The sequence below is a fragment of the Lycium barbarum genome, chromosome 12 (genome assembly GCF_019175385.1).
Source record: "Lycium barbarum isolate Lr01 chromosome 12, ASM1917538v2, whole genome shotgun sequence".
Classification (NCBI taxonomy): domain Eukaryota; kingdom Viridiplantae; phylum Streptophyta; class Magnoliopsida; order Solanales; family Solanaceae; genus Lycium; species Lycium barbarum.
Genome location: NC_083348.1, coordinates 73,467,689 through 73,611,867, shown reverse-complemented (window position 1 = coordinate 73,611,867; position 144,179 = coordinate 73,467,689). Strand labels below are relative to the sequence as shown.

The 144,179-nt window shown below is 35.3% G+C and overlaps 6 protein-coding genes and 2 long non-coding RNA genes across 13 annotated transcripts in view; 5 read left to right on the top strand and 3 right to left on the bottom strand.

The window, feature by feature from the left end:
* The first annotated feature begins 51,179 nt into the window (after nucleotides 1-51,179).
* Nucleotides 51,180-53,731, top strand: LOC132622059 (uncharacterized). 2 transcript variants are annotated; one of them, XM_060336579.1, is made up of 4 exons: nucleotides 51,180-51,525; nucleotides 52,847-53,020; nucleotides 53,166-53,258; nucleotides 53,479-53,731. In XM_060336579.1, the coding sequence occupies exons 1-4, from the start codon at nucleotides 51,451-51,453 to the stop codon at nucleotides 53,608-53,610; spliced, it is 474 nt and encodes a 157-aa protein (XP_060192562.1). In that variant the 5' UTR covers nucleotides 51,180-51,450; the 3' UTR covers nucleotides 53,611-53,731. The 2 variants fall into 2 exon arrangements, with proteins under 2 accessions (XP_060192562.1, XP_060192561.1); XM_060336578.1 differs by having other exon boundaries at nucleotides 51,185-51,525; nucleotides 52,841-53,020.
* Nucleotides 53,732-58,340: 4,609 nt separating this feature from the next.
* LOC132622858 (diacylglycerol O-acyltransferase 2D) lies at nucleotides 58,341-63,940 on the top strand. Its single transcript, XM_060337529.1, has 9 exons — nucleotides 58,341-58,711; nucleotides 58,815-58,889; nucleotides 59,174-59,259; nucleotides 60,157-60,263; nucleotides 60,351-60,506; nucleotides 61,906-61,992; nucleotides 62,594-62,691; nucleotides 63,351-63,438; nucleotides 63,621-63,940. Exons 1-9 carry the CDS (start codon nucleotides 58,521-58,523, stop codon nucleotides 63,720-63,722), a joined length of 990 nt encoding a protein of 329 aa, XP_060193512.1. The 5' UTR covers nucleotides 58,341-58,520; the 3' UTR covers nucleotides 63,723-63,940.
* A 2,200-nt stretch (nucleotides 63,941-66,140) lies between these two features.
* Nucleotides 66,141-71,427, top strand: LOC132622859 (protein PIN-LIKES 3-like). Of its 2 annotated transcripts, none has more exons than XM_060337532.1 (6): nucleotides 66,141-66,248; nucleotides 69,821-70,108; nucleotides 70,250-70,350; nucleotides 70,643-70,695; nucleotides 70,831-71,016; nucleotides 71,255-71,427. In XM_060337532.1, exons 2-6 carry the CDS (start codon nucleotides 70,034-70,036, stop codon nucleotides 71,377-71,379), a joined length of 540 nt encoding a protein of 179 aa, XP_060193515.1. In that variant the 5' UTR covers nucleotides 66,141-66,248; nucleotides 69,821-70,033; the 3' UTR covers nucleotides 71,380-71,427. The 2 variants fall into 2 exon arrangements, with proteins under 2 accessions (XP_060193515.1, XP_060193513.1); XM_060337530.1 differs by lacking the exon at nucleotides 66,141-66,248 and adding an exon at nucleotides 66,679-66,815.
* Nucleotides 71,428-73,791: 2,364 nt separating this feature from the next.
* LOC132624866 (protein transport protein SEC24 A) lies at nucleotides 73,792-85,167 on the top strand. Of its 3 annotated transcripts, none has more exons than XM_060339607.1 (14): nucleotides 73,792-74,007; nucleotides 75,152-76,268; nucleotides 76,373-76,511; nucleotides 77,278-77,468; nucleotides 77,897-78,004; nucleotides 78,094-78,297; nucleotides 78,445-78,676; nucleotides 79,722-79,871; nucleotides 79,994-80,150; nucleotides 80,395-80,522; nucleotides 80,624-80,946; nucleotides 81,026-81,214; nucleotides 83,317-83,548; nucleotides 84,506-85,167. In XM_060339607.1, exons 2-13 carry the CDS (start codon nucleotides 75,171-75,173, stop codon nucleotides 83,545-83,547), a joined length of 3,150 nt encoding a protein of 1,049 aa, XP_060195590.1. In that variant the 5' UTR covers nucleotides 73,792-74,007; nucleotides 75,152-75,170; the 3' UTR covers nucleotide 83,548; nucleotides 84,506-85,167. The 3 variants fall into 3 exon arrangements, with proteins under 3 accessions (XP_060195590.1, XP_060195591.1, XP_060195589.1); XM_060339608.1 differs by having other exon boundaries at nucleotides 84,389-85,167; XM_060339606.1 differs by having other exon boundaries at nucleotides 73,793-74,007; nucleotides 84,509-85,167.
* Nucleotides 85,168-86,850: 1,683 nt separating this feature from the next.
* On the bottom strand, nucleotides 86,851-94,101 carry LOC132624867 (serine/threonine-protein phosphatase 7). Of its 2 annotated transcripts, XM_060339609.1 has the most exons (5): nucleotides 93,404-94,097; nucleotides 91,326-91,820; nucleotides 89,108-89,254; nucleotides 87,382-87,489; nucleotides 86,851-87,229 (listed from the first exon to the last, which is right to left on the bottom strand). In XM_060339609.1, exons 1-5 carry the CDS (start codon nucleotides 93,932-93,934, stop codon nucleotides 87,152-87,154), a joined length of 1,359 nt encoding a protein of 452 aa, XP_060195592.1. In that variant the 5' UTR covers nucleotides 93,935-94,097; the 3' UTR covers nucleotides 86,851-87,151. The 2 variants fall into 2 exon arrangements, with proteins under 2 accessions (XP_060195592.1, XP_060195594.1); XM_060339611.1 differs by lacking the exon at nucleotides 87,382-87,489 and having other exon boundaries at nucleotides 93,404-94,101.
* A 9,596-nt stretch (nucleotides 94,102-103,697) lies between these two features.
* On the top strand, nucleotides 103,698-107,442 carry LOC132623886 (uncharacterized). Its single transcript, XR_009576461.1, has 3 exons — nucleotides 103,698-103,786; nucleotides 105,113-105,187; nucleotides 106,009-107,442. It is a non-coding gene; the product is annotated as an uncharacterized LOC132623886 (long non-coding RNA).
* A 14,031-nt stretch (nucleotides 107,443-121,473) lies between these two features.
* On the bottom strand, nucleotides 121,474-122,763 carry LOC132624425 (uncharacterized). Its single transcript, XM_060339206.1, has 4 exons — nucleotides 122,675-122,763; nucleotides 122,388-122,436; nucleotides 122,150-122,269; nucleotides 121,474-121,773 (listed from the first exon to the last, which is right to left on the bottom strand). Exons 1-4 carry the CDS (start codon nucleotides 122,761-122,763, stop codon nucleotides 121,648-121,650), a joined length of 384 nt encoding a protein of 127 aa, XP_060195189.1. The 3' UTR covers nucleotides 121,474-121,647.
* A 17,373-nt stretch (nucleotides 122,764-140,136) lies between these two features.
* LOC132623864 (uncharacterized) overlaps nucleotides 140,137-144,179 on the bottom strand; it is a 10,431-nt gene continuing 6,388 nt past the window's right edge. Inside the window, exons 2-3 of the long non-coding RNA XR_009576451.1 lie at nucleotides 141,944-144,179; nucleotides 140,137-141,272 (exon numbers count right to left, since the gene is read on the bottom strand). The exon at nucleotides 141,944-144,179 is cut by the window's right edge and continues 4,866 nt beyond it. This is a non-coding gene — a long non-coding RNA (uncharacterized LOC132623864). The remainder of the gene's footprint in view (nucleotides 141,273-141,943) is intronic.

Here is a 144,179-nt window from a genome sequence, read left to right as displayed (position 1 = left end):
TTTAAAGTTTGTTCAATCCTTTTAATCTTGATTTCATCTTTTAAGTAAGAAATCTGATTAGTTAATAACCGTATTTTGAAAACAGTTTTTGATTTGACAAAATCACTTTCTTCTTGAGAAATGGCAGATAAGTTTTAATTTCCTTTCCTAGTACTTTGGTATAGATAGCATCTAATCCAGCAAAATATGGTTTTATCTGGGTTATAAAAGGGGTTCCCAAAATAATTTGTTCATTTATATCTCGAGTAACCACAAAATTATTAATGAAACAAACTCCATCATTACAAATGTGAGCTTTGGATAACTTGTAATCTATTTTAAGTTTTTCTCCAGTGGCGGAGTATAACTTAGAAGTACTTTTTTCTAAATATTTTGTAGGTATTAACCCTTCAATGATGCAGTTTTTATCTGCTCCTGAATCAACTAAAGCTATTTTATTAAGGGTCATGTTTCCTACTTTTAAAGTAATAGGAACATGCCAACTTTGTGATTTAACAATTGCAACAGTGTTTCCCGTTGTGTTATTATCAGAGGCTTCTATTATTTTATCATCTTCTTGATGATTTACAGAATCATTTTGATCTGACTGATTATCCTTACTATCTTCTTAGGACAGATTCAATGGAAGAATCCCTTATGAAGGTTTAACCTATGGTGATATAATTAGTTATATTAATGTTACAAGATTAGATCTATGCACGGATTTAAAACTGAAGCATTTCTTGAAAAAAGACCAACTACAATCTCGAAAAGAATTGGGAAGCCTTTGTCAAGACTTTGGTTTTGAGAAAATTGCTGCTCCTTCCAAGAAATCGAGGAAAATAATAACAAGATCTACTAGTTCTAAACCTCATTATAGGAAGTTGATCTAGTAATATGCACCAATGATGGCGTTATTCAGATTCGAACCATTAGGTATTGAAGTATTCCAAATCATTTATTTGTTTAGTAAATGAGTCTTGAACGAGGAATAGATATGTCATGACCGAATTAACAAGTCATGAGGGCACCCACACTATTCCCCAGTGGGCGAACCCTTCCCTTAGGCACATTATTAAAGAGATAATTACCGAATGAAAGAGAAATTATACCAAGTCAACAATATATATATATATATATGTGTGTGTGTGTGTGTGTGTGTGTGTGTCAAAAGTGCAGAAATAATAATAATAACAACCATCCCAAAACATGTTATGAACTTGTGAAAGAGCACCAAGTAAATATAACATCCGGAGTACAAAAAATACAAGTCTAGAAAGTATAAAGAAGTCTGTCTGTAAAATCAAAAGACAAATATCAAGAGAGGTAAATACGGGCTGCAGATCTGGCAGGTAGCTCCCATAGAATCTTCGGAATGTCGCCTCGGGATCACTCTCGAGGTCGAAAACTGAAACCCTGAACGAACTCTGCACTCAACAAAAGTGCAACAAGAGTAGTATGTTACAACATAAGTACTTGTACGTGTCATAGGCCGACAACGATCGGATCATGCATATAAAATAGAAGAAATTAATCAGTAGAGTAGATAAGCATTCTAGTACAGTACTAAACATGTCAAGTATGTATAGAATCAGATGGAGTGTATGAAATGCCAAGTAAACAGTCAAAAGTAGATGAATTAATGTAGATGCAATGCAATGTACTGACCAACTTTCTATAACTGTACACACAGGCTAAGCCCAATGTCTCAAAGCAATGACCAATGGGGGACTCGCAAAGTCCATGTACCCTCGTTCCGGCAAATGACCTCGGACACGAGCACTCTCTCGCTCTGGTAAATAACCTCAGATCACGAGTACTCATCTCTCTTTTACACTCTCTGGCAAAGACCTCGGAGGCTACACTCTCTTACTTATAGTCATTACCAATCACAATCATATCAAATCAACCATATGAAATAAGGAATGCATGCCATGCATGATGTCAACCTCAATAACAAATCATATCGTAATCTCAATAGTTACTTGCCATGAAATGTATATCAAACTTCAATTCATAAAAAATATTCTTCCTTTCCATAAGATAAGTGAGATATCAAGATACAATGATCGACGCATCAAATTCACGAGTATAACAAACATGGCGACAAGCCCACATAACAACATCCATACCAAACCAGTGGATTTATCACCACAACCATACTAATACTCGTATCCAATTCCAATGCTTACTATTATCACTCAACCCTTCACAATTCCTAAAGTGCTTTTCAATACTTATCTTTCCTCTATAAGCTTCAACTTCATTGTCCTTTTCAATACTTATCTTTCCTCTATATGCTTCAACTTTCCTTAACCACATTGATGCTTTCATTTATATTGATTTCTATAAGGGACACATTACTCTCTTTCCTAAAACACATGTAATCATGTTTCTTTCTCTTCCTTGTTTCATTCTTTACTCTTTTAAGCTTACTTTTTTTATACTAACTCACCTCTCGAATGACTCCTTGCTTATCATTGCTTCCCCTCTTAAGTCTCTTCTCATAATCTTATCACATTATCCGAATCACACTAATCTTAGTGCATAAACCTTACTTCTAATCCCCGAGAGAACTTATCTTAACCCTCCTTTCAGTGGATTTACAACTATTATTAACCTTTCATTTATACACAAATCTCCGAACCTCAATATTACTTTTAAAAATTTAGATAAGTGAACTCTAGCCATAAAACAGTACAACACTTAAGGTTTAAAAGGCATTCAAAGGTTTAAACAGATTTGGTTCAAGCACAGAGAACTTCAACCATACATGACTTGGACTTAGAAACAACTTGTTAGGCAATATTTGACTGCAACAACTAGATAGCAACTTGAGAACTTAAATTATATCATTTGGACAAAAGACCATGAATTCACTGACTATAACCAGGGCTTAAGCATACAAAGTAATAGCGTGGATTTAGATTCTCAACTCACAGGGAGCCGGCATATGAAGACCTAAGTAAATTATCAATGGGTTATCTAAAGCAAGATGGATCTTGATAGCACATTTGACCCTCTTCAGATTTCATGTTACATATTGCTAAACAGGATTTAAGTGATTTAAACTCCAGCAGGCAAATCATAAGGAAGTTAGGCATACAAACATGATTAGAAAGCATTCAATCTATACCAAACACATGACTAATCTCGCAGCAGTAGACAATGTCTGTATTAACTAACCTCTGGGCATTTTAGACTTAATTAAGAGTATACTTAAGCTAGCACACGATATATGATGGGGTTTAACACTCTTCCAACATGATTTACAGACAAGTAAAGAGACATGATTTAACCGTACCAATAATTCATCATGCATCTACTATCAACACTATGGCTGCATTAACATCCTGCTTAATTAAACTAAACAAAGAAATTAATTAACAACATTATACTTAATGACTATTTTTCAAACTACAGCTGGGCAATGATCCACGGATAAGCATAGCCAGCTAAAACTAACATATAATCAACAAATGACTAAAATAAGCACATAACTAACAAATAAAAAAATGTGCTAATAAACTGCACTAAACTATCATATAATCAATTATACAAGACCAGAAAAATGCAAACAATAGTGGAGTAATTACGGACCTTCTTCGGGTGCAGCGAAGTGAGGCTTTGAGTCTCCGATCTACTTCGAAACACTACCAATCCCGAGTTTGCATATACTCAGATCCGAACAAATACCAAAAGCAGAAAAATAGAAGAGGATGTAGTATTTTGGGACGATATCAAGATAATTTTAGAACTAATATTTTAAGGGAACTGGAACAGTTAAACGTTTATATTTTTCAAGAGAAAAGTGGTGATTCGAGAACTGTTTCCAGAGGGGTTTTTCGGGCGACTTTAAGGGCTTATATTTTAGAGATTTTTCGAGATTTAAAAAAAAAACAACAAAAAAGAGCTTGTTTCAGAACTTAATTTCAGGGGGATTTTGAGATTCAAAAGCCTTGATTCTTAGGGGGGGTTTTCACCCATCAAAAAATCCTCCCCTCAAATGACATGGAAACGTTTATTTATAGGGCGAAATCTAGGGTTTCTTGTGAAGAAGAGAGAGAGGAGCGTGAAGAGGAAAGGAGCGGGGGACAAAGGGAATGAAGGTGGAAGTGAGCGTGGGGAACAGGGGAAGGTGGAAGTGGCAGAGGAACGTGGGGGAGTCAGAGGCATGGGAGAGAGGAAGATGATGAAGGAGAAAGAGAGAGAAGGGAGCGGGGAGGCAGCGTGGCTGAGGAAAAATGAAGAAACCCTAATGGTTTCCTTTGTTAAATGAAAGGGGCGGGTCGGGTCGGTGATGTGGGCTGGGTATTGGGTTAAAATAATGGGATGGTGGTTTGAAGATGTGGGCTGAGAATAAAATGTGGACTGGTCTGAAAATTGGGTTGTGGTGAATTAAAATGGGTAGTGGACTATGAAAATTGTTTTGGGTTAATCCAAAAATATTGGGGGTGAATTGGGCTCGTATTTGAACTAATAATAATAATAATAATAATAATAATAATAATAATAATAATAATAATAATAATAATAATAATAATAATAGCTAGTAACTGTAATAGAATAATGAAACACCGATATTGATAATAGGCTAATAATTGTAGAAAAAATATAAATATCTTTTTTTTTTTTAATTTGCCAAAATATTAGAAGCTTAAATAGGTATTTCGGAGGAGAGGCGGGACAAAATTGGGTGTCAACAAGTCTCACATGGTTTGCAAATCTCTCCCACTTCGTTTCTTTCATATGACAATGAAAATGGTATTGATTCACATCTATAGAGTCTAGATAAATTCAATCTGAAATGTCCTGTCGAGGGTGTCCCTCGTCGACTCATTAAAGGCTTCATAATTTTCGAGAATTTCATAATCCTCTGGTAAACTGTTGGAAATTTGGTATAACCACAATGATACAAAAATGAAGGTTCCAAGGCGTAATATTCTTCTGGTAAAACTCCCTTTATTTGATGATCCTATCGAATTCGTAAGTAATCTAACACACCTCAGGGCTCTCGTAGGAACCATATAACATATACTTATATCATATTCAAGGTAATTGTCCTATTTGTCCTTAATGATAATTCCAACTCAACATTTTGACTCAATTTACCATATATTTTCCCTCAACTAACCCGGAGTATCACAAACACACTATTCTTGCTTACCTCTTACTCCTCTTTTTAAGTACCCAATTGGTTTCATTCTCGACATTTTACTTGCAGGTTACATAACCATTCTTGTGTGATTCGTGTGTGAACATCTAATCTTATTCGTAAACTTTCCTTCCTTTGGTTTAACCACTAACCCGAGACATTCCATAAAAAAGACTTATTATAAAAGGCCCTCTTTTCCAGATGTTCAGTTTGAAGAAGACCAAGATCGTATTCAAACTTCACATAGTGGAACAGGGATAACAGAATGGAACATAGATGGATTAGCAGAAAGCCAAATCTATAAAGTTCTTCATGAAATGGGTATGGCTATCACTGCTTATAAAATTAAAAATGCAGGAGATAGATATGCTGCCTCTTTAATTAATTCTGGTTTCACAGGAATGTTAAAAAATTGGTGGGATAATTATCTTTCTGATGATAATAAAGGCCAAATTTTAAATGTTGTAACCATAAGAACTGTTTTAAAAATAGATGGAAACACCCAAGTAGCTGTTGAGGAAGCAGTAGAAGATGCTTCAGCAACACTAATTTACAGTATTGCTAAACACTTTATTGGAGAACCAAAACTTTTCCAAGACAGAAGTTTAGAATTACTAAACAATCTGAAATGTCCCAGCTTAGAAGATTTTAGGTGGTATAAGGATATGTTCTTAAAAAAAGTTATGATAAGAGAAGACTGTGGTTGTCACGACCCAATTCGCGAGTTGTGGTGGCACCTACACTATCCCTCCGAGTAGGCGAACCACATTACTAATGACAAGTTAAATAAGCAAAAAAATTAAATAAGAATAAGTGATCAAGTCTTAAATACTTATCATAACTAGACATGTCACGAAAACCCCAAAATCTGGTCAAAGGGTACAAGAGCGCTAACATAGTACGGAATATAAGTCTGAAAATACCCGAAGGCTACATATTGTCTGTCGAATACAAAAACAGAAATAAATAGAGGAGGTCCTTTAGGGGCCACAGATGACCAAGTAGCTCACCCTGAATGACTGAAATATGTCACTCTCGCGTATCAGTCACGGGGGGTAGAACTGGAACCTGGATCGTACTCTGCACTCAACAAAAAAGTGCAGCAAGCGTAGTATCAGTACAACACTAGTACTGGTAAGCATCATAGGCCGACAATGATTAGATAACGCATGAAGAAGTGGAAACTAACACGTAGCATATAGTGCAAACAGGTATGGTCACATATAAAATACAAGTAAAGTGTAAAGGAATCATGAAATCAACCAAGACAGATATAGTTCACCAATGATCAGTCAAATATATGAGTGGATGAATGCAATGCAATGCAACCTTCACACATGCTAAGGGCAGTGCCTCAAAGCCATGACCCATGGGGGCCCCGCGAAGTCCATGTACCACTCGTGCTCTCCGGCAGAAACCTCAGAGGCTATCAATCACTCTCAATCTCCGATAAAGACCTCGGAGTCTCTCTGTCACTCTCAATCTCCGGCAAAGACCTCGGAGTCTCTCAATCACTCACCTCACCACACCAATCATCACAACAATAATATGGAAAACATGTCATGCATGATATCAGTCTCAACAATATCACCAATATAAAATCAACAAGTACAAGTCATATTACCATCCACTGATCAATTATCAATATTACCATTCCTTTTCATGTGATGAGTGAGCTAGTATGTGACGGAGATACAAACAGGTGATAATTACTGAAAATAACACATACGGAGACAAGCCCACATAGCAGCTGACAGAACCAACTTAACTGGAATTCGCCTCCACTTCATGCCCGAAGGCCTATCATGCTATTCCCGTCACTTTCTACAACTACATACGATTCTCTAATCAGAGTCTAACTAAAGTAGACCGTAACCTACCTCAATGCCGAGCGGGTGCCACGAACGATCAAACCAATGCCTTCTCTTTGCGAAGAGCCACTGAATGATCAAAGTCTATCAAATATGTGATTTACGTTAGAATATGAATCTAAAGACACCTATATTGCTATACTTATATTCGAAACCCAAAACGACCTTAAAAAGTGATCACGGGCCCATAAGGGAAAAACCGAAATTTTATTGGAAAATCATATCACCCGTAATCTAAGGGTCATATATCTAAAAAATTAGTCAATTTCATCCATAAATGAACTCTCAAATCATTAATCCTCATTTCTTAAAACTAGGGACCAAAATCTTCAATTACCATACCATGAATTTGAAGGTGTTCATATTATCTAATACACCTGTAATGAATTTCATAGACCCAATATATAAAGATTGAAATTGGACCATGATAGACACAAAAAAAAATTCAAAGCTAGAAGCCATATTCGGACACAGTCTTCAAATTCTTCTTATGATTAAAGGAAGAAGGCTTGATTCATGCACTCATTTAAAAATAATCATTTAGTTTTCATTAATTTAGCAATGAAAACTCTTGCAATTCTTCAGTTGTTGTATTTGACAGAGGCGAAAAGGTTGTGAAAATTAATTCTAAGGCACACGTTCTAGCTATAGATAATTCATCACTTAATATGATCTCATCAATTCTCTATAGCTAATTAGATTTTGATTTTAAAGCATTAAAATATTACTATTTTATTAGTTCATAAGTATTCCCCAATCATAAGTCATCATTATGTCGCCCACTTCAAATAATTTTAATGCCATAAGAACTGCACCCGTAAACACAATCTTATTGAGATTTAATCTTATTACACCTCCACATTCATTATATATAATAAATATTTCATCGCTTCCTTATTCTTAGAGAATTATGAAACATATACGGAAATCATTAGACTACACCAAGAATCAATTTGAAATGAGAAGTACCCGGTGCCTTTACAACTGGTAGTGCACGAAGAAGAGTCCGTAGGTGGTTTTCTTTCACTGTTATCAATTTTTCTCTTTATTTTTCATACCCAAAGTAATTGAATTGTTTTTAAACCCTAGGCTTCTAATATATATAGGTCATAAGAAGTGGGTTAAGCCCCATAACTTAGCCCAATAATTCCTACAATTTATTTACTCACTCAACCATTGTAACAGATATAATCATTCTGTCAAATACTTTATTTACCAACTTAGACCTTACTTGTGTGAAACTCATATTCCTATAAATAAACTATTCACACATATTAAATAAAAATATTTCAAAAAGTACCCGCCAATTAAATCACCGTGCCACCAATTTCCGCAAGTCAAGAATACTATTTAAAGCTACGAAAAGGGTATTTTGGCAGAAACGATTTCAAAAGTGCCAAACAACCAAACGGGTCGTTACAGTGGTAATGATTTCTGGAAAGAAAGATTTATTAGCGGTCTACCTTCATTAAACCAGATCTTAAAGCCTTAGAATAGAAATGAAAAGTCCAAGGAATAAAAAGAAATTAGAATGGTATAAAGAAACCTATAGCTTTGAAGCTAGAATTTATCATAAATCCGACTGGATTGATGATATAATAAGATGTAAGTGTAATATAAAGTTCTTCAAGTGGTTTGAAATAACAGGACAAATTCCAAACCAGAAGGAATATTGTCTATGTTAGTCAACAAATGGCACACAAAAGCCAAAGGAATAGTTGAAACAACTGTTCCACCATTAGAAGAAATTTACATTCCAGTAGGAAAAGAAGTAATTACTGCAACTCCTTTCAAAAAAGAAAGTACCACTATTGACAGTGATCCTAAAACTAAGGATATTAATAAATTGATTCAACAGAATAATTACACAAACCAGTTATTACATGTAGTATCGAACCAATTGGTAAAAGATACTAGTAAACAAATAGCTCCAACCAACGCTTCAACTAGCACCAGTTCTAGCATGGAGAAACATTTGATATTTAAACTCCCAGAATTTTCTAAAGAAAAATTCCCTCAATTATCTGAGAAATTCAATCTCGAAGAAGATGATTTTCTTGAAAGAATTAACAGACAGTTAAAAATATCTGATGCTAAGATAAATGCTGCTTTGAAAAAACTTGAAGCAACAGCTTCAAAACCTTCAAGTACTAAAGGAGTTAGCAACTTGGACAAGTCCTATGTGACGAAAATTATAATTTTTCTTATACCTATTTATATCATGGATGGATAATAATTTAATAGTTTCTGCGGAACTATTGATGGCAATTGTGGATTCACAAGTTTTGATATTATAATTTGTTATAAAATCAAACTTGCCAGTTTTATAAATTTGTCGGAATGGTTCTCTAGGAATATTCCAATTTTGTAAATCATTTTCAACTTTGGCTATCTTGGTAGCCTCTGTTGACATATTAACATTATTTAAAACACGCGTATTATCAAGACTCATGATTAATACTGAGTAGGAACTGTATCAAGTTGGTTTTCACACCACTCAATACTATATTCAACAATTTCTAAAACTTCTTCACAAGTTTTTAACAAGCGTTCAACTACTTGTATATCGTTTAAGATATCTTCTAAAGTAAGATTCCTACTGGGATCTCCTCTATTATAAAAATAAAGAACTTTAGGGTTCCTTAAAGAATTTTTAAAATTTATTTCTCTTTAAAAAAATCTTATGTAATATAAAATATCCAATTTTTGAAAATGAAATTGCCATTTAAAAGTATTATATCTTCTTATTCTTTCAAAACCGTGTTGACGGGTTTTCATGAATCCTTTTTCTTTCAGAAAAGAGTAATGTTAGGGATACTATCCTATGTGGGTATGTCTACTTTCTCTGTTATGTTTATCCTTACTTGTTCTAGTATTGTAATTAGAAAGAGCTTACTGAAGAACCTTATTGGTGCATATTCCTGAAGAACCTTAGAGTTCTTGAAGCTTATAATAGAGGAGACCCTAGGAGGAATCATACTCTAGAGGGTATTTTAGATGATATCCAAACAGCCGAACACTTGTTAAAAACTTGTGAAGAAAATTTAGAAGCTATTAAAATTAGTATTGAGGGTTGCCAAAACCGGTTCTGTCGAAATCCTGTTATAATCCAGTCATGTTCTTATATTGTTAAAAGGGCAGGTTTACTGTTCATCTTCCTTAGAGCTTAGTAACTTTATTCTCTTGGTCTAGATACTGTTAAAACCTTTTGGATCGATCTGCTCAGATACCAAAACTGATAGTAACCTGAAGTAGAGAACCAAAGAAATAGAACAGAGAAAGTAGTTTTATTGGAAATAGCTTGTGCAAGAATCTTAAACACAACTACACCAGTAAAGTTGTCCATGTGGAGAGGACAATACTATAGAATAAAGTAGTTTTTGTTATGAAAATTACATACCCAAATAACTAATCCTAGTTACATATTTGTAGAGAACATATTAGGATAAGACTTGCACCATAACTACAAATTAGGAATAATATCTGCTTGACCAACTGTTGGAGAAAATCAACAGAACAGTTGCTAGACAATCGCTATCGAAGTTATGTCTGTCCAAAACTCTTCAACTCTTTATCCTTTCGTTGATATTTTCTTCTGAAGTATGTCTTGAGAGGTGGGTCGGTATCATAGACATAGTTGCTAATGTACGTCATGGTCTTTTCATTGTTGTCACATTTTTCGTGAGTGTATTATTATTTTGAACAAATATTGTATTACAAGATTACGAAAGAGAGAATGCATTACGTGAGAAATGTTTCTTGAAACGGAACATAATTGTTATGGGAAGATTATATTTTTAGGCTCATGCATGTATGACATTTCATTGTCATCTAAGGTTGGTTCGCTTGGTCAAGGTTAAAGGTATTGAGTGTTGTTCCTCCCACAAAGGTTTGGGGCGTGACAACTTTACCGGGGGCGGCTAATACGTACTAGGTACATGTGATTTACTGTACTCATGCTATACTTGCTACACGTTTTATATAGGTGTTGATCCCTATACTAGTGGAGGATGGGGTCAGCCTTAGGAGCGAGTCGAAGACTTTAGAGGTAGCTACTTGGCTAGTTAACAATAATGTGGACTCTCTCCTTATTTTATCCTTACTGTTCTATCTTTCAGATAATGTATGCTAGTGAGATTATTGTACAGATGTTGTTCTAGTACCTCATTACTTATATCGCCATTATTGGAGTTTGTTTATCTCATTTCTAAAAACTTTATATTATGACTTTGTTTTTGGTTAATTTCTACTTTCAAAACATATTACTTTGTTTTCATAAAATGGACTTTGCATGATTTTGGATTCTCCTAACGTGTTGGGATTAGGTGTCATCGCTGCTTAGACAATTGGGGTTGTGATAATTTTTTATAAAAAACTCTCGCCATTACGTGGGGGAAGCCTATTATACTTATTGACTACTTCCCGTACTCACCCCCTTTTCTTTCTTGCACTTTATTTGCAAATTTGGATTCAAGCACCAATCCTGCTACAAAGTGGAGTTTGGAGTTTGCTTGATATTTCATTGATGAGTTCTCACTTCAATTTATTTTCATTTAGACAATCTATGTATTTCATTTTAGAAAACAGTATGTTATTCTAATCGTAGATTCTCATGACTAGTATTACTAGCTCTTGAGAATTAATTTGATACGATTCCGCGTTGTATCAGATAACTGGGTATGATTATCTTATTTTCCTTATTTTAGATATTATTATCTAATTTTTAGAATATGTTGTTATATATTAAGTTCTGGTTCACCTAACGATGATGTTGGGTTCCATCACGTATGGGTAAATTGGGTCGCGAAAAAGGTGGTCGTGGAAGGCGGGGGGAGAAGTAGTTTAGTTAACTCGACTGGCAAACTCTTTGAAATATTATCAAGGGATAGTTTTTTATTCTGTGATCATATCATCTACTCCACCAAAAATTGTATGTTAGACCTTGAAGTTAGCAAAACCACTCCAACAAATATATAGTTATTTCCTATATAAACCAAGAAATTTGTATGTTTCATCACAAAAAATAATAAACATTCTTAAATTTTACTGCTAAGAATCAGGAAGATGGCCATGTCCAGAGCAGTTGTTCTGCTTTTTCTGATTTCATTTATTGCATTTACACTTTTTGTAGAAGTTTCTGAAGGAGGTAAGGAAATTAGCAATGGCGCTTTGGGGCAAGATCACATTCCATGTGATCGCAAAAGTGGGAACAATGCCGAATGCCATCGAGAAGAACCAGTAACAACCTACAATCGTGGTTGTAGTCCGCTCACTCGTTGTCGAGGAACCATCACATCCTTGAAGGCTGCTTTAAATTGAACATGGCAGTTAGAATAATGTTTTAACATGCATGGAAATAAAACTTTATTTTTATTACAAGATGTTAATGTTGAAATCAAAATTATTGTTGTTTTAACTATACTCTTATAGCAAATAGTTTCTCCCGAGTAAACTGGAAAATTATCACATCACACACAAGGGATGATAATTGTGACATCACACACGGGGGAGGATATATATATATATAGACACACACACAGAGACACAAGAAATGGCGTTTCGTAACAATGTATGCTTCATAGCCCAATGGTTAAGCACCTAATTTGATTGAAGAAGTCAAAATTTTGGACCTTAACTCGTACATTCTTCTTTAAAAATAATTGATGATCCTCTATTTTTAAAACGTGCTATTAAGTAAAATTGATCCTTAGACTTGGCCTCTTCTAGTTTACAAATTCAAACAAAATTAATGGGCAAAGACTCATCTTGTGTATTAAAGTGATAATAAATTTTTATTACATCTTTTTTATAAATGTGACACTGTTTACAAAGAATTCCGTCTATACCACTAAATTCATACATTATTTTTCGCATCAACAAAACTGAATGAAGTAACATTTAAAGAAGGTTCCCTTCTTTTGTTGAATCTAGAATTACATAACTAATCAAAGTCTCATAAATAATTTCAAAGAAGAATTATTTTCAAGAACTTCACCCTTCTTTATGAAGTATTAAGTGCACTTATCAACTACTATTTCTTAAAACATGAAGTGTCATCAATCTTAGTACATAAATGTATTAAAGATACTTCTCACAATCAAAACGTATGCCAACTTTTATTTCAATGTTTAATGTAATTAATAAGCGAAATAAAGCTCAATATGTATTTTACAAGTTTATAGTTCAAAATATTGAAACATTATAGTTCAAAATATTGAAACGTGAAAAATAAATGAACTAACACTTGAGCATCAAAGATAACAATCATATCAAGTATCCCTTAAATGTCACTATGGATTATATCAAATAGAACTTCAAGAATCATAGACACGTATCAAGATAATGTGAAATAGGTTCTGGATATCAAGAACATTAGCCATCCTAGTGTCTCTAAGAATAGGAGTTTCTTTGGAGTCATATGCTCGTCGTCTATTTGTTTCATAAAGATCATGCCAAAAAGAAAGAAGGGTTAGCTTCACGTACCTGTTATAGATCAACCGTAACCAAGCTTGCTTCGTCGTCCCTTTAGCCTATTAATATGAGAGTAACACTATTGTTAATAAACTACGACTTCCCAAACTTATAAATCTACAACCAATCACTTATGGGAATCACTTCTTAGTTTATACTCCTTGATTAGCATTTTGATTAGTTAAGAACTTAATGGAAATCGGGCAGCATTTCCTCTATATAACTCGCCTAACCCGAACTTCCAATTAATCTCCGGTTATCACAACAATACCAACAACAACGATAATAGAAATAATCATATCAAATCCTTAAAATCCAGCCCAAAAGGTCCAAGCGAAAATGAATTGAGTTTTGAACAGTGGACAACATGTTCATGTACTTTATGTAACAATTCTATGACCGATTGATAAGACTAATTGTTGGGCATTGAAAATCAGTCGGCCCAGAATTATGCATCATTTGTACGACCATGCAAAAAAATGACTATGTCAGAGTAAATAAACCTAACTAAATTAACTAACCAGGGTACATATATGATTGTACACAATAATATATTCCATTGATGGTGCATCTCACCAATCACTTAGCTGTATTTTTACTAATTCGACGATCTTGGGTCCTTATAAATTCAAATACTTTGTTTATAATTTTTCAGAATCAGAGCGCTTTCTAAAATTAAAAAAATCAATTTCTCAACCCCAATATTGTGAAGTGTAATTAGTTGAGAAGCTACGAAATGATTGCATTAGTTCTAAGTCATAATTTTTTATATTTCCTTATAATTCCTCAATTATTTTGCAGGTTTTCATAGTATTATTGTATAGCAGAAAAAAAATCTTCTTAAAATTTGAGTCTTATGTCACTAGAATGTTTTAAAATTAAAAAAACGAGTGGCATTAGTTATAGGTGCATATAGAGAGTAGGAAGGGGTGTATCATATATAGTTGTGTGGACTTTAGTATTGGAAAAATCTGGTTCATTGAGTTAATTTGTGACACGTGTCAACAATCAAGTGATATTGGACAAAACCGGAGGAAGAGTTACTGGAGGGGATCCTTTCCCAAACTTTTTAATTCACAAGAGAAACATGCAAGTCCACCATTCAGAGCGAAAAGAGAGTCCTGGGTGAACTTGCTACCCAAATTTCAGCTCGATCCAACTGGTAACAAAAAAATTGCTAGTTGGAAGAAAAGTGTACAATAAAGAAGAACCCTCTTCTTTCTCATCCTCTTTTTCATATGTTGAAAATTCAAGATCTAAAGTTAGGTCTTTAAAGTGATCCTAAAACATAAGCGGTAACGACGAGAGAACAATGATGTACCTATAGTAACAGATTCAAAAGAACTTTTTCATCCAAAATAAAAAAGGAATTTCCAGCAACTCAACAATTAATTGCCGTGTGCTACGCTCCTTGGGTAATGATAGGCTTGTGCGATGCACAACTATTTTAGCCAACGAAGAATCTTATTATTGAATATTGACGAATATCTCCTGCAAATACTTTAAAGACAAGCTAGCTAGTTTATTTGATAAGATTTTCTTCCAGAAGATGTAACTGATAGAGATATGCTACCTCCGCGTCCATTTAAATTGAATTAAAAATTGTTTTTGATAACATAAAAAAAGGATTTTCAGCATAGTTGATTAAAATGATCAGTTTTAGAAGTAAAAGCTATAAGATTTGGCGTTCTGGTATAATCCATGAAAACACGTGAAATATCCCAAAACCAAAGCGGTCTTAGGATTTTGATTGTTGACCATTCTTTAGAATAGGCATCAAGCGATGCGTAAAATTATTATGCTAGTTCTTATTTTTTTGGCCGAGTAACTTCTTACTAGTACAAAAGAGACGTGAGCGTTAAAGAAAATAGCGCACCAACGTAATAAGCGTATGTTATATGTCTTTGACATACTCTTAATTAATAGTATATTTTTTTCGCTTCATTGTAATATATTGATATAATTTATTTCGTGAACTGGTTTGACTTCTTCTTCTTTTTGTTTTAAATCAAAGGTTCCTACACCATAATGGTTACGATGGAGTTAGGTTGTGACTCCAGCCTGTAGATGATCAAAAATGATAAATACAAGGAAGATGGCATACACCTTAACTTCCGGAATATAAAGAAGAATTATATAAAACTTATTCTTATGAACATCTGATGAGAAGATGCTTTGCCTAAGTTGAGTGGTTCTTACATGATAAGCAGGGGCGAATCTATATATAAAAAAAGGGTCACGTGAATCCATGTCACCCGCCTAAACTCGTATATTATGTATATAATCTTTAAAATCTATCTAATATTAACTTAAGGAACACATGGTCAAACTAGATTGAATGGAGCATTGGTTAAGTGCTAGGTTTGATCCCTTAAAGTTGTGGGATCAAACCCTACTAAATGCACTTTTGCATAAGTTCTAACATGTGTCTACTATCTTTCCAATTAAGTTACCAACTTCAATTTGGTCTAAATATATTCAAATTGCGTGATTGCGTAAATATGAACAACTCTTTAAAAACTCTTAATTGTTATGAAATATATTATGGATGTCCAATACACAAATATAATGCTTCTCCTCCACCATCTTAATGGTTCCTCCATTTTCCTCCACCATCTTAATGGTTCCTCCACCATCTTAATGGTTCCTCCATTTTCTCATATATTGAATGCATATGTAGCACTATAAATAGAGGCAATAAGTTTTCATATGAAATACACTTGTAACACATTTTGGAAGAATAGTAAAATTCTCTCCTCTTTTGTCATTCTATTTCTATGGTTTTCATCCTTTAATATTGTGACTCTTTTAGCTTCATTTTATAACACGTTATCAGCACGAGACTCTCTCTTGAGCAAATATTTTGAAACGATCAAAGCGCATTGGTTTAAAGATTCGTAGAACGGTGAGAGTACCATTCTCAAACCAATTTCCAGGTAAGTAATTATGGTCGAATTTGAATCCGTGTCTTTAAGCTGAATGATGAATGATATATCAAAACAGGTGGGATATATATCATCACCCATTAGTTGATGGTGATAATCTCTGTGTTACTTATTTTGTTGATTCTAGTGGTGTTAACAATAAGTAGATCTCAGTGGTATTGAAAGAAAAGGTATTGATACCTTGGAAATATTAATAAGCTACAGACATAGAATTCTTGGATATTACTCCTCGTTTGATGTTCATTGAAAATTTTGTTGCCATAATCTCCATAGTTGTTGGACATTAATTTTATGGTTCTTTGGTTGCCTTCGAGTATCAGCAGAATTCGTCACTTTCAAGGGTAATTTTTGTTATCCATTTAGTATTACCTTGTTAAGTTTATGATCACCAGAAGGGACAATATTTTCTATGCATTACTATGGCTACAGTTGAAGATGTGTTAGAGAAAAGTTTCTACATCATATATATGCCTCGATTTACTCCTGAAGTAGCAATATTTTGAAAGAAGCTCTAACCTATTACGGTTTGATATACTTAAGACACGTTCAAATGATTGTGTTCTATTCCTGAAGAATGAGAACTTTTGATAAAAGCTAAAAATACAGATCTATTCCCTGAAGTGAATGTGATAATATTTAGTAAAGCTTATCAATATAGACGTGCTCTTGGTTGTGAAGAAATCACGACTCAACTCCAGAAGAGGTAGAATAATTGAGAAGAAATATTTCGAATATTCTATGCTTTACTCCCGAAGTAGTAAACTCATAAATCTGCTCCCGAAGTAGCAAAACTTTGAACTCTACTCCGAATGTTGTAACCTCCGAGCTCTACTCCCCAAGTAGTAGAATTCTGAAATTTACTCTTGAAGTAGTAAATAACTCCGAGATCTACTCCTGAAGTAGTAAGACCTTAAAATTTACTCTCGAAGTAGTAAACATTTAATCTTTACTCCCGAAGTGGTAAAACTTTAAACTTTACTCATGAAGCAGAAAGAATCGGTAAAATATTTGAGAAATATTCTGAAGCAATATCTTCTTGTGCTTGAGGAAAATAACGAGTTATTGATAAATGTCGTATAGCAAGCACATTTGAATAATCAGGATTCATCTCCCGAAGTGAATGAAGAAATACCACAACCTATCTCTTAGAGAGATAAAATACAAGGAATATACATTTTATTTGTGTGGTATGAAATTAAGGCATTGCAACACGTACCTGTCGTATATAGAAACATCTTGAATAATTTTATTAAAGTATCATTTTAAAGAAAAAGGAAGCAGAGTAAAGTGCTTTCTACTATAACCACATTGATAAATTATGGTTAGTTGTTATTGATTTCGTTGAAGGAAATAAACATTGGTGTATCCCTTTCCTGAAGGGTGTAATTACTATGTGGTTGCTGCTTTGATACAAAATATTCAAATGTTAATGGCTAGTCTCCTTGAAGGAGATATATGAAATACTGAAGTTAGAACTAAATGTTTACTTTTCGTAATTTACAATTTATAATGTCCATTTAATTACTGTTTCTTTCATGAAACCAGTAGTGTCTAACAGATTTTTTTCCCATGATACTAGCAGTATCTACGCAATATTTGGTGATACAAAAATCAAGGACTCCAGAAGAGATAATTGTTTGTTTACGAGTATCATGACACCAACAATGTTCAAATAATATCTGATTATGAAAAATAAATTAAAGTCTCTTGAAGAGGTTATACATGATTGCACCATTTATCCCAGATCGTAATTGTTATAAATCGTAGTAAACCTGAAGTTTACTAGCAATAAAATTGGTTATCACATTGGGACTACAAATGATTGGAAAATTGAATATTTTTAAGTTACTACGGGTAAGAAATATGTATATGAAATGTTACCCGAGTATGATGGATCACATGTCACAATAAACCAGAAGTTTATGACATAAAATCTCATGCAATATTAAACCAGAAGTTTACTAAAATAAATAGCACTCGTCATGGTAAACTTAAGTTTTACGGATATAGATAATTTTATTAGTTGAAAATACCATTTTGGTTGTCCTGATTTAAATCTGATGTGCTAATTGAGTATTAAAAACATATTGAAGAACTAGAAGATTCTTCAAAAATTTGTTTGTGTTGCTTGTTCTCATGATAAGTTGATTACACCAGCTAATGTTGGGACTGAATCCCCAAAATTCTAAAAAATATAAAAGGTGAATGTGGGCCCCTTCACCTGCAATGTGATGTCTTAAATAGATGCATCTATGAGACGGTCACATGTATGTTTATTGTCAACTGGCAGTTTGACATTTACGAAGTTACTTGCTCAAAATGATTGAGTTGGAAGCACAATTTTCAGAATACGTAATCAAGACAATCATCTTGATAACGCTGGTTTATATCTAAGTTGGTTTGGCATTAGATGCTTCCATAATACAGCTAAACCATTGCTTATGAGAACAGAGTTTCAGATGTTGGTCCGAGATATGATATATTGCATACAACAACATTTGTATGCTTCAGATCAATAAATTTTGATAAATTCTCCCCTCATATTTGGTTCAGGGTCAGGAACTAGATATTTTCATCTTTTAGCATTTGATGTGCGGTACATGATTAATGGATATACCATGATGCACACAGATGGATTTTTCCAAAGAAAATGGGGACATATGTCACTAAAATAAGGGGGAGAGAATAAGCAGCTAAGAAATATGTTGTGAATTATCATCAGTATGATCCTCAGATAATTCAAGTCAAATGCTGGAAGCATTTGCTGACCCAACTATTTCATATTTCATCTGCAAAATGATCCTAATGTCCCTGAAGGACAGAGTCTACAACATGCATGGAGCATGGTAGACCAATCGGTTCTAAATATAATAATCCTTGAAAAAGGGAGGAGCAAATGATCATAATAAGGAGGCAAAATGCTCTTGAAGAGCCGACGACATAACACTTCATGAAACCTTATGCGAGGTTCAGGTACCTGAAAATGATGAAGTGATGAGATCTCAGTAAGTTATGTCGAATTGCGAACCGATACAAAATGATATCTTGTCGACGATATCTTTGATACAATATGGCGCGCAATATTGTATAAGATTGTGAGGATCTGAGTACTACGTCTCTTAAAGCATGTTGATGTAGAAATAATTACCAAGTAAAATGATGCATCTTGGTAAACGTAATGTTTATTGGACCAGCAGTCCAAACATCAGAAAATGTCACATTATTTATACTGATGGATGCTGTCACAGCCTATGTGGTTTCCTTGATGAAATTTATACGAAAATTCCCGAAGGATATAAAATGCCTGAAGCATTTGGTTTAAAGTCTCGGGAAATGTATTCAATCAGATTACAAAGATCATTATATGGTTTAAAACAATCAGGGCGCATGTGGTATAATCGCCTAAGTGAGTACTTGATAAATGAAGGATATATAAATGATGCCATTTGTCCATGTGTTTTTATTAAGAAAACAAAATCAGGATTCATTAGACTTGTTGTTTATGTTGATGACATAAATCTCATTGGAACTCCAGAAGAGCTCCAAGAGGTGATTGAATATTTGAAGGAAGAATTTGAGATGAAAGATCTCGGAAAGACAAAACTCTGTCTTGGTCTGAAAATTGAACATTTCGCAAAAGGGATCTTTATCCATCAATCTGCCTATACTGAGAAAGTTTTAAAACGATTTTACATGGACAATGCGCATCCTTTAAGTACTCCAATGGTTGTTCGCTCACTTGAAGTGAGTAAAGATCCGTTCCGACCTCAAGAAGAAAATGAAGAGCTTCTTGGTCCTGAAGTACCATATCTTAGTGCAATTGGTGCACTCATGTATCTTGCTAATGCTACAAGACCTGACATAGCGTTCTCTGTTAATTTACTAGCAAGATATAGCTTTTCTCCAACACGAAGACATTGGAACGGAGTTAGGCATATATTGCGATATCTTAAGGGAACTAGCGATATGGGTCTGTTTTATACTAACAAAGGCTATCTGTTTACATGCGGAGGTACTGCTATATCATGGCGATCCACAAAGCAGTCCATTGTTGCTACTTCCCGTACTCACCCCCTTTTCTTTCTTGCACTTTATTTGCAAATTTGGATTCAAGCACCAATCCTGCTACAAAGTGGAGTTTGGAGTTTGCTTGATATTTCATTGATGAGTTCTCACTTCAATTTATTTTCATTTAGACAATCTATGTATTTCATTTTAGAAAACAGTATGTTATTCTAATCGTAGATTCTCATGACTAGTATTACTAGCTCTTGAGAGTTAATTTGATACGATTCCGCGTTGTATCAGATAACTGGGTATGATTATCTTATTTTCCTTATTTTAGATATTATTATCTAATTTTTAGAATATGTTGTTATATATTAAGTTCTGGTTCACCTAACGATGATGTTGGGTTCCATCACGTATGGGTAAATTGGGTCGCGAAAAAGGTGGTCGTGGAAGGCGGGGGGAGAAGTAGTTTAGTTAACTCGACTGGCAAACTCTTTGAAATATTATCAAGGGATAGTTTTTTATTCTGTGATCATATCATCTACTCCACCAAAAATTGTATGTTAGACCTTGAAGTTAGCAAAACCACTCCAACAAATATATAGTTATTTCCTATATAAACCAAGAAATTTGTATGTTTCATCACAAAAAATAATAAACATTCTTAAATTTTACTGCTAAGAATCAGGAAGATGGCCATGTCCAGAGCAGTTGTTCTGCTTTTTCTGATTTCATTTATTGCATTTACACTTTTTGTAGAAGTTTCTGAAGGAGGTAAGGAAATTAGCAATGGCGCTTTGGGGCAAGATCACATTCCATGTGATCGCAAAAGTGGGAACAATGCCGAATGCCATCGAGAAGAACCAGTAACAACCTACAATCGTGGTTGTAGTCCGCTCACTCGTTGTCGAGGAACCATCACATCCTTGAAGGCTGCTTTAAATTGAACATGGCAGTTAGAATAATGTTTTAACATGCATGGAAATAAAACTTTATTTTTATTACAAGATGTTAATGTTGAAATCAAAATTATTGTTGTTTTAACTATACTCTTATAGCAAATAGTTTCTCCCGAGTAAACTGGAAAATTATCACATCACACACAAGGGATGATAATTGTGACATCACACACGGGGGAGGATATATATATATATAGACACACACACAGAGACACAAGAAATGGCGTTTCGTAACAATGTATGCTTCATAGCCCAATGGTTAAGCACCTAATTTGATTGAAGAAGTCAAAATTTTGGACCTTAACTCGTACATTCTTCTTTAAAAATAATTGATGATCCTCTATTTTTAAAACGTGCTATTAAGTAAAATTGATCCTTAGACTTGGCCTCTTCTAGTTTACAAATTCAAACAAAATTAATGGGCAAAGACTCATCTTGTGTATTAAAGTGATAATAAATTTTTATTACATCTTTTTTATAAATGTGACACTGTTTACAAAGAATTCCGTCTATACCACTAAATTCATACATTATTTTTCGCATCAACAAAACTGAATGAAGTAACATTTAAAGAAGGTTCCCTTCTTTTGTTGAATCTAGAATTACATAACTAATCAAAGTCTCATAAATAATTTCAAAGAAGAATTATTTTCAAGAACTTCACCCTTCTTTATGAAGTATTAAGTGCACTTATCAACTACTATTTCTTAAAACATGAAGTGTCATCAATCTTAGTACATAAATGTATTAAAGATACTTCTCACAATCAAAACGTATGCCAACTTTTATTTCAATGTTTAATGTAATTAATAAGCGAAATAAAGCTCAATATGTATTTTACAAGTTTATAGTTCAAAATATTGAAACATTATAGTTCAAAATATTGAAACGTGAAAAATAAATGAACTAACACTTGAGCATCAAAGATAACAATCATATCAAGTATCCCTTAAATGTCACTATGGATTATATCAAATAGAACTTCAAGAATCATAGACACGTATCAAGATAATGTGAAATAGGTTCTGGATATCAAGAACATTAGCCATCCTAGTGTCTCTAAGAATAGGAGTTTCTTTGGAGTCATATGCTCGTCGTCTATTTGTTTCATAAAGATCATGCCAAAAAGAAAGAAGGGTTAGCTTCACGTACCTGTTATAGATCAACTGTAACCAAGCTTGCTTCGTCGTCCCTTTAGCCTATTAATATGAGAGTAACACTATTGTTAATAAACTACGACTTCCCAAACTTATAAATCTACAACCAATCACTTATGGGAATCACTTCTTAGTTTATACTCCTTGATTAGCATTTTGATTAGTTAAGAACTTAATGGAAATCGGGCAGCATTTCCTCTATATAACTCGCCTAACCCGAACTTCCAATTAATCTCCGGTTATCACAACAATACCAACAACAACGATAATAGAAATAATCATATCAAATCCTTAAAATCCAGCCCAAAAGGTCCAAGCGAAAATGAATTGAGTTTTGAACAGTGGACAACATGTTCATGTACTTTATGTAACAATTCTATGACCGATTGATAAGACTAATTGTTGGGCATTGAAAATCAGTCGGCCCAGAATTATGCATCATTTGTACGACCATGCAAAAAAATGACTATGTCAAAGTAAATAAACCTAACTAAATTAACTAACCAGGGTACATATATGATTGTACACAATAATATATTCCATTGATGGTGCATCTCACCAATCACTTAGCTGTATTTTTACTAATTCGACGATCTTGGGTCCTTATAAATTCAAATACTTTGTTTATAATTTTTCAGAATCAGAGCGCTTTCTAAAATTAAAAAAATCAATTTCTCAACCCCAATATTGTGAAGTGTAATTAGTTGAGAAGCTACGAAATGATTGCATTAGTTCTAAGTCATAATTTTTTATATTTCCTTATAATTCCTCAATTATTTTGCAGGTTTTCATAGTATTATTGTATAGCAGAAAAAAAATCTTCTTAAAATTTGAGTCTTATGTCACTAGAATGTTTTAAAATTAAAAAAACGAGTGGCATTAGTTATAGGTGCATATAGAGAGTAGGAAGGGGTGTATCATATATAGTTGTGTGGACTTTAGTATTGGAAAAATCTGGTTCATTGAGTTAATTTGTGACACGTGTCAACAATCAAGTGATATTGGACAAAACCGGAGGAAGAGTTACTGGAGGGGATCCTTTCCCAAACTTTTTAATTCACAAGAGAAACATGCAAGTCCACCATTCAGAGCGAAAAGAGAGTCCTGGGTGAACTTGCTACCCAAATTTCAGCTCGATCCAACTGGTAACAAATTGCAAAATACAACATTTGAATATTGCTAGTTGGACGAAAAGTGTACAACAAAGAAGAACTCTCTTCTTTCTCGTCCTCTTTTTCATATGTTGAAAATTCAAGATCTAAAGTTAGGTCTTTAAAGTGATCCTAAAACATAAGTGGTAACAACAATGAGAGAACAATGATGTACTTTTTCATTCAAAATAAGTGGTAACAACAAAAGAACTTTTTCATTCAAAATATAAAAGGAATTTCCAGCAACTCAACAATTAATTGCCGTGTGCCACGCTCCTTGGGTAATGATAGGCTTGTGCGATGCACAACTATTTTAGCCAGCGGAGAATCTTATTGTTGAATATTGACTAATATCTCCTGCAAATACTTTAAAGACAAGCTAGCTTGTTTATTTGATAAGATTTTCTTCCAGAAGATGTAACTGATATGTGCTACCTCCGCGTCCATTTAAATTGAATAATAAAAAATTGTTTTTGATAACATAAAAAAAGGATTTTCAGCATACTTGAATAAATTATCAGTTTTAGAAGTAAAAGCTATAAGATTTGGCATTCCGATGTAATCAATGAAAACACGTGAAATATCCCAAAACCAAAGCGGTCTTAGGATTTTGAAGACCATTCTTTAGAATCGGCGTCAAGCGATGCGTAAAATTGTTATTTACTACTCCCTCCGTTTCAATTTATGTGTGTCAAGAACAGAGAAAGCACAAGAGAAATTGAAGAAGACTATCTCAATTACTTGATTCCAATACATCAGAATATATTGATATTTATATAAAAGAGAAATAACAGATGAAAAGAAGTAAAATATCCTACACTAAATGTAAATCTACAAAATATTCTTCATAATATTCTACAACTAATACTACACAATATTCTACACTAAATGTATAATATCCTTAATAATATTTCATATATTCACAGTATCTTTTCATATTCTCCATATCGAGAATATCTTAGTGTAGATATTCTACAATCTGTCCATTATGCTAACACCCCCCCCCCCCCCTCCCCACTTCAAATTGATGCCGGTGGATCAAAAAGCAACAATTTGCCTACTAGAAACTTATGACGTTGTCGTGCCATGGATTTTGTAAAGACATCAGCTATTTGAAGATCAGTAGATACATGTGGAAGAGTAATAACTCTTCTATCAATAGCTTCTCTGATAAAATGACAGCCCACTTCAATATGCTTGGTCCTTCCGTGATAAACTGGATTGGTTGCAATCTGAATGGCACTTGTGTTGTCAGTGTGGAGAGGAGTAGGATTAGATTGAGGAAATCCTATTTCTACAAGTAAACCACGAAGCCAAATAATCTCAGAGCAAGTAGTAGACATTTCTCGATATTCAGACTTCGTTTTAGATTTTGAAACACGATCTTGCTTCCTACTCTTCCAAGATATCAAAGAATCTCCGAGAAACATGCACCATCCTGTGACTGAGCGGCGAGTGTCAGAACATCTAGCCCAATCAGAATCACTAAACACATTAAGCTAAATAGGAGAACCACTAGGAAAAAATAATCTACGAGTAGATGTTCCTGAGAGATATCGAATAATGCGACGAACAACCACTAAATGTAGATGACGGGGGGGTTTGCACAAATTGACTTACTTGTTAAACTGCAAAAGAGATATCAGGTAGAGTAATAGTAAGATAATTTAGGCTCCCAACTAATTGTCGAAACAAAGTTGGATCAGGAAGAAGATCTCCTTCATCACGACGATACTTTATCTTCAATTTCAATGGAGTATTAGAGGGAGATTCTTGAAGACCAGCCAAAGCAATCAAATCCTGAGTATATTTGTGCTGGTTTAAGAACACACCTAAAGAATTATAATGAACTTCCAACCCCAAGAAATATGTTAGAGTACCAAGATCTTTCATATGAAAAGAATCCTTAAGTTGCTGCTGGAGGCTAGTAATTAACGAAGAATCAGTTCCTGTGATAATGATGTTATCTACATATACCAAAAGAAGAACACAACATGTAGATGTTTTCCGAAGAAACAAAGATGAGTCATAGTTACTTTGTTCAAAAGAGAATTGAAGCAAAGTAGATCGGAACTTGTCAAACCAAGCTCTGGGAGCTTGTTTTAATCCATACAAAGATCGCTTCAACTTGCAAACATCTGATGTAGGTGATGAAAACAAACCAGGTGGAGGTTTCACATAAATATCTTCTTTCAGATCATCATGAAGAAAAGCATTTTTGACATCCATTTAATGAAAAGACCAGTTTTGTGATGCAGCAATGACAATAATAGTTCGCACCGTAGTCATTTTGGCTACTGGTGCAAACGTCTCCTCATAATCCACACCATACTCTTGTTTGTTACTAAGGACAACCAAGCGAGCTTTGTACCGCTCAAGAGTTCCCTCAAAATAAAGCTTAATTGAATAAACCCATTTATATCAAATTGGTTGGACATGAAACAATGTCCCATGTGTTATTTTCTTTAAGATCCAAAAGTTCTTCCTCCATTGCTTTCTGCCAACATTCATGCTTGGAAGCTTGTGAGTAACAAGTTGGAACAGAAATGGTGGATAAAGTAAAGGAAAAACCATACCAATTAGGAGTACTTCGCACTATGGTAGATCAACCGAGTAGGCTCAAGATAAGCAGCAGGCCTTGAAGAAATCTCAGATCCTGGTTGTGGAGCAGTGTCAGGTGGCGGATCAATTTCGAGATAGGGTAAAGTTGTCTAACGTCGTTGATACAAAAATCCAGGTTTGAACCGCTTAGAAGAAGATGACAAATCCTCAAAAGTAGGAAGAAGAGGAGAAATAGAAGATGACTCAACATGAGTAGGGAAGAAATACTGATTCTCAAAGAAAACAACATTTCTAGAAACATGGAATTTATTAGAACTTGGATCATAGAAAATAAACCCTTTCTGTATGAAAAGTATGATAGTTAGGATTATGGTGATAAAGATGATAATATGGAGACTCAAGATTTAACACTTTAGATGGAAGTCTATTAATTAAATAAACAACAGTAGACAAAGCTTTCACCCCAATATTAGATGGGACAGAGGACTCAATCAATAAAGTACGAGTGACATCTAAAAGGTGACGATTTTTACGCTCAGCAACCCTATTTTGTTGTGGCGTATATGGGAAAGAGCGTTGTGAGACGATTTCTTTCTCAAGCAAGAAATTATTGAATTCATGAGACATATATTCTCCACCAGAATCAGATCTTAATATTTTGATGCAGGTTGAAAATTGATTCTCAATGTAAGCCCAAAATGTCTTGAATATAAAAAATACCTTAGATTTGGAGCGGAGAAAATACACCCATGTAAACCGACTATAATCATCTATAAATGTCACAAAGTATTTGAAATGAGCATGAGAAGTAAGAGTCTCTTCTATGCCATATTTTAGTACTACCAAGCATTTCTCTTTACCGTATCAACGTCGCTCTTATAACTATTGTTACTATCAATTCAATAGTATTTAACTCATCTCGTATAGTTGTTAATGATACTCCTAACTTAATCTCGTCTCGCCATTACTTTTTGCACCACATCGTTTCCCCGTTGAAGTCAGTGAACCAAGTTAAAATTTCAACATACTACCAAGGGGTCGAATCGCGAAGCAATGATTACTAGTCTGAATCTAGTGGATGAGAAGAGGGAAGCTTCCTACGTCTGGTTAGAAGCTCAAAAGCAAAGGATGCAAAGATACTATAACCGAAGGGCTAACCTTAGGCACTTTCAGATTGGGGACTTGGTCCTGAGGAAAGTCACACTCCACACCAAGAACCCTAATGAAGGGAAATTGGGCTCGAACTGGGAAGGGCCATACAGAGTCACCGGTATTATCGGGAAAGGTTCCTATCTGCTCGAGAGTGAAAATGGAAAAAGACTTCCAAACAACTGGAATGTGGAGCACCTAAAATGGTACTATTGTTAAAGGTACGAGTAACCTTTTATTTTTTTCTGTTCCTTTTGGTCTAACCATGCAGGCATACATCGAAGTGGACATCGGAAGCATCACAATGGAAGTCGAGAAGTCATAGACTTAGGACTGAAAGCACGTGCTGCACTTTTTTCCCTTCGATCGGTTTTGTCCCGAAGTGGGTTTTTCGACAAGGTTTTTAATGAGGCAGCGCCGTACAACATGCTACTAAAATAAAGAAGACCTGTCAAGAATCGGGGACTGGGGACTGCCCACATCGGATCAATAGTACCTGAGCCCTCACACTTCGGGCTTAAGTACTAGGGGACTATCATACAAGTATCCCTTAAATGTCACTATGGATTATATCAAATGATAAGTAAAATAATTTCGGAATTAAAAGGAAAATACTTACAAAAGCTTGAAGACTTTTATTCAAACATTGAAAGAGTACATGGAAAATTTACACAGAGGAGATGAGAAGGCTATTTCAGAATCGGGGGGTGATTTCTGATGCCTTAACATTTACATCTTGAGAGTCTTATATAGACCTCTGAAATATTTAACATCTCTAGGATGATTACAAGTGGAAGGCTGATCTTGAAGATGCCTTCTGCTTTTGCTTTCGAAAAGTTGGACGGCTACTTTTTGTAAATTTTGTCGGCCACCTGTTTTTACCTCCTGCTTTTCTGAAGGGGTAAATATCTTTTGAAAAGTTTGGACGGCTGCTTTTGTAAAAGCTGTCGGCCACCTGTTTTACCTTTTGCCTTCTACTTTTCTGAAGAGGCAACCTTATCTTAAATCATAGTCAAGATATGCTTGGGCCATTCCTTGTGGGTCCAACATATCACCATTGTCGCTTGTTGATGATGAAGTTGTATCCAATAATTCTTGGATTTCTAAAGGATCTGCTTCGTCTAATCTGTTCAAAGCTTGGAGTAGCTTCTTTTTTAGATCTGCCTTGGATTCTGTCGATCCTGTTCTGCTGCTGGTTGATGATTGTCTCATTTTTTGCTTTTTATCTTTAGGAATCCATCCTTTTATTTTTATAGTTTTGCTTGGATGTTTAATCATATGCAGTTCAGTGATATCAAAGGACCAACTGATTATATAGGATATTCTCTTAGCAACGTAATATTTGCATAGTTTAATATGCTCTGGTAGAGTAGAGATTCCTTGCTCTACCTGGAAGGCTTCGTAGTGTTTCTGGAAGTTTTTGGGCATGGTTAGCTTATTGCCTCCAAATCTTTTCCACCAATCATAAAACCATCTAGGAATAATGGATTTGGAAAACTGTTCGTTGTATTTTACGAACCAAGTGTGGGTAATGTGTCGTACATACATAAAGTTGTACCATGCTTGTTCATAGTTATAATAATTATAGGTCTGAGGCCTATGTTGTTCTGATAAAATCATGGGGGTGTGGAGGTGATCCACGTTCCATTGAAAAGGACTAATAACCTTATTAATGGTGAATTTTGAGTATTCAATACTGTCTGGGTCATTGTCACCTTTTTAAAATGGTGTTCAATAGTCAAGGATCCTGTGTCTGTCAGGATGAATTCAAAATATCTCCTGGTCTTGATGGGATCATCTGTATCAACATAATTATAATTAGTGTAGCATGGTTTTAGTAAATCTGCTACTTTCCAATTTCATATTGTTTATCAAGTGCCAAGACTGGTATCTCGGTTTTTCTAATGACGGCAAATTCCTCTTGAGGTACCTGCTGTTTTTCTTCCTTTGCTAAAGGGACGTTGGGGTTAACTGCTTGTGCGAAGGACTCTGGGGTCTTCATTTTGTAACAATCACTTGTTTGGATTTTTCCTTTTGAAGTGCTGGGTGACTGGTTTTGTTCCTTTTTATAAGGAGATGAAGGTTCTGTTTTGGGCATAGAACCGAGTATAGTTAAATTAGGTCTAATAGCTGGTAATGTAGGCCTCATGAGCTTTAGTAGTGGGTTAGGAAATTCAGCTAGGGCTGAATACCTATTTGGCTGATTGGGCCTTGGTTGATTGGGTTTTTTCTGGAAAGGGGATATGGGGGCCCCTGGCCTCATGGTTTCCCTGTAAAAATTCCCTTGTAAGAAAATCTGGCAAAGAATTTAAATCACCTTTTATAAATTCGATTTCAAAATCAAAGCTTGATAATAAAGCTTGTCATCTGGCAAAAATCTGTTTAGAAACAAGATTTTTAACATCCTTTTGTAAAATGTCTTTTGCTGATTTACAATCAACTCTTAACAGGAATTTTTTATTTATCAAATCATCTTGAAATTTTGTAATACATAGTACTATAGATAAAATTTCCTTTTTAACAGTACTATAATTCTTTTGAGCAAAATTCCAGATCCCTGATGTGAAACGAACTAATTGTTCTAGAGAATCTGAGGAGAGTCTTTGTTTAAGAATTCCACCGTATCCTTCATTAGAAGCATCGATTTCAACTATCATAAAAGCATCTGGATTTGAAATACCTAGACATGGGAGTTTTTTGACAACAGACTTGATTTTTTTAACCGTTTCTGTTTGTTCTAGACTCCATGGGACTGGATTCTTCCTAAGACGCTTGTAAAGGGGTTCACAGATTTTCCTGATATTAGGAATGAAATCTGCAACATAATTAAGACTTCCTAAAAACCTTTGCAATTGGGTCTTGTCAGGAATTTCATCTGGAAACTTGGAAAAGAACTCTATGGCTCTACAAATGGGTTTATAAGTACCTTGGTATAGGTCATGTCCTAAAAATCTAATTGTTGTTTGAAACAATTTAATCTTTTTAGCACTAACCACTAAACCATTATGTTTAACAATTTTAAAGAAAATATTCAAATGTTTAAAATGAGAATATATGTCCTCAGAAAATATTAGTACATCATCAATATAGACAATAGACATATTGCTATAAGGATTAAAAATATTGTTCATAATATTCTGGAATTCAGACGGGGCATTTTTTAACCCAAAAGGCATAACATTCCATTCATATTGTCCAAAAGGGACATTGAATGCAGTTTTGTATTTATCCTTTTAAGCAACTTGAATTTGCCAAAATCCAGATTTCATATCAAACTCATTATAGATATTAGCTTTGTAAGTTCTTTTTAATAAATCTCTTTTATTAAGTATCGGGTACCTAATCCATTGTAATACCTTATTAAGAGGTTTATAATTAATAACTAACCTGGGAGATCCTCTTTCTTTTTTGGCATTTTTATTTACATAAAACGCTGAACAACTCCAAGGGGATCTAGAAGGTCTTATTATCTTCTTTTGTAGATGATCATTGATTTCATTTTTGTAAGTTTCCATTAATTCATGGTTCATTTGAATGGGCCTTTCCTTTGTAGGGATAGCCTGTTCATTGAATCCATCAATATATGGTAACTCAACAATGTATCGCTTTCTTTCCCAAAAAGCACTTGGTAATTCTGAACAAACTTCATGTTCAAGTTTTTCTTGAAAACTTGCTATTTTCCGTTCTATCACCGGGTTTTTTAAAGTTTGTTCAATCCTTTTAATCTTGATTTCATCTTTTAAGTAAGAAATCTGATTAGTTAATAACCGTATTTTGAAAACAGTTTTTGATTTGACAAAATCACTTTCTTCTTGAGAAATGGCAGATAAGTAAGGAAATTTAATTTCCTTTCCTAGTACTTTGGAATAGATAGCATCTAATCCAGCAAAATATGGTTTTATCTGGGTTATAAAAGGGGTTCCCAAAATAATTTGTTCATTTATATCTCGAGTAACCACAAAATTATTAATGAAACAAACTCCATCATTACAAATGTGAGCTTTGGATAACTTGTAATCTATTTTAAGTTTTTCTCCAGTGGCGGAGTATAACTTAGAAGTACTTTCTTCTAAATATTTTGTAGGTATTAACCCTTCAATGATGCAGTTTTTATCTGCTCCTGAATCAACTAAAGCTATTTTATTAAGGGTCATGTTTCCTACTTTTAAAGTAATAGGAACATGCCAACTTTGTGATTTAACAATTGCAACAGTGTTTCCCGTTGTGTTATTATCAGAGGCTTCTATTATTTTATCATCTTCTTGATGATTTACAGAATCATTATGATCTGAATGATTATCCTCACTATCTTCTTAGGACAGATTCAATGGAAGAATCCCTTATGAAGGTTTAACCTATGGTGATATAATTTGTTATATTAATGTTACAGGATTAGATCTATGCACGGATTTAAAACTGAAACATTTCTTGAAAAAAGACCAACAACAATCTCGAAAAGAATTGGGAAGCCTTTGTCAAGACTTTGGTTTTGAGAAAATTGCTGCTCCTTCCAAGAAATCGAGGAAAATAATAACAAGATCTACTAGTTCTAAACCTCATTATAGGAAGTTGATCTAGTAATATGCACCAATAATGGCGTTATTCATATTCGAACCATTAGGTATTGAAGGATTCCAAATCATTTATTTGTTTAGTAAATGAGTCTTGAACGAGGAATAGATATGTCATGACCGAATTAACAAGTCATGAGGGCACCCACACTATCCCCCAGTGGACGAACCCTTCCCTTAGGCACATTATTAAAGAGATAATTACCGAATGAAAGAGAAATTATACCAAGTCAACAATATATATATATATATATGTGTGTGTGTGTGTGTGTGTGTGTGTGTGTGTGTCAAAAGTGCAGAAATAATAATAATAACAACCATCCCAAAACATGTTATGAATTTGTGAAAGAGCACCAAGTAAATATAACATCCGGAGTACAAAAAATACAAGTCTAGAAAGTATAAAGAAGTTTGTCTGTAAAATCAAAAGACAAATATCAAGAGAGGTAAATACGGGCTGTAGATCTGGCAGGTAGCTCCCCTAGAATATTCGGAATGACGCCTCGGGATCACTCTCGAGGACGAGAACTGGAACCCTGAACGAACTCTGCACTCAACAAGAGTGCAACAAGAGTAGTATGTTACAACATAAGTACTTGTACGTATCATAGGCCGACAACGATCGGATCATGCATATAAAATAGAAGAAATTAATCAGTAGAGTAGATAAGCATTCTAGTACAGTACTAAACATGTCAAGTATGTATAGAATTAGATGGAGTGTATGAAATGCCAAGTAAACAGTCAAAAGTAGATGAATTAATGTAGATGCAATGCAATGTACTGACCAACTTTCCATAACTGTACACACAGGCTAAGCCCAATGTCTCAAAGCCATGACCAATGGGGGACCCGCAAAGTCCATGTACCCTCGTTCCGGCAAATAACCTCGGACACGAGCACTCTCTCGCTCTGGTAAATGACCTCAGATCACGAGCACTCATCTCTCTTTTACACTCTCTGGCAAAGACCTCGAAGGCTACACTCTCTTACTTATAGTCATTACCAATCACAATCATATCAAATCAACCATATGAAATAAGGAATGCATGCCATGCATGATATCAACCTCAATAACAAATCATATCGTAATCTCAACAGTTACTTGCCATGAACTGTATATCAAACTTCAATTCATAAAAAATATTCTTCCTTTCCATAAGATAAGTGAGATATCAAGATACAATGATCAACGCATCAAATTCACGAGTACAACAAACATGACGACAAGCCCACATAACAACATCCATACCAAACCAGTGGATTTATCACCACAACCATACTAATACTCGTATCCAATTCCAATGCTTACTATTATCACTCAACCCTTCACAATTCCTAAAGTGCTTTTCAATACTTATCTTTCCTCTATAAGCTTCAACTTCATTGTCCTTTTCAATACTTATCTATCCTCTATATGCTTCAACTTCCCTTAACCACATTGATGCTTTCATTTATATTGATTTCTATAAGGGACACATTACTCTCTTTCCTGAAACACATGTAATCATGTTTCTTTCTCTTCCTTGTTTCATTCTTTACTCGTTTAAGCTTACTTTTTTTATACTAACTCACCTCTCGAATGACTCCTTGCTTATCATTGCTTCCCCTCTTAAGTCTCTTCTCATAATCTTATCACATTATCCGAATCACACTAATCTTAGTGCATAAACCTTACTTCTAATCCCCGAGAGAACTTATCTTAACCCTCCTTTAAGTGGATTTACAACTATTATTAACCTTTCATTCTCTAGTTTACTCTTGTGTATCTTACTGATCATAGCACACATATATATATACTGATCACAATCAACTTTAACAAAATTTTGGCAGAACCTCCTCTGTAATTTGTACTACCCACCTATATACAGCTAACCAACAAGCCTCACAGGGCAACAATCAAAATATATCAACATGCAAGGAGTCATCAGCAAGGGAGTATTGCAACCGAGAGTCATCATTTTAATCCTCTGACATGCACTATCTATAACATTCCCTTCGAATAGTTGAAAAAAGAGTTTCCTTCTTAGTAATGACTCTCGGTTGCAATACTCCCTTGCCACCTCAGGTATATGCTTTCAAGATATATAAGTGAGTTACTCTCCTGATATGATCCTCCTTGATGCTCGGACTCGTCGATCATTTTTCTTGCTCAATAATGGTATTAAGTCTCACATGGTTTGCAAATCTCTCCCACTTCGTTTCTTCCATATGACAATGAAAATTGTATTGATTCACATCTGTAGAGTCTAGATAAATTCAATCTGAAATGTCCTGTCGAGGGTGTCCCTCATCGACTCATTAAAGGCTTCATAATTTTCGAGAATTTCATAATCCTCTGGTAAACTGTTGGAAATTTGCTATAACCACAATGATACAAAAATGAAGGTTCCAAGGCGTAATATTCTTCTGGTAAAACTCCCTTTATTTGATGATCCTATCGAATTCGTAAGTAATCTAACACACCTCAGGGCTCTCGTAGGAACCATATAACATATACTTATATCATATTCAAGGTAATTGTCCTATTTGTCCTTAATGATAATTCCAACTCAACATTTTGACTCAATTTACCATATATTTTCCCTCAACTAACCCGGAGTATCACAAACACACTATTCTTGCTTACCTCTTACTCCTCTTTTTAAGTACCCAATTGGTTTCATTCTCGACATTTTACTTGCAGGTTACATAACCATTCTTGTGTGATTCGTGTGTGAACATCTAATCTTATTCGTAAACTTTCCTTCCTTTGGTTTAACCACTAACCCGAGACATTCCATAAAAAAGAATTATTATAAAAGGCCCTCTTTTCCAGATGTTCAGTTTGAAGAAGACCAAGATCGTATTCAAACTTCACATAGTGGAACAGGGATAACAGAATGGAACATAGATGGATTAGCAGAAAGCCAAATCTATAAAGTTCTTCATGAAATGGGTATGGCTATCACTGCTTATAAAATTAAAAATGCAGGAGATAGATATGCTGCCTCTTTAATTATTTATGGTTTCACAGGAATGTTAAAAAATTGGTGGGATAATTATCTTTCTGATGATAATAAAGGCCAAATTTTAAATGTTGTAACCATAAGAACTGTTTTAAAAATGGATGGAAACACCCAAGTAGCTGTTGAGGAAGCAGTAGAAGATGCTTCAACAACACTAATTTACAGTATTGCTAAACACTTTATTGGAGAACCAAAACTTTTCCAAGACAGAAGTTTAGAATTACTAAACAATCTGAAATGTCCCAGCTTAGAAGATTTTAGGTGGTATAAGGATATATTTTTAAAAAAAGTTATGATAAGAGAAGACTGTGGTTGTCACGACCCAATTCGCGAGTCGTGGTGGCACCTACACTATCCCTCCGAGTAGGCGAACCACATTACTAATAACAAGTTAAATAAGCAAAAAAATTAAATAAGAATAAGTTATCAAGTCTTAAATACTTATCATAACTAGACATGTCACGAAAACCCCAAAATCTGGTCAAAGGGTACAAGAGCGCTAACATAGTACGGAATATAAGTCTGAAAATACCCGACGGCTACATATTGTCTGTCGAATACAAAAACAGAAATAAATAGAGGAGGTCCTTCAGGGGCCACGGATGACCAAGTAGCTCACCCTGAATGACTGAAAGATGTCACTCTCGCGTATCAGTCACGGGGGGTAGAACTAGAACCTGGATCGTACTCTGCACTCAATAAAAAAGTGCAGCAAGCGTAGTATCAGTACAACACTAGTACTGGTAAGCATCATAGGCCGACAATGATTAGATAACGCATGAAGAAGTGGAAACTAACACGTAGCATATAAAGCAAACAGGTATGGTCACATATAAAATACAAGTAAAGTGTAAAGGAATCATGAAATCAACCAAGACAGATATAGTTCACCAATGATCAGTCAAATATATGAGTGGATGAATGCAATGCAATGCAACCTCCACCTCTCTCACTCCACTCCTCGTACACACATGCTAAGGGCAGTGCCTCAAAGCCATGACCCATGGGGGACCCGCGAAGTCCATGTACCACTCGTGCTCTCCGGCAGAAACCTCAGAGGCTATCAATCACTCTCAATCTCCGATAAAGACCTCGGAGTCTCTCTGTCACTCTCAATCTCCGGCAAAGACCTCGGAGTCTCTCAATCACTCACCTCACCACACCAATCATCACAACAATAATATGGAAAACATGTCATGCATGATATCAGTCTCAACAATATCACCAATACAAAATCAACAAGTACAAGTCATATTACCGTTCACTGATCAATTATCAATATTATCATTCCTTTTCATGTGATGAGTGAGCTAGTATGTGACGGAGATACAAACAGGTGATAATTACTGAAAATAACACATACGGAGACAAGCCCACATAGCAGCTGACAGAACCAACTTAACTGGAATTCGCCTTCACTTCATGCCCGAAGGCCTATCATGCTATTCCCGTCACTTTCTACAACTACATACGATTCTCTAATCAGAGTCTAACTAAAGTAGACCGTAACCTACCTCAATGCCGAGCGGGTGCCACGAACGATCAAACCAATGCCTTCTCTTTGCGAAGAGCCATTGAATGATCAAAGTCTATCAAATATGTGATTTACGTTAGAATACGAATCTAAAGACACCTATATTGCTATACTTATATTCGAAACCCAAAACGACCTTAAAAAGTGATCACGGGCCCATAAGGGCAAAACTGGAATTTTATTGGAAAATCATATCACCCGTAATCTAAGGGTCATATATCCAAAAAATTAGTCAATTTCATCCATAAATGAACTCTCAAATCATTAATCCTCATTTCTTAAAACTAGGGACCAAAATCTTCAATTACCATACCATGAATTTGAAGGTGTTCATATTATCTAATACACCTGTAATGAATTTCATAGACCCAATATATAAAGATTGAAATTGGACCATGATAGACACAAAAAAAAATTCAAAGCTAGAAGCCATATTCGGACACAGTCTTCAAATTCTTCTTAAGATTAAAGGGAGAAGGCTTGATTCATGCACTCATTTAAAAATAATCATTTAGTTTTCATTACTTTAGCAATGAAAACTGTTGTAATTATTCAGTTATTGTATTTGACAGAGGCGAAAAGGTTGTGAAAATTAATTCTAAGGCACACGTTCTAGCTATAGATAATTCATCACTTAATATGATCTCATCAATTCTCTATAGCTAATTAGATTTTGATTTTAAAGCATTAAAATATTACTATTTTATTAGTTCATAAGTATTCCCCAATCATAAGTCATCATTATGTCGCCCACTTCAAATAATTTTAATGCCATAAGAACTGCACCCGTAAACACAATCTTATTGAGATTTAATCTTATTACACCTCCACATTCATTATATATAATAAATATTTCATCGCTTCCTTATTCTTAGACAATTATGAAACATATACGGAAATCATTAGACTACACCAAGAACCAATTTGAAACGAGAAGTACCCGGTGCCTTTACAACTGGTAGTGCACGAAGAAGAGTCCGTAGGTGGTTTTCTTTCACTGTTATCTATTTTTCTCTTTATTTTTCATACCCAAAGTAATTGAATTGTTTTTAAACCCTAGGCTTCTAATATATATGGGTCATAAGAAGTGGGTTAAGCCCCGTAACTTAGCCCAATAATTCCTACAATTTATTTACTCACTCAACCATTGTAACAGATATAATCATTCTGTCAAATACTTTATTTACCAACTTAGACCTTACTTGTGTGAAACTCATATTCCTATAAATAAACTATTCACACATATTAAATAAAAATATTTCAAAAAGTACCCGCCAATTAAATCACCGTGCCGCCAATTAAATCACCGTGCCACCAATTCCCGCAAGTCAAGAATACTATTTAAAGCTACGAAAAGGGTATTTTGGCAGAAACGATTTCAAAAGTGTCAAACGACCAAACGGGTCGTTACAGTGGTAATGATTTCTGGAAAGAAAGATTTATTAGCGGTCTACCTTCATTAAACCAGATCTTAAAGCCTTAGAATAGAAATGAAAAGTCCAAGGAATAAAAAGAAATTAGAATGGTATAAAGAAACCTATAGCTTTGAAGCTAGAATTGATCATAAATCCGACTGGATTGATGATATAATAAGATGTAAGTGTAATATAAAATTCTTCAAGTGGTTTGAAATAGCAGGACAAATTCCAAACCAGAAGGAATATTGTCTATGTTAGTCAACAAATGGCACACAAAAGCCAAAGGAATAGTTGAAACAACTGTTCCACCATTAGAAGAAATTTACATTCCAGTAGGAAAAGAAGTAATTACTGCAACTCCTTTCAAAAAAGAAAGTACCACTATTGACAGTGATCCTAAAACTAAGGATATTAATAAATTGATTCAACAGAATAATTACACAAACCAGTTATTACATGTAGTATCGAACCAATTGGTAAAAGATACTAGTAAACAAATAGCTCCAACCAACGCTTCAACTAGCACCAGTTCTAGCATGGAGAAACATTTGATATTTAAACTCCCAGAATTTTCTAAAGAAAAATTCCCTCAATTATCTGAGAAATTCAATCTCGAAGAAGATGATTTTCTTGAAAGAATTAACAGACACTTAAAAATATCTGATGCTAAGATAAATGTTGCTTTGAAAAAACCTGAAGCAACAGCTTCAAAACCTTCAAGTACTAAAGGAGTTAGCAACTTGGACAAGTCCTATGTGAAGAAAATTATAATTTTTCTTATACCTATTTATATCATGGATGGATAATAACTTAATAGTTTCTGCGGAACTATTGATGGCAATTGTGGATTCACAAGTTTTGATATTATAATTTGTTATAAAATCAAACTTGCTAGTTTTATAAATTTGTCGGAATGGTTCTCTAGGAATATTCCAATTTTGTAAATCATTTTCAACTTTGGCTATCTTGGTAGCCTCTGTTGACATATTAACATTATTTAAAACACGCGTATTATCAAGACTCATGATTAATACTGAGTAGGAACTGTATCAAGTTGGTTTTCACACCACTCAATACTATATTCAACAATTTCTAAAACTTCTTCACAAGTTTTTAACAAGCGTTCAGCTACTTGTATATCGTTTAAGATATCTTCTAAAGTAAGATTCCTACTGGGATCTCCTCTATTATAAAAATAAAGAACTTTAGGGTTCCTTAAAGAATTTTTAAAATTTATTTCTCTTTAAAAAAATCTTATGTAATATAAAATATCCAATTTTTGAAAATGAAATTGCCATTTAAAAGTATTATATCTTCTTATTCTTTCAAAACCGTGTTGACGGGTTTTCATGAATCCTTTTTCTTTCAGAAAAGAGTAATGTTAGGGATACTATCCTATGTGGGTATGTCTACTTTCTCTGTTATGTTTATCCTTACTTGTTCTAGTATTGTAATTAGAAAGAGCTTACTGAAGAACCTTATTGGTGCATATTCCTGAAGAACCTTAGAGTTCTTGAAGCTTATAATAGAGGAGACCCTAGGAGGAATCATACTCTAGAGGGTATTTTAGATGATATCCAAACAGCCGAACACTTGTTAAAAACTTGTGAAGAAAATTTAGAAGCTATTAAAATTAGTATTGAGGGTTGCCAAAACCGGTTCTATCGAAATCCTGTTATAATCCAGTCATGTTCTTATATTGTTAAAAGGGCAGGTTTACTGTTCATCTTCCTTAGAGCTTAGTAACTTTATTCTCTTGGTCTAGATACTGTTAAAACCTTTTGGATCGATCTGCTCAGATACCAAAACTGATAGTAACCTGAAGTAGAGAACCAAAGAAATAGAACAGAGAAAGTAGTTTTATTGGAAATAGCTTGTGCAAGAATCTTAAACACAACTACACCAGTAAAGTTGTCCATGTGGAGAGGACAATACTATAGAATAAAGTAGTTTTTGTTATGAAAATTACATACCCAAATAACTAATCCTAGTTACATATTTGTAGAGAACATATTAGGATAAGACTTGCACCATAACTACAAATTAGGAATAATATCTGCTTGACCAACTGTTGGAGAAAATCAACAGAACAGTTGCTAGACAATCGCTATCGAAGTTATGTCTGTCCAAAACTCTTCAACTCTTTATCCTTTCGTTGATATTTTCTTCTGAAGTATGTCTTGAGAGGTGGGTCGGTATCATAGACATAGTTGGTAATGTACGTCATGGTCTTTTCATTGTTGTCACATTTTTCGTGAGTGTATTATTATTTTGAACAAATATTGTATTACAAGATTACGAAAGAGAGAATGCATTACGTGAGAAATGTTTCTTGAAACGGAACATAATTGTTATGGGAAGATTATATTTTTAGGCTCATGCATGTATGACATTTCATTGTCATCTAAGGTTGGTTCGCTTGGTCAAGGTTAAAGGTATTGAGTGTTGTTCCTCCCACAAAGTTTTGGGGCGTGACAACTTTACCGGGGGCGGCTAATACGTACTAGGTACATGTGATTTACTGTACTCATGCTATACTTGCTACACGTTTTGTATAGGTGTTGATCCCTATACTAGTGGAGGATGGGGTCAGCCTTAGGAGCGAGTCGAAGACTTTAGAGGTAGCTACTTGGCTAGTTAACAGTAATGTGGACTCTCTCCTTATTTTATCCTTACTGTTCTATCTTTCAGATAATGTATGCTAGTGAGATTATTGTACAGATGTTGTTCTAGTACCTCATTACTCATATCGCCATTATTGGAGTTTGTTTATCTCATTTCTAAAAACTTTATATTATGACATTGTTTTTGGTTAATTTCTACTTTCAAAACATATTACTTTGTTTTCATAAAATGGACTTTGCATGATTTTGGATTCTCCTAACGTGTTGGGATTAGGTGTCATCGCTGCTTAGACAATTGGGGTTGTGATAATTTTTTATAAAAAACTCTCGCCATTACGTGGGGGAAGCCTATTATACTTATTGACTACTTCCCGTACTCACCCCCTTTTCTTTCTTGCACTTTATTTGCAAATTTGGATTCAAGCACCAATCCTGCTACAAAGTGGAGTTTGGAGTTTGCTTGATATTTCATTGATGAGTTCTCACTTCAATTTATTTTCATTTAGACAATCTATGTATTTCATTTTAGAAAACAGTATGTTATTCTAATCGTAGATTCTCATGACTAGTATTACTAGCTCTTGAGAATTAATTTGATACGATTCCGCGTTGTATCAGATAACTGGGTATGATTATCTTATTTTCCTTATTTTAGATATTATTATCTAATTTTTAGAATATGTTGTTATATATTAAGTTCTGGTTCACCTAACGATGATGTTGGGTTCCATCACGTATGGGTAAATTGGGTCGCGAAAAAGGTGGTCGTGGAAGGCGGGGGGAGAAGTAGTTTAGTTAACTCGACTGGCAAACTCTTTGAAATATTATCAAGGGATAGTTTTTTATTCTGTGATCATATCATCTACTCCACCAAAAATTGTATGTTAGACCTTGAAGTTAGCAAAACCACTCCAACAAATATATAGTTATTTCCTATATAAACCAAGAAATTTGTATGTTTCATCACAAAAAATAATAAACATTCTTAAATTTTACTGCTAAGAATCAGGAAGATGGCCATGTCCAGAGCAGTTGTTCTGCTTTTTCTGATTTCATTTATTGCATTTACACTTTTTGTAGAAGTTTCTGAAGGAGGTAAGGAAATTAGCAATGGCGCTTTGGGGCAAGATCACATTCCATGTGATCGCAAAAGTGGGAACAATGCCGAATGCCATCGAGAAGAACCAGTAACAACCTACAATCGTGGTTGTAGTCCGCTCACTCGTTGTCGAGGAACCATCACATCCTTGAAGGCTGCTTTAAATTAAACATGGCAGTTAGAATAATGTTTTAACATGCATGGAAATAAAACTTTATTTTGATTACAAGATGTTAATGTTGAAATCAAAATTATTGTTGTTTTAACTATACTCTTATAGCAAATAGTTTCTCCCGAGTAAACTGGAAAATTATCACATCACACACAAGGGATGATAATTGTGACATCACACACGGGGGAGGATATATATATATATATATATATATATATATATATATATATATAGACACACACACAGAGACACAAGAAATGGCGTTTCGTAACAATGTATGCTTCATAGCCCAATGGTTAAGCACCTAATTTGATTGAAGAAGTCAAAATTTTGGACCTTAACTCGTACATTCTTCTTTAAAAATAATTGATGATCCTCTATTTTTAAAACGTGCTATTAAGTAAAATTGATCCTTAGACTTGGCCTCTTCTAGTTTACAAATTCAAACAAAATTAATGGGCAAAGACTCATCTTGTGTATTAAAGTGATAATAAATTTTTATTACATCTTTTTTATAAATGTGACACTGTTTACAAAGAATTCCGTCTATACCACTAAATTCATACATTATTTTTCGCATCAACAAAACTGAATGAAGTAACATTTAAAGAAGGTTCCCTTCTTTTGTTGAATCTAGAATTACATAACTAATCAAAGTCTCATAAATAATTTCAAAGAAGAATTATTTTCAAGAACTTCACCCTTCTTTATGAAGTATTAAGTGCACTTATCAACTACTATTTCTTAAAACATGAAGTGTCATCAATCTTAGTACATAAATGTATTAAAGATACTTCTCACAATCAAAACGTATGCCAACTTTTATTTCAATGTTTAATGTAATTAATAAGCGAAATAAAGCTCAATATGTATTTTACAAGTTTATAGTTCAAAATATTGAAACATTATAGTTCAAAATATTGAAACGTGAAAAATAAATGAACTAACACTTGAGCATCAAAGATAACAATCATATCAAGTATCCCTTAAATGTCACTATGGATTATATCAAATAGAACTTCAAGAATCATAGACACGTATCAAGATAATGTGAAATAGGTTCTGGATATCAAGAACATTAGCCATCCTAGTGTCTCTAAGAATAGGAGTTTCTTTGGAGTCATATGCTCGTCGTCTATTTGTTTCATAAAGATCATGCCAAAAAGAAAGAAGGGTTAGCTTCACGTACCTGTTATAGATCAACCGTAACCAAGCTTGCTTCGTCGTCCCTTTAGCCTATTAATATGAGAGTAACACTATTGTTAATAAACTACGACTTCCCAAACTTATAAATCTACAACCAATCACTTATGGGAATCACTTCTTAGTTTATACTCCTTGATTAGCATTTTGATTAGTTAAGAACTTAATGGAAATCGGGCAGCATTTCCTCTATATAACTCGCCTAACCCGAACTTCCAATTAATCTCCGGTTATCACAACAATACCAACAACAACGATAATAGAAATAATCATATCAAATCCTTAAAATCCAGCCCAAAAGGTCCAAGCGAAAATGAATTGAGTTTTGAACAGTGGACAACATGTTCATGTACTTTATGTAACAATTCTATGACCGATTGATAAGACTAATTGTTGGGCATTGAAAATCAGTCGGCCCAGAATTATGCATCATTTGTACGACCATCCAAAAAAATGACTATGTCAGAGTAAATAAACCTAACTAAATTAACTAACCAGGGTACATATATGATTGTACACAATAATATATTCCATTGATGGTGCATCTCACCAATCACTTAGCTGTATTTTTACTAATTCGACGATTTTGGGTCCTTATAAATTCAAATACTTTGTTTATAATTTTTCAGAATCAGAGCGCTTTCTAAAATTAAAAAATTCAATTTCTCAACCCCAATATTGTGAAGTGTAATTAGTTGAGAAGCTACGAAATGATTGCATTAGTTCTAAGTCATAATTTTTTTATATTTCCTTATAATTCCTCAATTATTTTACAGGTTTTCATAGTATTATTATATAGCAGAAAAAAACCTCCTTAAAATTTGAGTCTTATGTCACTAGAATGTTTTAAAATTAAAAAAACGAGTGGCATTAGTTATAGGTGCATATAGAGAGTAGGAAGGGGTGTATCATATATAGTTGTGTGGACTTTAGTATTGGAAAAATCTGGTTCATTGAGTTAATTTGTGGCACGTGTCAACAATCAAGTGATATTGGACAAAACCGGAGGAAGAGTTACTGGAGGGGATCCTTTCCCAAACTTTTTAATTCACTTGAAGAGAAACATGCAAGTCCACCATTCAGAGCGAAAAGAGAATCCTGGGTGAACTTGCTACCCAAATTTCAGCTCGATCCAACTGGTAACAAAAAAATTGCTAGTTGGAAGAAAAGTGTACAATAAAGAAGAACCCTCTTCTTTCTCATCCTCTTTTTCATATGTTGAAAATTCAAGATCTAAAGTTAGGTCTTTAAAGTGATCCTAAAACATAAGCGGTAACGACGAGAGAACAATGATGTACCTATAGTAACAGATTCAAAAGAACTTTTTCATCCAAAATAAAAAAGGAATTTCCAGCAACTCAACAATTAATTGCCGTGTGCTACGCTCCTTGGGTAATGATAGGCTTGTGCGATGCACAACTATTTTAGCCAACGAAGAATCTTATTATTGAATATTGACGAATATCTCCTGCAAATACTTTAAAGACAAGCTAGCTAGTTTATTTGATAAGATTTTCTTCCAGAAGATGTAACTGATAGAGATATGCTACCTCCGCGTCCATTTAAATTGAATTAAAAATTGTTTTTGATAACATAAAAAAAGGATTTTCAGCATAGTTGATTAAAATGATCAGTTTTAGAAGTAAAAGCTATAAGATTTGGCGTTCTGGTATAATCCATGAAAACACGTGAAATATCCCAAAACCAAAGCGGTCTTAGGATTTTGATTGTTGACCATTCTTTAGAATAGGCATCAAGCGATGCGTAAAATTATTATGCTAGTTCTTATTTTTTTGGCCGAGTAACTTCTTACTAGTACAAAAGAGACGTGAGCGTTAAAGAAAATAGCGCACCAACGTAATAAGCGTATGTTATATGTCTTTGACATACTCTTAATTAATAGTATATTTTTTTCGCTTCATTGTAATATATTGATATAATTTATTTCGTGAACTGGTTTGACTTCTTCTTCTTTTTGTTTTAAATCAAAGGTTCCTACACCATAATGGTTACGATGGAGTTAGGTTGTGACTCCAGCCTGTAGATGATCAAAAATGATAAATACAAGGAAGATGGCATACACCTTAACTTCCGGAATATAAAGAAGAATTATATAAAACTTATTCTTATGAACATCTGATGAGAAGATGCTTTGCCTAAGTTGAGTGGTTCTTACATGATAAGCAGGGGCGAATCTATATATAAAAAAAGGGTCACGTGAATCCATGTCACCCGCCTAAACTCGTATATTATGTATATAATCTTTAAAATCTATCTAATATTAACTTAAGGAACACATGGTCAAACTAGATTGAATGGAGCATTGGTTAAGTGCTAGGTTTGATCCCTTAAAGTTGTGGGATCAAACCCTACTAAATGCACTTTTGCATAAGTTCTAACATGTGTCTACTATCTTTCCAATTAAGTTACCAACTTCAATTTGGTCTAAATATATTCAAATTGCGTGATTGCGTAAATATGAACAACTCTTTAAAAACTCTTAATTGTTATGAAATATATTATGGATGTCCAATACACAAATATAATGCTTCTCCTCCACCATCTTAATGGTTCCTCCATTTTCCTCCACCATCTTAATGGTTCCTCCACCATCTTAATGGTTCCTCCATTTTCTCATATATTGAATGCATATGTAGCACTATAAATAGAGGCAATAAGTTTTCATATGAAATACACTTGTAACACATTTTGGAAGAATAGTAAAAATCTCTCCTCTTTTGTCATTCTATTTCTATGGTTTTCATCCTTTAATATTGTGACTCTTTTAGCTTCATTTTATAACACGTTATCAGCACGAGACTCTCTCTTGAGCAAATATTTTGAAACGATCAAAGCGCATTGGTTTAAAGATTCGTAGAGCGGTGAGAGTACCATTCTCAAACCAATTTCCAGGTAAGTAATTATGGTCGAATTTGAATCCGTGTCTTTAAGCTGAATGATGAATGATATATCAAAACAGGTGGGATATATATCATCACCCATTAGTTGATGGTGATAATCTCTGTGTTACTTATTTTGTTGATTCTAGTGGTGTTAACAATAAGTAGATCTCAGTGGTATTGAAAGAAAAGGTATTGATACCTTGGAAATATTAATAAGCTACAGACATAGAATTCTTGGATATTACTCCTCGTTTGATGTTCATTGAAAATTTTGTTGCCATAATCTCCATAGTTGTTGGACATTAATTTTATGGTTCTTTGGTTGCCTTCGAGTATCAGCAGAATTCGTCACTTTCAAGGGTAATTTTTGTTATCCATTTAGTATTACCTTGTTAAGTTTATGATCACCAGAAGGGACAATATTTTCTATGCATTACTATGGCTACAGTTGAAGATGTGTTAGAGAAAAGTTTCTACATCATATATATGCCTCGATTTACTCCTGAAGTAGCAATATTTTGAAAGAAGCTCTAACCTATTACGGTTTGATATACTTAAGACACGTTCAAATGATTGTGTTCTATTCCTGAAGAATGAGAACTTTTGATAAAAGCTAAAAATACAGATCTATTCCCTGAAGTGAATGTGATAATATTTAGTAAAGCTTATCAATATAGACGTGCTCTTGGTTGTGAAGAAATCACGACTCAACTCCAGAAGAGGTAGAATAATTGAGAAGAAATATTTCGAATATTCTATGCTTTACTCCCGAAGTAGTAAACTCATAAATCTGCTCCCGAAGTAGCAAAACTTTGAACTCTACTCCGAATGTTGTAACCTCCGAGCTCTACTCCCCAAGTAGTAGAATTCTGAAATTTACTCTTGAAGTAGTAAATAACTCCGAGATCTACTCCTGAAGTAGTAAGACCTTAAAATTTACTCTCGAAGTAGTAAACATTTAATCTTTACTCCCGAAGTGGTAAAACTTTAAACTTTACTCATGAAGCAGAAAGAATCGGTAAAATATTTGAGAAATATTCTGAAGCAATATCTTCTTGTGCTTGAGGAAAATAACGAGTTATTGATAAATGTCGTATAGCAAGCACATTTGAATAATCAGGATTCATCTCCCGAAGTGAATGAAGAAATACCACAACCTATCTCTTAGAGAGATAAAATACAAGGAATATACATTTTATTTGTGTGGTATGAAATTAAGGCATTGCAACACGTACCTGTCGTATATAGAAACATCTTGAATAATTTTATTAAAGTATCATTTTAAAGAAAAAGGAAGCAGAGTAAAGTGCTTTCTACTATAACCACATTGATAAATTATGGTTAGTTGTTATTGATTTCGTTGAAGGAAATAAACATTGGTGTATCCCTTTCCTGAAGGGTGTAATTACTATGTGGTTGCTGCTTTGATACAAAATATTCAAATGTTAATGGCTAGTCTCCTTGAAGGAGATATATGAAATACTGAAGTTAGAACTAAATGTTTACTTTTCGTAATTTACAATTTATAATGTCCATTTAATTACTGTTTCTTTCATGAAACCAGTAGTGTCTAACAGATTTTTTTCCCATGATACTAGCAGTATCTACGCAATATTTGGTGATACAAAAATCAAGGACTCCAGAAGAGATAATTGTTTGTTTACGAGTATCATGACACCAACAATGTTCAAATAATATCTGATTATGAAAAATAAATTAAAGTCTCTTGAAGAGGTTATACATGATTGCACCATTTATCCCAGATCGTAATTGTTATAAATCGTAGTAAACCTGAAGTTTACTAGCAATAAAATTGGTTATCACATTGGGACTACAAATGATTGGAAAATTGAATATTTTTAAGTTACTACGGGTAAGAAATATGTATATGAAATGTTACCCGAGTATGATGGATCACATGTCACAATAAACCAGAAGTTTATGACATAAAATCTCATGCAATATTAAACCAGAAGTTTACTAAAATAAATAGCACTCGTCATGGTAAACTTAAGTTTTACGGATATAGATAATTTTATTAGTTGAAAATACCATTTTGGTTGTCCTGATTTAAATCTGATGTGCTAATTGAGTATTAAAAACATATTGAAGAACTAGAAGATTCTTCAAAAATTTGTTTGTGTTGCTTGTTCTCATGATAAGTTGATTACACCAGCTAATGTTGGGACTGAATCCCCAAAATTCTAAAAAATATAAAAGGTGAATGTGGGCCCCTTCACCTGCAATGTGATGTCTTAAATAGATGCATCTATGAGACGGTCACATGTATGTTTATTGTCAACTGGCAGTTTGACATTTACGAAGTTACTTGCTCAAAATGATTGAGTTGGAAGCACAATTTTCAGAATACGTAATCAAGACAATCATCTTGATAACGCTGGTTTATATCTAAGTTGGTTTGGCATTAGATGCTTCCATAATACAGCTAAACCATTGCTTATGAGAACAGAGTTTCAGATGTTGGTCCGAGATATGATATATTGCATACAACAACATTTGTATGCTTCAGATCAATAAATTTTGATAAATTCTCCCCTCATATTTGGTTCAGGGTCAGGAACTAGATATTTTCATCTTTTAGCATTTGATGTGCGGTACATGATTAATGGATATACCATGATGCACACAGATGGATTTTTCCAAAGAAAATGGGGACATATGTCACTAAAATAAGGGGGAGAGAATAAGCAGCTAAGAAATATGTTGTGAATTATCATCAGTATGATCCTCAGATAATTCAAGTCAAATGCTGGAAGCATTTGCTGACCCAACTATTTCATATTTCATCTGCAAAATGATCCTAATGTCCCTGAAGGACAGAGTCTACAACATGCATGGAGCATGGTAGACCAATCGGTTCTAAATATAATAATCCTTGAAAAAGGGAGGAGCAAATGATCATAATAAGGAGGCAAAATGCTCTTGAAGAGCCGACGACATAACACTTCATGAAACCTTATGCGAGGTTCAGGTACCTGAAAATGATGAAGTGATGAGATCTCAGTAAGTTATGTCGAATTGCGAACCGATACAAAATGATATCTTGTCGACGATATCTTTGATACAATATGGCGCGCAATATTGTATAAGATTGTGAGGATCTGAGTACTACGTCTCTTAAAGCATGTTGATGTAGAAATAATTACCAAGTAAAATGATGCATCTTGGTAAACGTAATGTTTATTGGACCAGCAGTCCAAACATCAGAAAATGTCACATTATTTATACTGATGGATGCTGTCACAGCCTATGTGGTTTCCTTGATGAAATTTATACGAAAATTCCCGAAGGATATAAAATGCCTGAAGCATTTGGTTTAAAGTCTCGGGAAATGTATTCAATCAGATTACAAAGATCATTATATGGTTTAAAACAATCAGGGCGCATGTGGTATAATCGCTTAAGTGAGTACTTGATAAATGAAGGATATATAAATGATGCCATTTGTCCATGTGTTTTTATTAAGAAAACAAAATCAGGATTCATTAGACTTGTTGTTTATGTTGATGACATAAATCTCATTGGAACTCCAGAAGAGCTCCAAGAGGTGATTGAATATTTGAAGGAAGAATTTGAGATGAAAGATCTCGGAAAGACAAAACTCTGTCTTGGTCTGAAAATTGAACATTTCGCAAAAGGGATCTTTATCCATCAATCTGCCTATACTGAGAAAGTTTTAAAACGATTTTACATGGACAATGCGCATCCTTTAAGTACTCCAATGGTTGTTCGCTCACTTGAAGTGAGTAAAGATCCGTTCCGACCTCAAGAAGAAAATGAAGAGCTTCTTGGTCCTGAAGTACCATATCTTAGTGCAATTGGTGCACTCATGTATCTTGCTAATGCTACAAGACCTGACATAGCGTTCTCTGTTAATTTACTAGCAAGATATAGCTTTTCTCCTACACGAAGACATTGGAACGGAGTTAGGCATATATTGCGATATCTTAAGGGAACTAGCGATATGGGTCTGTTTTATACTAACAAAGGCTATCTGTTTACATGCGGAGGTACTGCTATATCATGGCGATCCACAAAGCAGTCCATTGTTGCTACTTCTTCGAATCATGCTGAGATAATAGCTATTCATGAAGCAAGTAGAGAATGTGTGTGGTTGAGATCAGTAATACATTTCATCAGAGAAAGATGTGACTTGAAATGTGATACAAAATTACGCACAGTATTATATGAAGATAATGCTGCATGCACAGCTCAATTAAAAGGAGGATTTATAAAAGGAGATAGAACGAAGCACATTTCACCAAAGTTATTTTTCACACATGATCTCCAGAAGAAAGGTGATATTGATGTGCAACAAATTCGTTCAAGTGACATTCCTGCAGATTTGTTCACCAAATCTTTGCCAACTTCAACTCTTGAGAAGATGATATTCAAGATTGGAATGCGAAGACTCCGACATCTGAATATTGGTCTTCGTCAGGGGGAGTGAAATACGCGTTGTACTCTTTTTTCCTTAACCAAGTTTTGTCCCATTGGGTTTTCTTGGTAAGGTTTTTAATGAGGCAACTCTCAAAGCGTATTACTAGATATGTGTACTCTTTTTCCTTCATTGAGGCTTTTTCCCACAGGGTTTTTTCCAATAAGGTTTTTAACGATGCACATCATCTATGGACATCCAAGGGGGAGTGTTATGAAATATATTATGGATGTCCAATACACAAATATAATGCTTCTCCTCCACCATCTTAATGGTTCCTCCATTTTCCTCCACCATCTTAATGGTTCCTCCACCATCTTAATGGTTCCTCCATTTTCTCATATATTGAATGCATATGTAGCACTATAAATAGAGGCATAAGTTTTCATATGAAATACACTTGTAACACATTTTGGAAGAATAGTAAAAATCTCTCCTCTTTTGTCATTCTATTTCTATGATTTTCATCCTTTAATATTGTGACTCTTTTAGCTTCATTTTATAACATTAATAACAATATGGTCAGAACAAATAATGACACAATTAAGCTGCTTCCTTGTCAAGACTCGAGAAACAGGTGCACGTATACGTAACGTGCTGTAGGGAGAGAAACAGGCACGTCGTTCAGATGCATTTTTTACTTATTTTTTCAACGTCATTGAGATAGATACTACTCCACATACTAGTGTATATTTTATAGGCCACGACGAGATAAGAATCTAAAGGAGAAAAGAAAACATTAAAAAGAAAAAATCTACAAGTCAACGAGCAATGATGAATCATAAATGGTGACAAAAGAGGATGGCATGGGATATGCCTATTAATTAATAACCCAACTCCCATGGCTTTCACAAGTCACTTTTAGTTGAGCTTCTATTAATCATCTTTGCCAACTGCTTCTTCACCATCTTTAAAAACTGAGCTAGATTTGCCATCCAAATATTCAAGAACGGCACTGTCCACATCTATAGAAAATAATTATATACACACATACAACACGTATAATAAATACGGAGTAGACCACCGTTTTCTAGTTATAGAAAAAAAAAATGAAGCAGCAAGAGAATAAAGACTTAGTTTCTTCCTTGCCTGTTATTCCAAGATTGGATCGCCTGGATTTCCTGGTAAGTTACTTTTTCTTTTTCACCAAACTATGTCAATTTCATTTGAATCTCCTCTGATAATGGAACTTATAACTCTGTAATACCAAATTCGTATATTTATGGAAGTCGTGAACAATCTCTATAAGTCCTTGAATCACTACAAAGAAACTGAAATTAACTATGTGCTTTGTCGCTAATCTGACGTTATATTGCTGATCATAGTCATAACTATCAAATTTTGATAGTCCATGTTAAATAGGATTAACAATGAATTTTGTTATTTTGCTATACAGAATTTGTCTGCTAATTCATGTTTTTTTAGGCCATCTCCAACCCACCTCCATTTTTGACTCCAAAATGAGTTTTGAAGTAAAAAATGGAGGAATTTTACTCCAACCCAGCTGCAAATTTGCCTCCATTTTGGAGGGTGAACAGTGTGACTCCAAACTTGGAGTGACACTATTCATCCACTCCATCACTATTCCCTATTATTTTATTATTTAAACCTTTTAATTTATCATATTATATATACCTAATTATGTTTATGTAATATCTTTATAATATTAATTTTACATTTTAATTTTAGCGTATAATTTTGAATAATTAATTTTCGTGCATATATTAATTTTTATGTAAAATTGAAAGTTAATTTTATTATCAGTTATAATTGTATAAAAAAAATATATAACCATCTCAAAAATGAAAGGTGCAACTATAAAATATAAGATATTGCTAAAATTGAAAAGTGAAAATTGAAAATACATTAAATTAAAAATACATAAAAATTGTAGTATATGAAAATCACCGATTTGAACAATTTTTAAGGTCAACACAAAAAAAATTAAGGACAAAGATGCTCGTTTTGCACTTCTTAATGCATTAATAGATCATTTATGGGAGCATACTAGAGGTGGAAGTTGAATATTTAAGTAGTATTTAAACTAAATTTTACCATAATGTAATATGTATTGAATTATCTTGTATCTCAATGATTTCACTTTTATTTGAATTATCCATTAATATGTATAATCTATAATATTTGCTTACAAATTATATTATTTAAAAATTTATGGTATAAAATAATTTTATTTTAAATGGTTATATAAGAAAGAAATGTAATATGTAAAAAAGAAAAAAAGATAGGATTTGTTTAATGGAAATAAGAAAATAAAATTTAAATAAAAAATAATAATATAATATAGAAGAGAGAGGAGAATATAAAAAGGAATATTTTTTTTTGGAGTAATAGTTGGAGTTAGTTTACTCCAAGATTTAGAGTGAAGGGTTGGAGACGCCCTTAGTATTGAATAAAATGGTGATATATATTTGTATGTAGCTACAGATTCTGGAAGAGAAACAAGGAAGAAATTTCTCAGATAGTGTCATTATAAAGAAAACAGAAGAAGAGGATAATGAGTACTGCAAAACTCTGAGTCTATCATCTGCACTGGAAGAGGTTCATCACAAAGGCACACTTATAGAGCGCCTCACTGCACTCGAGAACCGAGTTTTAAAGGTTAATTTACTAGAAAATTATTACACCTGGAAATATAATCATGGTTACTGCTTTGATTAATTTATATAACCATAATATATACTAGTACTGATACTGTATTAATTCGGAATTATATATGATGTTCGTGTGTGTTCTTTCCTTGCAGCTAAGCTTGGTAATGGATGAAGCGAAGTCTAGCTCATCAAAGTCAAGGGATGACAAAGACGAAAAGGCCAATCTCCAACAGAAACAACTCGAGGTAAATAACAATATGGTCCCAAATATTAGTCGTTTTTATAAGTGAGATTTATTACTAATATATTTGACTTTTTAGAGAAATAAGAAGCATTTGTCACTTCTTTTTTTTTTTTTTTGTCCCTTCAGATTAATAAGCATATATTCTGCTTTAGATGAAGCATAAAAGCATTTAGCGATAAGAATATATAGAGGAAATGACTAATTGATATTTTTATTTACAGGAAAAAGCCTCGACTACTGAAGCTGCATCTTTAAGTACTGGAAAAACGGATAAAGTTGTTGGCAATGCTAAAATTAGAAGGAAATCCTACAGAAAATGGCGCCTTGGCTGGCTCCATTTGGGATGTAATTAAAAGTCTGAATGTGAATGTAATTTCCAGTACTTGCGTTTTGTTGTTTAAGCTTGCATTTGATACATGAAGAGAATTGAGATATCTTTTGCATTTGATACACGAAGATAAATTTGGACTTGTAGCTTCAAGTGGATGGCTTGTGATTCTGGCCCATCATACGTATATTCGATGACAAATCCAAAAGGGGAATTTTCATAAATAGCACTGTTAATGCCCCTTATAATAGATTATAGCAAGATTATTACTAGCAAAAAAAAAAAATTGGCCTTTTTTCAAAAGATATTATAGATACATATATGTTACATACATATATACTCTAACCATCATACATACTTGAAATAAGCATGACTCTCTATGTATAATGATACATGTGATATAAAATGACCTATACACGAGATACAAGATATATACACACAATATACATGGATATTTCACTTGTATGTCACCTGTATTTCGCGTATATGTTCATGTATGTACTGTGATATACATGACATACAATGATTTACATTTTTTGTACACCTGACATAGCCACCAAACCTTCAACCAAGAACTCCACCAATGTAACCCAATTGATTTTTCCACCATCATCGGCTGCCACTGTAGCTCCACCTGATAACTTTGGTTAAAAAAACTTACAAAATGAAGCAGCTTGATATGGTTGTAATATGAATTTAAAAGCAGCTCGATATGGTGGCAATATGTAATTTACTTGATTCTGAGAAGGAAAAAGGTCCTAAATAATCATAATTTCTGCTCGCAATAAGGTTTACCATCAGTAAAGCCTAAATACAAAGAACCATAAAGTGATTGAAATATACGACGAAGGAAATAGATACAAACAAATCAAAAGGCTTAATTCATAGATAGTGCTTTTCTGCTCGCAATAGAAAGAATTAGGTTTACCAAAATTAATATTTAAAATCAAGGGATTGTTATATTTTGTAAACTATTGTTACGTTAGATAATAATTAAAAGTATTACTAAAACGAATAATTAGTGAGCTTATATCACATAATTTTTCTGCTCCAAAATTTAGACGTTTTTGGTTCCGAGTTAGAGGAGAGTGTTCTAAAATTAACATTTAATTTTTTATTATAGCTAGTCTGACAAGTTTAACTCCACTTTACGTTAGCAATGGTATCTCTATAAAAGAAAGTATACTTTAAGAGGAGTAGGTAAGACAGATATCTACTTCTATCTTAATGCTGTCATTTTTTCCAATATGTAGCATTCGGCTAGGAGGGCCTATGCAAACAACACAACTACATAAATAAATACATCTCATCAAGTCTTTAAATTTAGAATATAACGACGTGCCATCAGGGCTTGAAACCTAATAATGAAACCATTAGTAGGCCGGAATTTGTTTTGTTTAGATTGGGGATCGGAATATTTTCAATCTGATTAATTAGAAAGATATGATAGTACTAGGTATTTGACTCATGCATCCCCTATTTGTGCTCTGGATGCTCAACCAAACTATGCTCCCTATCCTATGACTAGTCAATAAAATCTCTATATTTTTTCTGGACCAAGCCAAAAAAAAAAAAAGACAACTACTCTATCCAAATTTTATATGATCGGAGTAGGTTTTTTTTTTTTGAAAGTCTATAATTTTTAATTTATCCACTAATAATTTTATTCTCTATATACGTCAGTCCTACAATTAGAGTATAAGTAAATGTATCTAATAAATCAAATCTAAATTTTGATGATATAGTTTTCTTCGAAAAGGTAAACACTTAGATCACACGTTCACACATCTTCAATAAATAATCAATTCACTTTGTATGTTCTTGTTGATAATGAGACCAAATTTCATCGAAAGAAGTAGGTTTTCCCAAATTTTCTGAATAGAAAGTGTCTTGCTGGTCATTGCTCTTTGTAAGCTCTATATATCTTGATTTTTATCGTCTTTAGTAAGCTTAAAAAAAGAGAAAAGATGAAGAAAAATAAACAAGACGCAGGGTGCGTTTGGTACCAAAAAAAAAAAAAACATTTTAAGCAAATAATTTAAATTATTTTATGTTTGATTGACTAAATTGATTGAAAAAATATACTTTCTAGGAAAATATTCTCCTTAAAAAGTCCGGATTGCTGATGTCGTTGTCGAAAAGGTACCTAAATCAATAACAAATCAGGTAAATTTAATCCACGCAATCAATTTTTTCTTTTATTTTTTCTTAGCCAATTAGATTATTTCATATGTTTTCTCAAATTCTGTTGAATAAAGCCAACCAAACATCGAAGTATATTTTCTGGAAAACATGTTCCCCTCACAACCTACCAAATACTAAAAAAATATGTGAGAAAATTACTTATTTTTTTTAATGAAATATATTGTCTACCAAACACACCCTTAGAGTGAGAAGTCTTGCTATCTAAAGGATCCACGTCTTGGTGTGGTGAAGCAAAGTAGTAATATTTTTATCGAAAAAGGGTCAAATATACCCCTGTACTATCGAAAAAGAGCTAACTATACTCCTCGTTATACTTTGAATCTAAATATACCCCTACATTTATATTTTGGGCACAAATATACTCCTCCACCGTTAAAGTTAACTAAGGTGAATCTCAATCTCACATGACATTAATAATTTAATGAAGTAAATACCATATGGCATGCCACCTCACTAACCAAACCCAATTTTATCCCACCCCTCCTTTCACATCATCTTTCACCATTAGCACCTCCCCCTCCATCACTGCCACACTATTTTCACAAACTCGAAAGGGCGAAGAAATTAAAATTCTTCAAATGATTTTTTCTCTTAATGCAAATCCTTGACAAGAGACAAAGCAGCCCTTTCATCAACCTTCATTAATTCCTCATCCACCTGTGCTAAAGTTGAGACTATCCTTGAATTCCTCAATCCAAACTGGGAACAACATATCAATCCACCACAATATAGGCAGCACTACTCCCCATTCAATTTATCAATAACTGCATTTTATAATTAATTAAAGACCAAATATACCTTGTATATTTGAAAACCAAATATTTACAACCCCTTGTATTATAAATTTTACAACACAAAAAAAATGATTAGGAAAAGTCAGCATTTTAATTTCTTCCACCTTTGGAGTTTGTGAAAGTGGTGGAATGGTGAAAGATGATTTTGGAAGGAGGGGGGTGGGGGTAAAATTGGGTTTAGTTAGTGAGGTGGCATGCCACATGATATTTTACTTCATTAAATTATTAATGTCATGTGGGATTGGGATCCACCTTAGTTAGCTTTAACGGTGGAGGGGTATATTTGGCCCAAAGTATAATGAGGGGTATATTTGGTCCTTTTTCGATAGTACAAGGATCTATTTGGCCCTTTTCCGTATTTTTATTTTTTAGGCATAAGTCGCCGAAGAATAATATACGGAAATATATATCCTCTAGCTCCATTTTATGTGGAATACCTTTCTTGTTTTGAAACTTTATTGTGCAAGCACCCCCAAGTGACATCAATAAAAATATATCACTTCATTCTTTTATGAAGATTAAAAAAAAAAAAAAAAAAAAAGAGTATGTAAAATTCCGCCGTAACTTATAAAACATATTTTAGAAAGATAATTTTGTTGATTTATATTTTAGTTACATGTTTAAAGTTTAGACAACTATAATATCTAATCAAATACTTTAACGTAGACTGATGAAGGAATAGCAAGTTTATGAGAGCCATTTTGCATCTACGTAACTTGAATGCTTAATATATAGGCATCCCCAAACTTGTTAAGATGTTCCATTTAGACACCCAAACTAAGTTATATTTCAATTGAACACCTCAATTTCTAATAAAGTGTTTCAATTAGACACTTTCGGTTCAAATTTTTGCGTGTATTTTCATTCATCTACTAGATTGTTAAGTTAACTACATAAAATATGTCATCTCCGTTAATTATACGCGCTAGCCTCAATAAGCCGTAAAACCCCAGACATTTTCTACATGAGGTTGATGCGTATAATTAAAGTAAATGCATATAATTAAAGAAGATGACATATTTTATATTATTAATTTAACTACCTAATAGATGAATGAAAACACACGCGAAATTTGAACAAAAAATGTCTAATTAAAATACTTTATTAGGAGTTGAAGTGTTCAATTGAAATAAAACTTAATTCGAATGTGTATATGAAATATTGTGATAAATTTATTTAATGGACTAACTATGTGTTAAACTTAAGCCCAACTTGAACTGACACGAGTTCCTCAACAATTTTTCAACTGTTAAACCATAATGTCATGCCAAAATGTTTGGCTAAAGACTTTTGTGGCTAGAAAATTCAATTTAGAATAAACAATTAGGTACTAGTAAAATCAAGAACGTGACCACTAGTAGAATTTAACTCTCCGTGAAGAAAGGACCCGCAATTTTCAACAGCCTTTTAGTCCTTTATTGAAAGTTTGAAACCACGTGTTTATGAAATATAGATCCATCTCATTCTATTCCACATGCTGACTGCATAATCACAAGTCCACAAGACAAAATATATACTCCCTCGGTTTCAATTTATATCAACCTATTTAATTGAACACGATATTTAAAAAAGAAGAAAATCTTTTAAAATTTGTAATTTAAAATAAGTCTTAAAAATTTATGTGACTGTAAATCATTCATAAAGTGAATTTATTTTTAAATTAGAAAAAAGATCATTCATTTTAATACGAATTAAAAAGAAAATAGGTTGAAATAAATTGAAACGGACGGCGGTATATAATTAAAACGAAGACGATGTTTTCGAAGCGAATTAACTCGAAAACAAGCAAACATTAAATTCAACAAGAAAGCCTCCTTGTTATCTTAAAACTTAGCTCATTAATTCCCCCAAACTTTCTTCCTATAATATAGTAGTACACTTCAACCAATTCTTTGTATATCACATTATTCGGTTTAGATATTTGGATTTTGGGGCTATGGCTATAGAGGAGAATTGTGTAATTGATCAAAAACCGGTAACGCCAACGCCGGTGGAGTTTAAAGGGACGGATTCTGGTACTATGCTGCACACCGTAGTTGCGATGGTCCTATGGCTTGGCTCTGTCCATTTCAACTTCATAATAATTGTTGCTTCTTTTGTCTTTCTTCCTTTCTGCAAAGCACTCGCGTTAGTTTTCTCTTTTTTTAATTCTATCTTTTTTTTTGTCTCTCTTATTTCTTTGTACCAAGTTGTATGAGTTTGACTTTTGTTTTGTTGATATTTGTTTTAGAGTGATAGGAATATTGCTTATACTTATGCTGATTCCCATTGATGAGAAAAATAAATGGGGAAGAAGATTAGCCAGGTAAGTTTATTGGTCCAGTTTACTACTCTCCGCACTAATTTATGTGATACTTTTCATTTTTCGAGTGTTAATTTGACTAAACTTTGAAGCTAAATTGTATTAGATTAATTCAATATTTTAAGATTAAAATTTATACATTCGAAAACTACATCTTATAAGTTCCAACTTTTTTCATAAATACATCTTAAAATGCTGGTTAAGATCTCGGGAAGTATCACATAAATTAAGTGGAAAAGATTGGTTTTTCTGCTGCATCATTGATACTGAAAATTGGGGTTCTTCAGGTACATCTGTAAGCATGCTTGTGGATATTTTCCAGTGCATTTGTATGTGGAGGACATCAAAGCATTTGATCCTAATGAGGCCTATGGTAAAATTAGTGAATAAAGAAATCAACTTTCTGTTTGTGTTTTCATTCTTTTGTTCTCTAAAAAATATGTTCTTGTTTGTTTTTTTTTGGGAACTTTAATCAACTAACCTGTCATGCATTTCTCATTGTGAAACAGTTTTTTTTTTTTTTTTTTTGGTTGTTGTGTTCCGTGTTAGAAGAGACTTGCCTAATACGTTTGCTAAAATTGGTTTGTCAATCTCCAGCCGTCTTGCATATGGAAGGATATCATTTTGTCATTTTGAAAGAATACCAATTTGCAAATATTTGTAGTCCCCACTTCCCAATTTAGATAGACACTCCAATAAAACATCACAGGCTGATTAATGTTCGTACTTTTGTATGTGCTTATGAACTTGCTATTCACTGATCACTTGGATACATTGGATAACTATTGGGAGTACCAAACTGTCTACTCCGATCATAAAGCCATCCTTTGCTGGGCATATTTGTGTGGCCATCTTATAAATACGTTAAATCGTAGGTAATAACCGAATGAAGTGCAAACTAATCAAAACAGTGATGAATCTCCTTGCTACTACATAAGTTGACCAGTGTTTCTTGCTTTTAGATAGCAAGTTATGTAAACCCGTGCCAGCTTGGCAGGCTTGCTTTTGTCTAAGCCATAGTTGATATGTAACTAGATTAAATGCTCTCTAGAGCATCCTTCTTACTGGTCTCAAAGACTAGGACTTGTGTTAGAATAAATACTATTTCCACTGCTCTTTGAGTGGTACTTCCTCTCCTTTGTAGGCAGATGATATTTGTTTTGTACATCTCACCTAGAAACTAGATATGTCATTCAGAGTGCTAACAGCATTAGTTGAATATAAGAAATCTTTAGCTCCTGTTCTCATACTAAGTTGGATGTTGTTACAGTTTTTGGGTATGAGCCGCATTCTGTTTGGCCTATTGGAGTGGTTGCGCTTGCTGACCTTACAGGTTTCTTGCCTCTTCCAAGAATCAAAGTGCTTGCGAGTACTGCTGTATGACTTGATTCCTTCTTCTTGTGTTGTAATTGTACACAATCCTGTTTTCAGCTATCAGTTTTTACTATAAAGAAACAATTACAGGTCTTCTATACACCTTTCTTGCGGCATATCTGGACATGGTTAGGACTTGCACCTGCATCAAGGAAAAATTTTAAATCCCTCTTGGCATCTGGTCATACCTGCATCATAGTACCAGGTGGAGTTCAAGAGGCATTCTATATGGAGCATGGTTCTGAGGTTCAATCTTGAAACTTGATTGTATTTTTCAGGCCAGTATATTATGCATAATCACTGCATCTCTTCCTAGCCACTATGATCCACCCATAGAAAGGAGCTTTTATCAGGAATAACTAGTTGACACTTATCGAATGAGAGTATAAATTGTACTCACTTTTCTAGCAAGTAACTCTTCATTGGATATGGGCAAGTAGAAAGAAAATACAACAACATGCCCAATGTAGTCCCTCAAGTGTGGTTTGGGGAGGGTAAGATGTAGGGAGGCTGTTTGGCTGAAAATAAGTAATCAAAGCAGTATTGAAAGAAAAATATGGACAGCAAAAGGCAAGATAAACAAAGCAGATGAAGCAGCAATAGTACTAAAAAACGAAGAATGCGATACTACGAGAGTACTAAATAATACTTCTAAATAAGGATGAGAAGTGTAACAAGTAGAAAGAAAATAACATATAGAAATGAAACAATGTTTTACTTAATTGTCAAAGAAAAAAAAACCAGCATTTGGTGAACTCTGGAAATTTCAATCCGTTGTAATACTTGGTTCTGCAGTTTCCCTGTTAAATGAGAAAATGAAATGGTATACTAATTCACTGCTGGGCTTGGGACACAATTTGTCACTAACCCCTTTGAGATAGGCTGTTTGTCTACACTTCTCATGATAGGTGTTGTAGTGTGACTTCTGCATAGATTAAGAGTATCAATCAATCAGCTATACCTCAGTTAAAATCTGTTCGGGTCTGTTATGAGTCCATTCTTCTCCATTTAGGCCCATTTTATTCCAACACTAAATAGTTTGGCTATCTGTTATCTAAATCTCAGTACTTTCATAGTTAAGTTGCTTTCAAAAGCATATTTATATAGTTCAGTACGTCAATCCTATCTATTTGGTATCGCTTGTTTGATTTTGTTGTTCCCATTGTACTTATTTTTAATTAAGGTTCTGCTATGGAAGTGTTTAGATTGTTTTACATAAACTTTTCTTTATGTGATTTTAGATGTACCTCGTCTTCTTCTATCATCTTTAATCATCAATTTTTCTCACTTAAGGGCCAATGCATCTGTAGAAATATTGGATTTGTTCAAGCGATCTCAAGCATCTTGCTTCTTCTTCTTTTTTTTTTTTTTTTTTTTTTTTTACACTTCATTCTTTGTGCTATCTGCACTCTTTTTTGGACGTGATTGTATCCATCTTTTAGGATTGAATATCCATCTTAGTTTTCTCATTTTTATGCTTATTCAATTATTATGTTTGGCCTTATTGGCGTGGTAATTTTTTTTTTATGCATTTTTGTACTATTGGGGAAAATGATATGTGAGAATTGTGATTAGTTCATATCCATTTTTGTGTATGCTTGGACCGGAAGGAGTTAAATCTGATTACTCTCTTAACCTGTGATAGATTGCCTACCTTCAAAGAAGAAAAGGATTTGTACGAATTGCTATAGAGACCGGCAAACCACTGGTTCCTGTTTTCTGTTTCGGCCAGGTGATATTTTGTTCTTCTGTTTTTGTTTCCGTAGTTTTCAGGTATTTACTTCCATTTTTTTGTGCTTCAATGCATAAAAATGTGTTTTATTTTAGCATGAAATGTTTTCTACTCTATGCAATTTTCAAATCATTCTATCTCCGGGTTGACACATCTCCGTGTGTTCTTTATTTCTTTCTTTTTTCTTTTATTTTTGCGGGATGAAGGTTAAATTATATTTTATGTCTAAGGAAGTCGAGTTTGATAAATTATACATGCCTCTCTTCAAGGAAAGATCATACCTTTGCATGTGGTCATTTAATCATTTCGCAAGCATTGGCTCATCCTGGGTTAGTGTTCAGCGGTGGGATGTTCAATCTTCTCTTGTTTTTGGTTTGTGGTATTGTTTTGTTATCTTGTTGCTACTGTGGTCTCTAGAAGCTCCTTTTCTCCTTTTGTGCTTCATTATTGTCTTTACAGAAATTTCCTCAGTAAAGTAACTGCCAATCTCAGTCTTCTTTGGGGCACTTTTATCGTCGTACTATTCTTGCTTTTGTGGTCGTTTTGCTTGAAAAAATATCATGATGTATGCTTACATTACAGTTTTATCTGAATTCTGCAGACTGATGTCTACAAGTGGTGGAAGCCAAGCGGGAAACTGTACTTGGAATTCTCTAGGCTCATTAAGTTCACTCCAATTCTTTTCTGGGGCGTTCTGGGGTATGTTATGCATGACCTGTTCCGGATTTTTTTTGAATGTCTAATTTTACCCGTGAAAGGCTGAAATCCAGTAAAAAATCTTTGACCTTAGTGGAAGTACATAATGTGTTATGTGTAGGTTAGGCGTACATCACAAGTTTGAACCCTGCCGGTGTCAAAAGCCTGATATCTTAGTAGAGTAGAGGGCTCATATTCACCAAGTTTTGAACCGTGCGCCACCAGCGCTCTGGTATTTCTCGGTTAATCTTAAAGAAAAAAGATAAATTCTTTGACGTTCTTCAGATTTTGGAGTTTTTATAAACTTCTTCCCCAGAAAGCCATTATAAGCTCTTTGAAGTCGGTGTTTTTAACCCATCATTTATGGCTGAAATGGCACAATGCTCAGCTATGTACGGTCATGGTCTAAGGCTAATTGGGATCGGTTTTAATTAATTTCAGTGTTTTTATCTATGTAGACCTTTCTTTGTCTTGTTTACTAATTGAAAGAGTACATTATTTTATTAAATAGAGTAGGAAAATTGAGTGTAGTGCTAGCAGTCCTATGATGGATTTCGACGCCTATAGGGGTCCCTAGAGTGTACTTGGGAACATCTGTCATGCCTTTTGCCACTCTTGTATTGCTACTTTCATCTTTGTAATGCCTTTGTGTTTCATTGCAGCTCTCCAATACCATTTCAGCGACCTATGCATGTTGTAGTTGGTATGCCAATTGTGCTGAAGAAAAATTCTGAGCCAACCACTGAAGAGGTATGTCAGTTGACCCTGTTAGTCCAATTTCGTATTCTGCTATTAGCACGAGAATTTTGCGCTAGTAATGCAAAATAGAGTGGTGTCTCCCTGTGAAAAGGAGGGGTTGATGCAAACTTTTTAGTTGTCTAAAATACTTGCTAGTTTTTATATATTTATTTCACTTCCATTTTTCCCTGAAGGTCGATGAAGTGCACAGTAGATTTATTGAGGCACTGCAAGAACTTTTTGAAAGGCACAAAAAGAGGGTTGGCTATGAGGATCTCCCTCTGAGAATTCTTTAATGTTATTATGACTCTGCATTAGTGCGTATCATTTGTATCTGTTCTTCTGCTGGGTTGATTTGTATAACTGGGATTTATTCCTTTCTTTTCTTACTCACTCTCTCCGTGTGTGCCTCCAACTGTATGCATGTGCAAGTCTTGTAGAGGGATGGAGATTAGGAAGAAAGAAACGAATTTATAGTTATGCCATGCTTCTTATGATGAAGAAATTTGCAACAGCTGATGTCTATATGTCAATCCTAATGGGCAGATAAAATTCCATAAATTGAAGGAAAAAAAATGTTTGTATACAAATAAATAACTGAATGAAGGCCCTTGCTGAATGCTGAGAAGCTTGTATGATTTTATAGCCACGTATTTGTCTAATATTCTGGGGCATAAATCATAATTCACCTAAACATAACATTTTATATATGCTTCCATGATTTCACTGTTCTTCCATTTTTTAAGTGTAATTTCTATTTTCGAAGCCACTTGTGTGAATATATTTTGTATGTTGTTAAAATTGCTATAAGATCGGTGTATCGTATACTCGTGACAAAGAGCTAATATCCTATCTCAACAGTTAAAATGACCTAACTATCATGCGTCTCCTCCTCCTAAACACTGGTATTTAGTGAATCCATGTAAAGAACAAGATTCAAAGGTCTATGGAAATCGAAAGCCTTCTTGGCTGAATGGATTCGTCAGTTCGATTGGAAATTAATTACGGATACACTACTAGCTGTTATTAAATCTGTATTGCAACAAATACTTTGAAATAGTAACAGGAAAAATAGAAACTTCACAGATTCTGCAAACTGGAAAACGAAATTAGCAGAAACTGAAAATACTTTGAACAGTATGTTAATTGTATGGAAAAATGAAATCGAGCTCACTGAATTCACAGTGTGTCCTTAAGGAAATTATTCTCTCAATGTACCCGAGGTATTGGAATCTTTCCTTCCAGGATAGAACGATTTATTCACCAAAATAGCGGTACAGCAAATTCTGATGACTACGAACCACTCGAAGGTAGTATATCACACGAAAGGTTTTACGAAGTGCAGAGAAGAAAGAAGAAGAATATCAAAAAATTTCACAAGTAAAAATTTTGAGAATCAACAGAAATATATAGCCTGTTTGGGAAAAGGTTTGCAACTTTTCAGAAAAGTTTAGAACTGCTTACTTAACTTTTAATGAATAAATAAGTTGCAACTCATTGCACGACCTAAATTTTATAACATTCCCTCCCTTTTCATTAATAAATAAATTAATTAAAGTTGGACGTAGTTATATCTGTGACGGATTAAAGTTATACGTAGTTATATATGTGAACGGATTATATATGTTATTTGCAAGTTTTCAAGAAAAAGGGAACTGATTTAATTTGCCAAACTTTCGTACTTCAGTTGGCCGCTTCTGGATATAGAGCTGGGAGTTCGCCGTACTTTTAACAACCTGAATTTGTAACAGATCTTTCTCAACAACTTCAAAGTGTAAGTACTATGTAGTATCCCTTTCACTTGAACGTGTTGATCTTCTTGGCTCTATTGCAAGGCATCATTTGAACAACGTAAGCTTTCTTGTTTCATATTGCTAGCTAGTGCGTTTGAAATAACAGGGAAAAAATATCTAATACAGTAATGATTAATAATAACATTAGCAAGTCGGAGAGTATCTTAATGAAACTTTTTAGTTCTAAAGATATACTCCATTTATAATGTCTAAGTATAAGTTGAAGCAAGTAATATGAAGTTAATAGTTAAGATAACTATAAGAAAAAAAAATAACTTCTATCATAAGTGAGGAGAATTATTTCACCCCCTCTTGATAGACATATTCCGGTAGTTAAAGACTAGACAGTGACTTCCTTGTTGATAACATGACTTCCGTCAAAAATGATTTCCGTCATACCAAACACACCCTCAATTCATAAAATTTTATGATGAAAAGACAAAAGAAAAAAAAAAAAAAAAGTACGACGTACTATTGTTATTGAAAGTTCAGATCAAGTGTTGTTAAAACTTATGGTTGGAGCAGCTAGTGTTTTATGTATTTACGCCGGCATTTGGTGGCAAGCAGCTTGGCTGAAACCGTAACAGCGACCAACATAGTCACATTGTAAGTGGTTCTTAATCTTTTTAATCCCTGCTATTTTAATTTTATAGCTCTTAATTAATCATTTGGTAATTTAATGAGTAGATGGTTCATGCCTATAAACATTCTTGTCACATTCATTATCGGTTCCGCACTGGGCTGGATACTTAATAAAATCACAAAAACTGCTCAACAACACCACGGCCTTGTCATTAGTTGCTGTGCTGCAGGTAATTAATTATAACTCATATATTGATACCACCTGCAGCTCAAATTAAAACTCAAGCTAAGGAGTTACATTAATTGGTGTATTTAATTAATTTGTAGGGAATTTGGGGAATGCTTCTCATCATAATTCCTGCCGTGTGTGAGGAGAAAAATAGTTCCTTTGGAGATTCTTCAACTTGCTCCACCAATGGACAAGCCTATGCATCACTCTCCATGGCCGTATGCCCTTTTTCTCATTTTATTTTCCCTTGTTCAGTTACCTTCTTAATTAATTAAGATATTTTTAATTCTCTCGTTCTAATTTGTGTGATGCATGTACTTTTGTTTTTAAATACTTACAGTCACGCAAATATTAGTGACTTGTTTTAAATCACAAATTTCAAAAGTCTTTCTTAAACTCCGCGGCTAGTCAAACTGCATTACTTAAAATGAAATGAAAGGGAGTGTATAGAATATTAACATAAACTCAGGAATTATAAAAGTGTAAACTGTTGTGAGTAAACAAGTGAATGCCATGTGGGGCCACTTGTACTGTAGAAAACTCTTCCCTCCAAGTAACTACATCTTATAAATAGTCCTATGTAGTAGATGAAATAGATAGCTCAAAATCTAGAAATAAAGTACTATACTTAGTTTCTCTCTCTCTCTCTCTCTCTATATATATATATATGTCCTTTTAATCCTTTTTAATTTTAGTGCTCATTTTATTTTACAATACGTTATCAACACGATGCTTTATAAATTGTGTTTTTCCTTTGGAACAAATTGAATGCCATTTCTCGCGAGGTATGTCTCGATGATCCAGTGTTAAGGCTATTAAGCCTAATTGTCAATTCTCACTGCACATTAATATATTCTGCCAAATAAATATTGATTTTATTATCTGTGTTTTCGAAAACTGTTAAAGTTTTATGAACTATATAAAATATATGGCTAGTAGACCTGATTACCCACTGAAAGTATGCTTTATCACTATGCTTATTATTTATACCTAATTTCACAATTGGCTATTTTAATATACATAGCATAATAATTACTTTACAAACATAACTATTTGTCTTAACAAGAAAGAATATAGTACACGATTATGTACTGCCCATAACCGTGGAAGTTTTTTTTTGACAATATTTCTTATTACCTTATTATGACTAACTTTGGATATTTTCTTTGATAGTTTTCACTATGTCAAATTTATCAAAGCTTGAATTTGTGGCACTTGATATCACCGAAAAAAATTATTTATCATGGGTCCTTGATGCTGAAATTCACCTTGACGCTAAAGGTCTTGGGATACTATTAAACAGGGAAATAAATCATCAAGTTAAGATAAAGCCAAGGCTATGATTTTCCTTCGTCATCATCTCCATGAAGGATTAAAAATTGAATATTTAACTGTGAAAGATCCACTTGAATTGTGGAATCATTTTGAAGGATCAATATGAACACCTAAAGCTGACGATATTACCGAAAGCTCGATATGACTGAATGCATCTCCGGCTCCAAGATTTTAAAACTATAACTGATTATAATTCTGTTATCCATCAAGTAAGTTCTGTATTAAAATTGTGTGGAGAAACTATCACTGATGAGCACTTACTGGAGAAAACTTTTACCACTTTTCATGCTTCAAATGTGCTGCTACAACAGCAATACCGTGAAAAAGGGTTCAAAAAGTATGCTGATTTAATTTCATGCCTACTTGTGGCTGAGCAGAATAATACTCTATTAATGAAAAATCATGAATCCCGTCCCACTAGGTCTGCTCCATTCCCTGAAGTGAATGCAGCAGCAGGTTATGATAAGCCTGAAAGAAGGCAAAATAATTACCGTGGTCATGGATATGGACGTGAAAGGGGACGTCATAATTATCGCTAGCATGGTGAGAATAAACAAGAGACCAATAAGGGTTCTCAAAATAATCCTTCAAGAGGTAAAGTTAATATGTGCCACCAATGTGGTATGAAAGGTTATTGGGCACGTGTTTGTCGTACGCCCGATCATTTTGTCAAGCTTTATCAGGCCTCTCTCAAAGGGAGAGAAAATAACGTGGAAGCACACTTGACCTTTCGTAATAATGATGATAAAGCAGCTCCCTCAAACAAACATGATGATATTGAGGCAAATATTGCTTATAAAGATGATAATTTTAAAAGCCTCTCAAATATTACTCATTTAGAAGCTGGAGACTTCTATGATGATATTGACTGAAGAACTGATCATCTCACTGGGGAATAGTACTATGAGAAAAGTAGTTGTTTACTTTTATGTTTATCACTAGTTTGTTTTTCTTAAGTGTGTTTCCTAAAATATCATGTCTTACTAGTTTCTACATTTCTAGTGCAGTTTCCTAAAATACCATGTCTACTTTTCTCATGATATTTTAGGAAATACACTTAAGAAAAACAAACTAGTGATAAACATAAAAGTAAACAACTACTTTTCTCATAGTACTATTCCCCAGGGAGATGATCAGTTCTTCAGTCAATATCATCATATAAGTCTCCAGCTTCTAAATGAGTAATATTTGAGAGGCTTTTAAAATTATCATCTTTATAAACAAGATTTGCCTCAATATCATCATGTTTGTTTGAGGGAGCTGCTTCATCATCATTATTACGAAAGGTCAAGTGTGTCTCCACGTTAATTTTTCTCCCTTTGAGAGAGGCCTGATAAAGCTTGACAAAATGATCGGGCGTACGACAAACACCTGCCCAATGACCTTTCATACCACATCGATGACACATATTTACTTTACCTCTTGAAGGATTATTTTGAGAACCCTTATTGGTCTCTTGTTTATTCTCACCATGCTGACGATAATTATGACGTCCACGACCACGGTAATTATTTTGCCTTCTTTCAGGCTTATCATAACCTGCTGCTGCATTCACTTCAGGGAATGGAGCAGACCCAGTGGGACGGGATTCATGATTTTTCATTAATAGAGTATTATTCTGCTCAGCCACAAGTAGGCATGAAATTAAATCAGCATACTTTTTGAACCCTTTTTCATAGTATTGCTGTTGTAGCCAGCACATTTGAAGCATGAAAAGTGGTAAAAGTTTTTTGCAGTTAGTGTTCATCAGTGATAGTTTCTCCACACAATTTTAATACAGAACTTACTTGATGGATAGCAGAATTATAATCAGTTACAGTTTGAAAATCTTGGAGCCGGAGATGCATTCAGTCATATCGAGCTTTCGGTAATACCGTCAGCTTTAGGTGTTCATATCGATCCTTCAAAATGATTTCACAATTCAAGTGGATCTTTCACAGTTAAATATTCAATTTTTAATCCTTCATGGAGATGATGACGAAGGAAAATCATAGCCTTGCCTTTATCTTGACTTGATGATTTATTTCCCTATTTAATAGTATCCCCAAAACCTTTAGCGTCAAGGTGAATTTCAGCATCAAGGACCCATGATAAATAATTTTTTCCGGTGATATCAAGTGCCACAAATTCAAGCTTTGATAAATTTGACATAGTGAAAACTATCAAAGAAAATATCCAAAGTTAGACATAATAAGAAATATTGTCAAAAAAAACTTCTATGGTTATGGACAGTACATAATCGTGTACTATATTCTTTCTTGTTAAGACAAATAATTATGTTCGTAAAGTAATTATTATACTATGTATATTAAAATAATCTATTGTGGAATCAGGTATAACTATTAAGCATAGTAATAAAGCATCATTTCAGTGGGTAAAATAACCTTTCTTCTTCTCTATGTGTACTATACTAGAAATAGATTTGTACTACTTATTCTTTTTATTTTTAATGAAGATTGTGGCATTCTATATATGGACTTATGTCTACAACATCCTCCAACCACATGGGATCAAACAAGTACCACAAAGGGCAGCCTAGAATCTGAAGCTCAACTTGCAGTGCCTCTCATTGTGTTTGAAGATATGGAGAAGGTTTCTCTTTCTTTTTGTGTTTATCATTTTACCAAATATTGTTTTCAATGTTCAACAGGAACCTTTTGTTAGAAAAATGAAACCACATGTCTATATCTGGGTAGAAAGGATCAATTTGAAAATGCTATTTGCACCTTCAACTATTGCGACGGTATGATCACATTAATTACTTTATTTCGTTGTTTGCACCATTTTCAATAGTTGAGTGACTTTACAGGCAATCTAACTCGATTCTTTATCCTGTATTATCATTTAACCTGACATTATATATTAATTAGAATTGATATTACAGATTGTTGGAATCTTGATTGGTGTAGTGCCATTGTTAAGAAAGCTGATGATCGGAAATGAAGCTCCATTGCACGCAATTCATAGCTCTGCATCTCTGCTAGGGTATGAATGCCTCAAATTCATTCAAATGAGCTTAAAAAATAAAAAATAAACTCAACGTCACTGTTTCATACTTGTAGGCGTTAGGCGAATTTAGGGCAGGTTCTAGGTCAACTGAATTTATTGTTTTTAGATTAATTAAACTATGTATACCTATGCAGAAAAAATATATTTGTAATAATATTAGGTACACTCATTTAGAACCAATTGATTTTAAATCTTGAATTCGCCCTTGTTCCCGTTATAATGACCATTAAGCCATTGACTCAAAATGCACCCTTTTCTGATGCTGCAGAGAGGCTACAATACCAGCTGTGATATTGATAGTTAGAGCAAATCTTCTTAGAGGTGCTATCCTTAAAATAGATGTATATGTTTCCTTTCAACTTACAGATCTTGGCCACTAAATTTCTTCTTCAAATTCTTTTTAATTTTCTTTTTTAGATTTTCATATTAATTTTCTGGTACTAATTTAAATGGCAGGTCTTAAAAAATCAGAAATTGGTATGTGGGTTGTAATAGGAGTTCAGGTAGTGAGGTATGTTGCCTTGCCATTATGTGGCATTGTTGTTGTGAAAGCTGCACGTCGTTTTGGGTTGGTGGGATCAGATCCCTTGTACCACTTTGTTCTTCTATTGCAATATGCACTCCCTTCTGCAATGACTATAGGTATCTTCTTATACCACTACTATACTTTTTTGTGTGTGTCTTCTGGGACGATATATTTGAATTGTCTCATCTAAAAGCTTAAACTATCATAGAGAACATACAGTTTGTTAATTATATAATGTGTTAACACACTCACTTACGTGTAAGCCTGATTCTTTTATAAAAAAAAAAAGAGATTTTAATACAATTCTTTTTTCTAATTTCATTCCTCTTTTTTCACTAATTGGTCAATGGACAGGTACAATTACACAGTTGTTTGGAGTTGGGGAAAGTGAATGCTCACTGATCATGCTATGGAATTATTTAGTGGCATCAATTGCTCTTACAATCTGGACGAGTTACTACATGTGGTTTTTGTCTTGATTTCATTACAAAGTATTATTCTATAGAAACAAATCTTAAAAAGAGAGAGAGAGAAAAAGAGAGGGGGGGGGGGGGGGGGGGGCGCAGATGAAGTAGGTACACTAGAATGGAATGCATATAATTCAACATTTCTTCGGGGAAAAAAAAAACACCCAAAATTATCATTGCAATGATTTTAGTTTGAAGTTGAAGAGTGTTGTATATTGAATATTAAATTATAGGAAATAGATACTAAGGTTGCTAAGACGATTGTACTGCTATTTAATTTGTTTATTCATTTATTGCATGTTGTATTTTTGATGAGTTGAAGATATATATACTAAGGTTGCGAAGACGATTGTACTGCTATTTAATTTGTTTATTCATTTATTGCATGTTGTATTTTTGATGAGTTGAAGATATATATTATTCATATCATGAATCTCTTATAGTGCACTCATTTACATTCAGCAAACTCTCGTCTTACATGTTTATAAATGGAAAAGCTAAAAATGAAAATTCCTAGACAAATTCTTATAACTTGTAAACAAACAGGTATACTACAATGGTAAACTATCCCATTGTTTCTGTTCTTTTCTTTCCATATTATGTATACACACACACACAAAAAAAAAAAAAAAAAAAAAAAAAAAAAAACTGATTCCAAACAGAATTTAAAAGTGAAAAGGTGAATTAGAAACCTTGTTGCCGTGCACTAAGTGGTACTCTATTTAGATTTAATCTGATGTTAAATTGGTAACAATTTTCTAATAGATCTGATGTTCTCAACAAAGATTTGATCGTGTTAAGTTGAAGCCAAGTTGGTACAAGCCTGAAAACGGCGAAATGTTAGGGGTGTTTATTGGCAAGATTAGGATGTCAAGCATGAGATGATGATTGAAAAGATGTCGTTGTTGCGAAGTTTAATTCACTCACTTTGTGAAAGAAAACTCGTCCTCTGGAGATAAGTAAATTAAATCACAAAGTTTTATATCAAATTATAACTCAAATCCAAGATGGTTTACACTAATGCTTCAAGGCTTTTATATGCCACAATATCCAAGAGCGTGCTTACAAAATGGATGTGAAACATAAAATACCCTAAAGACAAAAATGAAGAAGTTCATGCGTTAGTTTTTTGGGGATCGGAAGAGGTTCGTTTTCAAGTTGCAAGACCCTTTTATGGCTTTTGTAGCAAGAAAATTGATAATTAACATGGAAGTAGTAGACATTTCATAATCTTCAGGTAGTTCCATTTTGTATGCATTAATCATTATCGTTGATACACTCTCCAAATAAAGTCTGTTATAATTTTTTAACAGACTTAAGAAAATAATTTTCTTAAGTGAATCTGCATTTAATCTCATTATTTGAAATTAACTTGTTTCTTTTGCTTGTTGGCTTGCTTCTTGTATCGAGCGATCTATTAAAGATTTTTATCTTGAACTTTTTCAGGAAGCTTCTTGATCTCGCGGTGCGTTTGCTAATCATATGATGCTACCGTTTTTGTTGATTTCAACCTATTTGTTTTTGTCTTTTCTATCAATAACTTACATGAATTATCAATGCCTATTGATATTAAATCATATTATTATTTATCGGCACACATATCAAATATGTAATAATAGCTGGTTTTTACAAACAAAACAAGTTACGGAAAATGCAAAAAAAGGGCAAAGTAGTTTATCGATAGCCGAAAAAGGGAAGAGATGTACGAAAAAAAAAAGAGGGTAAAGTAGTTTATTGGATCTTATTTTAGTTAATGTTTGGATGATTTCGGGAGGAATTTTTTTTTACTAAAGATTAAGTAGGCGTTGGGCTGTAGATTCCAAATATTTTTCACTTTATTAGAATTTATGGAGTTGGAGTTGTGTTTGATTATACTTTTTGCAAAGAATATTTAGAATAATGTTCATACCTGAATGTGTTGAAATACAACTTGGTGTAAGGATCTAGTAGCTCAATTGGTTAGCCACCTGAACTCTCACCTTGTTAGTGAGGGTTCGAATCTCCTTCCTCTACCCCTATGTAATAAAAACAAATTAAAAAAAAAAAAATACAACTTGTTCCGATAGAGTCTAAAACAAAGTGGTTTGTATGCGTTCTTTAGCTACTTAATGAAAGGTAACGAACAACCTTTTATTTATGAGTTTATGGATTCAAAAGTGAAATGTGAGCTGAAATACTACTTTAAGTTGAATTTGAAATTTTCATGACCAACACTGATTTTCAAATTAATTGAAAATAAATAAATAATTTTAATGGTTAAATATCTTTTGATAAAGTAAAAATATCACATCAGCTGGAGTAAAAATTAGACCGGGGCCAAAATGCAATTAGGTCAAAGCTCGGGGGAAGCTGTAAAAAAAAGATTAATGAAATCACCTGGAACAAAAGTGAAAGTTTTCCTCTTATGATTTCATTTGTTTTTGCACTTATCAGTAAAAAATTCTGGGTTCTGTTTTTCGCTTTGAAATTAGATCTTCACAGTTCTTTACTTAGAAATAAAAACAGTAAAAGCAGAGGGAGAAAAAAAAAAAAAAGACTTATGTTATATGCCCAACTTTTAACCCTCCATAATAATACTCGTCTTCGATTTAACTGATCGCCGATTCTCTCAACTCTTTTCGGGGCGAGATCTTTAATCAGGTAATTAGTCTTATAATCCAAATCGACTACTTCTATGCTAATTTCTCGTTAATTGTGCGATTAGGAACTGTTCTTTCGTTATTAAGATTAGATTTTCATTTTTCTTGAATCAAGCAATTTGATAATGCGTTCAATTTTGATCTTCTGAGATCAGATGCTGAATTCTATTGTTGACTGATTAGTTAAACTAAGGTCTAATTATTGGTGAAAAATGTTAGTTTGATTTGAATAAAGGTAAAGGATATGCATATCAACCTTATAATTGAATGTTTCTCTAGATTGTACAATTGTTTACAGATACTGTTCTTATTTAACTGTTTTGTCATCTGTTATGATGGAATATAGATTGCTGGAACAGTAATAATGTTGGGGATTAGAGGAGATTATTAGAACAGAGGCAAACCCTGTTGCGATTTGGCTTCTATCGAGTGTATCTCTTTGATTTTTAGCTACTAGAAACTTCCTTATAATAAAATAAAAAGTTTTAGCTACTCTCTCCATCCTAATTTAAGTATCTTAGTTCGACTGGGCACACGGTTTAACAAAGGGAGTTTTTTGAATCTTGTGGTCTTAAATTAAAGATGTGTGTAGTCCTTTAAATCTTATGGTCTTGAACTTGACATGTAGAATTTTGGGATTGGAAAACTTACTAAATATAGAAAGAAACACTCTTCTTGGGATAGACCAAAAAGGAAAGTAAGACACGTAAATTGGCATGGAGGAAGTACTAGAAAGTAGATCTCTGCGCAGTAGGCAACTAAACGAAATGCAACTGAGCTTTCCCTTGCCCTTCTTCCCTGTCCCTTTGCCCTGTCCATCTTTCTCTGAACCATTCCTTATTTGGTTGGCAAACTCATCAGACTGCTCATTGATAAAATGGAAAAGGCTCTAGTAAGTATTTATCTACTTAAACGGAGTTTTATCTTCTTCTTTGTCCTTGTCTTTTTTTTTTTCTTTTCTTGGGTTGCACTATTACCTTTTTTTTTTTCTCTTTTCTTGGGTTGCATTATTACTATGCAAATATTTGTTTTCCTACTTTTTTTTTGGCTGATGTACAAGTCTTGCATTACTTTTTTTGTGCTTTAGTGTTGAGTTTTGTAGTAATGACATGTCTTTTTGTTTGTGTTGGTGGATAAAACTTCAGGAAGCGGTCCTTTGTGACCATGGGCACCGAATATCCCAATCGACCAACCTTTCCCTCAAGGCCTGCTTCTACACCTTTTGGTGCTCCGCAGAGTACAACTCCTTTTCAATCATCTCGTCCAGTGGTTGGATCTGATGCTGCTGCTTTTCGGCCTGCTCCTCCTACTTCTTCTCCGACTATGTCGTCTCCTCCTTCATCTAGCCCCATGGTTGGACCAGGGATCTCTACTTTTAGACCGATGCCACCCGGTATGCCTAATGATGCAGCGAGGCCACCTCCAATATCAGCACCTCCATATGGGCCGACAGTCGCTGGCCCTTTCCCGCGTTTCCCAGCACCGCAGTTTCCTTCTACAGCTCAGGTACCACCTCCACGAGGTTCAGTGCCTGGGCAGCCTGTTGTAGCAGCCTCAGTTAGACCTGTTTCAGGCCCTTTCTCAACACCTCCTGTTGCCCATCATCCACAAATGCAACCTCCTCCAGTTCGGATGGGATCTCCTCCTCAAGGTGCAAGTACGGTGCAGCCTAGTCCAAATTTTCATCAGGCACCCATGCAGTCCCAGTTTTCTTCTGCTAGAGCAACCACACAGCCATCTTCTCCTCAAGCAGGTTCAGCTTTTCCTGCTGGTAGACCTGGATTTCAATCTGCTTTTCCTGGTTATATAAGTCAGCAACCTTCAGGGTTTACACAAGCTCCACCTAGACAACCAGTATCATTTCCTTCTCAGCCAGGCAGCTATGTTCCACCAGTGCCAGCAGCTTCTAGCCCCTATCTTGCTCAACAAGGAGGTTATGCAGCACCACCACCTGTAACATCTCAACGTCCAGGATCTATGCCTCCTACATCAGCTATGCAGGGTCTGGTGGAAGACTTCAGTTCCTTTTCTATTGGGTCTGTTCCCGGATCATTTGATTCTGGCCTTGACTCTAAGGTTTTACCTAGACCAATTGAAGTTGATCTTGAGCGGAACGTTTTGTCTGAGATGTATCCCATGAACTGTAGTTCAAGATTTTTGAGGCTGACAACTAGTGGCATACCAAATTCTCAGTCTTTGGCTTCAAGGTGGCACTTATCTCTTGGAGCAGTTGTTTGTCCTCTCGCCGAGGCACCTGATGGGGTTTGTATTCATGACATAGTACTCTTTCATATTCTGGTTAGTTACAGTTTTTAGGGCTTCGTGTGAATCTCACTTGCTCTACTTTCAACATATACGTCATGCAGGAAGAAGTTCCTGTAGTTAATTTTGCCCCAACTGGTATCATCCGCTGTAGAAGATGTCGCACTTACGTAAATCCTTACGTGACATTCACTGACAGTGGAAGAAAGTGGAGATGTAACATATGTGCATTGCTTAATGAAGGTAAGTTCTGTCTCTACTGATACTGCTGCAGGCTTGAGTTTTTAACCAGTATATCATCTGAAGCTCTCCTTTTGGTTTTTGTATACTTAAAAAGTTTCAGTAATTTGTAGCTAGAATGTTGAATTCCTCCTTGAATATTATGTCGCGTTTCTGATTAGAATTTGTTTGAACTGATTGACTTCCTAATATGTGGGTAGGAAGGGAGGGGGTTGCAAGAGGGAGGTGGGGAAGTGGGTTAATGTGCATGAAGCCTTCCTAATATGTACTTACAAGAATACATGCATCCCGATATTTGAAACAACTTTAATGTTGATTAAGTAATTGGTAGGTCAGATGATTAATGAAAATGCCTGAATAAAATGACCCCACTTAGCTCTAACACTAAAGTGCTCTATCTTACTAATGAATAAAAACTTCTATGTAGACCTTACTTTCTGTTCATTGCATCTTTAGCAGACTTTCTTCTACCTATTGCTCACCTTTCATTAAAATTGCTGCTATGAGAACTTTGATATTTCACCATCCCTCTCTGATTGTGATTGCCGAAGAGCTATGCTGGATTTAATGTGCCTAATATGGTTTGTTTCCGTTGCCATATATGTACAAGTTAGCATTCAATGTCAGGGACTCCCAGCTATGTTGTTGTGCTTTTTGTCATTTCTAAGAACCTTGCGGTTTCTCACTGCTAGCATTGCATATTGGGGATGTAGAATATTTTGTCCTTTTTTTGAAATTCATGGGCTCATTTTGTTCTCTTTACGTCTAGTTCCTGGTGAATATTTCGCCCATTTGGATGCCAGTGGCAGAAGAGTCGACTTGGATCAAAGGCCTGAACTTACCAAAGGTAGCGTGGAGTTTATTGCTCCAGCTGAGTATATGGTCCGGCCTCCAATGCCTCCCCTGTACTTTTTTCTCATCGATGTATCTTTGACTGCTGTGAGAAGTGGAATGCTTGAGGTAAGAGACTTAGTTATTGAGCTTTGCAGTTTGTATCTAACAACAACGAAGGACACATCTATCTAAACTTTAGTCAATTGTGGCCACTAATCCTTCTTACATGCAAGTTGCCTAACTAGGAGATGATTCTCTATTTATCATTATAATGTGGCTTGTTAATGCAATTCTTGTTGTTACCAGCTTATATTAGAATGGTCCTGAGAAAGCATTCACATAGATGAGCCTGAATGTGTGTATATAAGAGCATGAGGCTCTCAGTCTCTTGTTCATTTTATCATTTAATTTGATATTCCTTTAAGTATCAATTGCCTGTCTAGTTGAACTTCAATTTGTGTTGGCTACTGGAACAATTTTTTTGTAGAATAATCTGATAAATTGCAAGTTTATCTGGTATGCCCTTTGTTAATCTCTTTATACATCTATGTCAGGTTTTAGCACAAACAATCAAAAACTGTTTGGACAGCTTGCCTGGATATCCGAGAACACAGATCGGGTTTATAACTTATGACAGTACAGTACACTTTTATAACATGAAGGCAAGTCAGCTGAGTAATGATTAATCTTATCACATAATATCAGTATCCATTTACTGTTAAGTAACTAGGTTCTTTTCCTCTTGTACCAGTCATCCTTGACTCAACCTCAGATGATGGTCATGTCAGATCTCGAAGATGTATTTGTGCCATTGCCAGATGATCTCCTTGTCAACTTGTCAGAATCAAGAACTGTGGTAGATGCATTTCTAGATAGCCTTCCTTCAATGTTTCAGGATAATGTAAATGTGGAATCAGCTTTTGGTCCAGCTCTTAGAGCAGCCTTCATGGTTATGGTGCGCGACCTTCTTTCTATGCTATTCACATGATTTTATGACATTCAAGTTCTTGGTAGCACAGAAGTTTTTCCTTTCACATTATTTAAATTCACTTTTTTGCCTTCTGTTGATTCCCACTGACTAGCATCTCCTCTCTGCTTCCAGAGCCAACTTGGCGGTAAATTACTGATCTTTCAAAGCAGTCTTCCATCACTTGGTATTGGCCGCTTAAAACTGCGAGGAGACGATCTTCGTGTTTATGGAACTGATAAAGAACATACATTGAGAGTACCCGAAGATCCTTTTTATAAACAGATGGCTGCTGATTTCACCAAGTTTCAGATAGCAGTTAATGTATATGCTTTCAGCGACAAATATACTGACATAGCTACATTAGGTAATTGAACTTTAACGATCAAGGACATCTACTCCACAAATTAAACTGTATTTCATTTTAAGCTGATGAATACTCTTCTCTTTTTTTTTTTTTAATATTCCTTTTGATTAGTGAAAGGTTTCATTACTAAGCACCAAGTTGCTGCCGAAACAACAACAAATTCTTTGTTTGACTCAAGCCAAGCTGTATACTGGCATAAAAACAAGTTACTAATTGTCAATACAACATGGTATTCTCTCTTTATACCAAATTAATAAGTGAGACATTAAGGATCTTTTGATGCCTTTTATGTCATTGGAGCACTCTTTCTTCCTTTCAAGCACCAAAAGTGATGTATTTGTGATGTTCCAGGCTATCTATGACTATGTCCCACTTTTGATCCTTTGTGACTCTAGTCTAGCTCGGGGCCACTTTCATTGGGTAACACCCTTGATGTTTTATACAAGCTAGAATGCAAGGGCCCACAATTATGTTGTCAACCTGCAATGTGTTTTTTTTTTTCCGATATGTGCCCAAGGGGAATCGAACCCTCATCCAAGAGGCCAGGTTCGCTGCACATGCAACACTAACTCACTATATCCTCCTCTTTCTCAAGCTGTCAGTTGATGAACACGTAGGTTTACACCAACATTTTCTTTTTCCATATGCCCAAAATTCTCTCACTGAATTCTGTGAGCTCTTTTAATCTGTCAAACATAATCTTGTTTCCGTAAAGGGACCTTGTGCAGAAGGCAATCAGGGAAGGCCGATTGAGTGACTGCTGTGAGGAACTTTTCTGTTTAGTTTGTTATAAGTATAAGCAAAACCGGAATTAATAGAAATAAATCACATACAGAGGAACTGTGAAAAAGTGTCATGCTTTAATCTATTTGGTATGCTGAAACTTTCCATGTCCTCTGTGTTGCTATAGTCAAGGTAGTTCAATTTATTTGACTGAAAGTAGCACATAATGGGAGTTCGTAATCTTGGTCACTGCAGTTATTAATGTTTAGGTACACAAACCTCGTGAGATATTGGTGTATAATTTTCCTTAATTATGTTGTAGGGACACTGGCTAAGTATACAGGTGGTCAGGTATACTACTATCCAAGTTTTCAAGCTTCCATTCATAAAGATAGATTGTGTCACGAGTTAACCCGAGATCTTACAAGGGAGACTGCTTGGGAGTCTGTCATGCGTATAAGATGTGGAAAAGGTTATTTTGCTATATTACTCTTCCTCTAGAAGCTGGATTTCTCTTCCATGTGAAATAAAGAGCGATTTTATGGAGTGTATGTTGGTAATGGTCACTAAGGTGTTCTTTTGTGGTGCTTTCAGGTGTTCGTTTTACAACTTATCATGGGAACTTCATGCTGAGGTCCACTGATCTAATAGCACTTCCTGCTGTCGACTGTGATAAAGCATATGCAATGCAGTTATCCCTTGAAGAAACACTACTCACTTCCCAGACAGTATTTTTCCAAATTGCTCTACTGTATCCTTTAGCATGAAATGTTTTGAGCTCAATTCACTTCATATATTTTCTTGAGTACTCTTTCACCTGATTCCTTTTAAATAGATGTCCAGGTGATGTCTATTCTAGGATGAAAATTCCCCTCTTAATATTTCATAGAAGCATTAATTTCCTGCTTCTTTATGTATCTTTTAGATAATGAATGAACTTTCCCATGATGAATGAGCAATAACGTTTCCTGGAACACTTTCTTAACAATTAAAAGATACACATCATCTTCTGGAGAAAGGCGCATTAGGGTACACACAGCAGCAGCACCTGTTGTTTCAGATTTAGGAGAAATGTATCGCCTGGCTGATACTGGTGCCATCATTTCTGTTTTTACCAGGCTTGGTAAATTCAGCTCTAGTTTTCCTGTATTTTGGAGCCTTTGACTTTGAGATTTTTGCCTTTAGTATTTTTAAGTCTCTTATGCACGAGTTCTTTTCTTTCAGCCATTGAGAAAACTCTGACCTCCAAATTAGAAGAGGCTCGAAATTCTATTCAACTCAGGATTGTGAAAGCTCTTAGAGAATATCGAAATCTCCATGCTGTTCAACACCGTGTGGCTGGAAGGATGATATATCCAGAATCTTTGAAGTACTTGCCATTATATGGATTAGCTTTATGCAAATCAACAGCCCTCCGCGGTGGATATGCTGATGTTCAGCTTGATGAACGATGCGTTGCTGGATATACCATGATGGCTTTGCCAGTTAAAAGATTGTTGAAGCTTCTATATCCTAAGTTGATCCGTATAGATGAATATCTTCTAAAAGTATGCATCTGAGAGCCCTTCCACATTATTGCTGATTTTTGTTATAAGGTTCTAAAAACTATTAATTTTCTATTTCTAGAAACCATCTTCACCTGAGGAGTCTAAAGACATCTTGAAAGGGGTTCCACTTACAGCAGAGTGCGTAGATCCCCAGGGTCTCTATCTCTACGATGATGGTTTCCGGTTTGTCATCTGGTTTGGTAGAATGCTTTCTCCTAATATGATACAGAATTTGCTCGGAGAAAACTTCGCTGCTGATTTCTCCAAGGTAAGATTTGTATATCACCACATCGTCATCACATCATATTAAGCAGGTTCCGTTTGGTACTGAATGGACCAAAAAGTAAGCCATATGAAATTTGAATGTGCACTTTTAATGCCAACTACTTAGATTTATATTTTGGTTTGGTTTAACTGGTAAAATCTGATTAGACTATTGACAATGGATAATAGGATGTAGGAAGCCAAAAACAGCATTCTCATTTTATTTTTCAAAGTGGTTCATGGAGCGCATGTGGAAATTGTCACCATGTATAGATGTTGCTGATTATTTTTTGGGCAAGCCTCTTTTTTCAATTTTACGTAGGACCATAAGTTATCTGTTTCTTTATTGTTTGTAGTCTTCTGCTTACTATATGCGAACTAATTATTGTATGCATCATGGCATTTGTATTTAGGGTTAGTTCCTTTGGTCAATGTGTTATTTTTTGGTGAGCCAACACTGACCTTTAGGTAAGTGCTGGAAGCTACTACTAGGTGCCTCTGCCTTGATAGAAAAAGTACGCAATCCTTTATTGGTCTCACTAGGTGATAGATGAGTGTCTCCGATCCATACTTATACTTTGTCATTTGTCTTGTATAGGTTCTACTCTTGCCATCTTCTGAATTTTGTTTTCCTTATTCTACTTCTATCCCTTTAGTTTCACATTGATTTACTGACATTTTCCTTATTACTGCATCATCCAAATCTGTGGAATCTATAACATTTCCTTAGTTCTTGATCTCCTTGTTTCAGCTTGCATGTAAACAGAACTAGTAAAACACAGTTGTTTCTGGTTTTGGCGTCTATATTTTTGCTTGTCATTGGACAATGAAGAGCTCTTTAGTTCTCTGCTGGTGTGCTTAGCTCTAAATATTGTCATCTTAACATTATTTCACTTTGATGACTCATGGAGTAAAGTTGTGGAGGGACTTTGCAACTCAGGGATTGCAAATTATGTGAGGTTAATCTTGTGTGCCTTCTTTACTAGGTTAACAGGGTGATGTTTAAGATCCAGCCTTTCTACATTTTTTGGTATTCCTTATCTATTGTTTTCCTAGATATGAATAAGTTGTACTTCAGTAGTCCTTCAGTTGGTTTCATGTTCTGGTTTGTGGGTCCTCAGAACAGGATTTCTTTCCCATTGTCCAAGGGCATACTGAAGGCCCAAAGGTTCAAAACTTCCCATATGATTTCTTTTCCCTGAAGGTGTAAAAATTTCCCGCATATTTGTTTCTGAGCATACTGTATTTCAGCAGTATAAGTTAGCATGTAGCTAGGTTTGCAATGTAAGAAGAACTGCTTTAGTAACATCCATCTTATCTGGTGAAAGCACATACTCCTTCAGTGTCTTAAGTGCGTAGATCTGCCACTTTCCTGAAATGCTGAGATTCAAAGAAAATTTTATTCTTTGTTATCTCCGGATCGGGTATTTCTGTAGTACCAATTGGAATGGAGATTCCTGTCCATGGCGATATATGATAAAAGGGATCGCAAGCGCATACAATAATGATTTTGGCATTTCTGAAGAGATAACTTCTCCTTTTTGGTTGCCTGCAACTTTGAACTTAGTGATAAGAAGCAGATTTTTTCTGGATCTTAAAGATTCTTTGTTGAAAGAGATCCTTGATGGCTATAGGCCTTAAATCCTTGTTTGGGTGATTCACTTCTTCATTTTAGAATAAGTTTGTCACAGGTGATATAACGTTCACTGAGAATTTACGATGTGTTTACCTAAAGGGCATTCTTTGCTTATGGAAACCTTAAAACATGGGTGTATGGTCCTATCTGCCCAAGCCTTGGTGGGAAAAGGTACCCGGAACCTATGCTGGTGGGAGGTAGCAGGTACCGGTGGAATTAGTCGAAATATGTGCAAGCTGACCCGGACACCACCATCACTAAACAAAAGGGTGTATGGGCCTCCCTTCTTCCTAATTTAGGTGCCCCATTTTCTTTGCACACAAATATAAAGTCATGAGTTGGAAGTATTATTCGAACTGTGCGCCACCAGTTATCGGGATTTCTCGGTTATCCCAAGAAAAAGGATCTGGTTTATTTTCTGCTTGTCTTGCACTCTCTGATGTGGTTTTTCCTTTTTGATTGAGAACCAGGTTTCACTTCAAGGGCTAGATAATGAAATGTCAAGAGAACTGATGAGATTGCTTAAAAAGCAAAGGGAGAGCGACAGATCATACTATCAACTATGCCATCTTGTGAGGCAAGGCGAACAGCCTAGAGAAGGCTTCTTCTTGCTTGCAAATCTAATTGAGGACCCAGTTGGTGGTTCTATTGGTTATCAGGAGTGGATTCTGCAATTACACCGACAAGTTCAGCAAAATTAAGGTAATGACAAGGATTTGTTATTCGTTCATTCGTGAAGTGATTTAATGACGACGAATTGTCGGGTTTTGTCTTAACATAAATCAACCATTCAATTTATAAACCCCTTTCTCTCTTTCCTTTGATGGGGTGGAGTAGAGAGATAGGTCAAAGAAGGGGTTGAAAATTACCAGAGCATTTGTGTGAAAGAAACTCTGCAAATGTGATAATCTTAAGTATCTAAAAGAAAGATATCCCTTCATCATAAGCTATTAACCTAATGATTGAGCTTGGTCTATCTTTTCAATTCTTGTTTACCTGTGTTTCATGAGCTCCACTCAAGATTTGATTGGTTTTGGAACTGGTTTCCTCATTATGATCAATATTGTCATTAGCCTAGGACAGTCTTAAAAAGAGCTGCTTCATTTTTTTTATTTTCATTTTTTGATTTTAAATGCATCAAGTGGCAAATGGGAGTGCCTCCCAACCAAGTGAAGGTAATTTTCTTAGTGAAACAAATGTTTATGGCACATGCAGGCATATATTATCATTTCTGACTAATATTTTCAGAATATCCATTTATTATCAAAAGAAAAAGAAAACCTCCCAAGATACCTGTTTCTCTCTCATGCATGGTTACGATTTTACACGACTTTACCAAATCAGGAAACATAATTTTCATATTTGGTTTTCTTTATCTCCCTATTATCTCTTTATAGTTATAATTCTGTTGTGCTTGCATTATGATTGACTTCATCTTAGGGTGGTTCCTAAGCTTTCTCTTTTCTGGTCCCTTTGTCGTTTCATATGGAAATTGTTCCAAGTAACAGTGAAGGCTGAATCTTTGTTATTGCATATCTAAAGGAAATTGAAACAGAATAACTGAAAGACTTCCTGGTGAAGAGATCGCCATCACCTATGGATTTCTCCACTCTGAACCTAAAATGACATATTTACTCTGCTTGCTGATTCCTATTTTAGCAGGGTTCCTGTCTGTTCAAGCTTTTATGGTCTATCGAGGGCCGATTCCAGAAGAAGTTGGAATTGTTTCCACCCCCAACTATGGATGGTTCATCCAATGAGCAAAAGCTTCCACGGATGAAATCTGCTTTTAGTGTTATTTAACACCTTGATTGCAGCGCTTGCCTGATTTTCCATGTAACATTAGTTGAAGAACTAATATTTAATCTCTTCTCATGTTGGGATCATTTCATACACCTGGATAATCCGTGCTTTAAGATGTGGGAGGGATGGGAAGACTCTGCTCGTCCTTGTGTGCTAGCGCTGCCCCATTTGGTTGGGGGTGAAGAACATGAAAGAAATGCCAATTGACTAGTATTTACTTTCACATGTTGGTCTGGTTAGAGTGAGATGAGACATTAAATTGAACAATGTTGCAGTCACTTATCTTTTAGATCTTGTTGTGGGGATAGAGTATGCTTTGAGTGGGATTCATTCAGACCTGTTGTAGAGATCTTGTACATGCATTTGCTTTGCAATAACCCAATTTTTTGCTGCCCATAATAATTTTTTGTTGAGTTGAAAAATGTAGTGCAGATGGTTTATATCTATTTGTACGGTTTTTACCTTGGGTACATCTGAAGCATCAATAAAAAGGGTGTCATCCGATTATTCGGTTTTTAGATTTTGGGTGTTGTAGTTATACAGTCTAATCTGAACCATTATAAATTCTGCTTGGTTCGGATTACTCAGTTTTTTACCCTCTTGGATTTCGCAGTTTGCGTATTCGTTTATGGTTTTTCTCTTCGGCATCTTGGAGTATAACGTAAAACAAAATAAAGGAACCCTATCTCTTCCACCCTTTTATTTTTTTTTTCCTCTGTGGACAACGTTGTTTCACTTTTGAAAATTTCAAATGTGAGATCCCTCTGCTTTTGCTTCCTTGTGTCACTATTTAGATCTATGTTTCAGAAGAAAGAGGGAGGGCAGACTATAAAGAGCTTCATCGGTAAATAGGTTTCATACAGCTCTTTTCTGTCCTTTAGAAAGGGTTTGTTAAGTCTCAACAAATATCTTCTGGTCAAGAACTTTATTTTTGGTCTCATGGAAGCCCCTTATGTACTTATCCTTGGATGAAAAAACGAATTGGATCATCGACTTAATAGTATCTTAACCTTTGTCTGACGGCAATGTAAATCTTTTGTACTTCTGCTTATCTTATGTAATATTTGAAAATACATGACAAATGAAGAATGGTGCATTTGCAAGTAACCGATAAAAACAATGTAGGATATATGTGCGGTAGTGTCAGCTCGATTGCCTCCATATTGTAATTCCGAAACATGATACCAAAAATATTAAGTCCGAAAGCATGACATATTTCTAGAAATATAAAAAGCTTTTATCATAAGCAGTTTTTATCTTAAGTGCCATACAACATCAGCCTACGCCAAAGTCCATGCAATTATTCAGGTATTCTTGTAATTTCCACCAAAGAGCAGATCCAGCAAGAAACGTAATAATAAAACAACATATTGCAATATGGGCTGGATAATAAGATTATTCCCCCTCTTCTAATATTTCTGTTTTCCAGTCTTTGAGGTTGTTAGATACCGGTCAGGCAATGGAGGAGAGAACAACTTGAAGATAAGGGGATAATACTGCTGCAAAAAATGCTACCGACAAACCCCCGTCTTTAAGCTTTCATGCCTCGTTGAGAACTACCAAGAGAACCCCGCATCTCTTAAGAACATAACAAAGTGAATCTTATACTAGTCCCATCACCCATTGGAAAACAGGCAGCTTAATTTATATGGACCAATCTGCAAGGGAAAAAAGAAGATATAACTAGAACTCTTAACAATACAGTCCTGAAGAGGGTAAAGAATGAGATATCTTCAAAAATCAGTACTTGACGATTTCTCATTTAGATGGTCCAAGACTCCAAGGTAGTGAGGTCCTGGGAGAGTCGTTATTGTTTTATTATAAAAGAAAAGGAATTCAGATCTATGCAGTATTATAGTTCAAGATGTTAGGGCAACAGCCTAGGAGCAGAATAATATACCATGGAAAAATGCTTACCTAGACCTGGTCATTCATCTTCTGCTAGCATCTTTTTTCTCCCTACATTTACATAACGTGCCTATTGGATACTCAATTTCTTGAATATAATCACCAATAATAATCCTAAAGAATAAACCCTTGATATTCAATTGCTTGAATATAATCACCAATAATAATCCTGAAGAATAAACCCTTGACACAGATTATTTCATAGTACAAACTTCTCAATCTCTTTGATATAACACAAAAGAAGGCAGCCAATAGGAGAGTACTCTACTAGAGAAGTCAAGCGGACATTCCACTGAAAGATAAACCTTCTCAAGAGCATATATTATGAAGGAAAAGTCCTCCATGGTAGCAAAACAAGTAGCACTAAAGATAATAGCTATACAAGAAGTAACCAATCTAAATTTTGATACAAAAATGATTGTACATCGGCAACTGCTCTGAGCAAAACCATGATACATATTTCTCTATCAGGCAAGGAAGGTTGGAGGAGAAATAGTTTGGCAGTAATTTTACTTATATCACCTCAAAACCAATATATCAACATGTACAAATATTTTAAGTTTGCAAAAGCCGCTGCACTGATCATGAGAACAACTACGATGTAGCCATAGATGCCAAGTCTAGTTCTTCATCAGAATCAATGCAATCTTCAAAATCATAGAATGGATTTGCCTGTCACAATAATTTACTCAATGTTATTACTAGATTAAACAGCCATGAAAATGCAAGTAATCTCAAAGAAAATTTACTCCTTATTAGCACAAAAAAAAAAAACCCCATAAATTCCAGTTCACGAGAAGATAATAACTCAAATTGTTTTATACCTTTGGTCTTGGAGTAACTGCTTCAAAACTACGAAAAACAGGGATGTCAAAATTAGGAGGTTCCAAAATAATATATGCTCCTTTATTTCGGTACCTATCCTCGGTTGCCTGTAGTTAGAGCACAAACACAAAGATAAGTTTCTCCATTTCATACTTATGGAAATGGCGCTAGAGATGTTTCAAACTTCTTGCATGAGTGCATAAAAGAACAAACATGACAAAACCAAATTGTGATGAGATGGCTAGCTATTCCTGCCATATTGAAAAGATCCACGACTAGGAAAAGTCTCTCGAAGCAATAGAACTAACAGTTCTCAAAGTGGTTTGACAATTCTAACTAACAAGTTACAGGCTTAAATTGATTCAGTAAGTAGGGTATAACACATGACCAGAAACCAGGCTTAATTCCCAAGCTGGATAAATTCCAGTTAGCCCCCTAAAAGAAAACTCACGCCTAAATTAAATCTATTTCAGTAGAACAATAGGCAACAAGCAAAAATTGTAGCACATTCTTAATACTCCTAGAAGTGACAAACTGACAATTGGTTGCGTTAACACCAAAATTAGAGCATGGGCCAGGAAAAAAAAGGGGCCAAGTCCAGAGAGCTCAGCCGGTTATGTTATTGGAGAATTTGTGTATAATATGATGAATGAAGCCCACAGACTACTTCCCGAAATAGGGAGAAACTGACAGTTGATGATCAAGTCATGCAAGGTTTTTACCTAGCAATGGCCCGGTCAATTATCCATTTTCATCCTAGAGCAAATGAATGTCGGCTAAACGTGAGAAAATGCTGGTTAGGCAACATGCAACACGAACATTAAGTAGACCACTCCGACAATATAAATAGAATGTGCGTAGATTTTAGAGATAAAATTGGGATATGTTAGAAAAGCGGTCTTAGGCACAAACAGCTTACCTCGAAAGTACAAATAGAGCACTTCTGTACAAAAAGGATCCGTTCAATCATAATAACATATCAAATTATGGTCATTTCACTACAAGCTTTCTCTACAACTTTCCTGTGCAAGCTTTCTTACAGCTTTCGTAGATATCTTCTCAGAATAATGCTTAGACATACTACAAATACTTTAGGTCTTTTTCTTACAAAAATTCACCACAACTACCACCTGACAATTTTGACTAGTAACACTATTAAAAAGCTTGAGAACCTATAGCCAAGAAGTATAGTTTCCTTCTCAACATTAATTGTCCGAATTTCAATAGGAAATCATCGTTGACCAGTCCCCAAATTTTCTAGCCAAAAGGCTGCATATGAAAGATACGACTATTGAAGAGTGAAGTTCTTTATGCATCTTTGCTAAGTATTGGTTGCCAAAGTAAAACAATTCCTCACAACTCATTCTTACCATTTCTACATCTGGCTGATGCAATCATTGAAAGCACTGGGCCACGGCAATAGAAGATAAATGCTTTTAATATACCATTAATACGCTTATTGTGCACAAATTTCATGAAAAGATATTCAGGATCAACAAAGCTTACAAGCATTCACACAATTTCTATCAACAGTAACATAGTGTAACTTTAAAGAGGCACTACCCTTCTTCAGGACGACTGAAAGTAAACACACCAGACGTTTTCATAAAGGAAAGATGGACAGCATACTCAAGTATAACACAATATACGAACTCAGTGTGGACAAGAGGTGGACCATGTAAGGTGAAAAAGTATGAAGATAGTGAATGGTTAAATTGACGATACCTGAAACTGTGGATAGTCTGGGGCACTAAATACTGTAATCAATTTCCCGGATGCGACATCATGATCTATAGTGTACCCTTGATCCATTCCTTCAAGTCCAGGTCGCTTTTCCCTTGCATCTGGACCTTCATGTGACCTTATAATCAACTGAGGTAGCAACAATTAAAGACCAAAGTGTTAGCAATTTCTTCATAGATAAAAGCTACAACGGAAGATGTCAAGCTCACATAAATACAAGAACCTAAAGCTACATGAATAATGTAAGCATAAAAAGGAGAGATGTGATATAAGAATAATCTCGAACATGCGAACTATTACACTCGAGAGGCCTATGTCTCATAAAACTATCTTTAATCCTTTGCGTTTCTTCACTTTATCCTGGGTCTTTAGGTGGTTAGATGCTTCGTCGACAGATACTTCCAATTAAGATCTCTTACAACTTTTTTCTTTTTTGCTTTTTTTTTTCCAGTTAAATGATTGGACTGCACTTCCAGGAAAAAACGATCCCAGGTAAGAACCAACACTAGCGACCTATTACAGCTACAACGTTCAACAGTGTTATCTCATCCTTATCAAGTGATGCTGCAGCACGATAAAGCTAAATCTGAGTTGGTTTTGCACTTCCAAGTACAAGTTAATTCATCTCCGGAGGTTGTTCAGTATGTATCCCTAGGAAATAATTTCAGATATTAATGTGCACTACTATCTTTACGTACTAGTTTTTAAGGAAACAATAACCAGATCCTTTTCTTACTTAAATGAGTACGGGTAACCACATAATTTTCTAATTCCCAGTATGGTTATGGCTAAAACTCATGCACTTGTTATTGGTTAACACTATTAGCCATGCAACTGGATAGAGAGCAGTGCTCTCCTCAAGAAAAATATGCTACAGCCATCCCCCTTCAGGTTGATAAAAATGAAAAGACATTTTTATTAACATTGAAAAGAGGTGCATCAAATTGACTACTAGATCCAGAAAGGGAACTGATCACAAAAGAGTGAGTCTTTCTCCATGGTTATGAAATCAACTTGATCAAAAAGCAGTCAGAGGAAATGAAAGTGAAGTGAGAGCCCTTCAGTCCACTAACAAGGAGAGTGCACCATATTATATAAAACAGTATGACCTTGTAGTCAAAGTTCGGAACTAATTAAAGAAAAAACTTTACCCTCTGAGTAGGAAGGACGAGCAAGTGCAATAAATCTTATTCGATCCTTAGAGTTGCTTTGATTAGTTATGCTTATCCTTCTCATGGACTCAAAATATGTTAATTAATTAATTTCCATCTGAAAGTACATTGGGTCATTTCCCTTGCCTGATAGTATAGTTTCTATGATCATCTTTAAGGAAGAAATGGTGATGAAATGAACAGACCTCCATGACTATACAGATAAGGTAATGACCCAACATTTGAACTGTCATATGAGAAGAAAATTGATGGATTCAAATATTAAGTGACGTCATTAGTAGAAAACCATGTGTAAGCTTCTCTACTTTTTGGTATACTTCTTATTCCTATATACAGGCCAGTTTTTGCCCTTCTTTTAAGAAATTTTATTATTTTATCACTATAAAAATGGCTACAAGTTACAACAAAGGCGTAACTGAATTGTTATGACTATGGTAAAATACATTAAAGGTTGGATAACAATATGTTTGGTTCCAGAAAAAAAGAAAATAGTTGGTTTCCATTACTTAGGTGAGATATTAATTAGTTTGCCCCCAGTTGTCTAATATGGTTGGAAAAGTTGGAAACTGAGTAAAAGTGATATACTTCCTCCTTTTCTCATTTAGTTTTGGAAGGATTTAAAAAGCTACCATAAGGGGAACCTAAACCTTCCAATTACTCCACATCTTCCTTTACTTCCTTGTATATACGAGAGAAATAACCCTTTTTCTTCCACATTTACTTCCACTCCTCAAACCCCTCTTCTTATACCTCAACCAAACATAGTTTTAAATAAAAGCTATAGAAATCTAATCCAAGAACTACAAACTCAATGATTATATCTGACAAATAGTATGTCCAATCACACCATTCGCACCATATAACCGTCCGAAGAATACATAATATATTGAATAATTTCATTCTGAAACGAACATAAAATGTACTATAAGCTCTGATAAAAGACAACTTCAAAGTAATTTAACAGCAGGGCAATGTCAATAAAAAGAAGAAACGAGCATATACAAAGAAGTACAGTTCAAGCAGTATACCTTTAAATTCAACTTCTTCAAAAAATCTTCTGTACAATCCGGACCCCATAAGAGACCAATTCCTCTTTCTTTATTCGGGGAAAGTCCCTTCTTCATTGAAGGGTCTGACCATAATACATCACCAGGTATCAGATTTGTACCTTCCCAAGGAGGATCAAGGACAGATCTCCTGGCTTTTAATAACTCCTCCATAGAACCAAGAGATAAAGCACTTACATCAGGATTCAAAACTATTTTACGGTTCTTCTTCCCTTTAGCTCTTTTAGCTGGAGTGACAGCAACAGTGCGGAAAATACCTCCATGTGCAGTATAGACATTACCACCGATAATGGAGGCAAGAGGAAGTCCTTCGAAGCATCCTAAACATTTTCTATAGACATGTTTCCCACTGTCCGCATACTTTGCCAGAACTTCCTTTTCAAAACCATAAACAGAAGTACAGTATTTTGACTCGTGATTTCCTCGAAGGAGAAACACCCTATTGGGCATAAGAACCTGAATAAATATACAGTTCCATTGAATATTCACAGTTGTATTTGTCTAATATGTGCTAGAAATTATTTACAGTACATGGAAAACTTGACTTAAAAGTTACAACAAATCAACTATCAAGTTGAAGTTAGGTGCTACAAGCTCACTACTACTTGACGCATATCATCGTATCCCAGCAAGACAAGGCACACGAATGGACCAATATAACCAAGGAAAAATTTTAATTGAGACAGCACTTCAGGAAGATGCAGGGTAATAAAGCCTAACCAAAACTGAATTTGCCTATTCTACAGATTACCATGAATTGATATGGAGCCTGGTACTTTAAAGTTTTGATCAGTATCGCATTTTGCTTCAGCATTTTGTTGATGAACATCCTCCAAAATGTTAAATGATGTTGCCATAGACAAAGTGAGAAAATATCTTTCTAAGATAGAATACCTCCGCAAGATCTACAAACCTAATTCTCCATGCTGAGTTACCACATAAAACTGGTAATTATGATTAACAATTATGTTTAGTGATATAAATTTCATAGATAAACACAGTAAAGTTGTTATCTTATCACTGGAACACAACTCGTGCTACGTAGTACCCGTAATGAATAACTTATCATGGGTAGGCAGCATAATTGATGTTCAACATTACCAAAACTGAATTTCAACCTACATTACCTTAATATTCTAAATAGAAAAGATAGCCAACTCAACCAAACGATCCCTAATTCCATAGAAAATCAGTTAAAGGTTTCGTATTCCTTGTATTAAGAATACAAAATCATCACACGAAACAATGATTTTGCTTCAGCATTTTGTTGCTGAACACCCTCCAAAATGTTAAATGACGTTGCCATAGACAAAGTGAGAAAATATCTCCCTAAGGGAGAATACCTCCGCAAGATGTGATCACATAAAGCTGGTAAATATGATCAACAATTACGTTTGCCAATATAAGTTCCATAGACAAGACACAGTAAAGTTGTTATCTTATCACTGGAACAGAACTCGTGCTACGTAGTACCCGTAATAAAAAACTTTTCATGGGTAGGCAGCATAATTGATACTAAACATTACCAAACTGAATTTCAAACTACATTGCCTTAATATTCTAAATAGAAAGATCAACCGAGTACTTCATCAAAAAAGAAAGATCAACCGAGTAAGTTCTAACTAACTCAACCTAAAGACTAATTCCATAAAAATCAGTTAAAGCTTTCATCTTTCCTTGTATTAAGGCCACAAAATCAGTTAAAGATTTCATCTTTTCTTGTATTAAGGCCACAAAATCACCACAGGAAACAAAGAGTCCAAACAACAATAACAACATACCCATTGAAATCCCACAAAGTGGGGTCTAGAGAGGGTAGAGCGTACGTAGACCTTACCCCTACCTTGGAAGTTAGAGAGGTTGTTTCCGGTAGACCCTCATCATAAGGATAAGCAATTCAAACCAGTACGAAAAAAGAAATAACGGAATCGAAAAAGCCATGGCAAAATACTATTTAAAAAAAAAGGATGATAGAGACAAAAAAAGGAGTCAGTAACACCACAAAAGAATACAAAACCTCAATTAAATTATATTTTTACCTTCCAAGCCAGCAAGAGAAGAAAGGTCTCAAGACCCCAAGCACCTCTATCAACATAATCCCCATTGAACACAAAGAACCGATCATCAGAAGGAAAACCCGCATCTCTCAACAAGAACAACACATCATGCAACTGCCCATGTACATCACCAACAACAACCACCTTCGAATCCGAACCCAACCCTAACCCGCTATCAATACACACACAATTAGGCTCTTTATGCAAGATCTTCGAACCCGTCAATACAAGCTTATCAAAAACAGGTACAGGCAACACAGATGGAAGTTCTTCAGGAGATAGATTCTTAGATGACCAATCAAATGCTAGCATTAGATTGTTAACCCAAGTTAGGGTTAGGGTTCCGTCATCAGGCCATGTAACTGGGATCTGGGGATGAGGTTGTGGTGGTGACGTGGACGGTGATGACGTGGCAGACGTTGATGCTAACGATGCTGATGAGAAAAAGTCGTCTTCGGAGGATTGCGGCGGTGGAGTGGCGGCCGTTGCCGGTGGTTCTGATGCTGATAGCATCTTAACAGGATTTGTGATTTTTTAATTTTTTTTTTTTTTTTTTTCAGTTCTTGGATTTTTTTTTCAGTTCATGGAAGAACTGAGACAAGAATAGAGAAAGAAGTATTGGTGACAGAGTATGTTCATGGGGAAAAGAGATAAAAGCCCAAATGTTGTACTATGCTTGTAGTAATTAATTAGTTGTATTAATTGATGTGTACTGTTGGGGCTGTGTCATTGACACATCAGTTCACTGCTTGATTTGTTTTTACGTGGTCTGCACTCTGCAAATCTATAATGTCTGTGGGATGCAGTCATTAGCTACCTCAACTTTTAATTTGATAAAAATATTAATTTCTAGATAAAAATATATAATTTGATTAAATTATTCCTAATTAAATAGGGATTAGAATTTAATCATATAACATTTAATAGGAGCAAATATGGAAAAACAAAGTTAATTCTTTCTTTATTTGCTAAGTGAACTCTTTTTTTTATCAAAAAAAAAGGCTAAGTGGACTCTTTTTTCTTTTTTTTTTTGCTCGGAGGGCCCTTCTTTTGGGCTGGTCTTTATATTTTGCCCCTCATTTATGTTTTCTTTAATTTTTGCCTCTGCCGCCTGTTTAATGAAAGTTTTTTGACGAAATTACCCTTACCCCATTAAAACTCTTTCTATTTCGTTATTTGCTCTTTTCTTTTCTTTTTTTGCTTCTTCGTTCTTCCTCTGTTTGTGTCTGTCTTATCTGTTCTAAAATTTAGGTACGAATTTAGATCTTTTGCTCGTTTCAATATTTTGTTGTTTGTTGAATTGATATCTTTGTCTTCGTCGTTTTTTATATTTAATTGATCCTTTTTTATTTAAAATTATTTTCTAACGTGTTTTGTTAAAGTGTCTGTATGATTTTTTGAACTTTAGTTTCGTTCCCCATGTTATATCTTGGTTTTTTGAATGTCGTATTATGAATGTCGTAATATGTTTTAGCTGATTTTGATATGCGTTTTGGTTTTCTCTTTGTTGAATCTTTGAAGTTTTGCCTGTGAACAACTGTCTTGTGTTGTTGGTGTTGTTTTTGTTTAATAATCTGGTTTTTGTGAAGCATGTGTTTGTGTGAGGTGGCATATGCCTGTTCCGGCAATTTTTTTTTTTTTTTTTTGAAACTGAATTTATGCCTATTTCGGCATAATTTCGTGATTTAAGTTAGTTTGTATGTGTTTTGATTTTTTGGTGTTTTTTTTGTTAATAATGTTAGTTTTTATGAAAGTTTATATGTTTTCCTGATTATAGGAAAAAAAAATTGGCATTTTTTTAAGTTTGGTGGTAATATTTTGTATGAATGAAGTTATTTTGTATGTTTTTGGTTTTCAATGTGTTGAATATGTTTATTTTTGCCTGTGAACATTAGTTTAAGATTTTTGGTGTTGTCTTTTGTTTAGTAACCTGTGTTTTCATGAAGACTGTGTTTGTCTGAGGCAACATATGCCGGGTCCGGCAGAGTTCTTGTCACGACCCCATTCGCGAGTCGTGGTGACACCTACACTATCCCTCCGAGTAGGCGAACCACATTACTAATAACAAGTTAAATAAGCGGAAAATTAAATAAGAATAAGTTATCAAGTCTTAAATACTTGTCATAACTAGAAATGTCACCACGACCCCTAAAATCTGATCAAAGGGTACAAGAGCGCTAACATAATACGGAATATAAGTCTGAAAATACCCGAAGGCTACATATTGTCTGTCGAATAAAAAAACAGAAATTAATAGAGGAGGTCCTTCAGGGGCCACGGATAACCAAGTAGCTCACCCTGAATGACTGAAAGATGTCACCCTCGTGTATCAGCCACGGGGTGTAGAACTGGAGCCTGGATCGTACTCTGCACTCAACAAAAGTGCAGCAAGAGTAGTATCAATACAACACTAGTACCGGTAAGCATCATAGGTCGACAATGATTAGATAACACATGAAGAAGTTGAAACCAACAAGTAGCACATAGAGCAAACAGGTATGGTCACGTATCATATACAAGTAAAGTGTAAAGGAATCATGAAATCAACCAAGACAGATATAATTCACCAAATTATCAGTCAAATATATGAGTGGATGAATGCAATGCAATAGTCACCTCTCTCACTCCACTCTCGTACACACATGCTAAGGGCAGTGCCTCAAAGCCTTGACCCATGGGGGACCCGCGAAGTCCATTTACCACTCGTGCTCTCCGCAGAAACCTCAGAGGCTATTAATCACTCTCAATCACCGGCAAAGACCTCGGAGTCTCTCTGTCACTCTCCATCTCCGGCAAAGACCTCGGAGTCTCTCAATCACTCACCTCACCAATCATCACAACAATAATATGGAAAGCATGCCATGCATGATATCAGTCTCAACAATATCACCAATATAAATCAACACGTACAAGTCATATTACTGTCCACTGTTCAATTATCAATATTACCGTTCCTTTTTGTGTGATGAGTGAACTAGTATGTGACGGAGATACAAACAAGTGATAATCACAGAAAATAACACATATGGCGACAAGCCCACATAACAGCTGACAACGCCAACCTAATTGGAATCCACCTCCACTTCATGCCCGAAGGCCTATATGCTATCCCCGTCACTTTCTACAACTACATACGATTCTCTAATCAGAGTCTAACTAAAGTAGACCGTAACCTACCTCAATGCCGAACAGGTGCCACGAACTCTCACACCAAAGCTTTTCCCTTCCGAAGTGCTTCCAAATGGACAGTGTCTATCAAATATATAACTTATGTTAATTACAAGTCTGAATCCTAACTTAGGATTTAATTCTCACTTTCCATAACTCAAATACCATGAATTTGGGGGTTTTCACATAATTCAATACACCTAACATTCAATTACAATATCCAATGCAATTCGTCAATTTCAATCTTTATATGTTGCATTAATTAGGAAGAATGCAAACTTAGCTATTCTATTGTAAATAAATTAAACCCGGGGATATTCGGATAATTAAAGAAAAGAAAAAAAAAGAAAAAAAAACTAACGTATCTTGGCAGTAGAGTAAGGAGTGAAATATGAGATAACATTGTTCTGTTACAATAATGAAAAATCACACAATATGACTTGCATCATTTAGTATTAGTGATCAATGATTAGATCATCATATGCCTATTATTACCCCTTAAGTTTATTAATCACACTTTGCACGTTACATGTTGTTCCTGAGCAAACAATACCCCTAGCCAAACACAATTTCTAAAAGTATTTTATTTATCTTAAAATGAAAAGGGACCTAATTGATCTTTTTGGCTAAACAGAAAATTTGTTTTCGTAATAAAGGAGACCCCCTTCCATTTGTCAATTCACTCCCACAAAGTTAAATTAACAGTGGCCATATCTCTGTCTCACAACTCAAGTAGTGGTATTCATCATTTGTGAATAGTCATTAATTTATTTATGTGAAAGGACCAATTGTAAAAGAGAATACCTGCCACTGCAAGGTTTGATTCACGGGGAAAAATGACCCTTCAGTTATTGCCGTCACTTAGATGTTTAGGGATTGTGTTTGGTTTGAGTGAATGAAAGAATAATGCCTTTCTAGTCTATGTACGTGCTATGTTCTCTTCCTTGAAAATGGGCATTGCTTGGGGCCCACTAAACATTCACCTAGTCTAACCTAAAAGTCCACACCTAATTATTAGGAAAAGTGGAGTACAACCCAATGTAAAGTTATTGCTAGTGTAGGATATGTTTAATTTATACTTCTACATGAATTGTCTACATGCATTCAGGTACTACACCTATAAATATTATCAAGGCACACGTAATTATATGAACCCCTAAAATAGTTAAACTCTAAAATTCTGAAATTACTCAAAGATCCACTAAAAAAAAAAAACTATCGGTCTTATTACATAAACTTAATAACTTACTCACTTTACCACTTTTTGTACTTAAATTTTTTTTTTCATTCCGTCAAATACTTTATTTACCAACTTATTCCCTGTATGGGTGCAAATAATATTCCTATGAATAAACTATTCATACTCATTAAATAAATATATTTCAAAAAGTACCGCCAATTCTCGCAAGTCAAGAATACCTTTTAAAACTACGGAAAGAACATTTTAGCGAAAAGAGTCCAAAAGTGCTAAACGAGCAAATGGGTCGTTACATTTCTTGGTTTTTGAAACTGAAGTTATGCCTGTTCCGGCATAACTTCATGAATTAAGTTAATTTATGTGTGTCTTGGTTTTTTGGTGTTATCTTGTTAATAATTTTTGTTTTTATGCAATCTTATGTGTTTTTGGTATTGTTTTGTTAATAATGTTGGCTTTTGCAATCTTATGTGTTTTGGTTCTTTCTTCTATTATGCAGGTATTTGTGTACCAGTCTAGGGGCTGATTTTGTATTATGGTATATGTTAATTATTTTCATTCTCATTTCTGGTTTATTCTTATGTAAATTCTTGGTTTCTATTGACATTAATTTTTCTTTTATAGGAGGAACATCCCTTGGTTAAGTTTGAACACTGGGTTGAAGGAGGTGGCATGTAGATTGGTGATTTTCATTTTCGGAGTTTGATTTTGTCCTTTTTGAGTGTCTCTCAATTGGACTTGTTGAAAAAAGGTGCTTTTGGACAGTTTATGGATTTGGTTGATGTCCACCTGAGTGATAGTATTTTCCATTGCTTGATCTTATCCTAACTTTCATCTAGTAATGATAGTGTGTTAAAGTTTAAGATATTTGATCGCGTGTGTGTATTTGATTCCGAGACTTTCCATCTTATTACTGGTTTGGATTCTTGTGTTGGTGATTTTAGTGTTGTGTCTAGCTGACCAAATAGATTGTTGAGACTTTATTTTCCAAATCAGGATAGAATAAGGTTGTGTGATCTCAAGAGTTTCTTACAGATTAAGTCAAGTAATCGTAGTGGTGGATTTTGGGAAAGATCTAGTGATCCTGTTAGACTTGCTGAGGTCTATATAATGGAGAGGGTTTTGTTGGGTCGTAATGAGAAATGTGTTGTTAAAGGTCATCGAATGAAGATAATTGATGATGACAGTCTTCGAGTGTCTTATCCTTGGGGTTCTCTTAGTTTTAATTGGTTGGTACGGTCGATTCGTGGTTGTGTGAAGACTTTCAAGAGCATGCCATCTACACCTTATATGATTATTGGTTTCCCTTACGCTTTAAAATGTGTGGTTGTTGGAGGTTTTCCCTATCTTTCGAGGGTTTTCAAGTTTTCATAGTCTGAAGTCTCCTCGTATGTTGTCTTGGGGTCCTTCAAAGCAAGTTGATTATAAAGTTATTACTGATAATTTCTTCCATGCTGAAAAAGTATGTGTTTCCTTTTTGTTGATGCTTCTTTTTCCCTCTTGTTATTTTTTGTGTTTTTGTCTAATTGATGTGTTTATATTGTGTTATAGAGATTCAAGAAATTTATTATCCATGCTGTTGTTGTTGGTACGGAACAAGAGATGCTGGATTATCCAGTTGCACTTAAATTTTCTGATGATTCAGGCTCTTGTTCTTCCAGTGCGGTTTTTCCATCTCAACTTACTTCTCAGATAGTTGATGTAAGTTGTAGTTTGCCTTTTGTGTTTTTGGTTGTTTAACTGAATTCTGAGTTAGAGGCCTTCTGGTAGAGTATTTTAGTAGGAGACATTTTTGTAGTATTCTCTGTTTTGGTTATGGAAATGAAAGTTTATGCCCCTTGAGGCATACTTTTTGGTTTTGCAAACTTAGAATCTGCCCCTTGCGACATACATTTCTCCTTTCATATTTCAGTTCTGCCCCTACCGGCATACTGTTCTCATTTTGAGACTTAGTTTAGTAGGTAACACATTTTGCAGTCTTCTTTGTTTTGGTTATGGAAATGAAAGTTTATGCTCCTTGAGGCATACTTTTTGGTTTTGCAAACTTAAAATCTGCCCCTTCCGGCATACATTTCTCCTTTCATATTTCAATTCTGCCCCTACCGGCATACTGTTTTCATTTTCAGACTTATTTTAGTAGGTAACACATTTTAGCAGTCTTCTCTATTTTGGTTTTGGAAATGAAAGTTTATGCCCCTTGAGGCATACTTTTTGGTTTTGCAAACTTAAAATCTGCCCCTTCCGGCGTACATTTCTCCTTTCATATTTCAATTCTGCCCCTACCGGCATACTGTTTTCATTTTTAGACTTCACTTCTGCCAGGTCCAGCGTACTTGTTCAACATTAATTTAATGGCATCAAAGTAATGTGTTGTTTTATTGATCTGTTATACAGGGTGTTTTGTCTAGTGTGAAGAAGCAACTTGATGATGAACGATCTACAATTGTCAATCAAGTAAAGGTATGACTTTTTATTTTTTTATTTTTGAGTTTGTTAATATGATATGTATACTTTGCATGTCGCATTCGTTGTTTTGGTTTATTCTCATTTTCTTTTCTTCTTTGTTTAAATTTTTTTTCCTTGTTTTGTAGTCTTTGGATAGCCGTTTCGAAGAATTGGATAAAAAATTTGTTGGTGCGATTAATGCTGTGGATAGCTTAGTTCGTGTACATGATGAAACAAAGTCATGTGTAGGAGCTTCTGAAAGTGCTAAAAGAACTTGTTTAGAAAGTAGACTTGACAGTTTGGAAAGTAAATTTGATTATGTGATGCATTGTGTTGAAAGTTTAGTTCGACTGCATAGTGAAAACAAATCTTGTAAAGCTTGTGCATCTGGAAAAAGATAACCTGATTTGGGTTATTCAGTGAATGATGAGGTGAAGTTAGATGCACATCTTGGAAAAGATTTGCAGGAACGTATGGAGAATATGCTTTGTAAAGCAAGGTCTACGAAAAATGTGACCTCTCCCATGCTCGACATACTCTGTGATGCTGCTATTTCTTCATCAAATAAATTGTCTGATAAAACTCAAACTCTTTCTCAGTTTGAAAAGGAATTTGTGAAAGAAAATGAAGACCGCGCAAAAAAAGAAGCACTTAAAGAAGTTGCTGCAATTAATGATGCTTTTCAATGCAGAGATTATGTGTTTTCTTCTAATGAAGCATCACAAAATGTAAATGAAGTAGCAGCTGTTGTTGAAGATTGTAGAAAACGTCCGAGATGCGAAGATGGAAACAAAGAAGATGATGGTTATCCTAATTGGTGTTTGCTTGCACCGAGCACTACTCCAGTTGAGAAACAGTTGAGTTCTGGGACTGATATATACTGTACTGCAGAAGAGTTAGGAAAGTGAATTGATTTTTTTGTTGTTATTTAAGGCAAGTGTTATGTTATTATGTTTTCACCTTTTTCGAATGATGTATATGTAAATTGGTTTTTCATTTCTGTACATATAATGAAGCTTCACTTTTTCAAACTGTACTTTATTGTAGTCTGCCTTAACCGGCATACTTTTGTCATTTGTAAACAGAAGTTCTGCCCCTTCCGGCATACTTCTAAGATGGGAGTAACTTTTTTCCTAAAAATAAAAAAGATAATTAAAAAGTGACTCTTGTTCCAAAACATCTCTAATAAGTGCTACAGTTACTTCCAATTAATGTATTAATTATTTTGTATATATATATAACAAAATAATTAATACATTAATTGGAAGTAACTGTAGCACTTATTAGAGATGTTTATATATATATATATATATATATATGAAGAAAAGCTGAAAAATTCTTTGTATTTTTGTCAATAGTTCCAACAGTTACTCCAATTCAAATTTCACTAACTGTTTTTGGTTTAAAAAAAAAAACTGCAAAATTTGTTGTATCCTGATCCAATTAAAATCCAAAGAACTTAATATGCAAAAGTCAAGTCAAGTGAGCTTGCCGCCTCCGGCATACCTTTGCCCGTTGTGAACAGAAGTTATGCCCCTTCCGGCATACTTCTACATTGGTAGTAACAGTTTTTTTTCTAGAAATAAAAAATATAATGAAAAAGTGACTCTTATTCCGAATATCTGTAATAAGTAGTGCTACAGTTACTTCCAATAGAAAATGTATTAATTCTTTTGTTTTAAAAAAAAAAAACTGAAAAACTCTTTGTATTTTTGTCAATAATTGCAACAGTTACTTCAATTCAAATTTCACTAACTGTTTTGGTTTTTTTTTTTTTAAGAAAAAAACTGAAAAACTCCTTGTATCCTCATTCAATTGAAATCCAATCATTTCAACAGTTATTCCAATTTAAAATCAACTAATTTGAACTTCTATATAAAGCCACACAGTTATGCCCACAACAACAAACTTTTATTCTTAGCACACTTACATTATGCCTCGTTCGGCATAACTTTTGTCACGTGGTTAGCATGTTTGCAGTTTTAATTTTTTTTTGTTCAATATATATTTGCCCGCTCTTCCTGTATTTTACTTTTTCTTTTCAATTGTTCATTATAAAGCTGAAGAAGGCAGTTGCTTTGTCACGTTTCTTATATCATCTTTATCAATTTTTTGATTGATTTCTCTTAGTAGGGTTTCAATTTTATCTGTATGTTATTAGTTACTATGTTATTACTTATAGATAAGTTATTTCCTTCAATTGTTTGTGTCTGTATTTTATTTGAATAGGGTTTTCTGTTTATTTTTTCTTTTTATTCTTTTACCTTTTTTCGTAATGCATTGTGTTAATGTATTTTTTGGTAATGTTTTCTATGTGTTTTTTTTCCCTTTTTTTTCCTGATTGTATTTTATGCTTTGTTTATGTTAGTGTGCTAAATCATGAGACGTCAATTTGGACAAGATGCTAACTATTATATTCCTCCAGAAGAGTGGACAGACACACGCATCAGTGATGTATGGCGAGGGGACGAAAAGTTTGTTAAATTTGTTGATAAATTTCTTACAAAAGAACAATTGATAATTTTGAAGAATCGTCCTTTTGGGAAATTTATGGAATTGCATAATATAAAAATGTCGAGTATCTTGGTGAATTTTCTGTTGTTGTCGGAAGTTCACTGTTCTGAAACCAATGAAATGCATTTTAATATACAAGATAAACTTGTGACATTTACAGACCAATCATTTAAGAGAGTCACTGGGTTATCGATTACTGAACCTCCTAGATCTTTCTATGATAAATATAACAAAACCAATGGCAGTTGTCTTTTGAGAAGATATTTTGGTGTTGAAGATGGTAAAAGGAATTTGGAAATGACAGTTTTGAAGAATGTGATTAGTGCTGAAAATGTAGTTTTTAAAGATGACATTGATGCGGTGATGCTAGCAGAGGTATATATTCTTGGTTCAATGACCATCGCAGACAATATGTTGAAATTGTTGGCGATTGTCGTGAACGTCTGATGTTGTCATATGTCAGTAATAAATCTCCACAATTCAATGATGTCAAGAAATTGTTTGTATCCGAAGAGTACACGAGAAAGGTAATGGTGTGTATTGCCCTTTACTTTTCGTGTAAACTTTTAATGTGGTTTTGTAACGACCCGTTTGGTCGTTTAACACTTTTGAACTCATTTTCGCTAAAATACCTTTTTTATAGTTTTAAAGGGAATTCTTGACTTGCGGGAATTTGTGGCACGGTGATTTAATTGGCGATTTTTTTTTTTAAAATGGATTTATTTAATATGTGTGAATAGTTTATTTATAAGAATATGAGTTTCACACATATAAGGTATAAGTTGATAAATATAGTATTTGGCGAAGTGGATAATTTTTAAATAAAATAAAGTGGTTAATTGAATAAGTGAAATAGGGAGGCTATTGTGGTAAAGAAGTGGGCCAAGCCCATTACCTATTTTGGCTGAAACCACGTGTAGTGGTTGTGGGGATAAAAATATTAGGGTAAATGAGCTTTGACTCTTAAAGAAAAATAAACAAAGGGGCTGCTCAAGAGGTTTGGCGTACGACACAGTGATTAATTCACTGGTTTTAAGCTTCAGGTAAGAACTTAATTAAAGCTCTGTATTTGGATATTTTGATTTCTCAAGTTTCAGTAGATGGGGTAGTTGGTTATATACCTACACATTAACTTATATTATATTATTTTGGGAGAATGAAATCAAGTCCTATTGTCTTTTGCACGAACAGTGGCATTTGGCTATTTTGAGAAAGGTGACAAGACTAGTGGTGGTTAGCAATCAATATAACACTTTACCCAACGTAACACAAATGACAAAGAAATGACTCTAGTACCAAGTTTCTCTGATTTATTGCAATTACGTGGGCCATTTGTAGAATTAAAAATAATTCTAGGAGAGATAGAATTTCTCAATACTTAATTAGATATCTCATGTTTAAATTTTGAAAATATGTTTTATTATATTATAAAAGAGTGATTTTTCCTTCACTGATTACAACTTCAATTTTGGCATATTGAGTCTATTAAAGTCAAAAGCAATTCTTGAGTTTCAACCTTATTTACTAAGCCACAGAGCTCTTTTTGTTTTCTTTTCTTTTAGAGTTATCTTTTATGTCCTTGTAATTGTTTCTCTATTTTACTTTAGTTTGTGTATGTAGCAAATTATCCATTTCCACTGTAGGTCCTAGTTTGCTAAGTGAGTATACTGTTTGGAGGAAGTCATTATTTTTACTAATAATAGTACAAGGAAAAAAATAAAAATAATACTAAGTATACTTAATAGGTTATTAAATGAAAACATGATCATATATAGATTAGATTAAACCAAGAAATTGGTTTGGTTACTGATTCATATATATATATATACATATACATGGCCAATTTGGGGAAAACATGATGAACCAATTGCCTCTGAGAACTTTTCTGCAATTAATCACAAACAAAAAGAGAATAAGTTAATAAGGAATTTTCCAGTGGAAAGTACAAAGTGAGAAAGCTAATGTACTTGATCAGACGTAGCTGCTAGCTAGTGGATGCTCCTTGCAAGTTGTGCATAAGAAACTGGCTGTACAAAAAAATCAAGCAAATGGAATCAGGAACACTAAAGATCAGAGATATTCGAACAACATTTGGTCAAAGAGAAAATGTCCCATTGCCTTCAAAATACATACATACATATATATATATATATATATATATATATATAATGCATCAGAGGTGGTTGACTTTGCAATTGAAGTTTTATTCTTTTTGTTAATTTTATATATTGTGTAGATGTAATGGAATATTGAGCGTATTGGATTATATGAAAACCTTCAAATCCATGGTATTTGAGTTGTGGAAAGTGAGAATTAAATCCTAAGTTAAGATTTAGACTCATAATTAACGTAAGTTATATATTTGATAGACACTGTCCGTTTGGAAGCACTTCGGAAGGGAAAAGCTTTGGTGTGAGAGTTCGTGGCACCTGTTCGGCATTGAGGTAGGTTACGGTCTACTTTAGTTAGACTCTGATTAGAGAATCGTATGTAGTTGTAGAAAGTGACGGGGATAGCATGATAGGCCTTCGGGCATGAAGTGGAGGTGAATACCAATTAGGTTGGTTTTGTCAGCTGTTATGTGGGCTTGTCGCCAAATGTGTTATTTCTGTGATTATCACTTGTTTGTATCTCCGTCACATACTAGTTCACTCATCACATGAAAATGAATGATAATATTGATAATTGAACAGTGGACAGTAATATGACTTGTACTTGTTGATTTATATTGGTGATATTGTTGAGACTGATATCATGCATGGCATGCTTTCCATATTATTGTTGTGATGATTGGTGAGGTGAGTGATTGAGAGACTCCGAGGTCCTTGCCGGAGATGGAGAGTGACAGAGAGACTCCGAGGTCTTTGCCGGAGATTGAGAGTGATTAATAGCCTCCGAGGTTTCTGCCGGAGAGCACGAGTGGTACATGGACTTCGCGGGTCCCCCATGGGTCATGGCTTCGAGGCACTGCCCTTAGCATGTGTGTACGAGAGTGGAGTGAGAGAGGTGACTATTGTATTGCATTGCATTGCATTCATCCACTCATATATTTGACTGATCATTTGGTGAATTATATCTGTCTTGGTTGATTTCATGATTCTTCTACATTTTACTTGTATATAATACGTGACCATACCTGTTTGCTCTATATGCTACTTGTTGGTTTCAACTTCTTCATGCGTTATCTAATCATTGTCGGCCTATGATGCTTACCGGTACAAGTGTTGTACTGATACTACTCTTGCTGCACTTTTGTTGAGTGCAGAGTACGATCCAGGTTCCAGTTCTACACCCCGTGGCTGATACGCGATGGTGACATCTTTCAGTCATTCAGGGTGAGCTACTTGGTCATCCATGGCCCCTGAAGGACCTCATCTATTTATTTCTGTTTTTGTATTTGACAGACAATATGTAGCCTTCGGGTATTTTCAGACTTCTATTCCGTACTATGTTAGCGCTCTTGTACCCTTTGACCAGGTTTTGGGGTTGTCGTGACATTTCTAGTTATGATAAGTATTTAAGACTTGATATCTTGTTCTTATTTAATTTTCCGCTTATTTAACTTGTTATTAGTAATGTGGTTCGCCTACTCGGAGGGATAGTAGGTGCCACCACGACTCGCGAATTTGGGTCGTGACAAGTTTTTCTTTTTCTGTTTTGATGTCATTATTTATTTTATTGTTGTATGGATTTTATTTCAATAGCGAGGTAAATGGGTGGTTGATGAATCTTCGGACAATTCAAGTGATGATGGAAGCGAATCTGAAGATGCCAATATTGCTGGCAAAACCACTGAAAGCTCTTCTATAGAGCATCGCATTGAGGTATTTTTCATGGGTCCTCTCTGTTTTTGCTCTTAAATTTTTGTTCTTTTTTTTTTTTTGAGTTTAACACTTTGCTATATTTGTTTATTTTCACAGTTCCTGGAAAATGTTTGTGATGTTAAATTGGATAGGATTTTGAATAATCAACAGCAGGAGAAGGCCCGGATGGATCAGCTGATTTCTGCTCTGCAAAAAATAGGGTTAAATTTTGAATCCCAAACTGCTTTTGATGCTGAAAATGTTCGTTGACATGTTGATTCTCCTCGTCAAGTTGAAAAGGGTAGGCGCAAGAGCACAAGATCTGTTCGTAAAAGTGTTGCTGCTAAAAGGAAAACTAAACAAGCCAGGTCTCGTAAAAATGTTGAGCAATCTTCCGTTGGGCAACGAAGAAGATCGGTGCAGTTTCATGTTAGTGAAGATATTGCTGATATTGAATAGGCATTTTGGGATGCTGAAACTACCACCGGAGACGAGGGGGCAACTCGTTTGGTGTTGATTTGTCTAATGTTGAGGCTGAAAGTAATCAAGAAATTCAGATGGAAGATGTGCAAGCCGTTTCTACTGAAAGAGCCGTTGATGAGATAGAGTTGGGAGGCAAAATCCGATTTTACAAGAGAAGAAAATTCCCAAAACATTACAAGATGCAGATGTTTCTCCTAATCCATGGCTTCCGGATGGTCCTCAATCTACAAATGTGGCAGCTGATAGGGACAAGGCATTTGAAGATGTTTTTGGAGAAGGCCAAGCAAAAGTGACATGTCCTATGGAGACAGATGTTGAACAAGTTGAATCTTTAAATGCAACTGAAAATGTTGAGGCTGAATTGCCTTCGGTAAATTTACATTTATACTTTGTTGTTTTCTAAACCTAAGTTGCCTGACACACTTTTCTGGGAGTTGACACTTTGTGTGCTCTTTTTCTTTTTGCTTATGCAAATGATAGTTTTGCCCCTCCTGGCATAATCCCCCCCTTTTATTGCAAACTCATGTTCTGCCTACTCCGGCATATTACCTTTTTTGCAAAGTTATATTTCTGACTACACTGGCATACTTTTACTTTTTGAAACTTAGCTCTTGCCCCTTCCGGCATACTTTCACATTTTATTGCAAACTCATGTTCTGCCTCCTCCGACATACTCATCTCTTTTGGAAAGTTATTTTCTGCCCACTCCGGCACACTTTTACTTTTTTGAAATTTAAATCTTGCCCCTTCCGGCACACTTTTCCCTTTTTCAAGCATAAGGTTTGCCCCTTCCGGCATATTGTTCAAAACTTGTTCATAAATTTTCCTTTTTGGGAACCTAACTTCTGCCTGTTTTGACATAATTTTCAATCTTTTACCACTTGCAGAATTTGTTAATTTTTTATGTTAATATTTTTTCTTCGATCGATGGAAGTTGTGTTTCTTAATTTTTTACTTTATGTAGGTTGTTGTGGAGGAACAATTGGGCAGTGAAGAGTTTCGTGACGCCAATCGCATAGAATCCAACGTATCTCCACCGAAAGGACATATGCCTGAAAATCTAGAGCAAACTCAAGATGATGCTGCGGTGGTTGCTGATCATCTCGAATGAGATTTATCTCCTGCCAGAGATGATAGGACAGAAGAAGGTGATACGTTGGTGTCGCCTCATGATGATGAATCCATTGTATCTCAAGCTGAAGGAAATGCAACCGAAAATGTTGAGACTGAATTGCCTTCGGTAAATTTACATTTATACTTTGTTGTTTTCTAAACCTAAGTTGCCTGGCACACTTTTCTGGTAGTTGACACTTTGTGTGCTCTTTTTTGTTTTGCTTATGCAAATGATAGTTTTTCCCCTCCTGGCATAATCCCCCCTTTTATTGCAAACTCATGTTCTGCCTACTCCGGCATACTACCTTTTTCGCAAAGTTATATTTCTGCGTACACTGACATACTTTTACTTTTTGAAACTTAGCTCTTGTCCCTTCCGGCATACTTTCACATTTTATATGCAAACTCGTGTTCTGCCTCCTCCGGCATACTCATCTCTTTTGGAAAGTTATTTTCTGCCCACTCCGGCATACTTTTACTTTTTGAAACTTAAATCTTGCCCCTTCCGGCATACTTTTCCCCTTTTCAAGCATAAGGTTTGCCCCTTCCGGCATATTGTTCAAAACTTGTTCATAAATTTTTCTTTTTGTGAACCTAACGTCTGCTTGTTTTGACATAATTTTCAATCTTTTACCACTTGCAGAATTTGTTATTTTTTTATTTTAATATTTTTGCTTCGATGATGGATGTTGTGTTTCTTAATTTTTTACTTTATGTAGGTTGTTGTGGAGGAACAATTGGGCGGTGAATAGTTTCGTGACGCTAATCGTGAAGAATCAAACGTATCTCCACCGAAAGGACATATGCCTGAAAATCTTGAGCAAACAACACTTGAAAATCTTGAGCATATAAGACGTGAAACACCTGAAGCTCACGTTTCTAACGAGGGTGATGAACGCGCTGTTGTTCCTCATATTGGTGTTATACCCGAGCCTATTAAAGCGGTTGAGCCATTGAGGAGCGAACCAGCCAATGCAGACCCGGTTCAAGTCAGTACTCCAAGGGAGTCTGCAGTTCATAAGACACAAACTCAAGATGATGCTGCGGTGGTTGCTGATCATCTCGAACGAGATTTATCTCCTGCCAGAGATGATAGGACAGAAGAAGGTGATACGTTGGTGTCGCCTCATGATGATGAATCCATTGTATCTCAAGCTGAAGGAAATGCAACCGAAAATGTTGAGGCTGAATTTCCTTCGGTAAATTTACATTTATACTTTATTGTTTTCTAAACCTAAGTTTCCTGGCACAATTTTCTGGTAGTTGACACTTTGTGTGCTTTTTTTTGTTTTTCTTATGCAAATGATAGTTTTTCCCCTCCTGGCATAATCCCCCCTTTTAGTGCAAACTCATGTTCTGCCTACTCCGGCATACTACCTTTTTCGCAAAGTTATATTTCTGCGTACACTGGCATACTTTTACTTTTTTAAACTTAGCTCTTGTCCCTTCCGACATACTTTCACATTTTATATGCAAACTCATGTTCTGCCTCCTCCGGCATACTCATCTCTTTTGGAAAGTTATTTTCTGCCCACTCCGGCATACTTTTACTTTTTGAAACTTAAATCTTGCCCCTTCCGGCATACTTTTCCCTTTTGAAGCATAAGGTTTGTCCCTTCCGGCATATTGTTCAAAACTTGTTCATAAATTTTCCTTTTTCTGAACCTAACTTCTACTTGTTTTGACATAATTTTCAATCTTTTACCACTTGCAGAATTTGTTAATTTTTTATGCTAATATTTTTTCTTCGATCGATGGATGTTGTGTTTCTTAATTTTTTACTTTATGTAGGTTGTTGTGGAGGAACAATTAGGCAGTGAAGAGTTTCGTGACACCAATCGCATAGAATCCAACGTATCTCCACCGAAAGGACATATGCCTGAAAATCTAGAGCAAACAACACTTGTCTTGAGCATATAAAACGTGAAACACATGAAGCTCAAGTTTCTAACGAGGGTGATGAACGCGTTGTTGTTCCTCATATTGGTGTTATGCCCGAGCCTATTAAAGCGGTTGAGCCATTCAGGAGCGAACCAGCCAATGCAGACCCGGTTCAAGTCAGTACTCCAAGGGAGTCTGCTGTTATTGATGGAAAGGGTGAGAACTCTCAAGGAATGGAGGACAATTTTCGATATGTGTCCTTTGAAGATATTGTAAATGTCGCTTCTTCCGCTGTCAATGAGAGTGTTGTTATTCAAAGCCCTCCTATTGCTGAAGAAGAACCTGTTGTTGAAGTGGCGGAAGTGCTATCTTCCTTGAAGACAAGGCGCCAGAGGAAAAGGAAAGCAGTGGGTGATACCCCAGCACCCGGATGAATGCTATATTATGGATGAAATTATCTTCCTTTTGGGTCACGGAAGGACGAAAGTGACTGGAATGAACAGTACAGAAGGATGTGCCCATTCCATTACTTCAAAAGCAAATTTGCCATGACCTTTTGGAAATTTTTTATCAATCCTCGAAATCTTCCACCAAGTAGCTTTCGACCTACTGGGTAAGTTTTTTAGTTATTGTGTGCTTTCTTGCATTTTTCTTCCTTATTTTGGGTTTATGTTTTTTTCTTGTTCAGTCTTTTAAGTACAATCTCTGTATTTTTGCCCCTCCTGGCATAACCCCCCCTTTTATTGCAAACTCATGTTCTGCCTACTCCGGCATACTACCTTTTTTTGCAAACTTATATTTCTGCCTAAACCGGTATACTTTTACTTTTTAAAACTTAGCTCTTGCTCCTTCCGGCATACTTTCACATTTTATTGCAAACTCATGTTCTGCCTCCTCCGACATACTCATCTCTTTTGGAAAGTTATTTTCTGCCCACTCCGGCATACTTTTACTTTTTGAAACTTAAATCTTGCCCCTTCCGGCATACTTTTCCCTTTTTCAAGCATAAGGTTTGCCCCTTCCGGCATATTGTTCAAAACTTGTTCATAAATTTCCCTTTCTGTGAACCAAACTTCTACCTGCATTTTTGTAATTTTTGTTCTCTTTTCTTTAATCAGGGCAGAAGACGAGGTAATATATCCTAGAAAGTTGAACCAACTCAGTGAAGTTTATAAGTTGGGTGATGTTGAGCCAAAATATAGGATGTTTTTTTTGGAGCTATACCATGATGTCTATGCGCTTAATGATGAGGTTCGTGATTGTCTTTTACTTTTTCTTTTCTTATTTTTCTATTAGTTATTGCTTCTTGCTTCTTCTTTTTTCTTTATCGCTGAATCACTATTTGTTTTTTCCTTAACACAACATATTGATGTGATGCTATATTATTTGAGGAAGAAAATGATGTATCATCCTCCAGCTGCCAATGTTGTTAAGTACACAACCGTAAATATGACGTTTGATCAGCTTGTGCAATTTGACATCAATAGATACTACAAAGACCCGGTTAATTACCACTGGTTTGGTGGCGACAGTGATGATGCATTTTTGCTTAGTAATATTGTGTATGGGAGAAGAGGAAAATGTGGTATATCATGGGAGAATGTAGACAAGGTATTAATTCCTATTCGCCCAGGAGATGATGATCCTAAAGCAATTTCTCACTATGTACTTGCTGTTTTCATCATTGATGAGCTTAAATTGGTAGTTTATAACTCACTCAATCATAATGATGATCATTTGGTTCGCATTGTGGAGGCCTACTGTGGTATGATCCCTAAGTTGTTGATGATCAATGATTTTCAATTATTCAGGCCATCATACAATAACTTCAGTAATCTGACATATACCTGGGCTGCCTGTCCAAAGCAAGGATCGTACGTTTCATTCTTATATTTTTTTTAGCTTTTTCCGTTTTTTTTTTGTTGATTTTTTTTTATTATTGTTTTTGCGTTTTTGTTGTTCTAAAACATCTCTCTTTTATGACTTTCAGAGATTATAATTGTAGTCGTTTTTTGATCAAGTTTGTTGATATGCTGATTAGTGGTCAAAATCCTGTTGATTGGGATGGTTCTGGTTTGATGAACTACATGAAAGAGTGGTCAATCAATTTAGTTTATCATGGGAAAGATAAGCTGAAAAAGGGTCATGACACGCCACCAACGCCACCAGATACAGCTGGAAGTGATTATCATGAGCATAACTATATGGAGGGTAAGTATGAGATGAAAAAGAGAGCAAGATCTGTGAAGAAAGCAAAAAAATAGTTTGTTTTAGTTGAGCAAGATCTGTGAAGAAAGGAAAAAAATAGTTTGTTTTAGTTATTTTTGCACTATGTGAATTTTTTTTTTCGTGCGCCCTTGTGTTTTTGTAAATGTTATAAGATTGTATAGTTTGTTTATGTTATAAATTTCAACTTTAAGCCCCTTTGTAATTTGATGGTGTTCATTTTTAATCTCAACTTCTCTGTTCATAAAAGTTGTTATTTTGTTGAAAATCCAAGTTATGCCCTTTCCATCACAACTTCATGGTTGTTATGTAATAGAAGTTTGCCGGGGTCGGCATAATTTCTCATTATGTAAATAGAAGTTCTGCCCATTCCGGCAGAATTTAAGTTCAGAAAGCTTGCCACAACCAGCAACAAAGACAAACCCTTTGAAGTTATTGACCAGCCAAAATGCATTTATTGGGGATTATTTGTGACGGAAAGCTATTATTTTGTTGAAAACCAAAGTTATGCTCTCTGCATCACAACTTTATGGTGGTTATGTAATAGGAGTTTACCAGGGTCGGCATAGTTTGTCATTTTATGAACAGAAGTTCCACCATTTCCGGCAGAAATTAAGTTCAGAGAACTTGCCACAACCAGCAACAAAGACAAAACCTTTTAACCTTTTTGACGAGTCAGAACGCATTTTATTGGGATTAGACGCCATAATTGTTGTTTTAGTATGAATGAATTTTTATTTTTAGTCTATGTTGTTGTTTTTTTTTCCTCTCCAATATTTGTATGAATGAAATTTTACTATGAATGAATGAAATATTTTACTTAGTGTTAATTGTATTGTGCTGAATATTTTATCCAATTTTCCAGCATTTTAAAATATTTTATAAACAACAAAGCACCTAAGTATGCCCCTAAAGGCATATTTATTTATTTTATAAGCGGAAGACCTGCCGGTTCTGGCATAAATGTAAAACTTGAAAACAACAGAGAGAAACAATATTGTTATGTCCCAAGGCATACATCTATTAAACTTACCAGGATGTAGTCTTTGAGATACCAATTTTGTTTTCCCGACAAAAATTGTTATACCTGCCACAGGAGGCATAAATTATAAAACTGGATAATTAAAGTTGATGATTTTTTTTCTTTTTCCTCAATGTTTTATGGTAGAGAATTGTAGATTTCATGTAGGGACATTTATCTCTTGCTATTATATAGTCTTTTATTATCAGCAACAAGAAGATAACAACTTAGTAAAAGAAAATAATAAAAGAAAGAATGGACAGAAGAATAAATGTGTGATAAGATGCTTGAAGTCTCAGTCTTAGTAATACCAAAGTTTTGCCATTTCTTTCAGGCAGAGTGTGCATTATGCGTCAAGAATCATAAGATAAATTCTTATAAACCATGTATAAGAGTGTGATGTTAGGATGAAAATTTCCTTTTCCTGTATCTTCTTGAATATGGATTGAGAGCTGGACTGTGGTTACAGGTTGCCCTAGTGTGTCCAAAGAACTTGCATCTACCACATCTGTATGTGTACTTTGTCGATTCTCTTCTTGGGCGATATCTTTTTGTTTGTTTTCTTCCAGGTCTTATTTTAATATCAGGCGGCGTTATTTTAATATCCATAATGTTTTGTGGAATAATCCATGAGTCTTGATTTCCAACTAATAGTATTTCACCTTTGTATGTCTCTTGCCAGACTTGTTTCTTGAACCAGTCCGCACAATATGTAGATTTTGGCAAACTTCTTTTGTCTATAACTGCCATGGCATGTGTGCACGGTAACTCGTCAGTTTGGAACTCTAAGCACTCACAAGTCATATTCTTCAGGTCTACATTGTATTGATATCCTTCATCTTTCACAAAAATTTTTACGGGAGTTATGTTTTCTACTTGTGGAAATTGACAATATAAATGAGTGATATTTTTGTGGTAATTTTCAGATTATGTGAGAGTTATGCCCTTTCCGACATACTTCCTGTATAGTGAAAATAAGAGTCTGCCCCTTCCGGCAGAACTAAGTATAAAATAGGGTCATAGTTGTTCCTTTGTCCAGCATAACTTTTGTGTTTAGTTAAATTTAAACTATACATTGCTCATAAAACTAAAATTGAAGTGTGTGTTGGTAAAATATACTTACTTTCATTGTGAGCATAAAAACAGTGTCATAGTTATGCCCTTACCGGCATAATTCCATATTAGTTAAAATAAGAGTTTGCCCCTTCCGGCAGAACGAAGTATAAAAATAGGGTCATAGTTCTTCCTTTATCCAGCATAACTTTTGTGTTTGGTTAAAATTAAACTATGCATTGCTCACCAAACTAATATTGAAGTGTGTGTTGGTAAAATGTACTTACTTTCATTGTGAAGCCTCTACTTATCTTTTCAAGCAGAATCTTTTCAGCCCACATGTCAGGTCATGGGACGGTCCTGTTGCATCCAATTTTCTCTGGTAAAACCAATTTTGCAGCTTGTTCTGGATGTAATCAATACATGCCATTATTGGCAACTCCCTTGCTTTCCTCAATATAGAATTCATTGTCTCGGCATTGTTTGTTGTGAGCATGTTGTAACGCCTGTTGGTGTGGAATGAACGTGCCCATCTTTCCGGTGGTTCTTTTTCTATTTATTCTGCAGCTTTTGGGTCGATTTGTTGTATCTGTGACATATAGGTACGAAACTCTGCCTATTTGTAGGTAGTTGCTGCATTGTAGAACAGTGATAGGATCACTTCAGATGGGAAATATTTCTGCAAGTTCTTCTCTATGTGGTAGATGTATATTCCATGCTGGGTATCTGGATACAGTTCTTTGATTGCAGTTGCAATTGATGCGTGGCGATTGGAAAGAATTGATAGGTCTTTGCGCGTGCCAAACACCTTTTTCACATGTCTGAAGAACCACCTGTAGGATTCATTAATCTCAGAGTTTGCAATACCACATGCGAGAAGAAATATGTTGTTGTTTCCATCCTTTGCTACTGCTATCATGAGCACACCGCGGTATTTTGATTTCAAGAAGGTTGCATCCACAATCATTACTGGTCTGCAGTGTTTCCAACCCTCAATTGATGCTCCATAAGCGAAAAAGCATACTTAAACTTATTGTCAGCGGTCCATTTGATGTTAGCAACTGTTCCAGGATTTCTTAATTTCATCATGTGAAGATATTGCGGTAGAAGTGTGTAGTTATTTTCTGGGCTTCATCTTATGACATTATAAGCGTGTTGGAGGGAACGCCATGCTTTGTGGTAACCAATGTGGAAGCCATATCTGCTTCTCATTTCTTCAATGACAAATTTGGGTGTTATCTCTTGTAGTGTATGGCGTACTAGGTCTGTAATGTATTCCGCTATGACTTTTGAAGTTGAATTCCTTATGTCAGAGGTGATGAAATTTATTGAACAACTATGTCTCTTTTCAAAGTTAACTACTTTGAAAAGTTCCGATCCTCTGAACCTTGAACTGTGGAAAAGCCAAATGCAGGTTGGGTCAACACATCTGATGTAATACCGTTGCGTGCATGACTTTTCTACTTTGTACTGTTGATGACGAGTAATTGCAATGTTATTCATGCACTTTTTCACGGTATCTTTGTCTTTGAATAAAATGCCAACTTCTATTTGATCAATCGATGCACTAGGTGTCAAAATTTGTGTATCATTTTGTATCCTCTTCCTCTTTAATGTCTTTCTTTTGTTGCATGGCTGTGTTTGTGTCTCTTCAACTGTCATGCTCGGAGTAAGTGATACAACATTCATTGAAGTTGGATGCTGAGAAAGGTCATTGTTTACAACTTGTTCAATGTTTGGCGGTTGCCATTGTAGCTGCTCAGGTGTCTGGTTAGGAGTTACTATCTCGCTCTGCTCATGGGGAATCCCAAGGTTATGTCTAATAGGGCTGTGTTGTTCGTCATCCAATCCAACTTCAGACATGTCTTCTTCATAAGCAATGCAGAGTTGTCCGTCAATTTCCTCTATGGTTTGTCCTTCTGTCATTAGGATAGAGTCATTATGATGTTCTTGTAATGGGTTGTTCTCCGCATCAGTTGAATTGAACTCTAATATGAAACGGGAATTTCTGAAGTTATCATTGTTGTTGAGCAGGTACAAGCAAGTGTGAAAATCAATGTCGTTTGTTACACGCATCCCTTTGGATGTTTTCTCACTAATCCAACTTCAGATATGTCTTCTTCATAAGCAATGCAGAGTTGTCCGTCAATTTCCTCTATGGTTTGTCCTTCTGTCATTAGGATAGAGTCATTATGATGTTCTTGTAATGGGTTGTTCTCCGCATCAGTTGAATTGAACTCTAATATGAAACGGGAATTTATGAAGTTATCATTGTTGTTGAGCAGGTACAAGCAAGTGTGAAAATCAATGTCGTTTGTTACACGCATCCCTTTGGATGTTTTCTCACTAATCCAACTTCAGACATGTCTTCTTCATAAGCAATGCAGAGTTGCCTGTCAATTTTCTCTATGGTTTGTCCTTCTGTCATTAGGATAAAGTCATTATGATGTTCTTGTAATGGGTTTTTCTCCGTATCAGTTGAATTGAACTCTAATATGAAACGAGAATTTTTGAAGTTATCATTGTTGTTGAGCAGGTACAAGCAAGTGTGAAAATCAATGTTGTTTGTTACACGCATCCCTTTGGATGTTTTCTCACTGGTGTCAAACCATATGTTGGCCTCTTTTTGCTGAGTATCTTGTATATGCCCCGCAAATATCTGTTGAGTGAATTATTGAAAATTTACACCATCGTTGACAAGTATTGGCTTGGTTTCATGATTAACATAATTGTAGGCGGTGTCCCATTTGCCGTTGAAGGCTATATAGATGCATCTTGGTGTCATTTTTTGTTAAACTTCCTGCATAAAGAGAGATTCACTTGAGAAAAAATCAAAATGAAATGTATTTAAGTTGTATTTTTGAAAATTTAAGTTCTGCCCTTCCCAGCAGACTTTGTATGTAAAGTCTTGAAGTATGCCTGAAACGACATACTCTACCATTTTGTAAACAGAAGTTTTGCCCCTACCAGCATTCTTAAAAAACGGAGTAACTGTTTCTGCAACATTTATTCCAATAAAATTGCAACAGTTATTTTCATGACACTGAAAAACCTCCTCTGTCTTTATCCAATTTAAATCAAATCCATGCAACAGTTATTCCAATTTAAAATGGACTAATTCATACTTCTATATAAACTAACACAACTTTTGGAAGAAGGAAAAAAACACTTTACTTTTGAAAACCAGATATAATCACATACAAAATGAACCAAAATCAACATATTGTACATGTTAATGGTGGCCACGGGCAAGCACATGAACATGCCCATCTTCATAACCAAATCCATCCTAATATTGCAAATTTGCAAATTACTCAAGAAATTGCTGATATCAAAAGAGACATAGATTTTTTGAGGGCTCTTTACGGTGCTCTGAGTAGAGAAAATAATGATCTACGAAGAGAATTACGATTTGTAAGGCAGAGGTTATTCCAACACACTGGTCAAATTGACGATGGGGCAATTTGGAATGAGTACACATGAAATTAGAACTGATGATGGTAATTTGGTACTTATGAAGTTAGGATTTTATGTTTTGTGGACATATATATTTAAATGTATGTTAATGAAGTCTAAGTTTCTTTAGGTTTGTAGAATTTTACTTTAATGGCTTCTAAACAGAAGTATTGCCTTCTCCGGCATACTTGTTCAGAAGTTTGCCTGTAACGGCATACTCTACTCTTTTGTAAATTGTACTTTTGCCTCCTCCGGCATAAGCACTTTTTGTTTTGCTTATCATAATGCAGTAACTGTTTTTGGTTTAAAAAAAAATGAAAACCTCCTCTACCTTCATCCAATTTAAATCAAATGCCTGCAACAGTTATTCCAATTAGAGGATTGACGCAACTGGACTAATTTATACTTCTATATAAACTAGAACTTTTGCCTTCTTCGGCATACTTGTTATGAAATTGGTTCAGAACTTTGCCGGTAACGACATACTATACTCTTTTGTAAATTAAACTTTTGCCTCCTCCGGCATAAGCACTTTTTGTTTTGCTGATGATAATGCAGTAACTGTTTTTTGTTAAAAAATAAATAAATGAAAACCTCCTCCACTTTCATCCAATTTAAATCAAATGCCTGCAACAGTTATTCCAATTAGAGGATTGACGCAACTGGACTAATTTATACTTCTATGTAAACCAGAACTTTTGCCTTCTCCGGCATACTTGTTATGAAATTGGTTCAGAACTTTGTTGGTAACGGCATACTCTACTCTTTTGTAAATTGAACTTTTGCCTCCTCCGGCATAAGTACTTTTTGTTTTGCTTATCATAATGCAGTAACTGTTTTTGGTTTTAAAAAAAAATTGAAAAACCTCCTCTATCTTCATGCAATATAAATCAAATCCATGCAACAGTTATTCCAATTTAAAATGGACTGATTTATACTTCTATATAAACTAGAAGTTTTGCCCTCTATGGCATACTTGTTATGAATTTTGTTCAGAAATTTTTCCGATAACGGCATACTCTACTCTTTTGTAAATTGAACTTTTGCCTCCTCCGGCATAAATACTTTTTGTATTGGTTATGATAATGGACTTTGCCTCTAACGGCAAAATGTACTCCTAAATAAATTGAACTTTTGCCTCATTCGGCATACTTGTTCAAAATTTGTACACAGTTTGCCTTAATTCAAGTTTAAATCGATAAGCATTGCCTGATTTAAATTGAATTTACTATAATTACAATTTCAAGTAAATAAGCATTGTATACTAATTTAAGTAAGGTATAAAGTAATTAAAATCAGAACAAAGCAATAAATCCAATCAATTCTATTTTGCTGATTAATTTTATCATGCGCAATGTTCAATCTGAGCTGTATGTCAGTTGTTTCTTAATAATCAGGTCGTAGAAGATGATGTTTTTTCAAATATTAACAATCTAAACTCAATAAAATCGTTATATTGAGTTGAATTAAGATTTGTACCTTTTACTGATGTTGTAGCAGCAAAATCAATTGAGAAGTCTGGCTTGAAACAACAATTTGAATAATGTGAAAAATTGGGAATGAAGTTTGGGTTAACGATATGAAAGAAGGGAAGGATTTGAATAAGGGTAGATTTGAATAACAATTTTTTTTTTTATATGTAACGGTTAGGGGTAGTAATGTCTTTGTACTATGTTGCTTTTGCTCGGAAGGGCAATAATTAAAGACCACCATTTTGAGGGGCAAAATCTAAAGACCAGCCCAAAAGAGGGGCATTCGCGCCAATTGCCTCTCTTTTTTTGATCCGAAAGGAGTAATAAAAAAAATCTATAATGTCTTATTAAGTATTTAATTTAATTCTATAATTAGGTTAAGCAAGATTTAGGGCCCGTTTGCCCATGAGAATTATTCACTTTTTTTCTTTTTTCACTTTATCATATTTGACCATAAAAATTTCAAATACAACTTGAAATTGTATTTAAAATTTGAAAAACAACAAAAACTTTTTTTTCACTTTTTTCCCCATTTTTTTTTTATTTTCAATACATTCAAACAATCAAATATTCTTTCCAAAAATTATAACCAAACATAACTCTATCTTTAACTCTAACTCCAAAATACCAAATAAAGTGAAAAATATTTGATTTTTATGACCAAACACCTACTTAATTAATAAGTGTTTGGATATAAATTGATTGAAATTTATAACTTATAAGATCATCAATATTCTATGGAAGAGGCTGTCGTTTTAGACTTACTGTAGGATATATAGAATGTGTATGGTTATATATATATTTTTTTCCCTGACGCAACTAATCAATGTATATTATGTCCAAGTCACTTTTTTTGGTCCAAATTATTTTTCTTTTTATCTAATAACTCGCTCCCTTTTTTCAGCGTGACTTTCAAAAATATCCCATGAATGATGTTGTATATAAGCACGCTCCATAAGATCCAGTAAAAATATATAAGATCAAATAGATTAAGAAAAGTGGGGTTTAAGTCAAAATTGAAAAAGGATATTTGAAGTTAAAATCGAATTGAATATGAAAACATATTTGACGTTTCATGTATAAAAAATTAAAAGGATTCTAAAACTTACTTTTCAAACTTTAAATTCTATATTTTATGTTTTAAGTTGAAATAATGAGTCATTTTGATAGACATAACACCTATTTAAAATAACCTGCAAATATTTGGAATTTAATCTATGGCCAAAGGGGTAGGATGATAAGAAATTTTCCATTTTGGTTATTTTCACTAAGATTCAAATTTTGTTTTTTCTCACTGCCAACAAAAATTGTTTTCTCATAATTTTCATCTACTATATTGTGTCTAGTTTACGCCCTTGACTGTTTAAAATTGAAGCATTGATCTAATAGCAAACAGCTATCAAATGCCCCAAATTCATTTTATAGCCAATGAGTATTTAGCAAGGAGACACTTTATTTATTTCTCACCTGATATCAAATACTCATTTTAACACTTTGCTTTCAAGATCCCGTAAATGTTTTGGCGTTATTTTGTATTTGCATGTTGAATGACTCTTCTTTAGTTTTTCCACAATTAGTCTTATATAATTTCATAATTTACTTTTGATTTACCATATGCTTTATGATGTTCTAAACAAAAAAACAAAAAAAAATAAAAATCAATAATTATTGCTTCATCTTCTTCGTATTCAACTCATGCATGTAGTGTAAGACATGTTAAAAATCTTCTAAATATTATGGATTTGAAGTTCAAAAATTATGTAAGAATGCGTGATTTAATGCAGTTCTCGTGACCAAAGTTGCATTAATATCTTATACTACTGTCGAATATTAAGCAACCCTTGAGAAATATTTTCTTCTTACCCTAATTTTTTTTATAATTAATGATCTTATGCTATATTCTGTTAAGAAAGTAAATTTGTTAATACAGCCAATTTGACTGTAATTAACTAATAATTCAGCCACTGTGCTTATGGATGCATTGAAGTCAGGGAATTTAGTTTAGCATATTATGTGTAGTTGTTTGTACAAATTAAAGAAGATTGATTGCTTTAAAGATTTGATACAGCATCAGGAGCATATTAAATAGCAATCAAATATTTCGTACCTAATATAAAGATTGTGATTTCTTCACACATCAAGAGTTGCACATATATGAATGACAGTGAAAAAAGCATTTGTTGTTTATTTGTATTTGTACTTCATAAATGGGGGACCAAATCTTGAAAGGAGTTGGAAGTAATAGCAAAATTTCTGGTTAGGATAAAATATTGTAAGCATTGGCCATGGCATATGGAAACAAAATGAAAAAATTAAAATAGGATGGTAAATTTCACAGCTAATTATGTCTGGGCTCAAATTGACCATTTCAGATATATGATTGTAAGCGCATCATATCAAGCTGCAATTTCCTTCACTTTTTCAATGAGATCGGCAGCATCTTGGACAGTGGCAATGTTCTGAGCTCCTCCTTCTCCAATTGACTCTCCCAATTTCTCTTCTAGAGCCATCATTATTTCCACCTACAATTTTAGATAATCATATAATAAATATTTCTTGAAATTTAATCCCCTCCACACCCACTGACCTACCCCTTTCCCAATTCAAAAAAATAAAAAAATAAAAAAAATGTTAGCGGACTAAAAGAGAAGAGATTATATTGAAAACTATTCAATTTATACATCGACGGTATAAAGACTTTTCACACGTATCAATATATATATATATATTTAACATGTTTTGACATAGTATTATATATTTACATGTTACATTTTTTTAAACGTTATCATATCAAATTGGTTATGACAGTTATATATTGTGGGTATGTAACTTATTCTCAACATGCAAGATAGTTAGGCACTATATCAGTGAACAAAATCATTATTAGAAATAACATACGGTGTCAAGAGAATCAGCACCCAAATTAGCAAACTTGGTGTGGGGTGTCACAGTATTCACATCAACCGATAGCTGCTTGGCAATTGTGTTTTGGACAATTTCAAATGTTTCAGGTTGAGCCTGCAGAAATTACGCTATCCCAAATTAGATTTTCTTTCTTTTTACTGTTTGATAAAAACAATGTACTGCTAATCTAGTTGTGAATTAGTAGGAAAAGATATGCAAAAAGGCCTGCAACTGAGCATGAAATTTGGGTTTTGAAGCCATGTGAGAATTGGGCCGATCCTCTAGATGTCCGGGCAATTTGCAGGATTATCCTTCGCTGGGGTGGTCTTTAATTTTTGTCCCTCAAATTGGTGGTCTTTAATTTTTATCTTCGCTAAAAGTTTCTTGGTTTCGGGTTCAAACTTTCGCTCAATCAAAAATTAAAATAATAATAATAATAATAATAATAATAATTTCAAGGCAGAATTTTTCTTCCAGGTGACTTTTTGGAACTGCCCTCTTAGCTTCACATAGATCTACTTGGTAGAGAATTTGTGCATGTGAAAAACTTCACTCACTGTGTAGGCAGCTTGAGTGTAGTACTTAGTAGCATTGAGAATTTTACACATTAATGTGGCCTGTGGTGCTTACTACTTCCTGACCATAGCCTAGCTTATTTGTATAGGAGCTAACTGCAGTTTTTTCTAATCACTTTAGGATTTCTCCTCTTTCTTAGTTTTTCCTTCTCCTTTATTGAGTCCGGAATCAAAATGCCCAAAAAAAAAAAAAATTTTGAACCAAAATACCCTAATAAAAAAAAAAAGTTACCAAAATACCCATAGCGTAGTATTTTACTGCGCTATAGCACTAACGGAGACGGAGCCGTTAAGTGCTATAGCGCAGTATTAGAAGTACCAATTTTTTTTTTTCTATAACGCAGTAAAATAATGCGTTATATAAACAGTACAAAAAAAAATGGCCAACTTTATTTTTTGCAACACTTAGTGTTATTTTCCATACTTTGACCAATAATTAGTCGTGTGTCAAGACTCCGAAACGTCAATATTTTATATAGAACCTGATATTTTTTTCTGCGTACAATAATGTAGGCTCAATACATCAAGGATACGTAAACGTTCGGATCGACATTTTAGGGGTTGAAAAGGTGCCCGAAGTAAGTTTTGTTTGAAAAAACTTAGTGTTTTTTCCATACTTTGACCAATGATTAGTCGTGTGTCAAGATTCCGAAACGTCAATATTTTATATAGAACCTGATATTTTTTTCTGCGTACAATAATGTAGGCCCAATACATCAAGGATACGTAGACGTTCAGATCGTCATTTTAGGGGTTGAAAAGGTGCCCGAAGTAAGTTTTGTTTGATAAAACTTAGTGTTTGACTATAAGGTTATTTTAGTCAACTTTATATGTCGAGAAAATTAGTCAGCTTTATTTTCAAAAATTGAAACCGTAGAAGTGAAATTGACATTCACAGCTACATTACCCCGGGATTTTTACGTTGAAATTTATTGCGTATCATCATCTTGGGGGGGAATTTCACGCCAATTTGGGGGAAAATCGAAATTGAATGGGATAAAAGGCGTTTTTTTAAAAATCGGCTCGGCCAAACCGCCTGTTGGCAGTTTGTCCACATAGATCTCGAAAAAATACGCAAGTTCAAAAAAAAAAAAACACGTAAAACGGACGTCCGAGCGCAAAGTTATGACCATCTAAAGTTTGATGACTTTACAACTAGTTTTTGTCCCTATATTTTTTAGAATTATATTTATATTCAAAATAAAGTTATGTCTTGATTAAAAAATAACACGCTTAAATCAAAATCTTAAAAAATAAAACACCCTAAAGTTTCCAAACAAAACTTACTTCGGGTACCTTTTCAACCCCTAAAATGACTATCCGAACGTCTACGTATCCTTGATGTATTGAGCCTAGATTATTGTACGCAGAAAAAATATCAGGTTCTATATAAAATATTGACGTTTCGGAGTCTTGACACACGACTAATCATTGGTCAAAGTATGGAAAAAACACTAAATTTTTTCAAACAAAACTTACTTCGGACACCTTTTCAACCCCTAAAATGATGATCCGAACGTCTACGTATCCTTGATGTATTGGGCCTACATTGTTGTACGCAGAAAAAAATATCAGGTTCTATATAAAATATTGACGTTTCGGAGTCTTGACACACGACTAATCATTGGTTAAAGTATGGAAAAAACACTAAGTTTTTTCAAACAAAACTTACTTCGGGCACCTTTTCAACCCCTAAAATGACGATCCGAACGTTTACGTATCCTTGATGTATTGAGCCTACATTATTGTACGCAGAAAAAAATATTAGGTTCTATATAAAATATTGACGTTTCAGAATCTTGACACACGACTAATTATTGGTCAAAGTATGGAAAATAACACTAAGTGTTGCAAAAAATAAAGTTGGGCAATTTTTTTTTTTGTACTGTTTATATAACGCAGTATTTTACTGCGTTATAGATTTTTTTTTTTTTTTGGTACTTCTATAACGCAGTAAAATACTGCGCTATAGCACTTAACGGCTCCGTCTCCGTTAGTGCTATAGCGCAGTAAAATACTGCGCTATGGGTACTTTGGTAAGTTTTTTTTTGTTGGGGTATTTTGGTTCAAAATGTTTTTTTTTGGGGCATTTTGGTTCCGGACTCTCCTTTATTGAGCTTTGTTTATGCCACTCGTTCGGTTCTTACATTCAGCATTAGCCACAACTTTCACTCAGCCTGCAAAACCAACCTGTTCTCTGCCTTAAGGCAGAGTTTTGAAGGCAAAATTCTGTCTCGCGAATCCAAATATCTTCCTTGTGATTTTTTTTTTTAACTGAGCTGGGGTTTGAACCCAGAACCTCTAGATATTAGGCGAAGGGAAAAATTTAAAGACACCAATTTGTGGGGCAACAATTAAAGACCACCCCAAAAGAAGGGCAATCCGCGCAAAAAAAAAAGTAGGTGTCCTCGAGAGCTTAATGCTCTTTTTTTTGTTTGCACGGATTGCCCTTCTTTTGGGGTGATCTTTAATTTTTGCCCCTCAAATTGTTGGTCTTTAATACTTGCCCTTCGCTTAACACCCAGAGGTCCTGGGTTCGAACCCAAGCTCAGTATAAATAATAAATAAAAAATCGCAAGGCATAAGTTGGAATTCGCAAGACAGAAGTTAGACAGAAGTTTGCCTTAAGGCAAGCTGTTACCCAAAATTAGGCCTTAAGGCCTAACTTTTGTCCAAAGTTAGTCCTTACAGAGGTTTGCAAAATTCCAGCAACTGCCAAATTTTTTTTTTTTTTTTTGCCTGAAGGCAGAGTTTGAAACCCAAGGCACATTGCGATTTTTTTTAAAATTTTTTAACTGAGTGGGGGTTCGAATCTGGAATCAAGACGCTTTTAGTGAAGGCCAAAAATTAAATACCACTGATTTGACGGACAAAAATTAAAGACCACCCCAGTGAAGGACAATCCTGCAAATAGCCCACCTGCTTTCGACCCAAACTGCAAAAATGAGAAGGCAAACCAAAAAAAGGTCCAATTTTAAAAATTTACTCAAAACTTTAAAGTGGAAATGACACGTGTGTACTTTTACTTTTTTTCAAATTTCAAAAGAAAAAAAAGGAGGCAGGGAAGGGGTAAAATGGTAAATACATCTCCACCTTAGGTGTTAACATCATTGAGTTCGGAGTCTAAAGGGCATAAAAATACACGGTATAAACCAAAAGGGGGTTGCCTTCCATTTATATACCAAAACGGGTATAACATGGACTTCTCCACGTTATACCCCAATTTTTTTTTGCCATTGTCGGAACAAAAATAAAATAAAAAAAATAAAAAAATAAAATAGTATAACGTGGATTGATCCACGTTATACAAATAATTTTGTATAACGTGGATCAGTCCAGGTTTTACCATATATATGTTGTAAAACGTGGATCAGTCTACATTTTACAACATATATATGGTAAAACGTCGGACTGTCCACTACTCATCCTCATCCCCAAAATTTTTGCCCTAATTTTTCTCCGTTCTCCTCCGCTTCTTCCTCCATAACTTACAAAATTTCTTCTCCTTCTCCTTTTCCTCCATTTATTTTCTTTTTAAACCCTGCATTACAGTCTAATTTTTTAAGCAACTTCTTCATCAAAAGTCTTTTGTTGCTATCTAAATTAAGGTATTTTTGCTAACTCATATAATATTGTGTATTTATCGTAGATATAGGATATCTGTTTGTCTTATATATCTTGATTACACGGATTCTTTAATTTTTTATTTGTGTTATTTTAATTTGAACTTTAGACATGATTGTTAAAAGCATTGTTATATAAAAGGTCTGATTTGTTTAGTAGCACTTTTGAAGAAATTTGTTGTTATGTTATTGTTATTTTTGTGGATTGTTATATAAAAGATCTGATTTGTTAAGTTTTTCATTGTACCTTTAATGTGATATTTATATAGTCAGAAAAGTAAAACTTAATTGATGCCTCACTAGCCCAAAAAAAAGATACTTAAAATGTCATGATAATGCTTTATTATATGAGACCTAAGTCTAAGTAGGTGGAAAATTATTTTGTCTATACTTTATAGGTATTAAGGTGGTCCACTATAAGTGGTTTCTAAATAAGGAGTATGGAAGTTGGCTTTATCTAGCCAGTGCATATTTGTTCTGCTAAAATTGGAATAATATTTTTTTTTAATAGTAAGTTACTCCAAATAACTTGATCTGGACTTCAATTTTTTTTTCTCTAAGGTATGGAGCTTCCATGGGTACCCCTACATCCGGGGCCAGAAGTGTATGATGTGTTAACACTCCAAGAGAAGCATCGATCACAGACTGTGTGGGATGGTGCCTTGAGTGGACCGACCGGATGCCTGTTTTCACGCCGCGCGGATACCGAATTTTGGAAGCACGTGAGGCGTCATCCTTTTCATCCTCGCATCCTTGACCACTTTGTCTTGTGTGGATTTAGGGGAGTAGTAGAGGTAGGATGTGTATCATATGATTGGGCAGTCATTACTGCACTTATAGAGAGATGGTGTCCTGAGACGCACACTTTTCATCTGCGTACGGGTGAGGCGACACGACCATCACATTACAAGATATTGAGCTCATGTTTGACATGGTTGTTGATGGTAATCCCATGAATGATCTTAATGCTAGAAATATAAGTATTGTTGGGTGGCAACAATTGATCCACGAGCTTACTGGTTGGGCACCCGGTCTGGATTTTTTTAATGGTGTTAGTAGGTTAGAAGTAAATAAATTAATTGAATATATTAGAGGCTTAGATGACATTACAGATCATACCCTAGAAATTGATGTGCAAAAGCGGGTTAGGTTGTACTTGCTATGGCTTTGTGGCGGCACGATATTTCCGGATAAGTCCGGTGACTTACTTAATTTAGACTATTTGCTTGACATACATGATCTTAGAGCAATGAGTAGACAAGCTTGGGGAGCGGCTGCATTGTCATATTTGTATACTTGTTTATGCCGCGCTTCAATGAGGAAAGCCAAAGATGTGTGTGGATTCATTTCCTTATTGCAGGTACGTGACCTTTAAAATTATATAATTTTATTTGGTTGTCCTATTTGATAGTTATAAGCTTTTTATTTATTTATTTTAAATTTTTAACATAGGTTTGGGCTTGGGAGCGAATTATACCGATGCAGCCACCACCCAGGGCCCTTCAGCCACACACGGCTCTTGCACGAAAGTGGACTCATCGTAAAGCTTTCGAAAATCAGGCACGTGTTGTGCTACCCATATGTAGGGATGTATTGGACAACCTAACAGATGGTCAGGTATTTTATCATAATTATGGTTGTTAATGGCGTTTTGATATAATAGTTACGCTTATGTGTAATTTATTTATTTTATTATCATGTAATTTTATGTTCTTTCTATAGTTTGTGTGGCAGCCTTATTCAAAAGCCTTCATTAATGGACTCCCTGAGTGGTGTCGACATGGCCGGGCTATTTGGCCAACGTTTTATCATATATATGTTGTAAAACGTGGACTGGTCCACGATATACAAATAGTTTTGTATAACGTGGATCAGTTCACGTTTTACAACATATATATTGTATAATGTAGACTAATCCACGTTATACAAAATTATTTGTATAATGTGGATCAGTTCACGTTATACAAAATTATTTGTATAACGTGGATCAGTCCACGTTATACTATTAATTTTTTTTTTGTTCTGGTTTTGACAATGGCAAAAAAAATTGGGGTATAACGTGGAGGAGTCCATGTTATACCCGTTTTGGTATATAAATGGAAGGCAGCCCCTTTTGGTTTATATCGTGTATTTTTATGCCCTTTAGGCTCCAGACTCTAACATCATTAATCATACACACATTTACCACTTAGAACATAATTAAATGATATGTATTCTTACTTTAATTTCGATTTTGTGTAAACATCTCATGCAGCCGTGTGGACTAGCATTTACCGGATAAAAGAATGGAATATTATATGTAGGTGTAGTAACCATTTTGGAGAGAGTGATTTGCCTAATTTGGCAATGGAGAGCTGTTGTTACAACCAATGAAGCCATCTGAAGATATTTTCTGTATCAAGAACACTAAATAAGGAATATTTGATTGTTTTAGTGAACAATTTCGATGTTGTAGCCAAGATATGATACTGAAAATACATGTACAATTTGCATGATTTACATTGGGACAGCTTCAAAATGGTGATCTTAACGAAGCCTTAATTAGGCATTTTGGCCAATTAAAACGGCGGTACATACCATGCATCTATTTCCTGGTGCTTGCAAATGGCACCATCTTGTTTTTCACATTAGTGCTAGAGTACAAATGATATTTATGTATCTTGTTTTATTTGGAAATATATCACTGACAGTGTTTACTCCGAATTTGGGAAATCAATTGAATTTGTATGCGGGTATAGGATATGTGCTTGGATCTTGATATATGTTTGATAGTGGAAAATAAGCGTGTGAGTATTTAGTAATAAAACGGATAATAACGATAATTTGCTCAATTTGCTATGGACATGAACATTTAGAAGCCATGTTCAATACTTAATGGAAGAAGCACAATATAAATGGAAACAAATGGCCTTGGCCGGATCAGATATTGAGGGAGAGAGATTGTGTATATGAGCTCTTTTATTATAAATGTTCTTGAAAAGTAAAGGAGCCAACCCTTACAAAGGAGGGGAATGTGCTCTATTTATAGTGTGACCTCCATCGGTCTCATATGATGTGAACTAATAAAATAATAGCAACAAGGACAGCTCTGCACGGATTTGGTGGGATTGGACTGACGGCTCCGTCTGACACACGCATGGTGGGTAGTTGACCAGGACAGGACGTTACTGGCGCGTGACCCGCGTGCAACGGCCACACGGACCAACGGCCACGAATGCTCGGGTCACCGGGCTTGGTCGTTCCAATGACGAAGAAGGCAGATCAGTCGGTCCCCTCGCTCCACCGGTTTGCCTCGCATCCGGTTTTTACCGTATACAGATAGCCCCACACTTCCCGGATCTCCGATCTATCGGAGTAACGGGGAGTGGATAACTTCCGAAACCGGTGGCCCTGTCAGCTCGTCGTTACCTTCTTGTTTCTTCGTTTTGAATGTTTGCCATTATTTTGGTCATGATCGTTGGTCCGTTTTAGGACAGGTCGACTCATAGTCATTAATTCACCGTGCCCGCGGGACTTATCCGATGCTTCATAAGTTCAGATGTCTCCGAATTACGATAGGCATTTTCTTCAGGGTCGGTATTTTTTCAACCTTGGCAAAGTTTTTGATGTAGCAGTCCCCGTTTTCGGGGAATTTGCCGAGCTTTGGCTTGGGTCATTGTGACCTTGTCGCCTTTGTCGAATTTCGGGCACAATCCTCGATATAGAGCATGTGAGTGGGGCAGTGCCGGAATACGGCGGTTACCATCGGGGCGAAGTCCTTTTAACAGAAAGACACCCAAGATTTTGTTATACCAGCTTTTGGTAACTTTGCGTTTGCAAAATGCTTGTACATATGAGAATTTTAATTCTTCCTTCCTTAGCCGTAGCAAATGAAAAATGGGACACCATTCATTATGATCGTTTGGTCCTTACATCGGAGGCTATGGCCGGTGGCTGGGCCTTAGTTTTGCCGTAGCAAATGTTGAATGGGACACGATTCATTATGATCGTTTGGTCCTTACATCGGAGGCTATGGCCGGTGGCCGGGCCTTAGTTTTGCCGTAGCAAATGTTGAATGTGACACGATTCATTATGATCGTTTGGTCCTTACATCGGAGGCTATGGCCGGTGGCCGGGCCTTAGTTTTGCCGTAGCAAATGTTGAATGGGACACGATTCATTATGATCGTTTGGTCCTTACATCGGAGGCTATGGCCGGTGGCCGGGCCTTAGTTTTGCCGTAGCAAATGCTAAATGGGACACGATTTATTATGATCGTTTGGTCCTTACACCGAAACCTAATGCAGAAGGTCCGGTCTTGATTTGTTGAGCTCCTCCGTTTTCCACTAACCGGGGTAAACCTCGATGTGGGTATAAGTCCCCTAGTGTTTATCCGAGCTGCAAGATCAGGCGAGCGCTATCAAGTCCCCACTCGTAGGCCGTGACCCCGAGTTCCCGGCCGTCTGTCCTTATTTTTGTTAAGTAACACGTTGTACTTGTTGCCTCATTAAAAACCTTGTCGAAAAACCCATTTTGGGACAAAACCGTACTAAGGAAAAGAGTGCAACACGCGTTTTCAGACCTAGATCCTAAATTTATCCGGTACTTGACTTCCTGCAAAAAGAAAAAGGTTAAACATGAGGTGTCCATACCTTAGCAGTAATATCCCTTCAAATGAGCCACGTTCCGGTTGTTGCACAATCGCTGCCCGTCCACGGATTCCAGCTGATACGATCCTTTGCCCGTTACCTCGGTTATCTTGTACGGTCTTTCCCAGTTCGGACCCAGTTTTCCTCCGTTGGGATTCTTAGTGCCCAAGGTATCTTTCCGAAGCACCAAGTCCCCAACTTAGAAATATCAAAAATTGGCTCTCCGATTGTAGTACCTTTCCATTCTCTGCTTCTGGGTTGCAATACGGACCAACGCGTTTTTGCGAAGTTTGTCCGTGAGATCGAGTTTCACAGTCGTGGCCTCCTCGTTTGACTCCTCGGTGGTATACCTGAACCGGGGACTCGGCCCGTTTATCACCCCCGCCCGGAGAAATGACTCGGGCCATCTCTTGATTTTTCCGACCTGAAGCTTGGTTTTCGAGAGTATGGCCGATACCTTTCCCTCAATGGTCCGACCTCCGGTTCGTAATTCTTTCGTGATCTCTCCGAGCTTTTGTTCATTTTTACGGGCCCCGGGGGAAGCTCGAGTTGGTCATCCTCTATCCGAATTTTTGACTCGTATCGGTTATGGACATCCGCCCAGGTCACGGCCTCGTATTCCAGCAAGCTTTCCTTTAATTTGAACGAAGCCGTCGAGCTCTGAACATTGAGCCCCTTTGTGAAAGATTGTGCGGCCCATTCCTCCGGAACCGGGGGGAGCTCCATTCGTTCCCTTTGGAACCGGTTGACAAATTCACGCAATAGCTCCTCGTCTCTTTGGGCTACACGGAAAATATCCGCCTTTCGAGCCTGCACCTTTTTGGCTCCGGCGTGTGCTTTTATGAAGGCATCGGCGAGCATTTCGAAAGAAGTGATTGAATGCTCGGGCAGATGATCGTACCAAGTCAATGCTCCTTTTGATAGAGTTTCCCCGAACTTTTTCAGCAACCCGGATTCGATTTCATCATCTTCCATATCATTGCCTTTTATAGCACAGGCGTATGAGGTCACGTGTTCATGAGGGTCCGTTTTGCCGACATATTTTTGGATATCCAGCATTTTGAACCTCTTCGGGATCAATTTCGGAGCTGCACTCGGAGGAAAAGGCCTTTGGATGTACCTCTTTGAATCCGGCCCTTTCAAAATAGGCGGAGCCCCCGGGATTTGATCCACCCGAGAGTTGTATGTCTCCACCCTTTTTTCGGTCGAGTCCACCCGCTTCGCCAATGTTTCGAGCATTCTCAGAACCTCGGTGGATGGACCAGCTCCGGAGCCATTGCTTTCAACCATCTGTGCCTCATCTCTTCTGGGTTCAGCAACACTCTTCGCCTTTTGCGGGGTCGTTTTATCTCCTCCGTTCTGCAGCTGGGCTATTGCGATTCCCTGTTCGGCAATCGCCGCTCTCTGTTCGTGCAACATTTCAAAAATTAAACGCAAGTCAATATTATCATTCGGGGTATCCGGTTCTTTCCGGACTTGTGTCCCGGACAAAGTAATTGAATTGTTAGTATTTAAAGGGTCAGTGGGGTTTGGAAATCCTCGTGGCCCGCTGCCTTCATTTTCGGACACAATCTCGTTGTTGTTGACGTGACCAGATTTCCCACTGTTAGCCATTTGGTCCGTTTTTTCAGAGACGGACAGCAGATGTTTCTGATTTTGATGGGTAAGATAGAGATCAAGATCAAAGACCACTATTATCCTAGCCCCACGGTGGGCGCCAAACTATTTACCCCGAATTTGGGAAATCAATTGAATTTGTATGCGGGTATAGGATATGTGCTTGGATCTTGATATATGTTTGATAGTGGAAAATAAGCGTGTGAGTATTTAGTAATAAAACGGCTAATAACGATAATTTGCTCGATTTGCTGTGGACATGAACATTTAGAAGCTATGTTCAATACTTAATGGAAGAAGCGCAATATAAATGGAAACAAATGGCCTTGGCCGGATCAGATATTGAGGGAGAGAGATTGTGTATATGAGCTCTTTTATTATAAATGTTCTTGAAAAGTAAAGGAGCCAACCCTTACAAAGGAGGGGGATGTGCTCTATTTATAGTGTGACCTCCATCGGTCTCATATGATGTGAACTAATAAAATAATAGAAACAAGAACAGCTCTGCACGGATTTGGTGGGATTGGACTGACGGCGCCGTCTGACACACGCATGGTGGGTAGTTGACCAGGACAGGACGTTACTGGCGCGTGACCCGCGTGCAACGGCCACACGGACCAACGGCCACGAATGCTCGGGTCACCGGGCTTGGTCGTTCCAATGACGAAGAAGGCAGATCAGTCGGTCCCCTCGCTCCACCGGTTTGCCTCGCATCCGGTTTTTACCGTATACAGACAGCACAAGGTTAACGTGTATGCTTTCACTTTAACCTGGTTGAATAACCATGAGGCTGTCGTTATGTTTTTTCCTTCAATGAACTAAACCAAGTTTTGGTCCAAATTAGAGTCAAAGTTTTATGATTTCCAAGAATTTAGGCTTAAATAAATTAGGGAAGATCAGACATGCAGGGCTGTTTGTTAAACTATAAGTGATGCTTTTTAGTACATGAGATTTCATTAGTATGGGTTGCTTCATAAGTCGGATTAGCCTCTAAATTGATTTTCCAGTTTCTATTTTTGAGGAATTGTGGGGATACTTTAAGATACACAAATGGAGGCAAATTAGAATGACTTTTAAATAAAAGCGACGAAATTAGCAAGAGGGTAAAAGTCCGATGTTTACACTAAATAGTTAGATGCATGATATGTGTTTACATATAGTTTTCTTTTAACAAATCATGATTAGAGATACATTTTCATTTTATTCAATCACTTAATCCTAGTAATTAAATTAGTATGATTTAGTATTCGGATGCTAATAAATTTCTATGACAAAACAAAAGGCCAACTTAATGCCTATTGACACGTCAGTCAATATCAATAAGCTAAGGGGGTCCCTTTGCCTAATGGTGTTAGCAGCACTTTAATGGACAATAATAAGCAAATCAAAATCTTACACGTCGCGTCAAATCTGTTGCCTTTAAAATGCAAATAACAATTAAAGTAAATGAGGTTAACTATTTTGCCACTAAAATAATTGGAATATCATATACTGGACTTGATTAGACTAAAATAATAATGACAAATTATCCGACATGTAAGTCCAAATTTCAAACATTGGACAAGGACTTCAAATCAAGCTCTAATCCCTCATCAATAATAGTGTAATACTACATGTCCAAAACAAAACATTGGACAGGGATTTTGGTGCGAATTCCAATTCATTGTCCCCTTCATTAAAATCTCAAACAATTTCTAGCTATATACACGTTAAGACACTTAGTAGGCGTTTGGCCATGCGTTTTCAAACATGACCCCAAACTAGCATTTGGACATGCGTTTTCACTCATGATTTCATGGTTTCAAACTCCAAATCATCCAAAAAGGCATGATTTAGGGTTCGAAACCATAGTTTCAACTTTTTTAAATATAAAGTTAAACTCATGAGTTTATATTTTGTAAAAAAGACGCATAAGGTGGTAGATATTTTTAACAATTACCCCATCAATCATTTACCAATCTCATTAACTTCCACCAACCTTTATTTATGTCTACCAACCTTTAATTTATGTGGGAGGATTCTATAAAGACTAGTTACATTACTATTCATGTTAAATTTTCGTTTTTATTGAACTAAAGTTTGATTAATTGATGTTGTATTGTTTAGAAAAGTCTTCTAGTAGTGTACTAATTTTGTTATGAACTATGACTAGCTCATTTGGTAATATTATATAAGAATCGAGAATGTTTTGATAGTTTTCACAATTTGTGGGGTTTTTATGTGTTAGGATTTGAATCCCAAATCCGACCTTTGTAAGCAGGTTCCCAGGAAAGATTTGAGGGTCACAGCTGGACCACTTAAATACCAACCTCCTTAGACAGAACCTACTTACGCCATGATGTAAGCGAAGAATAAATAGTACACACAGATTTATAGTGGTTCACCTTCAATGTGAGAGCTACGTCCACGTTGCTGCTGCAGATCTTATTAAAGAAGAAATATTACAAGTGTTTACAACACTCAACCTCACAACCCCAATCCCAATTACACTCAAGAAGTTTTACTAAAAATTCTCTCAAAAAACCTTCTCTTACTTAGGCCTTTCACTAAGAGTATTTCTCTTAGATTTTTTCTCTCTTTGGGATGTGTTGTCTTCTTCAATTTTGGTGTGTATGGCAAATGAGAAAGCTTCCCTATTTATAGGTATGAGATAAACCTATTGATGTCATTAGTGACTCAAGCAAGCACTTGACAATTTGCCAAAGACAAGGAAGATGTTTTCTTCCTCAAAACAAGGGAAGGGTTTTCTTCCTCAAAACAAGGGAAGTGTTTTCTTCCCTAAAATAAGGGGATGGACCCAACAAATCTCACACTTGAAGGCTAATTTTAATTTGTCTTCACACTTTGATCGATGCAGCAGCTCTTTCCTAGTTTCATACTTCGTGCAGGCCAACTGAAGCTGAACATAGCTTCAGTTTGTCTATCGTCACTGCCTTTGTCAGCATGTCTGCTGGATTCTGACTCCCTGCGATCTTCTCAAGCACTAACGCTCCATCTTCCAAAGATGATCTAATGAAATGGTACCGGAGTTGTATGTGCTTCGTTCGAGCATGGTAGACCGGGTTCTTTGCCAAATGAATGGCACTTTGGCTATCACAATATAGCACACTTCCCTCGTGGTCCTGATCCAATTCCCGCAGAAAAGATTGTAGCCACATCATTTCCTTTGTGGCCTCCGTCACAGCAACGTACTCAGCCTCACAACTAGAGAGAGCTGCTATCTTTTGCAACTTGGAAACCCAAGAGATTGCAGTACCTCCGTAAGTGTAAACATACCCGGATGTGCTCTTTCTGCTATCAACATCACCACCGTTGTCAGCATCAACATACCCTTGCAATCTTGTTTCTGATTTTCAGAAATACAGAGCTGAACTCGAGCTGCCTTTCAGATATCTGAATATCCACTTCACAGCCTCCCAGTGTCGCTTTCCCGGATTGCTCATAAATCGGCTGACAACTTCCACTGCATGTGCAATGTCTGGCCTTGTACATATCATTGCATACATAAGACTACCGATTGCAGATGCATAAGGTATCTTGTCCATCTGCTTCTTCTCATCCTCGGTTGTCGACGATTGATCCTTTAACAACCGAAGGTGTTCAGCCAAAGGAGTGCTGACTGGCTTGGCATCATGCATGTTGAACCTTTTGATAACTTTCCTCACATATTTTTCTTGTGAGAGTTTGATGCCTTCTTTCTGTTGAAATCCCTTTGCAACCAGCCTTGCTTTATAACGCTTGCTTCCATTGGGTTCTTCCTTTATCCGATAAACCCATTTGTTTTGCAATGCTCTCTTATCCTTTGGCAACTTGGCTAACTCCCATGTATGATTTGCAGATAGTGAATCCATCTCATCTTTCATTGCCAGCTCCCACTTAGTCGATTCATCGACTTGCATTGCTTCTTCATAACATTCCGGCTCCCCTCTATCAGTGAGTAGAATGTAGTTGAGAGATGGAGAGTACTTGTGAATCGACTTCCTGATCCTGGATGATCTACGCAGTTCTGTGATTGGCGTCTGTTTATTTGTTTCAGAATCAGCACTTTCATCAGCACCTTCTCGGATTGTTTGTTCCTCTGCCTCGGCTGTACCTGGCTGCGGTTCAGGTGTCGGGAAGTCCCTCAAATTGACTATTTCCGATTCCTTGTCCTGACATTCTGAATTTTTTTGCAACTTGTCTTTGTACAGTACCTCTTCGTTGAAGACAACATTCCTGCTTCGGATGATCTTTCGATTTTGTTCATCCCAAAATCGGTAACCAAGCTCGGTGTCACCATAGCCAATAAACTAACACTTCTTTGATTTTGGATCAAGCTTGCTTCTAGCCGTATCATCATTATGAACATATGATAAGCAGCCGAACACTTTCAGAAATGAAAGATTTACCTTCTTGCCACTCCAGACTTCTCTTCTGAAATCCAAGGAAACTGACGGTCCTCGGTTAATTAAGAAGGCCGCGGTATTGACTGCATCTGCCCAGAATGTCTTGGGCAGTCCAGAGTGTATTCTCATACTCCGAGCATGCTCGTTCAACGTTTGGTTCATTCTTTCGGCTATTCCATTTTGTTGCGGCGTTCCAGGAATAGTCTTCATCATCTTGATCCCATTATCGGCACAGTACCGTTTGAAATCACCATCGGTGTATTCTCCGCCGTTGTCGGACCTCAAACACTTCAACTTGAGGTTTGTTTCATTCTCGACCATGGCTTTCCATCTTTTGAATACACTAAACACATCGGATTTATTTTTCATAAAATAAACCCATACCTTCCTGGTTGAATCATCAATGAAAGTCACGTAGTAGTGTGATCCTCCAAGAGAGGGGACAGTGGTAGGACCCCACACGTCTGTGTGCACCAATTCCAGCTTACCTTCAACTCCCTGCCTGCATTTGAGAAGCTTACTCGTTTTTGTTTTCCGAGAATGCAGCTCTCACACGTATGAAGGTCCACCGTCTTCAGCTCCGGAATTAAGCCATTTGTCACCAACAGCTTCATCCCCTTTTGGCTGATATGCCCCAGCCGACAATGCCACAAATCTGTCTTCTTTGTGTTGTCAACCACAGCAACAGTATCACGACAGCTAGTCGTCATGTAGAGAGTGCCAGTCTTCTTTCCTCGGCCAACTACCATAGCACCTTTCGCCACCTTCCAAGACCCATTACCAAAGTTGAGATCATATCCCTCATCATCAAGCTGACCTACTGAGATCAGGTTTCGCATCAGCTTTGGAACATGTCTAACTTTTGTAATCTTCCACGAGGATCCATTTGACATCTTCAAATTAATGTCTCCCGTGCCAACAATGTCTAGCGGCTCTCCATCGGCTAAATAAACTTTGCCGAGATTCCCAGCCACATAGTTTGTCATTATATCATGATGCGGGGTGGTATGAAAGGACGCTCCTGAGTCAAGCACCCAAGAGTCTATCGGGCTGTCAACCGATAGCAAAAACGCATCGCCAATGTCTTCCGTAGCAACGTTGATTCCATCCCCCTTGTTGTCCTCCTTCTTTGGCACCCTGCAGTTCTTCTTGAAGTGACCTGGTTTTCCATAGTTCCAACACTCGAGTGTTCGTCCTGGTCTGGATTGACCCCTGCCATTCCTTGACTTCGATCTGCCCCTATTTCGGTTGTAGTTTCTGTCATAATTTCTGCTTCTGTTTTCAACATTAAAAGCAGAACTCGTCGATGCCTCTCCAGAATCTGTCCTGCGCACCTCCTCAGCAAGGATACGATCCCTAACATCGTTGAACTTTAGTTTGTCACTGCCGACAGAATTACTAACCGCTGCTCTCATTGGCTCCCAGCTATTTAGTAGGGATGCCAACAAAATTAGAGCTTGTACTTCATCATCGAAATCAATTTTTACCGATGACAATTGATTTACAATGGTATTGAATTCATTTATGTGTGCAGCAACATGAGCATTTTCCATCATCTTTAGATGAAATAGTTTCTTCATGAGAAATACCTTATTATTTGCCGAAGGTTTCTCTTCATCATATCTGCGGTGGTCTTCTCCTTTGCCACGTTGTGAGCAACGTTCTTCGACAGCGTCAGCCGAATGACTCCCAGAACTTGTCTGTCGAGGAGATCCCAATCTGCTTGCTTCATCTCCTCTGGTTTCGGACTCAGAGGTTCATGAAGCTTTCTGCCATATAAATAATCTTCAATTTGCATTCTCCAGAACGCAAAATCTGTACCATCGAATTTACCGATGCCGTGCGTTGTACCATCTTCACCTCCCATCGTTTCTAAATCACAACACAACCTGTTGCTCTGATACCAGTTGTTAGGATTTGAATCCCAAATTCGACCTTTGTAAGCAGGTTCCCAGGAAAGATTAGAGGGTCACAGCTGGACCACTTAAATACCAACCTCCTTAGACAGAACCTACTTACGTCGTGATGTAAGCGAAGAATAAATAGCACACACAGATTTATAGTGGTTCACCCTCAATGTGAGAGCTACGTCCACGTTGCTGCTGCAGATCTTATTAAAGAAGAAATATAACAAGTGTTTACAACACTCAACCTCACAACCCCAATCCCAATTACACTCAAGAATTTTTACTAAAAATTCTCTCAAAAAACCTTCTCTTACTTAGGCCTTTCACTAAGAGTATTTCTCTTAGATGTTTTCTCTTTTTGGGATGTGTTGTCTTCTTCAATTTTGGTGTGTATAGCAAATGAGAAAGCTTCCCTATTTATAGGTATGAGATGAACCTATTGATGTCATTAGTGACTCAAGCAAGCACTTGACAATTTGCCAAAGACAAGGAAGATGTTTTCTTCCTCAAAACAAGGGAAGTGTTTTCTTCCCTAAAATAAGGGGATGGACCCAACATTATGTCTATAAGAGAAAATACAACTTAAAATATCTAAATTTCACGTCCAAACATGGTTTCAAACTATGTCCAAATTGGGCCTTAGAGTCGGCAACTTGATTAACCCACAAAGTGGAATTTTGATCCAAAATATCCACTAAAAAAAAAAAAGTTACAATACTACCTTTTGCACAACGTAATAGGTAGTATTATTTAGCAGCCCACGTTTTTTAAGTGTTCACTTTCAGCTCATGTTTTTTCTATTTAATATGAATTTTAGATGAGGTAAAAACTCATCAATTTCATAAGTTTAAGTCATATTTTTTCAAGTTCTTGAAAAAAAAAAAACAACTCCAAAGTTCATAAAAAAAATGGTCTCTTCTCATTCCACTGTTAAGATTTCTTTATTTTGGGATGGAGAGATTCTTCATGATAATAATATTGTTCGTTATAGTATTAAACCACAATACCATGTTGAATTTCCAACTACTTTGGTTTACGAAACATGACTCAATGTCATACACAAAAAAATGAAAAGTAATCATGAGTATGGATTATCTGTTATAGGCAGATATCCAATATTCATTGCACCGCAGGGTTTAGTGCTTTATGGGGAGTTGAATATCATTGATGACGAGTCTTTGAGGGAATATTTAAGGGCGCCGGAAGAATATAAGGGGTTAATCCACCTCAATGTTCTTGAAATGTATGTGTTGCACCCCATTTTTACCAAAGGCTAAACAAAGCACAACTTATGGAGCTCTGAAATAATTAATTATGTACAGAGTCGCCACCTAGCTTTTAAGGTATACTAGGGTACCTATAAATTATTAATATATGCAGCTTAACATGATCTACGAAAATAAGTGAGATTCTAGGTAAGGGTTCAAATTATTCCGAAGGGAAGGTGTTAGGCATCCTTCAGAATCCACAAATGTGGTTCCCGGCTGGACCAATTTAACTATTCGAGGGATGTGTAAAAAGGCTTGATTATTATTTACAAAAATTAGTAGAGTTTAGACTAAAGAATAACTAATATGACTATTCACATAAATAATCGTGCAATACGTATTTTATACATATGTGATATAATAATTATTTTTTAAAAAAAAAGTTATGTGCAACTTAGAAGCTTGGGTATGTGACAAAGGTATCAAAAATGAACATAAAATTATTTCGCACTCGAAGTGAGTTAACTAATTTAACTAATTAGGTATGTACGCCCAATCAATTAATTATGAGAGTATATTCTAAAGCCTAAATATTGAGGAAAATCACCCTATTTATTCACTTAAGTGTGCTCAGTTATTGAATTAAAACTCTAGCGAAACATGATAACTATAAGAATATTAGCTACAAAAATAATAACTGTCTAATATTAATTTGTCTAAAACACATAAAATTTAAATCACCTAAGCAGATCATAAATAAGTACCACCAACCTACACCCTAAAAAGTAAAATTTCACTATATTTTATGCTTGCATAATTTAAGAATGTAAACAAAATATATAAACAAAAAATTTAAGAAGCTATTTGAACTTCTTTTGAGTGTCATCTTCAAAAAAGTAACTCCAGATACCTGCATGAGACTTAATAAAAATGTTAGTAAGATAATAAATAATTATCGGATGAATTAAAGAAATAATGAATAAACTTAAAATAAAAACCCGTCTTTGTACATGGAAGGCCTTGGAAATCGACGGAAATTTCTTCATCGGCCAAACTTTAGCATATACGTTTCTTGCATTTGAAGGTGTATTTCTTTTCTATCTTCAAGTTTCAATTTTCCTCTGCTCCTTGAACACAATGTATTCAACAAAAGGAAGTACCAAAGGTTGCAACACCTGCAATGCCAATTATGATTTATCATTGCAAAAGTATATCCGGAGAAAGTAAATTAAAGTTATATATTCACAGGTATATCAGATATTAGGTTCAGAGAACTTGAGAGGAAAAATAAAGTGGGGAAATGAGCCTACAACACATTGGATGTTAAATACAAAATCTATGTGATCAACATAACATATTATTGACACGAAAACTACAGCAGTTATCCAATGAAATATCAGCAAATAAATCTGTGGAAATCCTGATGAAAAAATATTAAATCATACCTTCAGTCAAATGATAGAAAATGGTAACCTTAAGAGTGACTTTTCCAGTGAGCTTACTGGAGAAACATACAGAAAACTGATCTGGGAGAGAATGAGATGTTTCTCACTTATGTACCAGCGGATAAAAGGGAATGAAAGGATGATTAATTAGCATATATTCTCACCTCATTAATGTGTGGATACTGGGGTCCTTTAGGGCAGATTGAAGAGATCAATAGCATATACAATTATGTAAAATGAGGGAACAAAACTTACTGCAATCAAAACTTAACTAAATTATAGTGCTTGTGCTTCAAGAAAATGTGCACGCTTACTTTAAGACACATAAATATAATCCACAACCATTTACATTGGAACAAATTAAGGAATCACTGAGCTATGGAGGAAAATAGTAAACTTACTCAAAATTACAGCAGAAGTGCTAAAAAACATTGACAACATCAAGGTGGTTAATTTTTTTGTTTTAGTTCTTATCAAGCTGTTGAACTACAACTGTCATCAGTGACATTAAATTGAAATCATACTAAAATGCTTGAGACAAAGCCGCTCAGAGGTTGTTGGGGCCAGAGGCGGAGATAGAATTTAAAGCTTGTGGGTTCGGGATTCTAATTAGTTTAAGTTATTGGGTTCTAACGTAATAATTTATACATATTCAATAATTTTTTTCAAGACAGTGGTCCTGTTCCAGTGAGAAGATGAAGGGGCTGTTTGGTTGTGGTGGGGGATTCGCCGGAGCTCCGAGCTCCGGCGTGGAGGAGAGGCTGGAAAGAGAGAGATGTGGCGGATGGAGTAGAGGGAGACGAAGGGGGGCTGTGCGATGGGAGGAAGAAGCAGTGGGGGCGGGGGCGAAGGGATAGTGGTGTTGGTGTGGGATTCCGGTGAGCTCGTCACCGGAGAAGATGGTGGAAGGCGGCGATTTCGTTGGGTGAGGAAGAAGGAGTTACGGGGCAGTGGGGTCGTGGAGTGGTGGTGTGCGGGCTGGTGTGCACGCTGAAGAGAGGGAGGGAGACGAAGAGTTCGCCGGAGCTCCGAGCTCCGGCGTGGAAGGATGGCGGCTAAGAGAGAAGTGAGGGGAGAAAGAAAATGTTTAGGGTTTTGTTTTTTTAGAAGAGAGAGGGGAGAGAAAAAATGTTTTGAGAGAGAGAGAAAAAATTTGTGTTGTGCTTGTGTGTGTATGTGTTGGATTTTTGCTCTTCCCACGAGCTTTATGTCAAAGTAAGGAATATTACAATGGTTTGCAAATGCTCATTTTAATAGAATAAGCACTGTACAATAATGTGGCACCAATCTGATGCATATGGGCTAGATTTTAATATTGTCCTCCCCTTTCTTTTATATCTATATAATAATAATCCCACCAATTGACATATTGCTCTTCCACCTTTCACGTGCAACTTTGCATTCCACGGAATATGACTCATTACAATATGAATACATAATACTACTAATTTAATTTGCTTCATCCATGAGGTACTACCATAGTTGCTTCCACGTTTCCAATGCACATGGGCATGTCCCCTCAATTTATCCATTAATTCCCAACCAATTTATTTACTTCCACTATAATGTCCCCACTTAAATCAACTATAATGTCCCAACCATGTGCAAAATAATGATTCTTGGAAAATAACAATAAATTGAGAAAATTCCTAAAATAAGAATAATCATCAATAAATTGTTGAAAAAATGTAAAAATGTGTAAAAATATATTTCGTGCTCTTTAACGAATCAAGGCCCCCCAAAACGTTAATTTTAAGCACGTCGAGCCAAAATTAGGTGTCAACAACTTGTCCCTCTTCGACCGGAGACGATGAAAGAGTTTTCGGACGAAGACGTTGACATTTATCCTATTTTGGCTCGACAAAGAATTGCTAAAAGGATATGTACGGAGAAAGAGGCCAGACGTTGGTAGAGCTTTGACAATACTCTCAGTCCGTCGGCAAGGTTGCGATAAAAATAAAAATGATAAAAAGGGAAGGATTGTATACTTACTGGGGAAAGAATGATTCTCGTCCCGATGTGACCGAACTCTGCATAGAGCTTCCTACATATCTCGTCAATCACGAGAATCAGGTCAGTGTAGTTCGAAAGGTGATAACTAATGGATGCTGTGGCAAATTTTGATCGTCCAATCAAATTTTGCCCCAGTGTTGTTAGAATGGTCCTAGCAAGTGTAGGACGAAGAACGGTCGTGCTATGTAACGCCTTTGCTTCGGCGAAGAATGCAGGTACAGAGCAATGCGTCTGCGAGCCTACACAGAGCATTTGAAGACAATAACAAAGCAATGCAGGTGCAGCGCGATGCCTTATGCAGAAATTTTCAAGGGGCGGTGCGCGGCCCGTGCAACATATGAAAGGCGGTGCTCAGCCTTATGCAGAAATTACAAAAGGGCGGTGCGCAGCCCATGCAAAAATTACAAAAGGGCGGTGCACAGCCCATGCAACATATGAAAGACGGTGCTCAGCCTTATGCACAAAATTGAAAGGGAGGTGCGCAGCCCAGGCAGCATATGAAAGGCGGTCTCAGCTTTATATAGAGATTACAAAGGGCGGTGCATGGCCCATGTAATATATGAAAGGCGGTGCTCAGCCTTATGCAGAAACTTAAAAGGGCGGTGCATAGCCCATGTAACATAT

Excerpts from the sequence above, each read along its gene's own strand:
- LOC132624867 (XM_060339609.1), bottom strand. The coding sequence starts at position 93,934 with ATGCTATCAGCATCAGAACCACCGGCAACGGCCGCCACTCCACCGCCG. Across the intron at positions 89,255-91,325 it reads TGAAGAAGTTGAATTTAAAG|TTGATTATAAGGTCACATGA; the intron begins GTATACTGCTTG and ends TTGCTACCTCAG. Across the intron at positions 87,230-87,381 it reads CAGTTACTCCAAGACCAAAG|GCAAATCCATTCTATGATTT; the intron begins GTATAAAACAAT and ends TTATTGTGACAG.
- LOC132622858 (XM_060337529.1), top strand. The coding sequence starts at position 58,521 with ATGGCTATAGAGGAGAATTGTGTAATTGATCAAAAACCGGTAACGCCA. Across the intron at positions 58,712-58,814 it reads CCTTTCTGCAAAGCACTCGC|AGTGATAGGAATATTGCTTA; the intron begins GTTAGTTTTCTC and ends TATTTGTTTTAG. Across the intron at positions 62,692-63,350 it reads CTTTTCTGGGGCGTTCTGGG|CTCTCCAATACCATTTCAGC; the intron begins GTATGTTATGCA and ends GTTTCATTGCAG.
- LOC132624866 (XM_060339607.1), top strand. The coding sequence starts at position 75,171 with ATGGGCACCGAATATCCCAATCGACCAACCTTTCCCTCAAGGCCTGCT. Across the intron at positions 76,512-77,277 it reads ATGTGCATTGCTTAATGAAG|TTCCTGGTGAATATTTCGCC; the intron begins GTAAGTTCTGTC and ends CTTTACGTCTAG. Across the intron at positions 77,469-77,896 it reads TGAGAAGTGGAATGCTTGAG|GTTTTAGCACAAACAATCAA; the intron begins GTAAGAGACTTA and ends CATCTATGTCAG.
- LOC132622059 (XM_060336578.1), top strand. The coding sequence starts at position 51,451 with ATGAAGCAGCAAGAGAATAAAGACTTAGTTTCTTCCTTGCCTGTTATT. Across the intron at positions 51,526-52,840 it reads TGGATCGCCTGGATTTCCTG|CTACAGATTCTGGAAGAGAA; the intron begins GTAAGTTACTTT and ends ATTTGTATGTAG. Across the intron at positions 53,021-53,165 it reads TCGAGAACCGAGTTTTAAAG|CTAAGCTTGGTAATGGATGA; the intron begins GTTAATTTACTA and ends CTTTCCTTGCAG.
- LOC132622859 (XM_060337532.1), top strand. The coding sequence starts at position 70,034 with ATGAAACCACATGTCTATATCTGGGTAGAAAGGATCAATTTGAAAATG. Across the intron at positions 70,109-70,249 it reads CACCTTCAACTATTGCGACG|ATTGTTGGAATCTTGATTGG; the intron begins GTATGATCACAT and ends TTGATATTACAG. Across the intron at positions 71,017-71,254 it reads CCCTTCTGCAATGACTATAG|GTACAATTACACAGTTGTTT; the intron begins GTATCTTCTTAT and ends GTCAATGGACAG.
- LOC132624425 (XM_060339206.1), bottom strand. The coding sequence starts at position 122,763 with ATGTGTAAAATTCTCAATGCTACTAAGTACTACACTCAAGCTGCCTAC. Across the intron at positions 122,437-122,674 it reads ATGCACAAATTCTCTACCAA|AGGATCGGCCCAATTCTCAC; the intron begins GTAGATCTATGT and ends CCGGACATCTAG. Across the intron at positions 121,774-122,149 it reads GTGCTGATTCTCTTGACACC|GTGGAAATAATGATGGCTCT; the intron begins GTATGTTATTTC and ends CTAAAATTGTAG.